This window comes from Salvelinus fontinalis, chromosome 24 (assembly GCF_029448725.1).
Source record: "Salvelinus fontinalis isolate EN_2023a chromosome 24, ASM2944872v1, whole genome shotgun sequence".
NCBI lineage: Eukaryota > Metazoa > Chordata > Actinopteri > Salmoniformes > Salmonidae > Salvelinus > Salvelinus fontinalis.
Genome location: NC_074688.1, coordinates 32,043,004 through 32,164,899, shown reverse-complemented (window position 1 = coordinate 32,164,899; position 121,896 = coordinate 32,043,004). Strand labels below are relative to the sequence as shown.

At 42.8% G+C, this 121,896-nt stretch overlaps 2 protein-coding genes across 5 annotated transcripts; both read left to right on the top strand.

Moving 5' to 3' along the window:
* The first annotated feature begins 267 nt into the window (after positions 1-267).
* LOC129822306 (CUE domain-containing protein 1-like) lies at positions 268-68,434 on the top strand. Of its 4 annotated transcripts, none has more exons than XM_055880473.1 (10): positions 271-596; positions 46,304-46,996; positions 53,392-53,519; positions 54,740-54,866; positions 55,595-55,874; positions 56,191-56,262; positions 62,498-62,587; positions 62,749-62,842; positions 64,240-64,362; positions 64,736-68,434. In XM_055880473.1, coding segments are annotated over exons 2-10 (1,233 nt in total). In that variant the 5' UTR covers positions 271-596; positions 46,304-46,678; the 3' UTR covers positions 64,737-68,434. The 4 variants fall into 4 exon arrangements, with proteins under 4 accessions (XP_055736451.1, XP_055736448.1, XP_055736450.1 ...); XM_055880475.1 differs by lacking the exon at positions 271-596 and adding an exon at positions 603-898; XM_055880474.1 differs by lacking the exon at positions 271-596 and adding an exon at positions 42,699-42,990.
* An 809-nt stretch (positions 68,435-69,243) lies between these two features.
* Positions 69,244-97,529, top strand: LOC129822305 (WD repeat and SOCS box-containing protein 1). The gene is made up of 9 exons (XM_055880472.1): positions 69,244-69,590; positions 70,540-70,708; positions 77,283-77,551; positions 80,385-80,516; positions 83,006-83,106; positions 85,944-86,116; positions 86,198-86,311; positions 90,900-91,007; positions 91,377-97,529. The coding sequence occupies exons 1-9, from the start codon at positions 69,551-69,553 to the stop codon at positions 91,537-91,539; spliced, it is 1,269 nt and encodes a 422-aa protein (XP_055736447.1). The 5' UTR covers positions 69,244-69,550; the 3' UTR covers positions 91,540-97,529.
* The last annotated feature ends 24,367 nt before the right edge of the window (positions 97,530-121,896 follow it).

Here is a 121,896-nt window from a genome sequence, read left to right as displayed (position 1 = left end):
TTTATATCCCAGGAAAAAATAATCTAGCAGGACAAATTAAATAGGACAAATTAGCTAGCAGGTGCAAGCTAACTACCTAAATTGCCATACATTGCCATTTCAATGCTTTTCGACCTGTTCCCAAATTAATGTCATTGGTTCAGAGTTTGTTTTGATATTTTAACCTGTGTGTCGTGATCGCGTTTGGTGTAGGGGGGCAAAATACATTTATGCTCGATGGCGCACGCGCGCAGCCGGTCTGGGTTCCGTGTATCAGTAACGTTAATAGGCTACCCTTTCTCATGCGCTCACTGCTGTATTTCTCCCATTTCTCCGATAGGAAGCTGTGTCGTTCTTTGTTTCTGGGACAACACGATGCAGGCTCTGTGCCTCCGACTGACAGACATTTTTTCTCTCCATTGCTCTGGTTTACTACTATTATCAGCCAACATAAGGACAGTTTTGTGGACAGTTCTCTGTTGCAATAATTCGGACTATCAAAACACAGGCACTAAAGGGAGTCACCGACAATCTGTTTTTGTCAATAAAAAAAACATTCACAGGAGAAATCACCGTCGTAGTTCCCCTTCGGAAACCATTTGTCTGCTTTTCAATTAGTAAGTAACATTAGCTACATTTGTTGTTTTCTAGCTAGCTAGCAAGTTATGCTATCAGGAATAACCACATTAGCTAACGCCAGCTAGATGCCAATTTGTTTTAGTTGCTAAGTGATTTAAAACAGACAACGAACGAACGTTTTAAGTGTTCACAGTTTACGAAGATTATGAATATCTAAAGGACACTGCGTAAGGTGAACCTTGATGGATTTTTTCATGGTGGAATTGGGAGTCAGCGAGGCCCTAAGAACAGAAGCGTCCCAGGATTGCACCATTGCACCTTTGTCACAGATAGAACAAGGGTTAGTTATAAACATATTTTGTTGTGTCCCGAGTAGTTAACGTTACCGTTAGTTATCTAGCTAGTGAACAGAGATGTACTTGCTTGTCTTAACTAAATGCTATCGTATTCGCATCATACCTTTTATGTGCACTACAGTATTGCAGCCAGCTAATTTATTGCAATGCCGACATCTACAGTTTCCATTCCCTTCACACAATCCACTTCATTAAGCTAACTAACGTTAGTTTGCATTCACTGATTTAGCTGACAAACGTTAGCTGTCCTCATGAGCAGTAAATGTTAGAGAATGTTTTAATATCATAAACTCAAATCCTAAACAAACATCATATAAAGGTAACTGCCAAAGTAAAGGAAACACTTGGTTAAATGAGTGATACAAGGTATTACGAAAGTATTTGCTTAAACACAGGTGTGGTTCCTGAGTTAATTAAGCATTTAACATCCCATCATGTTTATGGTCAAGTATAACAATGCCCAGTTGCCCATTTTTGGGGGGCTACCATGGCTAGAAGAAGAGATCTCAGTGACTTTGAAAGAGGGGTCTCAAAGGAGCATAGGGGGTTTAAAGTGTGTGTCAGTCAGTCACCCGATCTCAACCCAATTGAACACTTATTTAGATTATGGAGCTGTGTCTGAGAGCGTTTTCCACCACTATCAACAAAATACCAAATTATGTAATTTCTCGTGGAAGAAGGGTGTTGCAGCCCTCCAATAGAATTCCAGACACTTGTAGAATCAATGCCAAGCTGCATTGAAGTTGTTCTGGTGGCTCGTGGTGGCCCAACACCCAATCAAGACACTTTACACCATTTGATTTATGTTGGTGTTTCTTTTATTTTGTCAGTTATCTGCAGTTGACAGGAATTTGTTCATAAAGCCATCTAGCAGCACGTGCCTGATTTTAGTCAGCAACACAAACCAAGAAAGCTGCTAGAGCAATGTTGTGATGTTTAATAACGTCACACTGTAAAGATGTATTTACCATCAATAAGATGCAGAGACTTACATTATCTCACATAGTATATTATGAAAGTTCACATGTGCCAACAAAGCTTTCACAATAAAATGGTAAGTAAGGCTAGTTTATCGATTATTATGGAATTATAGTGCCTTTTTATCATGAATGTGCTCAAAATATGTTCTGGCTGTCATTCCTACACTATGCCAGCTAAACAGTGCAACATTATTGATGGTGTTCATAAGATGTCCAAGCATGTCTTTGTCAAGAATGATGACATTTTCATGTAACACAGACTGCTCTGATATGTCCAAAATATCTTGGCTGCTTTAATGCCACTCTGTCTTAAGTCTGAACTGAGAATACATTAAATATTCCTCTTTTCGTGCTCTTGGATATCTAGGTTTCAAAATATTCCGGCTCAGGAGTTTGTTCACACTTTGGGCACCTCGTCTTTGGTTGACTGTTTTCCATAGAACAGTTTCAGACGACAGCCCGTGAATTGGCCGGTGAGGCTGAACAGAACTCACAACCATGTTTCCAGATGAGTGGCAGATGCGCTTATCGTTCAATAGAAATGTTTTGGACCACTGCCTATGGCTTGAGAGATCAGAGATGGTATTCTGAAGGTTTGCACTTCAGTTGGCCTCGCTCTCTCCATCCTGCTCTGATGTCCCAGAGCGTGCCAAAGTGAACTGATTGTTGTGGTTAAAATGCTCCCCCATCTTTTGAAAATGTGGACATTTATCAATACTGTGAAGCCAATCATGTGGATGGATCAACAATTTAAAATTAGTATATGTTTGGTAATGGGCCTACTTTACGTAAAGTGTTACCTGTGTAGCAGCGTTAATGTTAGCTGCCAATTGCAGGCTTTTGCCCCCCCCACCACCCCAAAATAATAATAATAATATGAAAAGCCGAATAAACTGTTGCTGGCCAAAATGACCGGCAGAAAAAACATCCATTGAAAAATAATGCTGTTTATTCATGGATGGAAATACCAGTCGATGTACAGTGCATTTGGAAAGTATTCAGACCCCTTGACTTTTTCCACATTTTGTTACGTTACAGCCTTATTCTAAAATTGATTGAATTGTTTTTTGTTCCCCACCATCAATCTACACACAAAGCAAACATTTTTTCTCTCCAAATGTATAATAAAAAACCGGAAGTATTACATTTACGTAAGTATTCAGACCCTTTAGTGAGTACTTTGTTGAAGCACCGTTGGCAGCGATTACTGCCTTGAGTCTTCTTGGGTATGACGCTACAGGCTTGGCACACCTGTATTTGGGGAGTGTCTTCCATTCTTCTCTGCAGATCCTCTCAAGCTCTGTCAGTTTGACTGGGGAGCGAAGCACAGATGTTTTCATGTCTCTCCAGAAATGTTTGATCGGGTTCAAGTCCGGGCTCTGACTGGGCTACTCAAGGACTTTCAGAGACTTGTCCCGAAGGTGCTCCTTGGTTATATTTATCCTACCATTTCTACTGTTCTGCGTGCCAGTTATGATTTTCATATGCACACTTTCATGGAAAAGTTTTATTTAAATAATAACGTTTTAGTTTCTCAAAATTGTCAAGTGGTTAATCAAAAAATCGGAATAAAAATTATATATTCTAAAAGTTAAGTCAACTAATACGTGATCACCAGCCTCTGTTTTATGGACACAAGATCCGTTGGCGGCTTAAGAAATGAGCGCATGAAACACTTAGCTAATAGGCCAATGCTGCAGAAGGCTTATAATTTCCATTGCTCTTTCACACCAAGGATCAGTTATTATCGAGGGGGAGATTGTTGGAAAGATTTTTCAAATATCTTACTGTGAGGAACTATAGTTTTAATATACACTGCTCAAAAAAATAAAGGGAACACTTAAACAACACAATGTAACTCCAAGTCAATCACACTTTTGTGAAATCAAACTGTCCACTTAGGAAGCAACACTGATTGACAATACATTTCACGTAGACGTAGGACGTAGACGGCGGACGTAAAGGTAATGGCGGACTGAACGAAGTTATGTAGAGCACCTCAAGATAAAACATAATATTCGAAATATCTGCTAAATTAGACTAAAATATTAGCACTAAATAATCTGGTGGGTGATAACCTTCAATCTGGATAATAACACAAAACAAATCCTAAGACTAGAGACATTTATCGACAAATATTACGAAAACAAGCAACACCCAAACATGACGGAGAATAAGACAGGGGAACCGAATCAAAAACGAAAACGTGACTCCTCAACCGACACTGATGATCTAATATTCTCAACACCAGCAATGGTAAAGGTCGAAACCGATCTGTTAAAATCAATAAATGACAAACTGGGTATACTTGAATTAGTTAGTAAAGATATAAAAGACTTGAAGGCAAGCCTAGAGATGAGTGATGAAAAAGCTGCAACATTGGAGAAGGAAACACACGCGCTAAAAGTGACGGTCAATAAGATTGAAACCGAAATGAATGAATTTAAAAAGGAGAACAACGTTCTGAAAGAATGCTTACTGGACATACAAACTAGATCCATGAGAGAGAATTTGGTACTTACAGGTATCCAAGAGAAAGAAGGAGAGGTTCCTGAATCTGTAGTTAGAGAGTTCCTTTTTGCAGCGCTTCAGATTCCACGCGAAGTTATCGATAAGATCCAACTTGAACGTGTACACCGCCTCGGACAGAGAGGGCAGAGGTACGAACGCCCAATCGTTGCCAAATTTGCTTCATTTAAAGATAAAATAATGGTTAAAAGCCTGGATAAAAGACTTGCTGGGACCAAAATTGGCATGAATGATCAGTTTCCGAAAGAAATTGCAGAACGGCGCAAAGTTCTGTATCCAATTTTCAAAGAAAATAGATTAAAAGCGAAACGAGTAGCTCTCGTCGTGGATAAACTATATATTGATAACCAGTTGTTCAGAGACACAAAGATTACTCCATGGTTATTTTAAAAATTACAAAGTTCTCATAGATGAGGAAAATAAACACAATTCAAGCCCGGTTACTGATTGTAACAATACAATACAAAATATAGCTTTTCTATAAATCTTCACATATAACTAATTGAACACAAGCACTATTTCTACATAGTGAAGATAAAAACTAAGTAAAAAGAAGGCACATTATGTGTGGATGGTGTGGTGTGTGTTTATTTTTATTTGTTATGTTTGGAAAGTTGAGTGAGTGAGTAATGAAATAGTTGCATATCCCAGAGCCAGTGTATTGCTGTGGGCCTGGTATGAGAGGGCTTTCAATGTTGTTCAAATGATGGATATACTTTTATAATGAATTATACGTCTTATTTATTTATTGTCCTCTCATGGGGAACTACATTTTTAAAATAAATTATATCTAATTATTTATTATCCTATTTTAATGGTACGGTCCGTGGCCCTATACCCTAAACACCGACATGAATGGCCCAGATACTAAGGAGAAGTCCCTAACTGTTTTATGTGCATGCTGTAAACGGTCTGTATGCAGCCAAAATGAGGACAGGAACCATGAGCAGCACTGCCCCCTCAAGATTCTGAGCCTGCTTGGCAGGGTTGGTCCTGCAAAGCCAAAGCCCCCTAAAGGGAGAGCATAATAAACAAGGAAATTCTCAAAGCTGCTAATGAGAACCTTGACGACCTTGTACCTAGCCGGTGGGGATTCCGGTGGGGTGCCCCCACCCAGGCAGTGGCAGTGCTGGCAACACTAGCTGCAGTAACCCATGGGGAGGGGGTCACACTCGGAAATTCAGAGAGGGGGTATATTATTGTGGCCCTGGTGGCACGAAACCAATCGGACTGCATGGAGATGCTTGGGCACATGGTCAAAATGGATGACCGTATTGTGGGTGTTTCAGGAAGAAGGTGTACATTTGACCTCCATCATCTAGGATGTGACAATGGTAAATAAATCTCTACATTTATGCTCATTTTTTGCGCGGTCTTGCAGGCCTTCTCATGCAGCTGCAACTGCAAGTACATTTGTAAATCATGACCCATCTTGAGTTGGGCTCTGGGATGGTGCAATTGTTGAGAGGGTGAGCTTATGGTTGTGTGGGGGTAAGGGCTGAATGTGTGTGGGTGTATGTGTGTATCCCACAACTGTTGCGAAGGAAGAAGTAAAAGATGTTAGGGACTATAGAGGATGATTCACAGCAATATGTAATAAAAATCGAGGTGAGGGCGATGGAAATGCATTTGGCAATGGATCTGCTTCGGTTCGGTGGATGGTGCTGTGTGCACTTTTCGAAGGATGGATCCCAGTCGGTCCGGGGCTGTGCGATGCGGGGGGTCGGGGGTGGTCTGCCGGGCATTGGGATGACAACCCAACTCGAGATGGGGGCTTTTGGCGGGTGGAATAGTGGGGACCAATTGGAGGTTTGCTTAGTGGAGATGCAAATGTCATGGTACAACTATATAGACACTCAATCATTATGTTACTTTTTAATAGGACGTTTACAAACATATATTTTGATAGAAATAATTGAAAGGTGTGTCTCATTATGGTAAGTGGTGAAATAAGTATAGCCAGTTACAATTGTAATGGCTTAGCAGATAATAAGAAAAGACGATCAGTATTTACCTGGCTAAAAGAGAAGGATTATAATATCTACTGTTTACAGGAAACCCATTCGACAGTTTTAGATGAAGTTTTGTGGAAAAAGAACTGGGGGGGCAAAATATATTTCTCCCATGGGCAAAGAAATTCAAAAGGGGTGATGGTTTTAATTAATAATAACTTTGATCCAAATGTGCAACTTTTCCAAACAGATCCTCAAGGTAGATGGATTATTTTAAATATGTTATTGGACAATAAACATATATGGCTTATTAACCTATACGGTCTGAATAATGATGATCCAAGCTTCTTTGACAATATATATAAGAATGTATCAACTCTACAAGCAACACTAGACTCTATTATTATAGTGGGAGATTTTAATACGGTCTTAAATACCTCTATGGACCGGAAAGGAAATCACACTACAAACTATCACCCTCAGGCACTTAAGGAAATCAGGAATGTCATGGATGTATTGGAATTAGTGGATATATGGAGACTTAAATACCCTGACCTAGTGAGATATACATGGCGGAGGCTTAATCAAGCTAGTCGCCTTGACTACTTTCTTATATCATTCTCTCTGGCACCAAAAGTTAAAAAGTGTTTGATAGGGGACAGAATGCGGTCGGACCATCACATAATTGGCATATATATTACTCTTACAGAATTTCCACGTGGGTGAGGATATTGGAAATTTAATCAAAGCCTACTAGATGATAACTTGTTTAGAACTAGGACAGAAGAATTTATAACTGACTTTTTTAGACATAACATAGGTACAGCAGATCCCCATATTGTATGGGATACTTTTAAGTGTGCCTTTAGAGGCCATGCAATTCAGTACTCATCTATAAAACAAAAGCAATTTCGATCAAAAGAGTCCATATTAACAAAGGAAATTGAAGGACTAACAGTACCGTTAGATGACAATAAAAACGGTACCATAGAGGCACAGAATAAGTTAGAGGAAAAACAAAAAGAAATGGAGGAACTTATTCAAGAAAGATCCGGTGTAATATATTACAAAAATAAAGCGAACTGGATGGAATATGGGGAAAAATGCACCAAATTCTTTTTCAATCGTCAATATAGAAATGCTACCAAAAAAAACGTATTAAAACTTGTTACAAATGATGGAGTCACGCATGATTCACCAAATGATATTTTGAAAGAGGAAGTAAAGTACTTTAAGAATATATTTTCGTTTCAGGCTCCTCCATCTCCACTAACTGAAACTAATTGTATGGATTTTTTCCCTAATAATAATGTAAAATTAACATCTGTACAGAAAGACTCATGTGAAGGCCTAATTACAGAGGAGGAACTACTTGATGCAATTGGGGCCTTTAAGGATGGGAAAACTCCAGGACTGGATGGCATACCAGTGGAAGTATACAATTTTTTTTTTGATATACTCAAAGGACCATTATTAGCTTGTTTTAACCACTCCTATATAAATGATAGATTATCAGACACGCAACAAGAAGGTGTGATATCATTATTACTGAAACAGGACCCAAGTGGTATATATAAAGATCCAGTCCATTTAAAAAATTGGAGACCTCTTACACTTCAGTGTTGTGATGCAAAAATCCTAGCAAAATGCTTGGCGCATAGAATAAAAAAAGTTTTGTCAGATATTATTCATCCTAATCAGACAGGTTTTTTACATGGACGATACATTGGAGATAATATAAGGCAAGTACTGGAAACAATGGAACACTATGAAATATCGGGGACACCAGGCCTGGTTTTCATAGCTGATTTTGAAAAGGCTTTTGATAAAGTACGACTGGAGTTTATATATAAATGCCTAGAATATTTCAATTTTGGGGAATCTCTTATAAAATGGGTAAAAATTATGTATAGTAACCCTAGGTGTAAAATAGTAAATAATGGCTACATCTCAGAAAGTTTTAAACTATCTAGAGGAGTAAAACAAGGTTGTCCACTATCGGCATATCTATTTATTATTGCCATCGAAATGTTAGCTGTTAAAATTAGATCAAACATTAATATTAAGGGATTAGAAATTCAGGGCCTAAAAACTAAGGTGTCATTGTACGCAGATGATTCATGTTTTCTTTTAAAACCACAATTAGAAACTCTCCACGGCCTCTTAGAGGATCTAGATACATTTGCTATCCTCTCTGGATTAAAACCAAATTATGATAAATGTACCATATTACGTATTGGATCACTAAAAAATACACATTTTACATTGCCATGTAGTTTACCAATTAAATGGTCTGACGGTGATGTGGACATACTCGGTATACAAATCCCAAAAGAAAGAAATGATCTCACTCCAATAAATTTTTATAGAAAGTTAGCAAAAATAGATAAGATCTTGCTACCATGGAAAGGAAAATACCTGTCTATTTGTGGGAAAATCACCCTGATTAACTCTTTAATCATATCACAGTTTACCTATTTGCTTATGGTTTTGCCTACACCTAGTGACCTACTTTTTAAATTATATGAACAAAAAATATTAAATTTTATTTGGAACGGCAAGCCAGATAAAATTAAAAGGGCCTATTTATATAACGAATATGAATTCGGAGGGCAGAAATTATTAAATATTAAAGCATTAGACCTCTCACTAAAGGCATCAGTCATACAAAAGTTATACTTAAATCCAAACTGGTTCTCTAGTAGATTGGTACGAATGTCTCATCCTATGTTCAAGAAGGGCCTTTTTCCCTTTATTCAGATTACACCTGCTCACTTTCGGTTGCTTGAAAAGGAAATAATTTCCAAAATATCTTTATTTTTTAAACAAGCCTTAGAAAGTTGGTTGCAATTTCAGTTTAATCCACCTGAAAGGACGGAACAAATAGTACAACAAATCTTGTGGTTCAATTCAAATATAGTAATTGATAAAAAAACTGTATTTATCGAAGAAATGTTTAAAAAAGGTATAATTTTTGTGAATGATATCATAAATAGGACTGGTGGAGTAATGTCACACATGCAGCTAACACAGACATATGGAAATGTCTGCCCTACCCAAAATTACAACCAATTAATTGCGGCATTATCACAAAAATGGAAGAGGCAGGTGGAAGGGGATAAAAAGTAAGGAACTTGTATGTCGGCCTTATATTAAAGAACATAAATGGTTAAAGAAAAGTGTGATAAATAAAAACATATACCAATTTCATTTAAGGACCAAAAAACTTACAGCTGTGCCATATAAATTGCAAAATAGTTGGGAAGAGATTTTTGATGTACCCATTCCATGGCACATGGTTTATAAATTGATACGCAAAACAACGCCGGATTCAAAACTTCGAATTTTTCAATTTAAATTATTGTACAAAATTCTTGCAACTAATAGAATGTTATATATATGGGGGATACAATCTTCCCAGCTCTGTAGATTCTGCTGTGAGGAGGCAGAGTCATTAGACCATTTATTTTGGTATTGTCCGCATGTAGCTCGTTTTTGGTCACAGGTCCAGGAATGGTTGAAGAATTGCAACATTTGCGTAGAACTAACGCTACAGATAGCAATACTGGGGGATTTGAAAAGCCATAGTCAATCAATCAATAATATAATAATTATTTTAGCAAAAATGTTTATTTTTAATTTACAATCCGTGGAAGCTATGAGAATAGGAAGATTCAAATCTTTTGTGAAGCATCACAGCACAGTTGAAAAATATATGGCAAATAAAAATCTGAAATGGATGATGTTGGAAGATAGATGGGAAAGGTTGAGTGGAGCTGAAGGGTGGGACTAATAACAAGATAAACAATGTAGGGCATACGGGATCTGTGAAATGTGTATAGGTGCGGAGCTATTGTGAAATAGCACAGTTACAAGTGGAAATCAAACTGGATGGACAACAGAAATAGAGGAAGGGCTAAGAACAAACAAGAGAGAACTATTATAAAGTAGACTGTGTCTGTAAAATGTGTATAAGATGTATAAATTGAAGGTAAAAACAGAAATGTTTATCAGTTTACTCCAATTGGGGGATCGGTGGTAGGGTTTGCGGGGAATAATAATAAAGGTATACTCTTTAAAAAAAGTATGTATGTCTATGTAGGTATGTGTATGTATATATGTGTATATGTATGCATACGTGAATGGATATATTTACCCAAAAAAATATGGGGGATTGGAAATGATGCAGACAATTACATTGGAAGCAACATTCTTTCCGCAATATTAAGCTGATCCACCCACCAAAAAAGAAAAAAAAAACACTTAAACAACACAATGTAACTCCAAGTCAATCACACTTCTGTGAAATCAAACTGTCCACTTAGGAAGCAACACTGATTGACAATCAATTTCACATGCTGTTGTGCAAATGGAATAGACAACAGGTGGAAATTATAGGCAATTAGCAAGACACCCCCAATAAAGGAGTGGTTCTGCAGGTGGTGACCACAGACCACTTCTCAGTTCCTATGCTTCCTGGCTGATGTTTTGGTCACTTTTGATTGCTGGCGGTGCTTTCACTCTAGTGGTAGCATGAGACGGAGCCTACAACCCACACAAGTGGCTCAGGTAGTGCAGCTCATCCAGGATGGCACATCAATGCGAGCTGTGGCAAGAAGGTTTGCTGTGTCTGTCAGCGTAGTGTCCAGAGCATGGAGGCGCTACCAGGAGACAGGCCAGTACATCAGGAGACGTGGAGGAGGCCGTAGGAGGGCAACAACCCAGCAGCAGGACCGCTACCTCCACCTTTGTGCCTTTGTGCAAGGAGGAGCAGGAGGAGCACTGCCAGAGCCCTGCAAAATGACCTCCAGCAGGCCACAAATGTGCATGTGTCTACTCAAACGGTCAGAAACAGACTCCTTGAGGGTGGTATGAGGGCCCGACATCCACAGGTGGGGGTTGTGCTTACAGCCCAACACCGTGCAGGACGTTTGGCATTTGCCAGAGAGCACCAAGGTTGGCAAATTCGCCACTGCCGACCTGTGCTCTTCGTAGATGAAAGCAGGTTCACACTGAGCTCATGTGACAGAGTTTGGAGATGCCGTGGAGAACGTTCTGCTGCCTGCAACATCCTCCAGCATGACCGGTTTGGCGGTGGGTCAGTCATGGTGTGGGGTGGCATTTCTTTGGGGGGCCGCAGAGCCCTCTATGTGCTCGCCAGAGGTAGCCTGACTGCCATTAGGTACCGAGATGAGATCCGCAGACCCCTTGTGAGACCATATGCTGGTGCGGTTGGCCCTGGGTTCCTCCTAATGCAAGCCAATGCTAGACCTCATATGGCTGGAGTGTGTCAGCAGTTCCTGCAAGGGGAAGGCATTGATGCTATGGACTGGCCCGCCCGTTCCCCAGACCTGAATCCAATTGAGCACATCTGGGACATCATGTCTCGCTCCATCCACCAACGCCACATTGCACCACAGAATTTCCAGGAGTTGGCGGATGCTTTAGTCCAGGTCTGGGAGGAGATCCCTCAGGAGACCATACGCCACCTCATCAGGAGCATGCTCAGGCGTTGTAGGGAGGTCATACAGGCACGTGGAGGCCACACACACTACTGAGCCTCATTTTTACTTGTTTTAAGGACATTACATCAAAGTTGGATCAGCCTGTAGTGTGGTTTTCCACTTTAATTTTGAGTGTGACTCCAAATCCAGACCTCCATAGGTTGATAAATTTGATTTCCATTGATCATTTTTCTGTGATTTTGTTGTCAGCACATTCAACTATGTAAAGGAAAAAGTATTTAATAAGAATATTTCATTCATTCAGATCTAGGATGTGTTATTTTAGTGTTCCCTTTATTTTTTTGAGCAGTGTATTATCATTCACAATGAATGATAAAACACTTTCCTACCATAACTGTGGAAAGTAGTGGTGCTAAATTGCTCCCTCAACATGATCAGGACAGAGAAACCAGACAGACACATGCTCACATGGAGCGCTCCAAACAAAAGACAATTCAAAAATTTACAAATCTCATAAATTATGGTTATGAAATAAACCAAAACTTGTTTCTCACAAGTGTAGTGCGCAACATTTTCTCTCCAAGAATGAGAACAGTAAATGACATGCATTAACAGAAATGTATGTAACCAAATAACGATGACATATATATATAATTGGGAATAGATTTTTTAAATTATTATTAAATAAATAAAAAATAGCGAACAATTCACAATTGAGACAGTTGAGCCATTCTGGAAAGACACTCAGCTTCGCCACACACCACTCCCCGTCTCAACTTTATTTATTTTTTGTGTACTTTTTACCCCGTTTTCGTGATATTGTTGCTAAAGGCGAAGGTCGAGAGCCATGCGTCCTCCAAAACACGACCCTGCCAAGCCACACTGTTTTTTTGACACTTAACCCAGTATGTCGGAGGAAACACTGTAGAACTGGCAAATGAAGTCAGCGTGTGTGCGCCTGGCCCGCCACGAGTCGCTAGAGCGCGATGGGCCAAACCCTGCCCTAACCCGGACGATGCTGGGCCAGCCTGGGATCGAACCCGGGTCTGTAGTGACGCATGTAGTTGCAGTGCCTTAGACCTCTGCACCACTCGGGAGGCCATTGTCTCAATTTTTTTTTTATCATACTCAAGACACATTATCTTCACACATTTTAGATGGTTTTCACTGACATCTGTAACTCAATAATCAGCTAGGCCTATTGCCACGAAGCCAAATTCATAATCCTAGTCATATTAGCAACCCATCCTAATTGTTGCATTTTTAGATTCCCCCTCTTTCTAAATTTCTAACAGAGATTTTCATCTCTGTCACGTATGGAACCGATATCCGTTGCTCTGTTTAGATTGGTGCTTTCCCGCGAATTGCATTTTGGCAAATGTTTGAAAGTGACGTTTTATTGGCTGCTTCATTACATCAGTTCCATGTTCTGTTAAGATGCATTACCAGAATCTAAAAGTGATTTCTGTCATTCTAAGTAGAGTGGGTGGATGCCCTAATTGGTTATACCCCCAATGCATTTGGGTCTGGTAAATTTCTCAAATGGCCGGTAAATAAAAAATATTCCCGGTCACGTTGTCTGGCGCCACATTTTACGAACAGATACCCTGCTGCGTAGTAGCACTGTTATTACATTGCTATATAGTACTTTAGTAATTACACTGTTATTACATTGCTATATAGTGCTTTAGTAATTACACTTTTATTACATTGCTATATAGTACTTTAGTAATTACACTGTTATTACATTGCTATATAGTACTTTAGTAATTACACTGTTATTACATTGCTATATAGTACTTTAGTAATTACACTGTTATTAGATTGCTATATAGTACTTTAGTAATTACACTGTTATTAGATTGCTATATAGTGCTTTAGTAATTACACTTATTATATTGCTATATAGTGCTTTAGTAATTACCCTGTTATTACATTGCTATATAGTGCTTTAGTAATTACACTGTTATTGCATACTAATGGAGTTGAGTGGTTTTTGTCAGTTATTTAAATGTTTATTTCTATCTCCATTGAAACCCCCATAACCTCTGGATCTCTGTCTCCCACAAGGCCAATGGTCTGTCCATCCATGGGATGATCAGAGAAAGACTGATGGAGGAGGAGGCATGTTCAAAAAACCTGACCCCATCTTCTCATTTACGTCTGCTTGTTCCAGACAGCTGCTGCCACTCCCTTCCCCCCTCACAGTGTCCCCAGTTTGCATATGGCTCCTGAGTCCTGACCCTCTGTTTGGCCCTCCCAGGGGATGCTGGGAAAGGCAGGCAAACGGGCCAGAGTGAGGCCCATCTGAATAACCCCCCTTCTCCCCTGTTGTCCCCCTCTTATGTCACCCCACGGTAATCGTTAGTGGTCATGTGATGCCACATGGGAACGTTCTCCTCTATCCCAGAGTTCTGTGTGGATAAGGGGATGAAAGGGTTGGGCGGGGACCCATTGACTAGTATGGTCGGTCTATGGGCTGTTTTCACTACCTGCTGTAGCCCTACATTGATTTAATCTCTCTGTTTTATCATGAAATCTTTTAGTGAGTCTTAGTAACCATGGTATTAGCATCCAACTTTTTGACTGTGGAAAGTTTTGTTCTACCACTTTCTTCTGTGTTTAAAACAACTTAATATAAAGGTGCTTTCTGCTTTGACAGTAAAAAATACACAAGCCATTTATTTGCCATTTCATTAAAGGGTATCTCAAGCGCACTCTTCCCTGGGTTGTGTTGGGTGAAATTAGATTCATGAATCATCTCAGTGAGTTGTTCAACTCCCTCCCTGGGGTATTAGGAGGTAAAAACTGACAGATGCCCCAGAAAGGGCCTGCTATTACCATTATTGTCATTAGTTTTATAACGTGTGTTCTGACAGATGTAGCAGGCACACACATTTAAGGCTTCCAGGAAGACAGGAAGAGGAGGACGACAAATGGGAGAGGGAGGGTTGGTTGAAATTGCCAATAACACTTTTACTGACACCGATGTGCCCTCCACTCACTCACTCAGTCAAGCGCTCTCTAACATTCTATCTCTCGCTCTGCTCCCTCATTCACTCACTCTCTTCCTCCTCTGTTCCCAGAACCAGGTCATTGAACAGGAGGATTATGGGTTGTCACTGTCACAGTAGTCACTAGGTTTTGGTTCAGTGCTCTGTTGTCTCTGCTTTGTCTGTCCCACTCCCATCATGCTTATGGGTCACAAATGATTACTGTAATTGGTTCAGGGAGGCAGGCAGCGCTTTTTCTTGTTTTCCTACGTTTTTATTTTTACCTCTGACCTGGAAGTTGAAAGAATTCACCAATCCACGCTGCTGTTCAAAAAATGTTATTGGTCGTGTACATGTATTTTGCAGATGCTATCGCAGGTGCAGTGAAATGCTTATGTTTCTAGCTCCAACAGTGCAGTATACACTGATTATATAAAACCTTAGGAACACCTTCCTAATATTGAGATTTATTTATTTATTTATTTTATTTTTTATTTAACCTTTATTTAACCAGGTAGGCAAATTGAGAACACGTTCTCATTTACAATTGCGACCTGGCCAAGATAAAGCAAAGCAGTTCGACACATACAACAACACATAGTTACACATGGAGTAAAAACAAACATATAGTCAATAATACAGTGGGAAAAAAAATAAGTCTATATACAATGTGAGCAAGTGAGGTGAGATAAGGGAGGTGAAGGCAAACAGATATATGTATAAATAAATAAAATATAAAAAGGCCATGGAGGCGAAGTGAGTACAACACAGCAAGTAAAATAAAAACTAAAAAACACTGGAATGGTTGGTTTGCGTTGGAAGAAAGTGCAAAGTAGAGACAGAAATAATGGGGTGCAAAGGAGCAAAATAAATTAATAAATAAATACAGTAGGTAAAGAGGTAGTTGTTTGGGCTAAATTGTAGATGGGTTATGTACAGGTGCAGTAATCTATGAGCTGCTCTGACAGCTGGTGCTTAAAGCTAGTGAGGGAGATAGGTGTTTCCAGTTTCAGAGATTTTTGTAGTTCGTTCCAGTCATTGGCAGCAGAGAACTGGAAGGAGAGGCGTCCAAAGGAAGAATTGGTTTTGGGGGTGACTAGAGAGATATACCTGCTGGAGCGCGTGCTACAGGTAGGTGCTGCTATGGTGACCAGCGAGCTGAGATAAGGGGGGACTTTACCTAGCAGGGTCTTGTAGATGACCTGGAACCAGTGGGTTTGGCGACGAGTATGAAGCGAGGGCCAGCCAACGAGAGTGTACAGGTCGCAGTGGTGGGTAGTATATGGGGCTTTGGTGACAAAACGGATGGCACTGTGATAGACTGCATCCAATTTATTGAGTAGGGTTTTGGAGGCTATTTTGTAAATGACATCACCGAAGTCGAGGATTGGTAGGATGGTCAGTTTTACAAGGGTATGTTTGGCAGCATGAGTAAAGGATGCTTTGTTGCGGAATAGGAAGCCAATTCTAGATTTGACTTTGGATTGGAGATGTTTGATGTGGGTCTGGAAGGAGAGTTTACAGTCTAACCAGACACCTAGGTATTTGTAGTTGTCCACATATTCTAAGTCAGAGCCGTCCAAAGTAGTGATGTTGGACAGGCGGGCAGGAGCAGGCAGCGATCGGTTGAAGAGCATGCATTTGGTTTTACTTGTATTTAAGAGCAGTTGGAGGCCACGGAAGGAGAGTTGTATGGCATTGAAGCTCGCCTGGAGGGTTGTTAACACAGTGTCAAAAGAAGGGCCAGAAGTATACAGAATAGTGTCGTCTGCGTAGAGGTGGATCAGAGAATCACCAGCAGCAAGAGCGACATCATTGATGTAAACAGAGAAGAGAGTCGGTCCAAGAATTGAACCCTGTGGCACCCCCATAGAGACTGCCAGAGGCCCGGACAACAGACCCTCCGATTTGACACACTGAACTCTATCAGAGAAGTAGTTGGTGAACCAGGCGAGGCAATCATTAGAGAAACCAAGGCTGTCGAGTCTGCCAATGAGGATGTGGTGATTGACAGAGTCAAAAGCCTTGGCCAGGTCAATGAATACGGCTGCACAGTATTGTTTCCTATCGATGGCGGTTACGATATCGTTTATGACCTTGAGCGTGGCTGAGGTGCACCCATGACCAGCTCTGAAACCAGATTGCATAGCGGAGAAGGTGTGGTGTGATTCGAAATGGTCGGTAATCTGTTTGTTGACTTGGCTTTCGAAGACCTTAGAAAGGCAGGGTAGGATAGATATAGGTCTGTAGCAGTTAGGGTCAAGGGTGTCCCCCCCCCCTTTGAAAAGGGGGATAACCGCAGCTGCTTTCCAATCTTTGGGGATCTCAGACGACACGAAAGAGAGGTTGAAGAGGCTAGTAATAGGGGTGGCAACAATTTCAGCAGATAGTTTTAGAAAGAAAGGGTCCAGATTATCTAGCCCGGCTGATTTGTAAGGGTCCAGATTTTGCAGCTCATTAAGAACATCAGCTGACTGTATTTGGGAGAAAGAGAAATGGGGAAGGCTTGGGCGAGTAGCAGAGGGGAGGGCAGTGCTGTTGTCCGGGGTAGGGGTAGCCAGGTGGAAAGCATGGCCAGCCGTAGAAAAATGCTTATTGAAATTCTCAATTATAGTGGATTTGTCGGTGGTGACAGTGTTTCCTATCTTCAGAGCGGTTGGAAGCTGGGAGGAGGTGTTCTTATTCTCCATGGACTTTACGGTGTCCCAGAACTTTTTTGAATTTGTGTTGCAGGAAGCAAATTTCTGCTTGAAAAAGCTAGCCTTGGCTGTTCTAACTGCCTGTGTATATTGGTTTCTGGCTTCCCTGAAAAGTTGCATATCACGGGGGCTGTTCGATGCTAATGCAGAACGCCATAGGATGTTTTTCTGATGGTTAAGGGCAGTCAGGTCAGGAGAGAACCAAGGGCTATATCTGTTCCTGGTTCTAAATTTCTTGAATGGGGCATGCTTATTCAAGATGGTGAGGAAGGCATTTTTAAAAAATGACCAGGCATCCTCTACTGACGGGATGAGATCAATATCCTTCCAGGATATCCCGGCCAGGTCGATTAGGAAGGCCTGCTCGCTGAAGTGTTTCAGGGAGCGTTTGACAGTGATGAGTGGAGGTCGTTTGACCGCTGACCCATTACGGATGCAGGCAATGAGGCAGTGATCGCTGAGATCTTGGTTGAAAACAGCAGAGGTGTATTTGGAGGGCAAGTTTGTTAGGATGATATCTATGAGGGTACCCGTGTTTACGGAATTGGGGTGGTACCTGGTAGGTTCATTGATAATTTGTGTGAGATTGAGGGCATCAAGCTTAGATTGTAGGGTGGCTGGGGTGTTGAGCATGTTCAAATTTAGGTCGCCTAGCAGCACGAGCTCTGAAGATAGATGGGGGGCAATCAGTTCACATATAGTGTCCAGAGCACAGCTGGGGGCAGAGGGTGGTCTATAGCAGGCGGCAACGGTGAGAGACTTGTTTTTAGAGAGGTGGATTTTTAAAAGTAGAAGTTCAAATTGTTTGGGAACAGACCTGGATAGTATAACAGAACTCTGCAGGCAGTCTTTGCAGTAGATTGCAACACCGCCCCCTTTGGCCGTTCTATCTTGTCTGAAAATATTGTAATTGGGGATAAAAATGTCTGAATTTTTGGTGGTCTTTCTAAGCCAGGATTCAGACACGGCTAAAACATCCGGGTTGGTAGAGTGTGCTAAAGCAGTGAACAAAACAAACTTAGGGAGGAGGCTTCTAATGTTAACATGCATGAAGCCAAGGCTATTACGGTTACAGAAGTCATCAAAAGAGAGCGCCTGGGGAATAGGAGTGGAGTCAGGTACTGCAGGGCCTGGATTCACCTCTACATCACCAGAGGAACAGAGGAGAAGTAGGATAATGGTACGGCTAAAAGCTATGAGAATTGGTCGCCTAGAGCTACTAGAGCAGAGAGTAAAAGGAAGTTTCTGGGGGCGATAAAATAGTTTAAAGGAATAATGTACAGACAAAGGTATGGTAGGATGTGAATACAGTGGAGGTAAACCTAGGTATTGAGTGATGATGAGAGAGATCTTGTCTCTAGAAACATCATTGAAACCAGGTGATGTCATCGCATATGTGGGTGGTGGAACTGATAGGTTGGATATGGTATAGAGAGCAGGGCTAGAATCTCTACAGTGAAATAAGCCAATAAACACTAACCAGAACAGCAATGGACAAGGCATATTTACATTAAGGAGAGGCATGCTTAATCGAGTGATCAGTAAGGGTCCAGTGAGTAGAGGTTGGTTGGGGTCGTGGCGATCCAGACAGCTGGCCGGGTATATGGCTATCGGTAGCAGCATAGGATGGAGGTCTGTTTGTAGATACCTCGTGCGTTTCCGTCGGTAGGTTCCGTGTAGTGGGGTTTTGTTCAGATAGCAGCCGATAGGACAGCTAACGATTAGCGGGCCTCAGGTGAGCGTTCAGGTAACGTCGGGACGGATTTGCCGGTTGGATAAATCCCTCGGGCAGATAACGTCGGCAGTCAGTCGTGAAGGCCCGGTGGGGTTCCGTATCTGCAGCAGCAACAAAAGAAACGGGTCCGGATGGTGATGGAACTCCTCAGCTGGCTAGCTCCAGCATGATTTGAGTTTGCTCCGGGGTCGACGTAAGCCAATAGTCACACGGTATGCAGCTAGCTAGCTGCGAAATCAAGGTGCAAGTGTCCAGAGCCTGCGGTTGGAATCCGGGGAAACTGAGAGAAAAAAAGTCCCGGAATGCTTCGGTCCGAGTCGCGTTGCACAAAAGTGCCGGTAGATTATCGAGCTAAAGGAATAGCTGATGACCGCAAAACGTGGGCAGCTGAAACACCAACGCTAGCTAGCAAACCGGCTAATTTCGGGGCAGCTACAGATTAGCTTCTGGCTAGCTATCGGAGTAGCTTCTGGTTAGCTATCAGGCTTGCTTCTGAATTAGCCCCTGGCTATCTTCCACGATGGATTTTCAGATTGAGGTAAATAATACTTAATGTAATTGGTGAAGCGGGTTGCAGGAAAGCTTTTGCAGGAAAGCTTTTGTAGTTGAGTTCTTGGATAATAAAATAAATAAAAGATATGTGAAGAAAAGGTGTAAATATATATATATATACAGGACACGACAAGACAATACGGAAAAGACGTCTGAACTGCTAAGCCACCTTGGATGCTAAGCCACCTTGGATGCCTTGGCATCCCCTTTTGCCCTCAGAACAGCTTCAATTGGTCAGAGCATGGACTCTACAAGGTGTTAAAAAGCGTTCCATAGGGATGCTGGCCCATGTTGACTCCATTGCTTCCAACAGTTGTGTGAAGTTGGCTGGATGTCCTTTGGGTGGTGGACCATTCTTGATACACGGGACACTGTTGAGCATGAAAAACCCGGCAGCATTGCAGTTCTTGACACACTCAAATTATTGTGTCTGGCGCCTATTACCATACCCCGTTCAAAGGCACTTACGTCTTTTGTTTTTCCCATCCACCCTCTGAATGGCACACATACACAATCCATTTCTCAAGGCTTAAAATTCCTTCTTTAAATTAACATCTCTCCTCCCCTTCATCTACACCAGGTATTCCCAAACTGAGGTACAATGCCGTTGGGGGTACGCCAAATAAAAATGTGATTCACATAGAAAAAAATATTTATACATATTTTTTAAATAAATACATTTCTTCACATTTTCAAACAGTACATTTATATTTTGCAACAGGGCTATACATTTGTTTGTTTTTTCTCGCCTGAGTAGCCTTGTTTCACTGCCAAAAGTAAAATTAAACCATCTAATATTCAGCGAAATAACAACACAATGTCAAATACTGGTAGCCTAGTCAAATAATTAACATCCAATCACATTAACCGTTACTCTCTCGCAGGAAACCTTCACTCTTGCGTAGACATTTAGAAACGAAACATGACAATTTGAAAAATAAGCCACAGGAGTTTTTTGAGCGAGAATAAAGACGACTTTAGAGCAGTAAGACATGTATAAAAGCAACAGATACCATTAATAAGAAGGGGCTAGAAGCATCTTATATGGTGAGCTACTGAGTGGCTAGGACAGGCAAGCCCCATACTATTGTGTAGGACTTTATTCTTCTTGCTGCCGTAGATATGGCTGGGACAATGCTGGGGGAAAAGGCCCAAAAAACTATACAGACAATGCCTTCATCAAACAACACTGTTTCATGATGCATCAGTGACATGGCAGGAGATGTTTTGAAACAATTACTGCTTCGCATACAAGCCAGTGAATTATATGCATTACAGCTGGATGAGTCAACAGATGTGGCAGGCCTGCCACAGCTCCTGGTATATGTCTGTTACGTTTATGGGGGGTCAATTAAGGAAGACATCCTCTTCTGCAAACCACTGGAAACCAGGACAACATGAGAGGATATTTTTAAAGTACTGGACAGCTTTGTGACATCAAATGGACTTTGGTGGTCAAGAGGTGTTGATATCTGTACGGATGGTGCAAAAGCCATGACAGGGAGACATAATGGAGTGGTAACACGCGTGCAAGCAGTTGCTCCCGATGGCACTTGGATACACTGCAGCATCCACAGAGAGGCTCTTGCTGCCAAGGGAATGGTTAACTTTGTTAATATACTCTTGTGTATTTTCTGTACAATGCAATAATATGGGTAGCGATCATGTAACACTTTTACAACATACAGAAGTGCGCTGGTCATCAAGGGGCAAAGTATTGACATGTTTTTTTAAATTGAGAGACAAGCTTAGTTTTCTTTACTGACCATCATTTTCACTTGTCTGACCGCTTGCATGTTGAGTTTCTCACACGACTGGCCTTTCTGGGTGATGTTTTTTCTTGCCTGAATGATCTGAATCTAGGATTACAGGGACTCTCCGCAATATAGTCAATGTGCGGGACAAAATTGAGGCTATGATTAAGAAGTTGGAGCTCTTTTCTGTCTGCATTAACAACACACAGATAGTACAACATACAGGTCTTTCCATCATCGTATGATTTATTTTGTGTGCAAATGAACTCAAACTTATGGACAATGCCAAATGTGATATAGCGAAGCACCTGAGTGAGCTGGGTGCGCAATAACGCAAGTACTTCCCCAAAACGGACGACACAAACAACTGTATTCTTTATCCCTTTCATGCCCTGCCTCCAGTCCACTTACCAATATCTGAACAAGAGAGCCTCATCAAAATTGCAACAAGCGGTTCTGTGAAAATTGAATTGAATCAGAAGCCACTGCCAGATTTCTGGATAGGGCCTACGCTCAGAGTTTCTTGCCTTGGAAAATCTCGCTGTTAAGACGCTGATGCCCTTAGTAACCACGTACCTATGTGAGAGTGGATTCTCGGCCCTCACTAGCATGAAAACTAAATACAGGCACAGACTGTGTGTGGAAAACTATTTAAAACTGAGACTCTCTCCAATACAACCCAACATTGCAGAGTTATGTGCATCCTTTCAAGCACACCCTTCTCATAATGTTTTATGAACTAATAAGGTTTTATATGTAAGATGGCTAAGTAAAGAGCAAAATTATTGTATTATATTATTATTTGTGCCCTTGTACTATAAGAGCTCTTTGTCACTTCCCGCGAGCTGGGTTGTGACAAAAACTCACACTCATTCTTATGTTTAATAAATGTATCATATAGTGTGTGTGGCAGGCTTACAATGATGGCAAAAACATTTGAGTGCGCTGACCCTGGTGCTAGAGGGGGTACGCAGCTGGAGGTTGAATGTTTGAAGGGGTACGGACTATACAAAGTTTAGGAACCACTGATCTACACTGATTGAAGTGGATTTAGCAAGTGACTTCAATAATGGATTCATCTGGATTCACAGGGTCAGTCTGTCATGGAAAGAACAGGTGTTACTAATGTTTTGTACACTCAGTGTCAAATCAAATTTTATTTGTCACATGCGCCGAATACCACAGGTGTAGACTTTACCGTGAAATGCTAACTTACAAGCCCTTAACCAACAATGCAGTTTAAGAAATAAAGTAAAATAATATTTACTAAATAAATAAAAGTAAAAAAAATTATAAAAAGAATCAAAGTAACACAAGATAATTACATAACAATAACAAGAAAATATACAGGTGGTACCGGTACCGAGTCAATGTGTGGAGATACAGGTTAATCTAGGTAATTTATAAAGTGACTATGCGTAGATAATAAACAGCGAGTAGCAGCAGTGTAAAAACAATGGGGGAGGGGTGTTAATTTAAATAGTCCGGGTGGCCATTTGATTAATTGTTCAGCAGTCTTATAGCTTGGGGGTAGAAGCTGTTAAGGAGCCTTTTGGTCTATATGGGTCCTGGATGTCAGAGAGCTTGGCCCCAGTGATGTACAGGGTCGTACGCACTGTAGTGCCTTACGGTCAAATGCAGAGCAGTTGCCATACCAGGCAGTGATGCTACTGGTCAGGATACTCTCGATGGTGCAGCTGTAGAACTTTTTGAGGATCTGGGGACCCATGTCAAATCTTTTCAGTCTCCTGGAAAAGGTGTTGTCCTGCCCTCTTCACAACTGTCTTGGTGTGTTTGGACCATGATAGTTTGTTGGTGATGTGGACACCACGGAACTTGAAACTCTCGACCCGCTCCACTTCAGCCCCGTCAATGTTAAGGGGGGCCTGTTCGGCCCTCCTTTTCCTGTAGTCCACGATCAGCTCCTTTGTCTTGCTCACATTGAGGGAGAGGTTGTTTTCCTGGCACCACACTGCCAGGTCTCTGACCTCCTCTTTATAGGCTGTCTCATCGTTGTCTGTTATGTCGTCAGCAAACTTAATGATGGTGATGGAGTCGTGTTTGGCCACACAGTTGTGGGTGAATAGGGAGTACAGGAGTGGGACTAAGCACGCACCCCTGAGGGGCCCCAGTGTTTAGGATCAGCGTGGCAGATGTGTTGTTTCCAACCCTTATCACCTGGGGGTGGCCTGTCAGGAAGTCCAGGATCCAGTTGCAGAGGGGGGGCGTTTAGTCCCAGGATCCGTAGCTTAGTGATAATTTTTGTGGGCACTATGATGTTGAAAGTTGAGCTGTAGTGAATGAACAGCATTCTCACATAGGTGTTCCTTTTCTTCAGGTGTGAAAGGGCAGAGTGGAGTGCGATTGAGATTGCGTCGTCTGTGGATTTGTTGGGGTGGTATGCGAATTGTAGTAGGTCTAGGGTTTCCGGCATGATGGTGTTGATTTGAGCCATGACCAGCCTTTCAAAGCATTTCATGGCTACCAACCTGAGTGCTACAGGGCGGTAATCATTTAGGCAGGTTACCTTCGCTTTCTTGGGCACAGGGACTATGGTGGTCAGTTTGAAACATGTAGGTAATACAGACTCGGGTGAGGGATAGGTTGAAAATGTCAGTGAAGTTGTTTAAAAAAAAAAATCCATTAACATTTTTACTGACACAGATGTGCCTCGAAGCGAGCATAAAACGCATTTAGATTTGTCTGTTATGCTCGCGTCACTGGACAGCTCGCGGCTGTGTTTCCTTTTGTAGTCCGTAATATTTTTCAAGCCCTGACACATCCGACGAGCGCTAGAGCCGGTGTTTTAGGATTCAATCTTAGTCCTGTATTGATGCTTTGCTTGTTTGATGGTTCGTCTGAGGGCTTAGCAGGATTTCTTATAAGTGTCCGGATTAGTGTCCCACTCCTTGAAAGCAGCAGCTCTAGCCTTTAGCTAAGTGCGTATGTTGCCTGTAATCCATGGCTTCTGGTTGGGATATGTACGTACGGTCACTGTGGGGACAACGTTGTCGATGCACTTACTGATGAAGCCGATGACTGAGGTGGTATACTCCTCCTCCTACTTCAATGCCATTGGATGAATCCCGGAACATATTCCAGTATGTGCTAGCAAAACAGTCCTGTAGCGTAGCATCCGCGTCATCTGACCACATCTGATCACTGGTACTTCCTGCTTTAGTTTTTGCTTGTAAGCAGGAATCAGGAGGATAGAATTATGGTCCGATTTGCCAAATGGAGGGAGAGGGAAAGCTTTGTATGTCTCTGTGTGTGGAGTAAAGGTGGTCTAGAGTTGTTTTTCCCACTGGTTGCACATGTGTCATGCTGGTAGAAATGAGGTAAAACGGATTTAAGTTTGCCTGCATTAAAGTCCCCGACCACTATGAGTGGCGCTTCTGGATGAGCATTTTGTTGTTTGCTTATGGCCTTACACAGCTATTTGAGTGCAGTCTTTGTGCCAGCATCGGTTTGTGGTGGTAAATAGACGGCTACGAATAATATAGATGAGAACTCTCTTGGTAGATAGTGTGGTCTATAGCTTATCATGAGGTATTCTACCTCAGGTGAGCAATACCTCGAGACTTCTTTAATATTAGACATTGCACACGAGCAGTTATTGACAAATAGACACACACCCCACCCCTCGTCTTACCAGATGAAGCTGCTCTATCCTGAAAATGCACGGAGAAGTCAGCCTGCTCTTTTTTATCGGTGTCGTCGTTCAGCCACGTCTCGATGAAACATAAGATATTACAGTTTTTAATGTCCCTTTGGTAGGATCGTCTTAATCGTAGATCGTCCAGTTTGTTTTCCAATGATTGCACGTTGGAGGGAAGTGGTGGTTTACCTACTTGTCTGCGAATTCTTACAAGGCACCCCACCCTCCTACCTCTTTTACTCCGTCTTTTCTTCACGCTGATGACAGGGATTTGGGCTTTGTCTTGAGTCTGCAACAACACTAAGGAAGGGGCACCACCAAGCAAACCTGTCAAACGCTGAAAACTGAACTAAAGACCTCGGTTTAAAAGCTGACAGTGTTTTATATTATTTTATTTTATTTTGAATCTTGCGGCTCTGTTAGCAGCACTCACAGCAATTTAGCCTATCTGTCCCGGGACAGATTCCCCTGCCAGATTCTGTATAGGGGGAGCTACGCGAAAGCCCAGCTAGCCTAAATGGCTTGGCGGTCTCAAATGGAGGCCCCTATTGAATGTTTCTAACGTTGCAGGAGCTGCGTTTACTTTGCTTTGTTCCGGGACAATGTAGACCGCATTGACTTTCAATGTAGCAATTGCTTGCTTGCGGAGGACTACAGGAGCGAAGTAGCTACTCTTAGCAAGCAAGTAGCAAACCTACATAAGCTACTGGGGAACCCACGCCCACCTACTTTTTATTTTTCTTCCACCCAAGTAGACGGACGCTGCTCTGAGCTTGTGGAAGTTTCGCTGCCGTGCTAGGCAGGGCTCTCCACAGCCGACCGGCCGGTGCTAGGCAGGGTTCCATCCCCGAAAGTGTCTCCCCCTTCCCTGGAGAACGGAGCTGGTCTCAACCCAACCAGCCTTGGAGGTACGCCACTCGCCGTGGAAGTCGAAGAAGGCGTCCTCTGGCAACGGGCGTCTCCATGGAGATGTTGAGTCTGGAACTGACACAGACCAGAAACAGCTTTGCCGCCCTGGATCCAGAAGTTCCGGCGCCTTCGTCCGTGGTGGCTTTCCAATCAAGATCGGATCCGGAGGTACCTGCGTCTTCGTCCTCGGCTCTGTCTCCCTCACTGGTAGCTTCTACCTCGGGTTCAGATCCTCGGAGCTCCCAGCCTCACCAGACCGTGAGGCTGCCTGAGAGACCGGCCCATAAAACATCACCAGCTGTCATCATAGGCGTGTAACATCTCGGTTCCCAATGCAAAAACCCTGTGCTACCCAGGAGCACAGGACATAACAAGGCTGTTTCCGACTGTTCTACCACAGATGCCGAGAGCTGACACTGTCGTAGTCCATGTGGGGTCAAACGACATCAGGAAGGCTAGCTCTGAACATTTGAAAATTGATTTTAAAGAACTGATTTTAGCATTAAAAGACTCCAAAAAATGGCCAATAATTTCAGGGCCAGTACCATCGTTGGGCCGCGGGTGTGAAAGATTCAGCAGACTGCTGGCAAAAATACTATTTGGCTAAAATACTACTGTAGCTCTGCTGGAGTCACTTTTATTGATGACACCAGGATGATTTGGATGGACTCTGTCATTCTTGTAGAGTATCTTCTGTTTCCAGAAGGACTCTGTCCACGCATTTCAAGGCTGCGTTGAAACAATGACTGGTACATGATCCAAGACCAGCTCAGTTAATCCCTACCATTGTGACAATGAGTCGTCATAATGCTGCATCAAATGCACATGATTTTAGGGGCATTGGCAAACATAATGTAAGTAATTTAATTTATGTACCCCTAATTGCACTGAATACATCTGTTTATCCTACAGCTATTGTAAGCAGTAATCATGTCTATAAACAAGAATTACACTGTTAGCACTGAGGCGGTGTGCAATAGTAGGAAGACCACTTTATGCAGCTCACCCTGCACTATCAGTTCCAATGTAAATACCACAAGTAAGTCTACCTCTGATAAGCTTCCCAGTAAAGCATTAAAAACAAGCCCATATTAACATATGTAGCCTAAGAAACAAGGTCCATGAAGTCAATAACTTGCTTGTAACAGATGACATTCATATTCTGACTATCTCTGAAACTCACTTAGATAATACCTTTGATACAGTGTAGCAATACATGGTTATAACATCTACCGAAAAGACAGAAATGCCAACGGAGGCGGTGTTGCGGCCTATTTTCCGAACCACATTCCTGTAAAGCTTAGAGACGATCTAATGTTAAATACTGTTGAAGTAATATGCCTACAGGTTCATCTGCCTCACCTAAAGCCCATTCTTGTGGGAAGCTGCTATAGACCACCAAGTGTTAACAGTCAGTATCTGGATAATATGTGTGAAATGCTTGATAATGTATGTGATATCAACAGAGAAGTAGATTTTCTGGGTGATTTAAATATTGTCTGACTGGCTATCATCAAGCTGCCCACTCAGGAGAAACTTCGAACTGTAACCAGTGCCTGCAACTTGGATCAGGTTGTCAGTCAACCTACCAGTGTAGTTCCAAACAGCACAGGAATTAAATCATCAACATGCATTGATCACATTTTTTACTGCAGATATTTGCATTAGAGCAGTATCCAAATCCATAGGATGTAGTGATCACAATATAAAAGCCATATCTAGAAAAACCGAAGTTCCAAAGGCTGGGCCTAATATAGTGTATAAGAGGTCATAAAATAAGTTTTGTAGTGATTCATATGTTGATTATGTAAATAATATTTGCTGGTCTGTGGTTAATGAGGAGCAACCAGACGCTGCATTTATGAAACTACTTATTCCAGTTACTAATAAGCACGCACCCATTAAGAAAATGACTGTAAAACTGTTTAATCCCCTTGGATTGATGAGGAATTGAAAAATTGTATGGTTGAGAGGGATTTGGCAAAAGGTATGGCAATTAAGTCTGGCAGCCCAACTGATTGGCAGACGTACTGCAAATTAAGAAATCATGTGACTAAATGAAAATAAAAATAAACTACACTGTGAAACAAAGATAATTTATATAAAGAATGATAGTAAAAAGCTTTGGGGCACCTTAAATGAAATTTTGGGAAAAAAGGCCAACTTGGCTCCTTCATTTATTGAATCAGATGGCTCATTCATCACAAAGCCCACTGATATAGCAAACTACTTTACTGACTTCTTGATTGGCAAGATAAGCAAACTTAGGGATGACATGCCAGCAACAAACGCTGACACTACACATATCGGACCAAATTATGAAAGACAAGAATTGTACTTTTGAAATCCGTAAAGTCAGTGTGGAAGAGGTGAAGCAATTATTGTTGTCTATCTACAATGACAAGCCACCAGGGTCTGACAATCTAGATGGAAAATTGCTGAGGGTAATAGCAGATGATATTGCCACTCCTTGTCAGGGTTGTGTGCAGCAAAGTAGCAGAGTCAAATGCAGGACACAGGTGATGAGCGAAACACAAAACGTTTACTCAAAATCACAGCAAAAATCCACAAAGAGAAAAACAAGGAATAACAACAACCACTAACGTAACAAACAATCACGGACAAAACAGAAATGAAAGCCAGAGGGTTAAATAGGGAACATGATGGGGGAATTGAAAACAGGTGTGTATAATACAGACAAAACAAAACGAAACTGAAAAGTGGATCGATGGCGACTAGAAAGCCGGTGACGTCGACCGCCGAACACCACCCGAACAAGGAGAAGGGCCGACTTCGGCGGAAGTCGTGACACTCCTATTTGCCACATCTTCAATTTAAGCCTACTAGAGAGCGTGTGCCCTCAGGCCTGGAGGGAAGTTAAGTCATTCCGCTACCCAAGAATAGTAAAGACCCCTTTACTGGCTCAAATAGCTGACCAATCAGCCTGTTACCAACCCTTAGTAAACTTCGGGGGGGAAATGTGTTTGACCAGATTCAAATCTATTTTACGGTAAACAAATTGACAACAAAATTTCAGCATGATTATAGGGAAGGACACTCAACAAGCACAGCACTTACTTACACAAATGACTGATGATTGGCTGAGAGAAATTGATGTTAAAATGGTTGTGGGGGCTGTCTTGTTAGACTTCAGTGCAGCCTTTGACATTATTGATCATAAGTCGGCTGCTGGAATAATGTATGTGTTATGGCTTTACACCCCCAGCTATAATGTGGATAAAGAGTTACTTGTCTAACAGAACACAGAGGGTGTTCTTTAATGGAAGCCTCTCAAATATAATCCAGTTAGAATCAGGAATTCCCCAGGGTAGCTGTTTAGGCCCCTTGCTTTTTTACATTTTTACTAACGACATGCCACTGACTTTGAGTAAAGCCAGAGTTTCTATGTATGCGGATGACTCAACACTATACACGTCAGCTACTACACTGACTGAAATTAATGCAACATTCAATAAAGAGCTGCAGTTAGTTTGAGTGGGTGGCAAGGAATAAGTTAGCCCTAAATATTTCTAAAATTAAAAGCATTGTATTTGTAACTAAACCCTAAACCTCACCTTAATATTGTAATAAATAATGTCGAAATTGAGCAAGCTGACATGACTAAACTGCTTGGAGTAACACTAGATTGTAAACTGTCATGGTCCAAAAATATTGACGCAGTAGTAGCTAAGATGGGGAGAAGTCTGTCTATAATAAAGCGATGCTCTGCCTTCTTAACAACACTATCAACAAGGCAGGTCCTGCAGGCCCTAGTTTTGTCGCACCTTGACTACTGTTTAGTTGTGTGGTCAGGTGCCACAAAAAAGGACATAGGAAAATTGCAATTGGCTCAGAACAGGGCAGCACGGCTAGCCCGTGGATGTACACAGAGAGCTAATATTAATAATATGCATGTCAATCTCTCCTGGCTGAAAGTGGAGGAGAGATTGACTTCATCACTCCTTTTATTTATGAGAGGTATTGACATGTTGAATGCACTGAGCTGTCTGTTTAAACTACTGGCACATAGCTCAGACACCCATGCATACTCCACAAGACATGCCACAAGAGTTCTCTTCACAGTCCCCGAGTCCAGAACAGACTATGGGAGGCACACAGTACTACATAGTGCCATGACTACATGGAACTCTAATCCACATCAAGTAAGCAGTACAATTAAAATTTTAAAAACAGATTAAAAAAAACACCTTATGGAACAGCTGGGACTGTGAAGCAACACAAACATTGGCACACACACACACACACACTAACATGCACAATACATACACATGGATTTAATAATGTAGATATGTGGTAGTGGTGGAGTAGGGGCCTGAGGACACACAGTGTGTTGTGAAATCTGTGAATGTATTGTAATGTTTTAAAATGGTATAAACTACCTTAATTTTGCTGGACCCCAGGAAGAGTAGCTGTAGCTTTTTCAATTCCCTAATTTTCTTGTTGTGTATTTAACCCTCTGTTCGTCAAGGGGGGGTACTGTCACAATTTCCGCCGAAGTCGGGTCCTCTACTTGTTCGGGCCCTGGTCGGCATCGCCGGTCTTCTAGCAATCGTCGATCCACTTTTCATTTTCCATTTGTTTTGTCTTGTTTTTCCAAACACCTGGTTACAATTCCCTAATTTTCTTGTTGTGTATTTAACGCTCTGTTCCCCCCATGTCTTTGTGTGGGATTGTTTATTGTAGTGCTTGTGCATGTTCCCCGTGAGTGCACGACGGGTTATTTTTGTGCCCATTTATCTTGTTGTTCTGGATGCCGTTGGTTTTGCTTAATAAATCTCTGGTTATTACCCAGTTCTGCTCTCCTGCGCCTGACTTCTCTGCCGCCAATTATGCACCCCGCTACATGGGGATCCATAATAAATACAAATATAAAAGCAGTACTCATTAAAGAAAAAGACATTGTCCAGTTCGAGGTGAGTAATCGCTGTTCTGATGTCCATCAGCTCTTTTCGGTTACAAGAGACAGTAGCAGCAACATTATGTACAAAATGAGTTACAAACAATGCATAAAAATTAACAAAATAGCACAGTTGGTTAGGATCCCGTAAAATGGCAGGCATCCCCTCCGGCGCCATTACTATATGTAGAGTTGAAGTCGGAAGTTTACATTCACTTAGGTTGGAGTCATAAAAACTAGTTTTTCAACCACTCCACAAATTTCTTGTAAACAAACCATAGTTTTGGCACGTCGGTTAGGACATATACGGTGTTCATGACACAAGTAAGTTTTCCAACAATTGTTTACAGACAGATTATTTCACTTATAATTCACTGTATCACATTTCCAGTGGGTCAGAACTTTACATACACTAAGTTGACTGTGCCTTTAAACAGCTTGGAAAATTCCAGAAAATGATGTCATGACTTTAGAAGCTTCTGATTGGCTAATTGACATAATTTGAGTCAATTGGAGGTGTACCTGTGGATGTATTTCAAGGCCTACCATCAAACTCAGTGCCTCTTTGCTTGACATCATGCGAAAATCAAAAGAAATCAGCCAAGATCTCAGAAACAAATTGTAGACCTCCACAAGTCTGGTTCATCCTTGGGAGCAATTTCCAAATGCCTGAAGGTACCACGTTCATATGTACAAACAATAGTATGCAAGTATAAACACCATGGGACCATGGACCCGTCATACCACTCAGGAAGGAGTCGCGTTCTGTCTCCTAGAGATGAACGTACTTTGGTGCGAAATGTGCAAATCAATCCTAGAACAACAGCAAAGGACCTTGTGAAGATGCTGGAGGAAACGGGTACAAAAATATCTATATCCACAGTAAAACGAGTCCTATATCGACATAACCTGAAAGGCCACTCAGCAAGGAAGAAGCCACTGCTCCAAAACTGCCATAAAAAAGCCAGACTACAGTTTGCAGCTGCACATGGGGACAAAGATCGTACTTTTTGGAGAAATGTTCTCTGGTCTGATGAAACAAAAATAGAACTGTTTGGCCATAATGACCATCGTTATGTTTGGAGGAAAAAGGGGAGGCTTGCAAGCCGTTAGAACACCATCCCAACCGTGAAGCACGGGGGTGGCAGCATCATGTTGTGGGGGTGCTTTGCTGCAGGAGGGACTGGTGCACTTCACAAAATAGATGGTAGGAAAATGATGTGGATATATTGATGCAACATCTCAAGACTTTAGTCAGGAAGTTAAAGCTTGGTCGCAAATGGGTCTCCCAAATGGACAATGGCCCCAAGCATACTTCCAAAGTTGTGGCAAAATGGCTTAAGGACAACAAAGTCAAGGTATTGGAGTGGCCAGCACAAAGCCCTGACCTCAAACCTATAGAACATTTGTGGGCAGAACTGAAAGAGCATGTGCGAGCAAGGAGGCCTACAAACCTGACTCAGTTACACCAGCTCTGTCAGGAGGAATGGGCCAATATTCACCCAACTTATTGTGGGAAGCTTGTGGAAGGCTACTCAAAACATTTGACCCAAGTTAAACAATTTAAAGGCAATGCTACCAAATACTAATTGAGTGTATGTAAACTTCTGACCCACTGGGAATGTGGTGAAAGAAGTAAAAGCTGAAATAAATCATTCTCTCTACTATTATTCTGACATTTCACATTCTTAAAATAAAGTGGTGATCCTAACTGACCTAAGACATGGAATTTTTACTCTGATTAAATGTCAGGAATAGTGAAAAACTGAGTTTAAATGTAGTTGGCTAAAGTGTATGTAAACTTCCGACTTCAACTGTACCTAACAATACACATAAAAATGAAGAAGTTAAGAAATATTAGAATGTTATTGTACCCTCTAAGTGGCCTAGGCCGACACTCTGGCCTATCACTTGACATGTTAATGGAACGTGTGTATGTGGTATGTAAATTATGGATCAGCAGTGTATGCCAAAGGCAAGAGTTGGGAAAGAGAACTGGGGCCTAATAGGGGTTCAACTCCACAGGAGTTGGGGGTTCAACTCCACAGGAGCTAAAATAAATGTGTCATCAAAGACATTTGCCGTTCTGGTTCCTCCTTGTCCATTAAAACTCCATATTTCTCAGGTTCCACTGCTTACTGTGACTGCTGAAAGCCTTTGTGCTTCTGATGTGGAGGAGGCAGTTGGAGCCAGACATGTCAGACTGTGATTTATTACACACCACCTCGCTATCACTCGGTCTTGGCTCCTCTTCCCTATCACTTCTGTCATCCTGTCGCCAAGATGTTGTGGTTGGCCAGGGCTGCAGGAGCAATGTGCAAATTATGCAGCGTTGTTGAATGGAACATTTCCGTTTTTATTCTGGAAACCTCTTTTTAGGTCCTCTGAATAATGACAAAGCGTCAAAAAAAACTTTAGAATCCTGTTAAATGAACTCTACCTGTTTGATACTTCTACGGAATTTAGAGTTATGTGTTACGGTGTGCATGGGTGAAATTTTGGCAAACGGGACAACGTGTCTAGAAGTCTCTTGTGAATGTCTCACTCAATAATGTATTGACTGAACGTCTGTGGCATACTGTCAATACTGTCTATACACTCCATTATATACATACATATTTATATTCCGCACTCTGACATTGCTCGTTCTGATATTTCTTTATTTTTATTTTGGGGATTTGTGTGTATTGTTAGGTATTACTGTACTATTAGAGCTAGAGCTAAAAACATAAGCAATTCACTGCACCTGCGATAACATCTGCAAAATATGTGTACGCGACCAATAACATTTGATTTGATCCCATATCAAGACCCCAGGTGATTGTCTCAGAGTGTTAAGCAATGACCTTTCTCTCGACAGCATCTCGCCCCCTCCTCGCTAAAGGTGTATCTGTCTTCTGCTTCTGTTGTGGAAGGGTTATCTCATCTGACAACTTCCTGTTTCCCATTTCCTCACAGTGATTGAAGCCCTCTCTTTGTGGCACCAAAGCCTCACCAAATCAATAGTGGCCAATTGTTTCCAAAAAACGTTATTAGGTTTCACAATAGATAACAGGCCTTATATTGTTTTTTTATTGATTGCATCACATGCAATGACTTGTAGCTTTTACCCTTTTAAGGGATGGATGAGATTTGAGTTAGACTATGCCATATAAGAGTTATTGAAAAATAATAATGCTACAAACCTAATAGCCAGGTAAATAGATGAATGCAGGGATGGTGTGCATAACAGATCACAGTGAAAATATGATTACACTGAAAGGCCTGAAACTTGTACTTCAAAGCCACATGACTGAATAAATGTTATGTTTATGGATTAGTCTTCAGTACAGTCAGGCCATGGCCGGATGCTCCTATTGTAATGCTACACGATGCTCTGTTGTGCTAATGTAGATAGGGATCATGTCTGGACCAGGCTCTGTTGAAATAGACCCTTTCTGGTTGCTTTTTGGGCTCCTTTGTCAGCTGTGAAAACAAGATGAGATGGGAAGAGGTCTTGTTTGCAGAGGGGCACAGAGTCCACTCCCTGTCCCATGGAATCACCCCTATTGGAAGTCTGGGGGCCACTGGGCTTGGCGCCATTGTGAGTTCATTGTGTGAGGCTAAGTTAATACACAAACTAAACGTAGACTTGGACGGATTTGAGAGTGAGGGCCACCATATTGTTTTACTTGGTACTTGGATATATTCCCTGTGGTCCTCATGCTTCTTTAATATCTACAGATGTTTTGAACGATCAATGAATTATTTGAATCACACTTCACTCTTATTCGTACATTATTGTATACCATTGATCTTCTGCTTCTTTATAAACAGCTTTAGTGAGTGAGTCGGTGATGACGCTACAGCCCCAAGCACTGGATTCAAAGCCTGCTTCTCAAAATGTTGTTTTTAAGAGCTGCAGCATCTGGCTGTCGTGCTTGGCCCGCTGGCAGAATATGATCCCTTTTTTAATTCACATCATGTGCACAATCTGAGAACATTTGCTTTACCTTAGACACAGTAAAGAGAAACTAATGTGTGCATGCCGTGTGTATGTTTTTAAATTCTCAAAATAGCAATGTATGTGTGCCTGTGTGCAGCTTTTGCCCTCTGACATGGCTGTAGCTAGGGCTGGCGCTATTAATGTATAACTGTGTAGCCTAACCGGTGGTTCTGGGTGAAGACTGTCATGAAAATAAAACTACCCATTATAACCATTACATTTTTTTGTGGGACGAACAGCTGACTGAAGACGGAACTGCCAGGCATTCGTGTGAATGAGTTTGTTTCTGCTGTTACATGGACTCTACAAGGTGATGAAACGTTGTTGCTCCTTGCTGAAACAAGCAAGGTGTTGTAACAAACACATCTTTGGTTGCTTAGGCAACACCCCCCTCCCTGCAGCAGCAGAACAGGCAGGAGCGGGGGAGAGGAGAAAATGTGTTTTTTATGGTGACCGCGGTCATTTGGCTGACCATTAACCGTCATCCAAAATTCCATGACCGTCACAACCCTAGCCAGAGCCGGCTCTAAGGGATGGCAATGCTGGGCATGGACCCGCCCCCCCAGATAGAATTTGTGCCCCCCACACACACACACACAGTTTTGTTCCCTCATGAACATAACAAATGATATATGAATTACAGTTTTGCCAATGTAGAAAACATTGTCAGGCTTGACAGTAGCGCAGACCGGGACAGAGGCTATGCTGGGTGTGCGCTCATGATCTGAGGAGGGGGGATGAAATAATGTCATATTTAGTAGTTAAAAATGGAGGGGGTTTTTTCTCAGAGAGAAAAAGTTATTCACTTTTCCAGACAGCTACAGCTAATAATAGGCTAGCTACTAGCTTCGTTAAGTGGTGGTAGCGGCTAGCTGAATAATTATAGCTGGTTAATCAGCATGGATATCCAAAAATGTCTGGGCACTGCCAAGAGCAACAGAGGACCACCATGTCGAGTGCGATGCCGAGCTCACATAGCAGCCTGCTGGCCCAACCACCAAGGTTGAGGATCCTAGCAGCCCACGCTGCCTGTTGACCAACAAGATCTAGACGAGCCAGGGCTTAGCACCAACAGTACGAGGGTAACATCACAACAAGCACCTGCACCTCCGTTACCCCAGCCACTAGTACCTGACGACATGTTGGATCTAACCTAAACTTACCAGGGGAAGCAGAGTTTATTGGTTCTTGCAAAGTGAAATCGAACCACAGCTAGCAACAACAAATGGACTTCGCTCAGTGTTCTTCAAAGATACGGCAGGTCTTTGTCAGCAATGCCGACTGTGCTGTTGGCACTGAAACATGGATTTGTGCGAAAAGATTTGGATTTGTTCGAAAATTCCTTCACTTGGAAGAACGTATAGCAGTGAACACAGATGCAGCATGTTACATCAACGAAAAGCCCAAATTGTCCAGCTGGCATTTGAGAGCGACCTAACAAGTACATTTCGTCAGGAAGTTCCCTTCTCATGAGGTTCAACACCGCATGGAGGAGGCTGCAACTCGTCTAAATAGTAAGCTACAACCTTTATGGCTCTGGCCACCATGCCAGAATTATACATTTATTGGTTTTCCCTAGCTGGTTGTTTGGCTGATTTTTAAATGTAATGTATAGGTTAGGCATTTTGCTTTTTACTTCAATGCATCTTTTAGATTTATCTGTGATTCTTAATGTCATTTCTTGCTTTTGCGGATCTAATTGCTTTTGATAGATATAGAGCTTTGCGTTATTTGACGGGTATAGGGACAATGACCATTAGTTGTGCTCTAAAATTGACAGAGCATCTAACGTTATCTTTTCATTGGGCTGACTCGTTCTGTCCATGGTTCTGAATCAATGATTACGGTGTGTGCTGTTTTAACTTCTTATGGCTGCAGGGGCAGAATTGAGTAGCTTGAATGAAAGGTGCCCAGAGTAAACTGCCTGCTCCTCGTCCCAGTTGCTAATATATGCATATTATTATTAGTATTGGATAGAAAACACTCTGAAGTTTCTAAAACTGTTTGAATGATGTCTGTGAGTATAACAGAACTCATATAGCAGGCAAAAACCTGAGAAGATATCCAAACAGGAAGTGGGAAATCTGAAGTTGGTCGATTTTCAACTCATCGCCTATCGAATACACAGTGGGATATGGATCAGTTTGCACTTCCTACAGCTTCCACTAGATGTCAACAGTCTGTAGAACCTTGCCTGTTGCCTCTACTCTGAAGTGGGTCCGAAGGAGACAGGAATGAGTCAGGTCTGCCATGAGCTGACCATGCTCTGACCATGCGCGTTCACATGAGAAGGAGCTATGTTCCATCGCACATCTGAAGTTTATGGAATTCTCCGGTTGGAACGTTATTGAAGATTTATGTTAAAAACATCCTAAAGATTGATTCAATACATCGTTTGACATGTTTCTACTGACTGTTACGGAACTTTTTGACATTTCGTCTGCTTTTAGTGAACGCGCTTCCTGACTTTGGATTTGTTTACCGAACACGCTAACAAAAATAGCTATTTGGACATAAATGATGGACATTACCGAACAAAACAAACGTTTCTTGTGGAAGTGGGAGTCCTGGGAGTGCATTCCAATGAAGATCAGCAAAGGTAAGTGAAGATTTATAATGCTATTTATGAGTTTTGTTGACTGCACAATTTGGCGGGTAACTGTATGGCTTGCTTTTGTGGCTGAACGCTGTTCTTAGATGATTGAATATTGTGCTTTTGCCATAAAGCTTTTTGAAATCTGACACAGCGGTTGCATTAAGAACAAGTGTATATTTAATTCTATGTAAAACATGTATCTTTCATCAAAGTTTATGATGAGTATTTCTGTTATTTGACGTGACTCTCTGCAATTTCTCCGGATATTTTGGGGGCATTTCTGAACATTTCTGAACCAAAGTAAACTGAGGTTTTTGGATAGAAATATAAACTTTATCGAACAAAACATATATGTATTGTGTAACATGAAGTCTTATGAGTGTCATCTGATGAAGATCATCAAAGGTTAGTGATTCATTTTATCTCTATTTCTGCTTTTTGTGACTCCTGTCTTTGGCTGGAAAATGGCTGTGTTTTTCTGTGATTTTGCGGTGACCTAACATAATCGTTTGTTGTGCTTTCGCTGTAAAGCCTTTTTGAAATCAGACACTGTGGTGGGATTAACAAGAAGTGTATCTTTAAAATGGTGTGAAATACTTGTATGCTTGAGGAATTTTAATTATGAGATTTCTGTTGTTTGAATTTGGCGCCCTGCACTTTCACTGGCTGTTGTCATATCAATCCCGTTAACGGGATTGCAGTAATAAGACGTTTTTAATGTGCATATCTTGGGCTACCAGTCTTCGTGGGGCTTCTCTTCAACATTACACGTGTATATGGCTGCATTTCCGACAGACCTCCATTTTGTATGTATGACCAATACTGTGTGTAGCCTACTAAAAGAAGGAGGCAAACTTTCCCTCTATCATTAATTTGCATTACACAGTCATTGTATGATGGGCTACTGTAAAAGTGATGTCATTGTGCACAATAATTTGCTTTTATGAAAATATTGCGCACCTGGAGGAGTGGCGGCTTGGTTATGCTCATTGTGTAGTGTCACAAATTGGACAGAAATGTAGCCTATATAGTTATTATTGTAGTTTAAGCTATGAAGCCTGGAAGAATCCTGTCGCGCTGATCTGTGGCGTGTTTGGTAGGCTCAAATGAATTGTAGCTAAGGCTGCATTTTGGATACACATGCAGTAGTGGGGCGCATATCTTGTGTAAAGCGACGGTTGTTTGATGTGTATGGCTACATTTCAGGATATTTTTGTACTTTTGAACAGTAGTAGGGCCAATCTATCTTTGTGTTATTTGGGCTCTGAATCAATTTTAGGCATGTCTTCTTGGAGTTGGGTCTGGCACTAGCTGTAGTCTAAGTGGGTGTCTTGGATCTATCTGGCTCTCTCATGCAGATGGCTGGCATAACAGCCGTTGCATCCTGAGAGCTAATAAGGGTGAGTTTATTGTCTTTATTGTTGGGCCTTGAGAGTGGGGGAGGGGGATTTCCATTTCTGCCTTAGTCTTTCTGCCCCTCTGAAGAAAAGTGGGCCTCACTCTCTTCAAATGGCTGTTGAACACATGTGAAAGGCGCAGGGCAGGACTGTGAACTAGCTGGTCTTGTTGGGAGAATGAATGGCAGAGCATAGATGGAGGGAAGAGACTATAGTTAGACTAGCCAAGACTCAATGGACTTTCAGTCACGTGTCTGTGAAGATGTAGGCCTATAGAGTATTGACACGGACAGTCTTACCAATTCTGTGGGAGATTTAGTAAGGAACTAAAGAGAAGATTTTCATTCTTGTGTTTTACAGCCACTTGAGTGTGGATTTATCATAGCTTAAATTATATTTTCTCCTGTAAATTAGAGATGTATAAATGGAGCTTTCTGGCCCTAAATAATGTGATAGTCTAGCAGCAGTGGTCAACACAGGAGATTAGAATGTCCCACCTACAGTAGGATGGCCCCAGATGGAATGCAGGGGTCTGGTTGTCATGGGGACAGACAAGCCTGGGACTCGTAACCGTGTTGGGAGATGGAGCCTACCATCTGAAAAGACTGTAACCCTTGAGTAATGAGATCTGTTCTCCAACTACATAGGTAGGCTATTTAGAGAGGAGATGAATTTTGTAATTTTTAAATGTATTTTTCTGTTGTCATCATGTTCCTACATATTGAAACCCAGATTAATTCATGATCATCCCCTCCTCCATTTTCTGCTTAACTGTGTTAATGTAGGCCAGTTTAAAGGGCTCCAGCATCAAAGTGAATGACTGGCTACAGTTAGTCATTCAGAGTATGTTGTTCCACATAGTTACTTTAGATGAGTGTAATCTATCAGATGGTGACTTCCTAGTACTCTTTTGAAGGGTAATGTATTTGTTCTTCTTACCTGCTCTAGCACAATGAATATGATGGATGGAAGGTAAGCCCAGCTCCGGTGACCAGGGTTGCGCTGCTGTTTCCTTTTTGTTCACTGTGTGTTGGGAGACAGCCACCACCACACATACAGGCCCAGGAGGATGAAGAACAATGGATTCCATGCTAAATATAGCAGGTTCTTAGGTGCAGATGAATATGGTCTTGTTGATGTGTAGAGGTCTGTGTGTGAAGGAGAGAGGAGTCTGTGGCTGGGCCTGGGTTCTTTGCTGAGATGCGCACGCTTAGGCCTTGATATACATAATCAACTTTCTGCAAAAAATATGCAGTTTTCCATCATTTTGGGCTGCTGGTACAAAAATAGGGATTTTGAGCCCAAAGAAGGAAGCTATAATATGTATTTTCGATAGGGAAATGTTTACAAGTAGGGGGTGATTTTGGTCCCATAATGCTGACAGTTATTCTACATGTATTTTTATAGCCCGGAGATGGATCAGATGCATAATTTATAATATTATCAGCATTCTTTACTGGAAAGTTGGGGGATTGAGCCTTTGTAGTCATCACTGATTGTATCCAAGCGTTTAGTAGTCATAAGGAAGAATTATGATGTTTCTGACATGATAATGTGAAGGTGTTCTATCATAAAGCGCTTTATCATATTGTCTGACATCCTGTTTTCTGGCTGGCCAGTGACATCCTTGCCTGGGGAGCCCAGTGTCCCAAGCTGCCGGCGGGAAGGTAACTCGCCCTTTCAGCAGCACGTACTCTGTACGTTCGAATGTGACCTCAACAGACCAGACCACACAAGCTACAGAGGGTAACATGGTAGAAACAACTATGGGCAGAAACCCACTTTAATAAGTTCTGCTTAACTGGCATTATGACTGACATCTCCCATTGACATCTACAGGCTTAAAGAGTTGATGGATAATGTAGGTCAAAGTGAAACACTTTCTAATTTCCTAGCGAGCTAGCTAACAAGCTTGTGTGTGCAGAGCAGCACTAGTTAAAAAGACGTCTGATTTTTTTGTAGTTAATAAATTCTGTAGTGTCCTTAACTAGCATTAAAAAAGTTAATACATTCTTCTCTAATTAAACATCTCTCTCTTTAATTTCTGAATCACACTTGTAACGTTGTCAGTAGGCTACAGTAACCTATGTTTCAGAGGGGGAGGGGCAGGTAAGGGGATACCTAGTCAGTTGTACAACTGAATGCGTTCATCTGAAATGTGTCTTCCGCATTTAACCCAACCCCTTTGAATCAGAGAGGTGCGGGAGGCTGCCATAATCAACATCCATGTCTTCGGCGCCCCGGGGAACAGTGGGTAAACTGCCTTGCTCAGGGGCAGAACGATTTTTACCTTGTCAGCTCGAGGTTTCGTTCATGCAACTTTTCAGTTACTGGCCCAGCACTCTAACCACTAGGCTGCCTAGGAAGCATACACAACCACGCGCGCACACACTGCCAAACATTTTCAGCTGGCATGCAGACGCAGTAATTTCTGAGTGACAGATGAGGGCTTTGCATATGCACTTTGTTGCCATTTTTGTGAGACAAGAAAAAAATGCCTGGAACATAAAATAACGTTATTAACCGGTTCCCATGCTCCTCAAATAAAGTTTATCTTCCGGTTTCCGCTTCTGATTCGGTTTATCTAATCATTTTCAGTTTTTTTGGTTCTGTTCCCTGAACCGGTTCCAACCCCTGCCTCCTATAAACTTGACGTTGGTGCTCATGGGTCCTGTTACAGGCTTTGGATTTACCATTTATGTTTTGAGCTTGGACTTTAGCAAGTATAGCTTGTTAGCACGTAGGACACACTGATTTGTGTCACCTCGTTGGTCAGTATGTGTTACATCTGTGCTGGTTGCCATCTCCTTGGTGGGAAGGTGTTTCACCTTCGGTGGCCCAGGTGCTATTTAAGAGTGGCTGGCTTAGTGCTCCAGTTGTCTTGAGATAAGTAGAGGGTCAACACCTTTAGTTGACTCTCCCTATCTGATTTCCGTTGTCTGATTTCACATATTTTTGTTTTGCTCCACCTTTTTGGTTTGTTTCCTGTCTTCAAGTTTGGTGTGGGTGTTTCTTTTGTTGACCTCTTCTTGATCAAATGTACTGGGCAGTCATGGTGGGTGTCTTTTTAGTTTCCAGTTGTTGTTGCTAGTCAACTTTCAGTGGACACTCCCATGAGTGTCTTTCAGAACCCCCTTTGTTGGGTTGTTGTCAGTGACTTTTTGTTATTTCCTCTTTCTGTATGAGCAACATTTTTTGGTTTTCTTGCTGGGGAATGTAACAGTCCTTTTACATGGAAATGACCTGCCTTCCCTCTGACCTTCCCTCTGACTGTCTACTACAGAGAGGATGCACAGGACACCAGGTGAAACATAGTCATGTGCAGCACTGGTTTCAATAGTCCTCTTGAACAATGCCTTTTGAGATTAGGTACCTTCCTTGGGATAATCCACTTTACAGCAAAGTTTCCACAACCGTGAGAAGACCCGCTGCCTCAGTCTCACACGCACACACTATCATCAGTGCCAAGGCGAGATGACCCTGTTTACATCAGAGCCGGTCTCCATGTAAAAGAGAGGAGGGAAAAGTGACGGACTCTGTCTGTGCTGCTGGACGGGGCCTGGCACTACCATGTGGGTTGGGCTGGCACTGGATGCATTGTTCCCCCATCGTAGCCAGGGATTTCTCTTCCCAGCACTACAGGGACAGAGAAGAGGGAGGGAGGGCGAGGGGGAGAGTAGTGATAGCTATTAAACAGAGCATCGAAAGGACACTCCAGTTCCTCTCAGAGGACCCTTACATTTTTTTAATTCTTCCCCCCTGGCCTCTTTCTTGTAATGGAAACCAGGATGAGGAAAATCCAGGTACTTGGACCCAGAGATGACTCCTAGCTATAGTCCTAGTCAGGGATTCTATAGTCCTAGTCAGGGATTCTGGCACTTGTCAGGGATTCTGTGAACTAAACCGTCACTGCAACTCTGCTCTCTGTTTCAGCTGTGGAGAGGTAACCCGAAGGTAAAGGATCTTGTTTCCTATTCTAGTGTTTACTCTGCATAGCATAAACTTTTATAACTAGCAATGTAAATACACTACATGGCTGCTCATTGAACATCTCATTCCAAAATCATGAGCATTAATATGGAGTTGGTCCCCCCTTTGCTTCTATAACAGCCACCACTCTACTGGGAAGGCTTTCCACTAGATGTTGGATCATTGCTGCGGGGACTTGCTTCCATTCAGCCACAAGCGTGTTAGTGAGGTCGGGAACTGATGTTGGGCGATTAGTCCTGGCTCGTGGTTGGCATTCCAATTCATCCCAAAGGTGTTTGATGGGGTAGAGGTTAGGGCTCTGTGCAGCCCAGTCAAGTTCTTCCACACCGATCTCGACAAACCATTTCTGTATGGATCTCGCTTTGTGCACTGGGGTATTGTCATACTGAAACAGGAAAGGGCCTTCCCCAAACTGTTGCCACAAAGTTGGAAGCACAGAATCGTCTAGATTGTCATTGTAAGCTGTAGAGTTAAGATTTCCCTTCACTGGAACTAAGGGGCCTAGCCCGAACCATGAAGAACAGCCCCAGACCATTATCCACAAAACTTTACAGTTGGCACAATGCATTGGGGCAGGTAGCTCCTGGCATCCGCCAAACCCACATTCTGCCATCGGAATGCCAGATGGTGAAGCGTGATTCATCACTCTACTTACTGCGTTTCCACTGCCCCAGAGTCCAATGGCGGTGAGCTTTACAGCACTCCAGCCAATGCTTGACATTGTGCATAGTGATCTTAGGCTTGTGTGCGTGCGGCTGCTTGGCTGTGGAAAGCCATTTCATGAAGCTCTAGACAAACAGTTATTGTGCTGACTTTGCTTCCAGAGGCAGTTTGGAACTCGGCAGTGAGTGTTGCAACCGAGGACAGACAATTTTTACGAGCTGAACCGAGGACAGACAATTTTTACGGGCTACATGATTCAGCACTCGGTGGTCCCGTTCTGTGAGCTTGTGTGGCCCACCACTTCATGGCTGAGCCATTGTTGCTCCTAGACATTTCCACTTCACATTAACAGCACTTAAAGTTGACCAGGGCTGCTCTAACAGTGCAGAAATGTTCTGACCTGACTTGTTGGATAGGTGGCATCCTATGACAGTTCCACGTTGAAAGTCACTGAGCTCTTCAGTACGGGCCATTCTACTGCCAATGGTTGTCTATGGAGATTGCATGGCTGTGTGCCTAATTTTATACACCTGTCAGCAACGGTGTGGCTGAAATAGCTGAATCCACTAATTTGAAGGGGTGCCCACATACTTTTGGCCATGTAGTGTATGTATCAAGTTTGACTCCAGGCAACAACCAGATGTTTGGTTATTGAGAACCCATGTTAACGTGTAGCCTAGGTGTGAGCTCCCATAACAACTCAAAGGTTCAGAATTTGACATTACCCTTAGCCAAGGGGTTTTAAACAAATGAGTCCAGCTTGCTAATAATCACCTAAATGAAAGCTCGACAGTTAGGGAGCAAAAATGATAGAGGACAATTTGTTTGCACATTTTTTGCTGATGTTGATGGCAAGGAAATATAACTAGTTTTCAGTGCGGCCCTACAGACCTCGTTGGAGGCCAAAGGTAGCCCCCAGGGAAAAATGAATTTGAAATCCCTGCCTAGCCTCTGAGAATCTGACAGAAGGTCTGCAACTGAATGTAGGCTTAAACCAGGCTAACAGTTGTGGAATGGGGCATTTTTGTAAGCTCCGTCAAGCATGACAGACCATGGAGTGCATGACAGACCTTGGAGTGCATGTCAGCCAATGCTCAACATCCAGAGAGCTGGTAGATGGCCAGTCGGAAGGTCAATAGGTCACAGACTAGTATGTTGCATGACACTTAATGTTCGAGCCATTGGTTTAGAATGGGTCTAAGCTCAAAACATTTTGAAACGGACTGTTTGGAGTTTTCCTTGATATTCATCTGACACATTTCTGTGGTGCCTTTTTGAAAAACTGTCCGCATTTGCTTTTAGTGGTTAAATGGAAAGAATTTCACAGTGGTTTGAATGCCATGAAAGTAATATCTGTTTGTGTCAATGTCAAGTGAATCCCCAGTAAAAAATCCATTCACTTATATCCATGTGTTGTTTGCTGGTTATGAAAACCCAGTCCATCAGTTGAGTAGTCCAAGGTCATCCAGACACATTGACCCCTCTGTCACCAGGCTTAATTCTCGCAAGGTCCTTCAATCGTGTCAGAGAGAAAAAAAGGGACAGCTAAGCAAGCCCATGCTAAATGCATCACAGATCTTCATGTGGGTAATCCTCATTCACCAATGGCACCTTGCTTTGCTCTTGCTGCATGTTTTTTTTTACTGCTCTCGAGCGCTTGTCCTGGTTTGTGGTGGCTGGCTGGTTCTGGTTGATTTTCTGCTGCAGCTGTCACTCCCTCCATGCCCTTACCCAGCCGTTCCAGTAGCATCTCAGTCAGTCAGTCAGTGGTCTACTTGGTCTCATAGACGTCCATTAGACTAATCTGCCATGGCCTGATGTCGTCCAAAGTAAGCTGGGGGTTAATCTGGGCACCAGTTTGTGCTTGTTGTATAGATTAGTGTGTGTGTTGCTCGCCCCCCCCCCTGCTTGGCACACAAATTCATGGCGTCTGTTAGCAGCAGCTTGGCCATCCATCCTACTTTCTCTGGACTGGATGTGTGTAGGCCAATGTTTGGGTTCCTCCTTCAGGCCTGGTTGGCAGAACGTTTGTTCCTCTATGGCTCTTATTTGTCTCTGGGAGAAAGAAACAGGCTTTGTTTTAGAAACTGGAAAGTGAGACTGCAACTGTATATCCTAGCCTTGTTGGTGAGTTGGATTATGGGCGTATAACGTGATTCAAAATATGATATTCTCCTACAGTGCTGGCCATGTAAAGTTTCACCTTTTCATTCAAATGCCAACTGTTTAGTCTACAGACGTTGTCTGGGTTGCCATGGTAATGCCTGGCAAGGTTGAGCAGAAAGGCGGAGTGGGGACACAGTCCATCTTTCCCCATGAGACACCCTCTTGGACAAGGCCATGTCAAATCTTGTGGAACCATGTCAGTTTTCCCTATTCTATTTCAATGGCTCTGGGGCTGTAGCCTTTTAGCCAGTAGTTGTATTGAGCCTAGGTGCTTTATTGGGATTGGAGCCTAGGTGATTTCTTCTCAGTAGAGCCTAGGTGATTGCTTCTGTGTAGAGCCTAGGTACCTGTTAATTAAAGGAGCAATTAACTGTGCGTATTACAGAAACATGGTAGCTTTGCTAACTCGTTCATACCCCCCCCCCCCCCCTCCTTATCTCCCTCTCAGGTGCTGACGGTTTTAGACCAGAGATGCAGGTTCCCCAATTTGGCGCTCCCCGGACCTGAAACTGGTGACGGGACTGAGAAGTGGACACAAACCAAAGAACCCCTTCTCTACAGCCAGCCGTGTTGGATGCAGCTGAATAACAAGCTGAGGAGGAGAAAAAGAAAGAGCATTCGATTCTTCCGCTCCATTCAGAGGACTGCCATCCATGTGGTGGTATGATGAGACTGTGAGTCAGGAGAAACACAATCAGACGGGAGCGGAGTGATAAAGGGAGAGAAAGAAAGAAAGGCAAGAAAGGTGGAGGATTAAGGGTGCGAGGTGAGTGTCTAGGTGCCCTCCTAACCCCTAGGTGATAGCACCAGTCAGGGCAGCAAGATGACCAGCCTGTTCAGGCGCAGCAGCAGTAATGGAGGCTCCAGGGGAGGTGGAGGAGGAGGGGGAGGCAGTGGTGGTTCCACCCCAGGAGATCTCAACAACAGCCGGCCTAACCGACAAGTCCGGCGCCTGGAGTTCAACCAGGCCATGGAGGACTTCAAGATCATGTTCCCCACCATGGATTACGAGGTCATCGAGTGCGTCCTGCGTTCCAACAACGGGGCGGTGGACGCCACCATCGACCAACTCCTCCAGATGAGTATCGACGGAGAGGGATCAGATGACAGCTCTGACTCCGATGATAGCATCCCACCAGAGGTCAGTCAGTGCAGGGTCACTGACTCTCTTCACTTAAAAAAATACAAATACAAATGGCAATAGTACTGTTTGTCCATCTTGAGACGCTGCAGTGAAGATCCTTGCCAGCTGGTCAGCACATGCTCCGAGTATGCATCCTGGTATTTCGTCTGGCCCCTCAGCCTTGCGAAAGTTAACCTGTTTAAAGGTCATCCTCACATCGGCTACGGAGAGCGAGATCACACAGTCGTCCAGAACAGCTGGTGCTCTTATGCATGGCTCAATGTTGCTTGCCTCGAAGCGAGCGTAGAAGACATTTACCTTGTCTGTTAGGCTCATGTCGCTGGGCAGCTCGCGGCTGGGTTTCCCGGTGTAATCTACGATAGTTTGCAAGCCCTGACACATCAGTCGCGCGTCAGAGCCAGCATAGTAATATTCGATCTAAGTCCTGTATTGATGCTTTGCCTGTTTTGAATACTTGTCGGAGGTCGTAGCTGGATTTCTTATATGTCCAGATTAGTGTCACGCTCCTTGAAAGCGACCGCTCTATCCTTTAACTTCTCTGCGCTACGGATCCCTTTTACGGGATCATTTTCCTAAACAACCGCTGAATTGCAGGGTGCAAAATATTACTAAAAATATTTATAATCATGCATTCACAAGTGAAATATACCAAAACACAGCTTTGCTTGTTGTTAATCCACCTATCGTGTCAGATTTTGAAAATATGCTTTAAATAGAAAGTAATCCAAGCTTTTGTGAGTGTATCAATCAATGCTCGAACAGCTAGCCCCAAATTAGCATGGTCACGAAAGTCAGAAAAGCAATAAAATTAATCGGTTACCTTTGATAATCTTCGGATGTTTGCACTCACGAGACTCCCAGTTACACAACAAATGTTATTTTTGTTCGATAAATATGACTTTTATAACAAAAAAACGCCATTTGGGTTGCGCGTTATGTTCAGAAAACCAAAGCCTCGTTCCGTTCGACGAAAATTCCAAAAAGTATCCGTAATGGTCGTAGAAACATGTCAAATATTTTTTATCATCAATCCTCAGGTTGTTTTTAACAAACATAATCGATAATATTTCAAACGGACCGTAACCTATTCAATAAGAGAGAAAAAGAAAATGGAGAGCTACCCTCTCGCGCGCAGGAACTAATCAGAGGACACCTGACTAGTTTTGAAAAATCTCGCTAATTTTTCAAAATAAAAGCCTGGAACTATGTCTAAAGCCTGGTCACAGCCTGAGGAAGCCATTGGGAAATGAATCTGGTTGATACCCCTTTAAATGGAAGAAAGACGGGCTAGGAAACACAGATAACTTTTTTTTTTAAATCATCACTTCCGGGTTAGATTTTCTCAGGTTTTCGCATGCAGAATCAGTTTTGTTATACTCACAGACAATATTTTGACAGTTCTGGAAACTTTGGACTGTTTTCTATCCTAATCTGTAAATTATATGCATATTCTACGATCTGGACCTGAGAAATAGTCCATTTACCTTGGGAACGTTATTTAAAAATAAAATAAAAAATCTGACCCCTAGTGTCAAGAGGTTTTTATCTCAGTGCGGATGTTGACTGTAATCCATAGCTTCTAGTTGGGGTGTGTACGTACGGTCACTGTGGGGACAAGGTCCTCAATGTACTTATTAATAAAGTCGGTAACTGATGTGGTAAACTCATCAATATTATCGGATGAATCCCGGAACATATTCCAATCTGTGCTAGCAAAACAGTCCTGTAGCATAGAATCCGCTTCATCGGACCACTTCCATATTGAACGAGTCACTGGCACTTCCTGTTTGAGTTTTTGCTTGTAAGTAGGAAGCAGAAGGATAGAGTTATGGTCTGATTTGCCAAAGGGAGTGCAAGGAAGGGCCTTGTATGCATTTCTGTTTGTGGAATTAAGATGATCTAGAGTTTTGTTACCTCTAGTTGCACAGGTGACATGCTGGTAAAAATTGTTTCCCTGCAGTAAAATCACCGGCCATGAGAAATGCCGCCTCTGAATGTGCATTTTCTTCTTTGCTTATGGCCCTATGCAGCTTGTTGAGTGAGGTCTTTATGCCGGCATCAGTTTGTGTTGGTAAATAGACAGCTACGAAAAATATGGATGAGAACACTTTTGGTAAATAGTATGGTCTGCAGTTTAGCAGGTATTCTAACTCAGCCAAGCAAACCTTGAGACTTTCTTAACATTAGAGCTCACCCACCAGCTGTTGTTAACAAAGCGACACACCCATTATCCCTTCGTCATACCCGAGTTTGCAGTCCGGTCTGGATGATGCATAGTGTCGTGGCAATTTCCTGTATTACCAAATGAGGAGAGTTACAAACCACACACCAGTCAGAGTTATACTTAAATTTAATATTTTATAATAATATGAGCTTCACCATAGCCCTGTGACTCCCAGATCAATTCAGTGTCTATAATGAATTCTGAGAGTCCCTACAGTAGAATACAAAGATCTTTTATAGCCAAGATACACCTCTCTCAACTTACATGACGAACCACAGATCTTAGGAAAACTTCACAAATGGCCTTTTACTTGAGAAAGGAGTATCCCATAGCCAGATAGCATTAGCTATAAATTATCGTTCAGTTTGGTCTCTAAGACGGGGTTCTAATCTCGTTCCTGGTACTTCATAGTACCAAAACATTACCTCATCTAAGGCATAACTCAATTGTCAACTCTATATTCTCCCATCTCAAGTAAACCCCCTCTTCTCCCGACTCCTGGACAAGCTCACTGAGGGGAGTGACTTGCGCACAGACATTGTGGAGCCAAGAGATAATTGGTTCCCCCTTAATCACGCCATCCCTTCACATGGTTTAACAGATACATTCACATATGAAGACAATGTTCCATTCTGACCTCTCCCTTTCTGAAATTCTGCATATTACCAGAGACATGTAAAAGACAAGCCTGACCTCTCCCCTCTGGGCTCCAAGTTACTTTTCTCTAGCTGAGAAGGGAAAGTGCAACTGCCAACAGTATAGTCCAAAGGGAGACATTCTAATGACAAGTATCTCACATAAGCATATTATGTAAATAAAACATCTTATTTATCTATGTTACCCAACTAATTCTGATTCATCCTCCACAATAGAAAAACCAGAAAGATGTACATTCATGTCCTCATTCAGCCACAACTTTGGGAAACGTAGGATTTTACCGTTTTTCAGGTCCTGTTGATAGGATAGTCTCGAGCGGATCTCATCCAGTTTGTTCTCCAGTGTTGCCAGTTGAATAGAGGGCAGTGGTTGTCTATTTGCTCGCCGACCTAGTCACGTCAGGGTTCTGGCTCGCCTGCCTCTCTTTCGCCACAGCTTCCTTTCGAGTCCCGGGGATTAGGGTCTGGTCCGGAGAAAGCAGAACATAGAAATGTTTGTCCAAATCGAGGTTAGTGATTGCTGTTCTGATGTTCCAAAGTTTTCATTCATAGGAAATGATGGTAGAGACCTTATGTACAAAAAAAGTTAAGATCAGCTTAAAAAACGCATGAAATAGCAGAATTGGCCAGGAGCACGTAAGACGGATGCTATCCACTGCATTGTTATCATGTTGGATGTAAAATACTGTAAAATCACCAGGAAAAGAGTAAGGTTGGACGGGATCCACATTTTCATACTGTCATACCCTTTCTGTACCATACTGTCTGTACCATACCATACTGTACCGTACTGTCATAACCTTTCTGTACTGTACCATACTATCATACTCTTTCTGTACCATACTGTCTGTACCATATTGTCATACCCTTTCTGTACCATACTGTCATACCCTTTCTGTACCATACTATCTGTACCATACCATACTGTACCGTACTGTCATAACCTTTCTGTACTGTACCATACTATCATACTCTTTCTGTACCATACTGTCTGTACCATACCATACTGTACCATACCATACCGTCATACCCTTTCTGTACCGTACTGTCTGTACCATACTGTCATACCCTTTCTGTGCTGTACCATACTGTGTACCATACTGTCATACCCTTTCTGTACCATATTGTCTGAACCATACCATACTGTCATACCCTTTCTGTACCATACTGTCTGTACCATACCATACCGTCATACCCTTTCTGTACCATACTGTCTGTACCATACTATACTGTCATACCCTTTCTGTACCATACTGTCTGTACCATACCATACCGTCATACCCTTTCTGTACCATACTGTCTGTACCATACCATACTGTCATACCCTTTCTGTACCATACCATACCGTCATACCCTTTCTGTACCATACTGTCTGTACCATACTATACTGTACCATACTGTCATACCCTTTCTGTATCATACCATACTGTCATACCCTTTCTGTACTGTACCATACTATCATACTCTTTCTGTACCATATTGTCTGTACCATACAATACTGTACCATACTGTCATACCCTTTCTTTACCATATTGTCTGTACCATACCATACTGTCATACCCTTTCTGTACCATACTGTCTGTACCATGTCATACTGTACCATACCATACCGTCATACTCTTTCTGTACCATACTGTCTGTACCATGTCATACTGTACCATACCATACCGTCATACTCTTTCTGTACCATACTGTCATACCCTTTATGTACCATACTGTCATACCCTTTCTGTGCCGTACCATACTGTCTGTACCATACCATACTGTCATACCCTTTCTGTACCATACTGTCTGTACCATGTCATACTGTACCATACCATACCGTCATACTCTTTCTGTACCATACTGTCATACCCTTTCTGTACTGTACCATACTATCACACTCTTTCTTTACCATATTGTCTGTACCATACCATACTGTCATACCCTTTCTGTACCATACTGTCTGTACCATGCCATACTGTACCATACCATACCGTCATACCCTTTTTGTACCATACTGTCTGTACCATACTGTCATACCCTTTCTGTACCGTACTGTCATACCCTTTCTGTACCGTACTGTCATACCCTTTCTGTACCATACTGTCATACCCTTTCTGTACCATACTGTCATACCCTTTCTGTACCGTACTGTCATACCCTTTCTGTACTGTACCATACTGTCATACCCTTTCTGTACTGTACCATACTGTCATACCCTTTCTTTACCATACTGTCTGTACCATACCGTACTGTCATACCCTTTCTTTACCATACCGTCTGTACCATACTTTCATACCCTTTCTGTACCATACTGTCATACCCTTTCTGTACCGTACTGTCATACCCTTTCTGTACTGTACCATACTGTCATACCCTTTCTGTACTGTACCATACTGTCATACCCTTTCTTTACCATACTGTCTGTACCATACCGTACTGTCATACCCTTTCTTTACCATACCGTCTGTACCATACTTTCATATCCTTTCTGTACCATACTGTCTGTACCATACCATACTATCATACTCTTTCTGTACCATACTGTCTATACCATAACATACGGTCATATCCTTTCTGTAACGTACTGAGGTATACGGTATTACTGGAAGTGCCCAAAAAGGACACTATATATTAAAAAAAAAAAATTGGACAACATGGATCTTGATCCAGGAAAGGGATGGATTTGTTTCTGCTGTAACCAAGAAGCTTGATCTTGCCATCTAGCCACTTAGCTAGCAAGTTAGCAAACCAACTGCAAAGCTGGAGCCCTGAGCTGGATGTAATTTATTTGGCACATCTATGATAGTTAACTTATAGTTAGTTATAAGCAGTGGCGTAGCACGCGCTGATGGTAGGATTTTCGGTATTGAAAATCATACCATCTGTATGTCTAAATGCCCCGGTATACAGTATATCACCGAAGCTTAGTGCAAAATTGTTTTATTTAGGAAATATGTTCCCAAGTATTCCCACGCATATATAGAAAGGCATATGTGATCATATCCCAACTGTAATAAAGGTTTGAAATGATTATGTTTTTGTTAAATACTATATCTGTTTGGGATTCTTGCGGTTAATCTGCAGTCTACAAATTATTTATAGTTATGTTCCGACCATCTGCTCAAGGAAAAATTGGCTAATGGCTGAATGTAATTGGGGACCGCTGGTCCACATCCTCTGCTGGCCTACTGGCCTCTCTCCCTACCCTCCTGTTCTTGTTGTAGTCTAGCTATTAACAATAATAAAAAATACATTATGTACCACTACCACATACAGAAAAGAAAGGAACTGCAACCCATCTCATCTCACTAGAATATAAATAGTAAAGGCAGCACTAATGCCTAAAAGTAGTGCTGTTTGTGTGCTCAAGTTTCCGTATCAGACACTAACCCAACCAGCTTCTTTCATTAATCTGAAATTATTTATCTTACTGACATGACTGATTTTAAATGGATAAATGTGTATGAATGTTATTGATCAGGGACATGCTCTATCTTTCTCTTGCTCTCCTCCATTCCCCGGGCCAGGTTCTGGAGAGGACATTAGAACCGGACAGTTCTGACGAGGAACCGCCTCCTGTCTACTCACCGCCCACTTATGACATGCACATCTATGACAGGAAGTACCCAGAGGCCCCGCCCACTCCTCCACCAAGGTAAATTGTCATACTATCAGAGGCTGGAGGGAAAGAGCTATAGGATGTCAAGCTCATTGTAATGACTAGAATGGAAAGAATTGTGTCAAACACATTGTTTCCATGTGTTTGATGTGTTTGGTACCATTTCATTTATTCCATTCCAGCCAATACAATGAGCCTGTCCTCCTATATATCCTCCCACCAGCCTCCTCTGTACTATACTATACAATTCAACAGATCTAAGCATTGCCCAGAGTGGTAATCCTTTAATCCTCTATAGAATATGTGCATCTCAAACATGAACACTGATTACTTTATGAAAGGGAGGAAGGAAGGATGCGTGTTTTAAAAACCCCAACAGGACCTTTTGTTCACATGCAATCCCCTAGCCTGTACTCTTTTTAAAGCCCAGAGGAAGTGGTTCTCTGGGATTTACATGCTCTGAATTAGGAGCAGGGGTCTTTTGATGTCACAGTTTACCACATGCTCTTATTGTAAATCAGTGCTCCGCCTGGTGGCCGTTTTAAGAACTGCAATGCTGTCTCCATCGTGTGTGTGTGTGTGTGTGTGTGTGTGTGTGTGTGTGTGTGTGTGTGTGTGTGTGTGTAATTGGTGCTTGTGTATCACTGGACCTCCATGTATTTGAATTTGCTTCAAGCCCAAGAGTCTATGATTCAAGATCATGTCCACATTTCTTCTGCTTCACACCACCAGCTAAGAGATTCAGTTATTAAATAAAATTTTATTTGTCACATACACATGGTTAGCAGATGTTAATGCGAGTGTAGCGAAATGCTTGTGCTTCTAGTTCCGACAGTGCAGTAATATCTAACAATTCCCCAACAACTACCTAATACTCACAAATCTAAAGGGGTGAATTAGAATATGTACATGTAAGTATATGGATGAGCGATGGCCGAGCGGCATAGGCAAGGTGCAGTAGATGGTATAAAATACAATATATTAAAGTGGCATTATTTAGTATTTATTTAGTCAGTTATTTATTTCTTGGACTGTACAAAGTAATGTGTTAAATGTGGTGACTGCTGCTCAAAGATGATTTTATTGTAAAGACAAACAGACATGAATAATTATTTGTGTTTTCATGCATTGCTTACTTTTCACAGCATCAGTACGCAATGTATGATGTGTGCATTTAGTTTAAATCTAGTATCACATGGCATATGAATCTCTATCTAGTCTGACCGTAACCTTTTTTTGACCCTTGTCTGACCTAGGTTCGAGGCTCAGCCACCTCCAGGTCACCGGCAGGTCCGCAGCTACAGGAACTGGAATCCGCCATTGCTTGGCAACCTTCCAGATGATTTCCTGCGGATCCTACCACAGCAACTGGACAGTATACAGGTACACAGTAGATGTGAAGAAAACCACACACACAAAAACATTAGCACTATGACAAAAAAAATATCCCCCTTTTTTCTCCCCAATTGGTAGTTACAGTCTTGTCTCATCGCTGCAACTCCCGTACGGACTCGGGAGAGGCGAAGGTCGAGAGCCGTGCGTCCTCCGAAACCCAACCAAGCCGCACTGCTTCTTGACACAATGCCCACTTAACCCTCAAGCCAGCCGCACCAATGTGCACTGCGCCCGGCCCGCCACAGGAGTTGCTAGTGCGCAATGGGACAAGGATATCCCTGCTGGTCAAACCCTCCCCTAACCCGGACGACGCTGGGCCAATTGTGCGCCGCCCCATGGGTCTCCCGGTTGTGGCCGGCTGCGACAGAGCCTGGACTAGAACGCAGAATCTCTAGTGGCATAGCTAGACCTCTGCACCACTCGGGAGGCCCCTATTTATTTTTATTTTACCTTTATTTAACTAGGCAAGTCAGTTAAGAACAAATTCTTATTTTCAATGACGGCCTAGGAACAGTGGTTAACTGCCTTGTTCAGGGGCAGAACAAGAGATTTTTACCTTTTCAGCTCGGGCATTCCGGTTACTAGTCCAACGTTCTAACCACTAGGCTACCTGCCGACCCATAATGACATCATCATTAACAGCAGAGTGACATCCTGCTTACAGAAATCAATAGCAACTAAATGAAACCTCTCTTTCTCCATCTCTCCTCCTATAGGGCTCACAGAGCAGTCTGTCCCAACCTTCTTCCTCCTCCTCTCTGTCCTCCGTCGCCCAGCGGACGGCCCAGGGAGGTATCTCCAGGCCAGGGGCTGGTGGAGCCCTAGGGGCCCCTGGAGGGCCAGGTGGTGCCGAGGGCGTGGAGGTGGCAGGCACAGAGCAAGAGCGTAAACTGAAACAGTACCTGGATGATGAGCGCATCGCCCTGTTTCTCCAGAACGAGGAGTTCATGAGAGAGCTGCAGCGCAACCGCGAGTTCCTCGTCGCCCTGGAGAGAGGTGTGTGTGTGTGTGTGTGTGTGTGTCACACACAGATATGCATACATGGTCACCTGCACGATATACTGTAACACACTGAATACATGTTCAGGACACAGTATTCTAGTACAGTAGTGAAGTTTATGCTTTCCACGGAGCAAGTCAGCCACTGTTGAAAATGCTCCTCTCTCTTTCATGATATGCTAGTTACAAAGTCCCTTTTGTATCTTATGATGCTTTATCCTACAATAGTATACATTTGGGAACCATGTCCCACTTCATAAATGTTTCTTAGTGTCCCGTGTTGCATCATAACATCCAGCTCTCTCTGTTTTAGATCGCTTGAAGTATGAATCAAAGAAATCCAAGTCCAATCATTCATCCACTTACATGGAGAATTCCACAGCAGGTAGATATCATTCATAAGCTTCACCAGTAAATGTGTGTGTGGGTGCGCATTCTTTTTCAAACACACAATAGGCCTACACATTTCAATGACTTGGTTTGTTTTGATAACTTCACTTTATCACATCCCATATCTAACCACCTATCTTTTTTTTTACTTGCTAAGACTGGGTTTGGTGAAATCTTCTCCAAGTAGTTGTTGACATGATAAATAGCTTTCTATTATTAATGATTAATTTAGTATTTTATTAGGATCCCCAATTAGCCACTGCCAGGAAACAGTAATATACATAACATTACATAATAATATCAAATAGATTTTTTAAAATGTCTGTCGTTTCACAGTCCCCGTCGTTCCGTAAGGTTTTCTTTTATCTGTTTTTTTATTTGGTTGTATTGCTAGCTTGAGTTACCTAGGTCATGGCTGTATTTAATACTGTGCATTTCCCAGCCTCTGTTCTGGTCCTGGGGACTGTGAAGAGACCTCTGGCTGAATGTCTTGTTTGGTACCGATGAGTCTCCTAACGGTGTGCCAACTGCTTGAACAGACAGTTCAGTACCTTTTTAACCCACCATCACCTCCCACAAAGACCAATAGTGATGCAGTCAATCTCTCCTCAACTTTTACATGCTGACATTCACCCTCCATGTATATCTTCATGGAAAACATGCTGCTCTGTTCTGGAACCAATTGCAATCCAACTCATCCCAAACCATCTCAATGGGGTTGAGGTCGGGTGATTGTGGAGCCCAGGTCATCTTACTCCACCACCCTCCTTCTTGGTCAAATAGCTCTTACACAGCCTGGAGGTGTGTCGGGTCATTGTCCTGTTGAAAAACAAATTATAGTCCCACTAAGCGCAAACCAGATGGGATGGCGTATCACTGCAGAATGCTGTGGTAGCCTTGCTGGTTAAGTGAATTCTAAATAAATCACTGATAGTGTCACCAGCAAAGCACCACCAGACCATTACACCTCCTCCATGCTTCACAGTGGGAACTACACATGCGGAGATCATCCATTCACCTACTCTGCGTCTCACAAAGACATGGAGGTTAAAATCAAAAATCTCAAATTTGGACTCATCAGACCAAAGGACAGATTTCTACCGGTCTAATGTCCATTGCTCATGTTTATTGGCCCAAGCAAGTCTCTTCTTCTTATTGGTGTCCTTTAGTAGTGTTTACTTTGCAGCAATTCGACCATGAAGGCCTGATTGAATCAGTCTCCTCTGAACAGTTTATGTTTAGATGTTTCTGTTACTTGAACTCTGAAGCATTTATTTGGACTGCAATGTCTGAGGCTGGTAACTCTAATGAACTTATCCTCTGCAGCAATAGTAATTCTGGGTCTTCCTTTCCTGTGGCGGTCCTCATGAGAGTCAGTTTCGTCATAGCGCTGGATGGTTTTTGCTACTGCACTTGAAGAAACTTTCAAAGTTCTTGAAGATTTCAGCATTTGACTGATCTTCATGTCTTAAAGTAATGATGGACTGTCGTTTCTCTTTGCTTATTTGAGCTGTTATTGCCATAATAATCTCTCTTGGATCTCGAATCCAAGATGGCGTAGCAGTCAGATGTCCTTTGTCCTCGTCTTGTCCCGTGTATATATATTTTATATATTTTTCTTCGCATATCTTTTTATATATATATTCTTTTCTTCTTAAAAACTCAACTTCAAAACACTCTCCTGCAACCCACCTCACCAAATGTGGTGCGGATCTGTTTTTTTTCTTCCTCAAAAGTATTATTCACCTCGTATCCGAAATCTACAACAGAAGCTAACCAGAAGTTAGCCAGCTCACAAGCTAACGTTAGTAGTTCAGCTAACCACAGCTAGCGCTCATCAGCTATCCTTTAGCTCGGAAAACTATTGCCAGTTTTGTACAACGCGACTCAGACCAGAGCATACCAGACCTATTTTCTCTCCATATCCCCGGATTTTTACCGCAAGCTCTGGACATTTACACCTGGATCTTGCAGCTAACTAGCTGCTATCCGAGTGACTATCGGCTAACATCAATTCCGGAGCAAACACCAATTATCCCGGAGCTAGCCAGCTGAAGAGTTCCATCAGCCACTCCTGGGCTACAATCACCTATCCGGACCCGTTTTACTGCCGATGCGGAGCCCCACCGGGCCTTCACGACTGGGATGCCGACGTTATCTGCCCGAGGGAGTATTTCAACTGGCCCCTCCATCGCGACGTAACCTGAACGTCCATATACTAACTGCGGCCCGCTAATCGTTAGCTGTCTTGAGCATATCGGCTGCTATCTGAACAGGTCTATCGAACAATCTTCTTAGGCCACTATAACTATTTTGACAATTGGATTGGTCCCCTCTACCACACGGAACCCCACTAATCTACCGACGGAATTGCACGGCGTGGCTAAAAACAGACCTCCATCTTCTGCTAGCTTGCTACCCATGACTAGCTGTCTGAATCACGAAGCTAGCACCAGTTAGCAAACACAATTCTACAACTCACAACCTCTCTTTCGCCACCGCCATCCGGCTTGGATTCTCTGTCGACACGACCACGTCTGGTCTGCAGACAAATATCCCATCCGCTGTGCCCTCAACAGGCCTCCGTCTGAGCAGACCCCCTCCGTCTGAGCAGACCACCCCCCCGGGCTACTAACTTTAAACGCCGCGGGCTAGCTTAGTGGAGGCCTCACTGCTCCATCTACGGCTGCCCCCTGGACACTATGATCACTCGGCTACATAGCTGATGCCTGCTTGACTGTCCATTAATTCACGGTACTCCATTCCGTTTATTTGTGTTTTATCTGTCGGCTCTGTGCTTTAACTCAGGATCTGTGTGTAGTTAATCCGACCCTGTCTGCCTGGTCGTCGCCATTTTTACCTGCTGTTGCTGTTAGCTGACTAGCTGCTGTTATCTCACCTGTTGTTTTAGCTAGCTCTCCCAATCAAGACCTGCAATCACTTTATGCCTTATTGTATGTCTCTCTCAAATATCAATATGCCTTGCATACTGTTGTTCAGGCTAGTTATCATTGTTTTGGTTTGCAATGGACCCCATAGTTCCACTCTCCGTACCTCTGATACCTCCTTTGTCCCACCCCCCACACATGCGGTGACCTCACCCATTGAGACCAGCATGTCCAGAGATACAACCTCTCTTATCATCACCCAGTGCCTGGGCTTACCTCCGCTGTACCCGTGCCCCACCATACCCTGGTCTGCACATTATGCCCAGAACCTATTCTACCACGCCCATAAATCTGCTCCTTTTATTCCTTGTCCCCAACGCTCTAGGCGACCAGTTTTGATAGCCTTTAGCCGCACCCTCATCCTACTACTCCTCTGTTCCTCGGGTGATGTGGAGGTAAACCCAGGCCCTGCATGTCCCCAGTCACCCTCATTTGTTGACTTCTGTGATCGAAAAAGCCTTGGCCTTATGCATGTCAACATCAGAAGCCTCCTCCCTAAGTTTGCCTTACTCACCGCTTTAGCACACTCTGCCAACCCTGATGTCCTTGCCGTTTCCGAATCCTGGCTTAGGAAGGCCACCAAAAATTCAGAGATTTCCATACCCAACTATAACACTTTCCGTCAAGATAGAACTGCCAAAGGGGGAGGAGTTGCAATCTACTGCAGAGATAGCCTGCAAAGTTCTGTCATACTTTCCAGGTCTATGCCCAAACAGTTCGAACTTCACGGGTGCACCTCAGCCACGCTCAAGGTACTAAACGATGTCATAACCGCCATCGATAAAAGACATTACTGTGCAGCCGTCTTCATCGACCTGGCCAAGGCTTTCGACTCTGTCAATCACCATATTCTTATCGGCAGACTCAGTAGCCTCGGTTTTTCTAATGACTGCCTTGCCTGGTTCACCAACTACTTTGCAGACAGAGTTCAGTGTGTCAAATCGGAGGGCATGTTGTCCGGTCCTCTGGCAGTCTCTATGGGGGTACCACAGGGTTCAATTCTTGGGCCGACTCTTTTCTCTGTATACATCAATGATGTTGCTCTTGCTGCGGGCGATTCCCTGATCCACCTCTACGCAGACGACACCATTCTGTATACTTCCGGCCCTTCCTTGGACACTGTGCTATCTAACCTCCAAACGAGCTTCAATGCCATACAACACTCCTTCCGTGGCCTCCAACTGCTCTTAAACGCTAGTAAAACCAAATGCATGCTTTTCAACCGTTCGCTGCCTGCACCCGCACGCCCGACTAGCATCACCACCCTGAATGGTTCCGACCTAGAATATGTGGACATCTATAAGTACCTAGGTGTCTGGCTAGACTGCAAACTCTCCTTCCAGACTCATATCAAACATCTCCAATCCAAAATCAAATCTAGAGTCGGCTTTCTATTCCGCAACAAAGCCTCCTTCACTCACGCCGCCAAACTTACCCTAGTAAAACTGACTATCCTACCGATCCTCGACTTCGGCGATGTCATCTACAAAATAGCTTCCAATACTCTACTCAGCAAACTGGATGCAGTTTATCACAGTGCCATCCGTTTTGTTACTAAAGCACCTTATACGACCCACCACTGCGACCTGTATGCCCTAGTCGGCTGGCCCTCGCTACATGTTCGTCGTCAGACCCACTGGCTCCAGGTCATCTACAAGGCTATGCTAGGTAAAGTGCCGCCTTATCTCAGTTCACTGGTCACGATGGCTACACCCACCCGTAGCACGCGCTCCAGCAGGTGTATCTCACTGATCATCCCTAAAGCCAAAACCTCATTTGGACGCCTTTCCTTCCAGTTCTCTGCTGCCTGCGACTGGAACGAATTGCAAAAATCTCTGAAGTTGGAGACTTTTATCTCCCTCAACAACTTTAAAAATCTGCTATCCGAGCAGCTAACCGATCGCTGCAGCTGTACATAGTCCATCTGTAAACTACCCACCCAATTTACCTACCTCACCCCCCATACTGCTTTTATTTATTTACTTTTCTGCTCTTTTGCACACCAGTATCTCTTCCTGCACATGATCATCTGATGATTTATCACTCCAGTGTTAATCTGCTAAATTGTAATTACTCGATTTATTGCCTACCTCATGCTTTTTGCACACATTGTATATAGATTCTCTTTTTTTTTCTACCATGTTATTGACTTGTTTATTGTTTACTCCATGTGTAACTCTGTGTTGTTGTCTGTTCACACTGCTATGCTTTATCTTGGCCAGGTCGCAGTTGCAAATGAGAACTTGTTCTCAACTAGCCTACCTGGTTAAATAAAGGTGAAATTAAAAAAAAAAAAAATATGGACTTGGTCTTTTACCAAATAGGGCTATCTTCTGTATACCACCCCTACCTTGTCACAACACAACTGATTGGCTCAAACACATTAAGAAGGAATTTCCACAAATTAACTTTTAACAATGCACACCTGTTAATTGAAATGCATTATAGGTGACTACTTCATGAAGCTGGTTGAGAGAATGCCAAGAGTGTGCAAAGTTGTCATCAAGGCAAAGTGTGGTTCTTTGAATAATTACAAGTATAACGTATATTTTGATTTGTTCAACACTTTTGTTGGTTACTACATCATTCCATATGTGTTATTTCATAGTTTTGATGTCTTCACTATTATTCTACAGTGTAGAAAATAGTAAAAATAAAGAAAAACCCTTGAATGAGTAGGTGTGTCCAAACTTTTGACTGGTACTGTATATCCTTCTTTGCTGCACATGACCACACAACTGGGCAGTAGTTCAGGTGCGACAAAACATTGACAGACCTCTTCCTATTTTAGAAACCATTTGAGTCTAATTGTTTTGACCATGACAATTTGCTATCTAGGGTTACACCAAGGAGTTTAGTCTCCTCAACTTGCTCAATCGCCACATTATTCAATAATAGATCCTAGATGTTGAGTGGGTGATTTGTCCGAAAAACTATGTTTTTTATTTTGAGATTGCTATTCTTGGCCAATTGAATTACATTTGCATTCCTTCAGGCCTGAGGGCATACACTGTCCTCTAGGCTTAAATTGAAGATGTGGCAGACAGGCGCAAACATCTATTCCTTTATCAACTTCAGCAATTTACCATCCATGTTGTCGGCACCGGGGGCTTGTCCTTATTTATAGATTGCAACAAGTTTGAAGTAAATTGTTGGTTGACTACTCAGGTTCATTATTTGTGCATGTGTGTTTGTACAGTATGTGTGAGCACACGTTGTGTGTGTGTGTGTGTGCATAACATGTTTATGTTTGTCTTTTACAACTTCTTTCTTTGTTTCCAGGAGAGCACTGTGCGTCAGGGTCGATGGAGGCTTGTACTGCTGTGTCAGATGACGCCATGTTTAGAGACAAACTCAAACACATGGGCAAATGTAAGGCAACCTCTACACATGATTACCATCCCGTGTCTCTCTGGCAATGGCTTGTTAACTAACTCAATCAAGAGAACAGCATACTTAGGCAAACCCTTTTTACAATCCTTTGTTCTGGTCATTTATTTTGTGATGATACTGTTGTTGTCTCTCCCACCTAGCAACAAGAAAGAAGCTGTTTGAAATCGCCAGATCATTCTCTGACAAGACAAAGAGAAGAAAGTTAAAAAGAAGAACGCTCCTGAAGCACCAGTCGTATCCTTCATTGCCAGTCGATTCTAATTTCCAATTAGAAACATTGGATGGGTTCCATTTAGCAGTGTTGGCTTTTTATAGAACTCAATGATCACGTACCACATACTGTATAATACAGATGTCCAGTGCCATTGTAAAGTTTTTAGACCCCTTTTGTTAGGTTACAGCCTTATTCTAAAATTGATTCAATTGTTTTTTTTCCCTTATCAATCTACAGACAATAACTCATAATGGCAAAGCAAAAACAGTTTTTAGACATTTTTTTATTTATCAATAATAAACATCAGAAATATCGCATTTACATAGGTATTCAGACCCTTTACTCAGTACTGTGTTGAAGCAGCTTTGGCAGTGATTACAGCCTCGAGTCTTCTTTGGAATGACTCTACAAGCTTGGCACACCTGTATTTGGGGAGTTTCTCCCAGTCTTCTCTGCAGACCTCAAGCTCTGTGAGGTTGGAGTGTTTTCAGGTCTCCAAAGATGTTGGATCGGGTTCAAGTCCGGGCTCTTGCTGGGACACTCAAGGACATTCAGAGACTTGTTCCGAAGCCACTCCTGCGTTGTCTTGGCTGTGTGCTTAGTGTCGTTGTCTTGTTGGAAGGTGAACCTTCGCCCCAGTCTGAGGTCCTGAGCACTCTGGAGCAGGTTTTCATCAAAGATCTCACTGTACTTTGCTCTGTTCATCTTTGCCTCGATCCTGACTAGTCTCCCAGTCCATGCCGCTGAAAAACATCCCCACAGCATGATGCTGCCACCACCATGCTTCACGGTAGGGATGGTGCCAGGTTTCCTCCAGACGTGAAGCTTGCCATTCAGGCCAAAGAGTTCAATCTTGGTTTCATCAGACCAGAGAATCTTGTTTCTCATGGTCTGAGAGTCCTTTAGGTGCATTTTGGCAAACTCTAAGCGGGCTGTCGTGTGCTTTTTCCTGAGGAGTGGCTTCCCTTTGGCCTAATTGGTGGAGTTCCAAACTTATTCCATTTAAGAATGATGACTTGCCTAGTTAAATAAAGGTTACACAATGATTGAGGCCACTGTTCTCAGGGACCTTCAATGCTGCAGAAGTAATCAAGTTGTAGAAGCATCTTAATAAGGATGATCAATGGAAACAGGATGCACCTCAGCTTCATTACATCAGCTTCATTACATAAGGTATTTCTGTTTGTTATTTTATTTTATATAAATGTTCTTAAAAAATCTAAACCTGTTTTCGCTTTGTCATTATGGGGTATTCTGTATAGATTGCTGAGGAAATTTGTTTTTTTAATCCGTTTTAGAACAAGGCTGTAACGTAACAAATGTGGAAAAGGGTCAAGGGGTCTGAATACTTTCCGAATGCACTGTATGTATCATATCCAGTCATTTAGGTGTTTTCCTCGACCATATCCCCACTAAGACTGGGCATAGCCAACTCTACAGCCAACCTCCTGGAGGATGTGGAGGGAAGCCCAGAAGATGGCCAGCCCAGAAGATCAGACATTCAGGAAGATGATGTGCCATACAAGGAGCCGTTGTCATGGTGAAAACCTGTGTTCTTCCCTGTTGGGAATTGTATGGCTTTACTCTGTGTAACTACTATAACTGCTCTAATCAAACAACTTTGGTTTTAGAAGTGAGTGGGACATAAGTTTTCATATTTTTGTATTTATTTTTTTCAGTCGTATAAATGTTCCACACAGCCTACCCGACTGCTCTGAGGCATCCGCATGGTCCTAATGCACACCCTTGCATTGTTTTGTATCACATTCCAAATGATAAAACTGGGGGGGACAAAAATGCAATTTCAGAATGTGCAAATTTCCCATTTGAAAGTTGGTTGAAATAAATCCTTTGTTTATAGCTCGACTTTTGGCTGTAACCTGACAAACATGTCACCTCCTCCTCCATTTCAGATTCTCCAAGGCTGCGCCACATCAGGGTTTCCATGGTGACAGCAGAATGACCCATGGCTGGTGGCCAAGCAATAATTCGGCTCCTCCCTCCCCTAACACAGACCAGCTAATCCCAGGCCAAGAAGTGACATGGGACCACCCACTCGCCCAGGAGGAGAAGAAGCAAACTGCTATCCACACACCACCTCTCCTTAACTCTGACTGTTCATAACCGCATTGGATTACCAGTATAATCTCTTTATTATAACTCTTAGTTAATATATGATTTAATATGTAAAGGGAAGATGCATTAGTCTTTTGACTGTTCTGTATTTTTTTTAAATATCCGCTCCCTTTAACCCCCATTGCAGAAGGCATGGCAGCCTTGGTGAGGATGATCTTACCATATGGACTCATCTAGTGTTACCAGTCTAATCTATTTTATATGGCTGGGATAGGTCACTCCTGAGCCAAAGTGTGCACCTCTGAAATGTCCCATAATAAACCATGTTCACTCCCAGTAGCCATGTGTTGCTACGCCCATTTGGTCACAGTTTTAAAGAGACAGTAACCAGTGATGACGTGGCACATTTTTAAACATCTCAACTAGAATCACAGCTCAATCCAAGTTCAATCCCATTTTTCCTGAAAGTTCAGGAAACAGAAATTACTTGTGAAGAGAGACCCTAACATTACAGTCAACATTATAGTCGACCCCCCCCCCCCCCCCCCCCCCCTCCTGTAAATCTAGAGTTTCCTCTGAGCATTTTGACAGGAGATGATATCATCAGTCAAGGGGTTGTTATTCAAGTTGCCCTGCTCAAATGTCAACAAACCCTTCTGCTGCGCCCAATATAAAAGAGGCATTCCAACCTGTCAAAATAGTAACTTGTCCCTAGCGGGTCATATTTCATCCCATATTGTTATGTCAATGTGTAACTAAATGCCAAGCGTTCCCTTTAATCTAATTTCAGGAATTCTGACTATAAACATAAGCTTTCATATGAACTGAAATATTCCTCAAGCTACACTGACTGCCATATCTCAGTATTCTCATGTATTTTTCAATACAGCATTAATATCTTGTTGAGGAAGGAGGGGTGCATATTGCTGAATTCCAGTATTATTGAGTACACAATATAACTAGTAGAAACATTTGATAAACATATCAGTCATCTGTGCATATTGTTGATAAATATGTGTTTTGTTTTGTGGTGTATTGGGAAATGAACCACTTGTGTTGGGTATGGAGAGAGCAGAACATGATATGGATGATGCCTCTGTGAGGACTGGCATTGATCTTGATTAAAGATGCTGTTGGATGTATCAGTAGGAAAGAGAAGGCTGATGATGACCCAGTGCTGTGATATGAGCTTCAACAGTCGGGGTAGATTTGAAATCAACCCTTTAAGCAACTAGCTGATTTGCAAGGCTTCACATTGATCCGTCAATTTCCCAACTATTGGAAATTATTACCAGCTTCAATCTTATTCTGAAGCCTTCTCCCCAAAGTGTGCTCTTTGCGCACAATCATTAAAAAGGAAGGGACCGACTGGTGTAGGAAATATATTTTAATGTTTTAAAATGTATTCTGTAAGAGGGAGCAAGCCAAGTGCACTTTGGGGAGAAGGGTGGGGAATTGGAACACACCACTCTTCCTTCTAAAATGGATTTACATGTAAATGGTTGATTTGCTACCTCTCAAATTATGACGTATCCACGATTGAAAATTAATATTTTTACTTTTGAAATTTAAGATTGTTCAATTCAAATCACCCATTTACCGTTTTTCCTTGATTCAGGAAAGAGACCTGTTTTATAACCCCTTCCCTGTCAGGGATGTTGACAGATGATCTCATTGGTGATAGGTCATGTGTTGTACATAAGGAGAAATGTCTGTTTATTGTATATACGGAGGAAATTCAAGTATTGATTGTGTGAAGGGAGGCTGAAACTGACCCTTTTGGTGTTCCTTTTGAAGTCTGTTGATGTTATGGATTGGGTCTGGAATTTTGCCCCTTAGACAATTTCTGTGTGTTGTCATTTTCTTGTTTGTTAGTTTTGCTCTCAACATTTCTCATGCAGGTCTTCATAAACTCTCAAAAAATGTTGCCAATAAAAGGAGTTTATTGCTCTTGCCATAATGAAAATGATTTGCCAGACTGCTATAATGTCACCCAATCATTTGTACTGTTATTGAACAACAGATCACCCAGCTTACTCAAACTGCCATCAGACTATCCATTTACTTTCATTATTACTGTCATGCTATTCACACATATCTATATAGGTGTTTCAAATGGGCTTTTATAAAAAATATATAGCTCTTACTGTACCTGACTGTTTCAAATGTCACCCCATGATAGTGGAGTGCTTTAATGTATTTCCATAGAAGACATTGTAACTCATATCTGCAGCAACTGAGGGAGCATCAGTGACAAGAAGCAGGTTATGCTTGTTTACAATATCCTGTGACATTTCACCCACTATGTCTGTTTATTCCAACATTGCATGATATCAGTTAGTCACCAAGTGCTTGGACTCCACTGGTCTTTTGCTTAGTTTTGTTATTTTCAGAAAAGAGAGAAATTAAATGTTTTGTATCTTCAGTTCCAGGTTTTTGACTGACATCTGTACATGAGTGCAGTTTTGTTATTGAACTGTTGAGGGCAACACTCGTCTGCATGGTTTTGTGATGTGATTTCAAAATGGATTGATGTTTGATGACTGCTCATAGAAACTTGTAGATAGTTATCGTCTCAGGGAAGTTTCCATCTTCTTTCTACTGTTCTTCCATTTCCAATTGGTCCGACTTGGTAAAAGCACAATTAAGAATCTAGGCCAGTAGTTTATTCCATCAGAAGCTTCAAATATGATTTTGGTGGCCAGACATGATTTCAAATGCTGGACTTGCATATAGGCCGAGTTGTTGAACGGAGAAGAGCATACTCAAAGTAATTTCTCACTCTAACGTTTTAACCTTTTCTGACCAATAGACATACAGCACCACAAATGCTTGGTCAATGATTTTTTGTTGTTGAGATGTTTCCTCGTACAGATTATTTTATTGTACTGTTTGTGTGCCAGACAGAGTGATATGCTTCATGATGAATGTACATGAATAAAGATGAGGCCAGTACTAGCAGACAACATGCTTGTTTACAATGCACTCATGAGCCTGCAATCTTCTATGGCTCATAACCCTATCATAAGAATGTATGCTATAGTTACTTTGAATAACTACCACCACAGAGCTGATGGTTTTCAGCCTCTTTTGTATTGAACTTAACGAGATCTGTGTGGTCTGTCCAGAAACAACCCCTATAGCCCCTAAACCATTTTTGTAGATCTGTTTCTGGACAGGACTGTAGCCAATCCTACCAGTCAATGTAGGTCAAACATGAAAAGCTTTGCTCATTATCAAAACTGAAATACATTTAAAGAACTTCAGAATTTGTATGATTCAAAATGTGTTTGTTTTTGTCATATTTTGGAAGGACAAGGTCAGAAGCCAGTTTCTCCCCACAAAAAATGTTTAAGGTTCTTTAGGTTATTGTTTTACTCAAAATTGATTTCCGGATCAGATTTTTCTTACACTTTAAGAAAGTTTCTTATAGCTATTGAAATAATCAAGTTGTGTTGTACCCTGTCTGATGTGATTGTGTTACATTTGTAAATATTTATTAACATCCCTTTTCATTAAAGTTGTTTCAAATCAAATTGTATTTGTCACATGCACCAAATACAACAATACAATACCTTACAGTGAAATGCTTACTTACAAGCACTTAACCAACAATGCAGTTTTAAGAAAAATACCTAGGTAAGGTACAGAGTCAATGTGCGGGGGCACCGGTAGGTCGAGGTAATTGAGGTAATATGTACATGTAGGTAGAGTTATTAAAGTGACTATGCATTTCTATAAATCCCTTAGACAAGATTGTCACAACTGACTTGTGAAAATTACTGTTATCGCTCAACATCAGGCTCCTGGTGAGGCCTATCTTTTTGAAGAAGGAGAAAGACCTAGGACTTTTGTGAGCTAGATTTGAAATGAAATGTTTCTAGCTAAGACAAAACGTGTTGGGAATAGATACTATAGTGCACCGGTTGCACACATCTTTCTTGTTACAGTCAGAAAGCAATGTAGGTGCAGTATAAACAATCTTTGGTATTGTGACATTCTAGTTATGAATGGTAAAGGTCACGTGACCATTGACACAAATGTGTGTCATGTCGTGGTGTGTCCCATCCCCCAATGTAAATTGTGCAGCATTGACTTTGTTGACCCCCTCCCCACAGCTTTAAGCTTCAACAGAAAAGGAGTTCTGGTTGGAAATATAACATATTTGTGATATATACTATTTGCCGTTGCAAAAGGACGGTGCACAATAAGAGCGAAATACTGTATATCAATGGTGATAAATGAGAGGGAAAACGCTTACAAATGAAAGGGAGGTGCCATTTTATCACCGTGGTAACTGTGATGACGTATGACGGAAAGCTCTCCCAATCAGAGAGACCTCCCCTATAGAATGAAAAGATGCCATCTAGTCTACGCCTCAGCCATTGTATTTCGCCGTTGTCTGTATTCAGTGGTGTGCTGTTACACAGTAATTTCGTCGATTTTAATAAACGCAGATTTTAGCCATCCAGCTGAATTTATCAAAACCTAGCCTGCACACGGATTGTAAAGAAGATATTTACAAAAAATACGATTTTTTGGGCTTACGCGATATTAAAATTAGCAGCTAGCTACTTTTGTTGTTTATTTCCCCCAAAAACCTTTGTTATTAAACCAATAGGCTTTTCTCAACGGAGCCGGGTTCTATTTAGATGGCAAGCTTCCCAGATTCTGTAAATGAAAATGAAATAGGTAAGTTGAGATTCTTTTCACTATTGCTCTGTTGTGTTTGGGGGAGGGGTTGACAACGTTTGAATATTCAGCTAGCTAGTTAATATGTATAACCTAGCTACTATTTTACACCTTTTATCTGTCGATGACGCCATAAGTAGTCTTACTTTATTTATTTTTATAGGTCAAGTCGTTTCTTCCATAACCTATATCCTTTTAACTTAGAGACTCGCCAACCCCCTGTCCCATATTCACCATGCCTCCATTGATTATACTCAGTGGCCCCACACCAAAGACAGTATGGCAGAAACTTTGTGCCCACCCACAGCGCGAGGGTCGGCACACTTTGTTTTCCATGTCCTTCTGTGGTGGTGGTAACTACGTTTCTGCAGTATGACTCATTCCTCACTAGTCGGGGGAGCGCACTGATATCTCACGTACGCTAGATGTTTTATAAAACGGGTGTTTTGATGCAACACTGTTGCGTAAAAACCCATGGTATATATGTTGTCTCATATGGCCAACCATATGTTTATGGTACCCAGTTAAAATGCGTTACATAGGCTAATAATATGTTGTGTATTATAGCCAACTTCATTCTCATTCGTTTACATTTCTAATGACGTCAAATAACAAAACGGTCTTGACTCTCAGAATCTCTCAGTAAAAATAATTTTAGGCATCTGTTCTGACATTGAACATTCATATCCAACTACACCAGAGGTCAGTTTGGCCTGGTGGAACCAGCCTGATCCGTGTTCATTTTATTTCACTATGAAGTGAAATAGATTGATGAATGCAGTGACCTGGCTGGTGTAATAGAATGATAAACAGCGTTCAGGCTGGTTCCAACAGGCTATGGTCAGTTGGGCCTGAAGCATCTTTTCTACACTGTCATTCAGATGTTGCTCACAAGCATTATGTTATTTGTGCTTTCAATCCTAGACTGGTCTCTTGTTTCTGTTTCCAGGTAAGGCTAAGTTCATCGGTGAACTCTTAGTGCCTGTTGCTCCCTTTGACCAGAAGTCCGGGCGAGAGACCTGGACTGTAGCCTTTGCACCTGATGGTTCCTACTTCGCTTGGTCTCAAGGGCATCGCATCGTGAGGCTCGTTCCCTGGTCAAAATGTCTGAAGAATTTGTAAGTACCTGTACTAGGTCTAACCACAGAAAACAAATGGTTAGCCCCTATAAAGGTCTGTTTACATTTTGAGGGATGCCTATAGAGGCAACAATTCCTTTTGAGTTTTGAAATTCAACAATGATGTTTCAAGTTTCTGAATATCCTAACTCATTTGTCTGTGCAATGAATGCACTGATTGATGTGGAGTCCTATTTGGCAGAGACAGCAGTAGAGGGCAGGGGAGCAAGAGAGACAGTGAATGTGGCATGTGCTGGTGTGTTGCTGGTGCCCACTGGGTATTCGTTTGGCGGCTGCACTACCTGTTACATTATCTGGTGTTTTTAAGGCCCTTTCAGCGCTCCTCCACTCCACAGGTCGCACTGATACATCTCACCTGACTGCACACTTACAAAGGCCACTGCAGGGTGAAACAGGGTTTGGAAAACTCCCATTGTAGCCCAAACAATCGTGTTCATGCTCCCCACCAGCCTGATCCTTTATTGATATTTCTCTTCAGAATTACATCTTTTTAGTTCTTGTTGCTTCCTGTCTCCTAGTGTTTCTTACAATATTTACTTTTGTTTTTGCTTGAATATCTTAACTTTGTTCTGTACTAGATTCTACTTTTTTTTAAAGCAACAGCTGATTGTTGATAATGTAGAGTGGACTTTCATTAATGAGGATTTTGGGGTTAACCAAGTTAAAGAAAAGAGCACTGCTTCCTGTTATTCAGGAGTGGAAATATACTCAAGGGCCTTGCGTTATTATTTTGGAACGTTACAAAAGCTGCTTTAGAATGCAGTCAAACTTGTACAAAGGCGGTCTTGTCTTTGGCAAGAGAAAGCAAAACATAGCAGCTTAGGGTTTTATTACTATGTCCTTATGTTGTAAAATAATGTACGGTTTACTGCCATGAAGTCAACTTCTACATTTCCTCCTGTAAACCCTTCTGTAAACAATGACACATCAAATCAATACTAAAACAAGGTTGAGGGTTGTAAATGCACTTTGACATTATTTCATGGCTACAGCCTATTTCCTTTTTAAGTCGAGTCATAGGCCTAGGTAGCCGGGCTGACGTGGCTCACATGGTCAGAGATGTAGCGCTGACATACTGGTGTGGAGAGGAGGCTGTTGTGAATGCAGTATTTTCGCAGAGTTGTGCTTAATTCTTGCTGAGTTTTGATTGGTTCTCTGACGTTTGTTTGGGTTGATACCTCGCATTGTTTGGGTTTGAAAATCTAACAGTTGTATTCGAAGGGGGTGGACGCTCAGGGACTGTAGGTGGCTTTCCATGTGGGTGTTTGAGTGAGAAAGACACAGAGGAGAACAAATCATTTAAAAAGCACAGCCCCCATTATTGACGCATCGTGCTGACAACATCAACATAGCTTTTCCAGACTCTGAAGTCAGGGGGACTTTGAGTTAGGTGTCAGCCAGACTAAATCATAGGTGCATCCAATCTGATTTCTAATATCCACAACATTCTATATCAACACCACAGAACTTGAAATTCATTCTAGATTCTGATAGTCCAAATTGTTGTTTAGTTCTATGCCAGAATGGTTTAGGCAAGTCCTGTCTAATGGCGAGATATTGTTAGAAATTGCAAACCGGCCATGGTGTGCAAGATGCAAAATATAAGACCAACAACTTATATATTTCAAGGTTTAATAGACAAAGATATGCATATGAGAGAAACAGACCCGTTCCTCTGACAGCCTTTCTCAGACTTTCGGACCAGCAAGGCATGGCCTTCTTCCTCTGGTGACCGCTTTGGTAAAAAAAATTATGAACAGTTCCCTTTTCTTTATAAAAACACATTGTATTTCATTTATTTTTTACTTTACACTAAATTGAATGAATTACATATTTACTTGGCTTTCTTCATGGTTTGTCTGTGTCTCTCTCTCTCTCTGTGCTTTCGTAATGGGCTTTCTTCATGGTTTGTCTCTGTCTGTGTCTCTCTCTCTCTGTGCTTTCGTAATGAGCTTTCTTCATGGTTTGTCTCTGTCTGTGTCTCTCTCTCTCTCTGTGCTTTCGTAATGGGCTTTCTTCATGGTTTGTCTCTGTCTGTGTCTCTCTCTCTCTCTGTGCTTTCGTAATGGGCTTTCTTCTGGGGCTGCCTGTCTATAATTGATAAAACAATAAAAAATATAATTTAGGCATTACACAATCACATTACCTGTGCTGTCAATAAAAACAATGTAACAACTGAATCTTTATAAACAAATAACAATCTTTCATTCTATTGATATACATACATACAATATAATATTTAAAAAATAGAATAGCACAAGATGTTTGACTCACCCAATCATTGAGACGGGTGTGCCTGTCTCTTGGACACCCAACAGATCAAACCTCAGAGGGAAGAACCTTAGGTCTGCAGGTAGCCTAGCGGTTAAGTGCGTTGGGCCAGTAACTGAAAGGTCACTGGTTCAAATCCCCAAGCCTACTAGGTGAAAAATCTCTTTGCCCTTGAGCAAGGCACTTAACCTTAATTGTTAATGTACGTCGCTCTGGATAAGAGCGTCTGCTAATTGACTAAAATGTAAGAAGGAGAGGGACAATCAAGGTGTTTTTTAAAGTCAGTCTACTGCCATATTTAGATTTTCTTGCAGCAAGAGCGGAGAAGCTAGTGTCCCGCTTCCTTTTTATCCACGGCAAACATTAACAGCAGTCTAGTCTGTACAGAGCTCGATTTATAATGGTCTGGTCGTAATCCATGACCTGTTATTCTGAATGAATAGGCCTACATATTTCACTTGCAGCTGTATTCTGAGGCAACTCTTTGCAACAAATAAATTCTTAATTCATTTGGAACGTATTCAGGCCCCATGACATTTTCCATGTTTTGTTATGTTACAGCCTTATTCTAAAATTAGAGATGCACGATATATCGGTGAACATATCGGGATCGGCCGATATTAGCTAAAAATGGCAACATCGGTATCGGCCCGATGTCTTGTTTAACGGCGACGCTAAAAAGCGATGTCAAAGCTACCGTGCATACCTATATACCGTTGGTACACGACGTAATGACGCCACATAAAATTTTGCGGTACACGTGCAACACAACATTCCTAGCCTAGCCCACAATGTCTGCTGTTGGGATCGAGCAGTCAACAAGTCATTTGAAAGAGTAAGAACATTTCAGCGAGACAACTCAAAGGCGAAATCCATTAAAGCCAAGACAATGGAATTCATTGCACTTGACAATCAACCGTTGTCTTTCGTGGGTGATGGCTTTCGTCGACTGGTTGAGCACCGGTACACACTAACAAGTGTGCTATTTTTCAGATGTTGCCCTTCCAGGGTTACACAGTAATACCGTCACTGCTATTAGCTTCACCACATGCATACTATGGAACTCCGTTTGGGTCTTTGCGTGTCAAAAAATATACAGTAGCACCGTCAAAACTGTACAAAAAAGTCTGCAAACACCGGTCACAAACGATGTGTTTACAATACCGCGTTGGTGGTAAAGCATAATTTAAGCACATAAGCACAAAGCTAACATTATAAGCAGCTGGCTAGCTTCATCTGGCTAGTAAGGCTTGACCGGACCGGGTTGTGTTGTGAAGCTAGCCACAATAAGGATTAGGCAAAATAGTGTCATTTGTGGTTTGCCTTCAAAATAAAATTGTCATTGACAGTGATGCAAATGAATACAAATAGCAGAATTATGCCATACTTTTATTTTGAAGGCTAACCGAAAATTCCACTATGGTGGCTAATCCTTATTGTGGATAGCTTCACATAGATGGGTCCACCGTTAATCAAATAAGAACTGTCTTATAAATTAGGGTTATTTTAGATGATGACACCTAGCTATATAGTTAGCTAGCTATAGTTATGTCGATTTGCTATGTTTTTGGGGAAGAACATTGTTTGCATCCATGAGCTAGCTAGCTTTTTTTTATGACCAGCGCTGTATGTGCGTGAGCCAACTTTACCAGCATCATAGCATACGTATCGATGAATCGTTGTGACATATGAAATACGAGTGATAGTGTAATCAATGTGTAATAACTACATAAAAAATGTATGAACGCGTTAAATTATTATGGGACAAGCAGTCATTCAGGTCCTGATTGGTCAATGGGCTTATTTTACATTTGACGTGTATATTTTTGGACACGCAAAGACCCAAACGGCATTCCATAGAAATCCTGGTTCAGAATGAAACGACTGAACAAATTAACCACGAAACAGCACAGCAAGTAAGTGAAAGAAAAAGGTTTTGATTATGTTTTACTGGTAATGGGGACATGCGTAAATGCCAACAAAATAACTTTTGGGTCAGTGTGTGTGTGTGTTTGTGTAACCTTTTATTTAACTAGCCAAGTCAGTTAAGAACAAATTGTTATTTACGGTGACGCCCTGGATGACGCTGTGCCAATTGTGCCCTGCCCTATGGTACTCCCAATCATGGCCGGATGTGATACAGCCTGGATTCGAACCAGGGACTCTAGTGACAGCTCTTGCACTGAGATGCAGTGCCTTAGACCGCTGCATTCATGTGTGTGTTAACTATTTAACTGTACTGGAATGCTTAAAAGGCCGCAAAAATGTTGAATATCGGTATCGGCCAAAAATGTAATGTCGGTGCATCACTATCGAAAATGAATTAAATAAAATGTTCCTTCATCAACCTACACACAATCTCCCGTAATGACAAAGCAAAAACAGCTTCCTAGAATTTTAGCAAATTTATTAAAAATAAAAAACAGTTACCTTGTTCACGTAGGTATTTAGAACCTTTGCTATGAGACTCGAAATTGAGCTCATATGCATCCTGTTTCCATTGATCATTCTTGAGATGTTTCTATAACTTGATTGGTCGAAGGAATTGTTCATAGAGCTCCGAGACAGGATTGTGTCGAGGCACAGATCTGGGGATGGGTACCAAAAATGTTCTGCAGCATTGAAGGTCCCCAAGAACACAGTGGCCTCCATCATTCTTAAATGGAAGATGTTTGGAACCACCAAGTCTTTTCCTAGAGCTGGCCGCCCGGGCAAACTGAGCAATCAGGTGAGAAGGTCCTTTTTCAGGGAGGTGACCGAGGACCAGATGGTCACTCTGACAGAGCTCCAGAGTTCCTCTGCGGAGATGGGAGAACCATCACTGCAGCACTTGACCAATTAGGCCTTTATGGTAGAGTGGCTAGACAGAAGCCACTCCTCAGTAAACTCGTTGGCCTGAATGCCAAGCATCACGTCTGGAGGAAACCTGGCACCATGGTGGCAGTATGGTATCATGCTGCGGGGAGGTTTTTCAGCAGCAGGGACTGGGAGACTAGTCAGGATCGAGGGAAAGATGAATGGAACAGAGATCTGTTATGAAAACCTGCTCGGGACCTTCGACTGTTCACCTTCCAACAGGACAACGACCCTAAGCACACAGCCAAGACAACGCAGGAGTGGCTTTGGGACAAGTCTCTGAATGTCCTTGAGTAGCCCAGCCAGAGCTCGGATTTGAACTTGATGAAACATCTCTGGAGAGACCTGAAAATAGCTGTGCAGCGACGCTCCCCATCCAACCTGACAGAGCTTGAGAGGGTCTACAGAGAAGATTGGGAGAAACTCTCCAAATACAGGTGTGCCAAGCTTGTATCATACCCAGGAAGACTTGAGGCTGTAATTGCTGCCAAAGGTTTTTCAACAAAGTACTGCTCAGAGTCTGAAATACTTATGCAAATGTTATATTTCCATTAAAAAATATATATATATCCTGTTTGTGCTTTGTCATTATAGGTTATTGTGTGTAGCTTGAGGGGGGGAACTATATAATCTATTTTAGAATAAGCCAATGTGGAAAAAGTCAAGGCGTCTAAATACTTTCCGAATTCGCTGTAACCTGTCTTCAACCTAGACTGCCGTATGCATAGTTCAGCCCATTGTGCAAATAGGCCTATGGCAAGTATTTATTTAATTCAAATATTCTGCGTACTGGCAAGCATTCCTCCACAGACCAGGGTTTGAGAAAGGCTGTTCTAAGAAGTCAGCAGCAAATCTCTCTCCCTCCAGTGGGGAGTGCAGAGCTAAATACACATCTGTTCATTGTCTCATCCTTCCCTGCCCTGGGTTACAACATTAAATCAAAGCTGAGACCTCGTGGTTCAATAGACTATACATTTGACACCAATGGCTGATTTTTATGGCTCAAGGGCCCAGATATCAGTTACTAAGACCTGCTTTATGGTGACCTCTGCACTTTGAGAGGGTACCTGGAGGCCAAATTCCATTTGGGAATAATCATCATAATATCGTTCTAAACAATATGATGAAACTTATGGAACATGTTAGCCAACCGTCTCACCACTTAGACTGCATGTATCACTCAGTGCTCTCCTCCTGAATGTGCATTGTGTTTTTTAGCTGTTTGGCACCTGGATCAATTTACTTCAGGTTTGTTACATTAAAAAGTTATGTGATCATCGCACTGTAGGCCTACCTGTAACTCACCTTTCTCCCTCCATTACCCTCATTTCCCTGTCCTCAATTTCTGTTCCTTTTCTTTCTCTGAACTCTACATCTCGCTCCCCATCTTTCCACATTACCCCTCTCTTTCTATCCCACTCTCCAGCAGTGGGGAAGGCTCCAACAGAGCAGGCCCTCGGCGTTTGTCGCGGCAGAACAGCGAGGGGGGAACAGTGGTGCCAGTGGGCGAGCCCAGGGAGCATACCATCGACTGCGGTGACATCGTGTGGGGCCTGGCCTTCGGCTCGTCAGTGCCAGAGAAGCAGAGTCGCTGCGTCAACATCGAGTGGCACCGTTTCAAGTTCGGTCAGGACCAGCTGCTGCTTGCCACGGGCCTCAACAACGGACGCATCAAGATCTGGGACGTCTATACCGGTGAGAACCTGATTAAACATCACAACCAGCTATACTCTTCTGTCTTCACAGTGCATCATTCCTAGTGCCATGTACCAATGCAAGTTATAGAATCAGCATGCCTGTTCTCAGTAGAGAGGAAGTTGAAGCCTCATAGGTGGGTTTATCGGACCAACTTTCGCCACACAAATCCTGGGCTATGTTTTCATTCCAGAAAGTCCACCTCGCCCTTCTGCCTTTGTTCACTTTCTCACAGATCTTATATTTGAAAGCAGCACGGCCAAAATTTGGTGGGGCTGTTTACACCTATGTGAAGGGGAGAGGACATGATATCTCCTGCCTGGAGCTCAACTGGTGCTAGCTCGCCAGTCGTGTCCTAAATGGAATTAAGGGTTTTATAATATCACTGGCTGTGCTGTGTTTTCCCTAGTATTCTTTACAGCAGCAGTGTTGGGGGGGGTCAGGTACTCCTGTGATATCTTTTCCTGTAGAATGACTGAGGTCACTGCTGGTGACTTTTTAAAATTACATTGTACTCCAAAATGAATGAAAATTAAATTGTCAGGATCTGAAATATAATTTCCCCTTCAAAAGCATTAGAACCTATAACCCAAGTGAGCGGCATAGCGGCTTTAAATAAATATTTACCTAATTGGAAAACCCCCAAAAGACTTTGAATGCATTAAATGCTACAAATATACTTTAACTTGTCACTCTAGGGTTTTTTCTTTATCAAAATTGGGCTTATTATTTAGAGGCCCCCATCTTGGACGCAGATAGATGTTTTTAGGGCATTTCCTGCAATTATACACATTTTGCCATGGACAGAGAGAACATTTGAAAAATAAAATTAAAGCTACTTTTCTGAATTTCTACACTCATTGCGCTGAGAAAAAATAGCAGTTTTAAAGCTACTTTCCTGCAATTCTTCATGTTTTGCTCTGGTTTATGTTGTGTTCTTATGCTATCTGAAGGACTCAAACATAACAAAGTCAGTGAGGCCCCCATGCCATGATATGTATTTTTATTTTGGTGATTCTAGGTTCTCAAATGTGATATTATTTTGATCCATGATCTTTTCTACATACTTTTTGATGTGGTCGGCAACGATTTAAATGAATATGTGGGAAACGCTGGGGATCATATGCATGATTGCTGTTACATCAACCCATTGCACAGATGCAGGATTTTTTTGGTAATCTTTTAAGCAGCCTGTCATTAAAGAGAGTAGATGTAACCCTATCCCAGTAGGGTTACCTAAGCCTTCCTGATGCACACAGGGCTATAAAATGAGTTCTAATAGAACAGCCAAGAGAATGCTCATTGTTCTGTTCCAGATGGGAAACGTGGTTGCCATTGCCTTCTACCCATCACGTCATCTACACACCCACTTCTAGCTGGCATCCTGTTTTATGGTCTGTGTGTTGGAGACAGTCAGTGGGTTATATAACGTGTTGACGTTCGTTTTAGCCCTGCTGGTTGTTTGCTTGCGCCTCCTGTCCTGCTCCCAGGTTTTTTTTACTGACAAACCTGATTGATGATGTTTGCCCACGGACCCTCTCTTGCTGCTGCCAACACAGTGCTGCCGTCCCAACCCTGCCAGGCTCCCTGCTTTCCTAGACACATTAGTTCTCTCTCTCTCTCACACATCTACATACAGTGCCCTTTAAACCTGCCTTTGAAAATGTAACTACCAGAAACACTGTATATGTTAATGCCTACGTGTGTACAAAGGACCAATAAAATGCCCTAGTCAAAGTATTTGGCCAACATCTGTGTGGATAAATAGTCATCTCCACAGAGTATGACTTGATTGGTGGGAGGTTGTGTACTGGAATACCACCATGACAGCCAATGATTTATAGTTAACCGCTAGCTGTGCTGTGTTGCAAGTGGGTGGAGATATAGTTGTCAGGGGCCGGTCCAAGAGCCATGTTGCCATTTTCTGCTGTGCTGATGAGCTTCTGTATCTGGACTACTGTGGTCTGGTGTGAGTCATGACTTTAAAAATAAAAGATGGATAGATTATCATTTTTTTTTTTTTTTAATGTCCCAACTCACACCAGACCACAGTATCCCAGGATTTAATAGTTTGTGTTTTCCCCTCTGGCCCACTATGGAGGACAGGAAACAAAGCCTAGAGACCATAGACAATCAGGGGATAAAGTGAACTGGAGATCTGGATTGATGTCGGAATGTCACACGTACAAAGGTTTTTCTTCGTTTTTGTGTTTCAAAAATAGTAATAAAAAAAATATATATATATATATATTCCCCAAACCCCACCACCCCTCCCCCAATTGGAGCCAACTAATCAAAAAAAATGTGGGTGCTATTGTGATAACTATTATTATACCCCAATTAGGAGTCAGCTGACTGCTGGCAGACTATTTGAGAATAACTACTGTAATTGAGTCCCATACTCCCCTCAATGGAACCAGTGTTGGGACTGCGTATCAGAAAGCAACAAATTGCCGGGATTAAGTCTGGATTACTTTGATTGCACTTATTCGATGTCAGTCTACCCAGAGGGTATTCCATGCCACTCTGACTGTCAACACCAGGCCCAGCCTTTGAAATAGAGCTCTCCAGGGCTTTACCTCGTCAGATTGAGAGAAGAAAGCCCAGTCGGTGGATCTAGTAGTTACATGGAGATTTCATTTGTGACAACCCTCTTTCTTTTCCCCTCTTAAATTCTTCTTTCTTTTCTCTACTCTTAAAAAAATGTATATATAAATTCTGTGCCTCTATGTAAACTGACAGTGCTCTCGTTACTTTTCACATGGGTGAGGAACCCACACTCATTTATCTAATTTAGTTTTATTATTAACTCTGGGGTTGTTTGCCTTTACAGGAAAGCTGTTGCTGAATCTCATGGACCATACAGATATAGTGCGAGACCTGACTTTCGCCCCTGACGGCAGCCTCATGCTGGTATCGGCATCCAGAGACAAAACCCTGAGGGTCTGGGACCTGAAAGATGACGGTAAGAACACTGAGTCCTGAGGGTCTGGGACCTGAAAGATGACGGTAAGAACACTGAGTCCTGAGGGTCTGGGACCTGAAAGATGACGGTAAGAACACTGAGTCCTGAGGGTCTGGGACCTGAAAGATGACGGTAAGAACACTGAGTCCTGAGGGTCTGGGACCTGAAAGATGACGGTAAGAACACTGAGTCCTGAGGAACATCTTTTGATTTAGCTTGAGTCCATTTTATTATCTTGGAACTGAAACAGTTTTTCATGGTTATTTACATGGCTTTGTACAGCTGTGCAAGCAAGCCACACTGATACATGCAGATGTCGTTTTTGAGTGTTGAGCTAATACACATCCACAAACATGAAGCTGAAGAAGTAGGTAGCATGTGATGAGTTGCCTTTGTTCCTGTGGAATGTGGGATTTGCTACTGCTGCTGACGGTTCCACCTTGAAAGGCCCCACCCCCTGCATGCATTCTAAGCTCACATGAACAGAGAATGGTGTTACAATTGGGCCCAGGTCCAAGAGTAGGCTATTCTTTTCTTCTGAAATAGACTACATGTTCTTATGTTTCTTTACACTTGTCTAAAATAATGGATTTATTGTGATGGTGTGGGCTATATTACATGGATTTATTATACTTTTAAAAATGTAGATGTTCCAAAGGTCTACATCAGTGGCTTGCTTGTAGGCTATGCATGAAAGCCAGGAGATTCTAAATGTGTGTTTGAATTCATGGTCAATTACCGCAAGACCAGCAGTTATTTGCTTGACAATCTTCGTCTGACAGAATTTCATGACCGTCAAAGCCCTTAACCTGTTTGGGATGCAAGCCCGAAATCGGACCGAAAATGACACCCCTGCAGGGCGCGAAATTCAAAATCTATTTTTTTAAAATATTTAACTTTTACACATTAACAAGTCCAATACAGCATTTGAAAGATAAACATCTTGTCAATCCAGCCAACATGTCCGATTTTTTAAATGTTTTACAGAGAAAACACCACATATATTTATGTTAGCTCACCACCAAATACAAAAGTGAACAGACACGTATGAATTATGATTATGAAGTATGAATTATGATTGAAGTAGCATGCACAACCAACCGAAATAAACTAAAACCAACCTAAAGAGCCCAGAAAAAACTACCTCAGATGACAGTCATATAACATGTTACACAATAAATCTATGTTTTGTTCATAAAAAGTGCATATTTTAGCTATAAATCAGTTTTACATTGATGCTACCCAAAAATGCTAATACATAGCTTGAGTCTGAATCCAGCCGGGAGTAGCCAGAGAAAATACATACACCAACGTCGGCTACTAATTACACCTCATAAAACATTTCAGAAAAACATATGGTGGATAACTAATGAAAGACAGATATCGTGTGAATAAAGCCAACATTTCCGATTTTTGAAGTGTTTTACAGCGAAAACACAATATATCGTTATATTAGCTAACAACAGAAGCTAGCATAAGGCAGCATTGATTCTAGTCAAGCGCTAGCCTAGCACAGTTAGCAGAGTTAGCATTCAACAGTTCGACATATATATGAAAAAGCATCCCAAATTGGGTCTTATCTTTCTTGATGTTCCATCAGAATGTTGTAACGGGGTCCAATGCCCAGTAGAGTCTTTAGTTGGGTTCCAGAACGAATTATTTCCCTCTTTGGTTAGCAGGCACCACGGCTATGCGGAGCTACACAGCGTTTCTTCAAAAACTTCTTCCGTCGTATCACATCTAAAGTCCAGAATAAATTGCAATAATATAATTAAAGTATATTGAAAAAACATACTTTAGGATGATTTTGTGACATGTATCAAATAATATCGTAGTCAGGCATCATATTCAACGTTATCTACCTTGTTCCAGAAGCCGAGACCAAATTCTGCTTCGCGCCCGGATTTTTTTTTTAACTGCGCAGGTCTCACAAGAAGGTGTGTTATTCAGTCCATGGAAGAGATATTCGACTCCTTTCAATTCTCACTTCCGCATTACAGTCTGACGTACGCCTGTGACGTGTCCCTATGGTCCTAAGTCAATCGGCCTTTTATAGAGAAGGTCTTAAAGAGACACATCGCATTTTGGAAAACTCAATTCGGCTGGGAAAATGGCTGTAAAAATATTTCTGTTCGACTTAGAGAAACAATTCAAACCTTTTTAGAAACTACAGACTGTTATCTATCCAACAGTAGTAAATATATGCATATTGGAAAATAAAAAGTTTCTAAGGAGGCCGTTTGAAAATGTGCACACATTTTCCAGTTTTTTCAATATTCAGCGTGCAGCCATAACAGGTTTTAAGCCCATTTAATTAAAAAAGCCAAATTATCCCTATTGAAATTTTGCAGAAAATCCTGTAAACTGTTGAAACATAATCAGCAGAGTTTTGTTACTGTTACTTCATCACAATCATTTCTTAAGCAAATCATTTGTGTGGAGTTTTCCATCATGTACACGTCATAACCAGCTGTGATTCTGTGTTGTAGGTAACATGGTGAAAGTGTTGCGGAGTCATCAGAACTGGGTCTATTGCAGCGCATTCTCACCAGACTCCTCAGTCCTCTGCTCTGTTGGAGCCGGTAAATCGGTACGTACACCTGCTCCCCTTTCTCTCCTTTTTGAGAACTGCTACTCTGTGTGCTATTGCTTGTGTCTAGTTATGCTCAATGACCTACCAATGAAACACTCCCACCTTCCCCCGTCCCGTCAACTGAGTCTTGACCGTTATGCTTGGTGTCATAGTTCAACAACCCTGGCTGGAGTTCGGTTTGGCTTTGTTTGAAGTTGAAACATATTTGATATTCTAATATGCATGTAGATTAAACAAATGATCACACACATTTGTAATAGTTCCAGTATTTGTCCTCGATCTACAATCTAAACAATTCACTGGATGTTTTAGAGTGGGGTATACAGATTGCTATGCTTTATTTAATGACCTTTTAACCTCAATGCAGACCAAAATCATTCAAAGAAATGTTCTAAAGATTTTTGGATTCCCTTTTTGATACATTCTACCGTAGTAAGGAGAAAATGAGATGGTTAAGTGGCGTAGTCCCCAAGATGGCTGCCCAGCCAGTGAGGGATCGGACCCCTATGACTTCAGTCACAGATACACTTTGCAACAACTGCATCAACATGCTAGTAGTTAGTTACTGTAGCCAGCTCCATCCTCCTTGTGCAGGGTGCAGCTAGATTGTTGTTAGGCTGTGTGTCCATAAGTGTCTTGCTTTCCCTGTCACAGGTGGCAGGTGTGTGAGTGTTTTTGAAGGGAGGGAGCGCCGCGCTGACATAAAGCAGCCGGTGCAGACCGCTGGCTGGTGGCACCAGTGCCACTACTACTGCCGGGCTGGGACGCACTGTGCCCCTGCCCAGGGGGCAGTCTTGCACCTACCTGACCGCAAGGTCTCCCATACGTAGGTGCTGCTGTCTCCATGTTTGTCTACTTCCGCTGTCGCAGTTCCTCCTTTTTATATCAGTTATGAAACTTTGATTGTAAATGGCAGTAAAGTAAAACCTTTCCCACCCACACAGTCCCTTACCCCTCTCCTTCACCTCCTACCGTCCCTCTCTATCCCCCCCACACACACTTAATTAGAAACCCTACCTATTATAGCACACCTTAACTGACATTGTCTGGTTTGTAGTTTTTTGTCAGTCTCGCCGCCTGCCCACAGTCTCTAACTTGTATGAATTACATTGTTTATTTGTCTCTCCATAATGAGGCTCTTAGCATCAGTTATTGTAGTTTGATAGCCTTAGTTCTCCCTCGTCCTCCTGACTTCTCTCCTGTGGCCCACATTTAAGTGCCAGTCAGCACACCCGTCTGTGTTGTGGCCGCACCGCTCCTTTTGTAATGGAGTTAGTGTGCAGGGGTCAGGTCTTTGTTGGCGTAAATGAGAATTGAAAGGACTCTTTGTGGCTCCGCAGACTGCCTTCATCCCCATAAATGTCCGCCTTTGTCCCAAACACTCTACCAAAATTAACATGGCAATGTTGGAGTCAAAAAAACATGATGTAAGTTATTGGATTTCCTGTTGCCTCATAATTGGCCAAAGGACTGTATTTTCCTCTTTCGGCTCCCCCACGGAAATGTCCCACTTTGTTTTTCTGTTAGAACAGAGGGAGAGAACCATAGTGGGAAAGGAAGAACAGTCTCTCATACAGTGTGACTGAACTTACACACACTCATCTTAGCACTGAAAACCAATCCTCACCCAACTTTCTAATAAAACTGCCAATACATTGGAATTGTACTCTGAATTGCTTGAACAGAAATGTTTAAAAAGAACTGAGCCTCACTAAAAAGATCATAGAAAACAAGAGGCAACTAACTGTCTGCCATTTTGGAGCAGATTTTCCTCATACAGTCACTGGCAGCTGTATGTCTTATAAACTGTAGAGCGGTGCAGCTTGCCTAAAATGCAGGCAGTAGCCTCATGAGTTGGATTCCTTTCATTTCACACTAACGCTAGAGGAGGGAGTAGGAGAATATGAACTGAAGTAGCCCCCAGGAACCATTGACTTGATTGTGGAATGGCATTCATCTACTTAAGTGGAAATGTTGCACCTTTGCTCAAGTGCAATGTTTGCAGAACTCCTTGTTATGTTTTGAATAGGCCGATACAATCTTGTTTTGGTTCTAAAAGTTACAAAGAAATTCAACATCACTGTTAAATCCTCCTATAGAATGTAAGTTTAATTAGATCTGTTCTGATAAATTTAAAGTTTTAACAAACGACAAGGCATATTCCTCTTGAGCAGGCATTACATTGCGCTGGAGCAAAGGATCGTTCAAACCCATGTGGCTGACTGTTGAAAACTGTGTGCAGATGTTGCAAATATGTGTGTCCAAAGGCGTCAACCTTTTGGCCATCAAATGTTTTTTTCTCTTGCAGTATGTCTCTTCGTAGGCTTCCGCCGGAGGTGCGAGCCTTTTGTAATCACAGTGAACTAAAACTCAAAGGGGAAACCAGTGGAGTAACATTATGTTACCTTAAGTTACTACTTGTTTTCTTTTTTCATTTTTCTGTAGACCTAAATGTTAGTATTAAGAAAACCATTGTAATTAGATATTAATATGTTTAAATGCTAGCCTAGGTCATAGAAATTACAATTTTAGCAGCTATGTTAAGAAACCAGATGTGCATTGACATGCATTTTGTAACATAACATAGAATTGCTGCTTGAGTAGCATGTGAGTTATTTTGTGCATTGTTTGGTCTGTAGTTCAACACACAAGCCATAAAATGACACTGAGCATACAATGATTTTTCTGTTTATTTCTTTATTTTTCGTGGCTTAATTTAATTACTTGTAATATACATTCTGTCTGTTTTGACATTTTATGCTAGTAGCTTTTAAATGCTTGTCCCTGCATGGCGTTATTCCGTGGGCTCTAACATGGACCTCTTCCTTCTGTAGGTGTTCCTTTGGGATATGGATAAATATTCCCTGATCCGGAAGCTGGAGGGTCACCATAACGACGTGGTGTCCTGTGAGTTCTCTCCCGACGGAGCCTTGCTCGCCACCGCCTCCTACGACACCCGCGTCATCATCTGGGACCCCGACATGGGCACTGTGCTGCTGGAGCTAGCGTAAGTCAGACACACCAGGAACTAAGGCAAAGCAAAGACACGATGTTAAGACCTTTGTGTCTGTTTTTTTCTCTCCTTCAGGCACCTCTTCCCACCCCCCTCGCCCATCTTTGCTGGAGGGGCCAACGATCGCTGGGTACGCTCTGTAGCGTTCTGTCACGACGGGCGTCACATCGCCAGCATCACTGACGACCGGTAAAAAACAAAGCCTGAGACCCGTGTCTGGCGCATCAGAAGGTTCCTATAAAGAAAAGCTCAGCTTTAAAAATGGTTGAGATTCTTATAGCTAATGTCCACTTGTTACTCTCTCTAAGGCGTTCTCGTCTACCTCAGGTGTAGAGCATGTGCTGGTGTATATTTGTGTTGGCCATAGCTGCTTCACCACACCTGTTTACGCTGTCACACTTCAGTGTACACGGTAAACTGTGTGCTCTCTCTCTGCTGATGAAAAATTGTTAGCGTTTGCTGCAGTAGCAGAGCACTGTGAAGCAGAGAGAGAGACAAGTCTTAATGGCGTCTGAGTGAGAGCATAGCTGTTGCAGCCAGGCAGGGCCCCTTTTGCGAATTGGTCACATGACCCTCACATGACAGCCATTCATCAACCGCTGATGCCTTTTCTCCTTAGCCCCGCCCTTCCCTTCATTGGTTAGGCTGCTAAGTGTTTACCATTGAGAAGGCAGTGCTAGAGGGAGAGGAGGAACGAGCCTCACAAAATGGCGGACACCATTTCTTTTTTTCTCCTATGATGAGATTTTCAGATGGGATGAGGAGAAAACATTTGAAGTTTTATTGAATAGCGAAAATAAATGGCTTCTTTGATTTGGAATTGACTTTACATTTTTTTACTTTGAAAATACAAAACCACCTTTGAAGTGGAACAATATGAATGAATCCTACAGTTCAGTGTTCACATGGTTGTGTGTTTTTATGCTCTATTTCAGCCAGCTTGTTTAGGCCCTAGTGCAGTTCCCATGTGTTCTGTCTGACCAGCACCCCTCTTTATTTTCTCCTCTCTCTCCTACACACCTACTAACCCCCCCATACACACACCCACTAACTCATTCTGTCCCTCCCTCTCTCCCCCCCACACACCCACTAACTCATTCTGTCCCTCCCTCTCTCCCCCCATACACACACCCACTAACTCATTCTGTCCCTCCCTCTCTCCCCCCATACACACACCCACTAACTCATTCTGTCCCTCCCTCTCACCCCCCCACACACCCACTAACTCATTCTGTCCCTCCCTCTCTCCCCCCCACACACCCACTAACTCATTCTGTCCCTCCCTCTCTCCTCCCCTTACACACCAACTAACTAATTCTGTCCCTCCCTCTCTCTCCCCCCTCTGCTACACACCCACTAACTCATTCTGTCCCTCCCTCTCTCTCCCCCACACACCCACTAACTCATTCTGTCCCTCTCTCCCCCCCACACACCCACTAACTCATTCTGTCCCTCCCTCTCTCCCCCCTCCCCTACACACCCACTAACTCATTCTGTCCCTCCCTCTCTCCCTCTCTCCCCCCCCCACACACCCACTAACTCATTCTGTCCCTCCCTCTCTCCCCCCCACACACCCACTAACTCATTCTGTCCCTCCCTCTCTCCTCCCCCACACACCCACTAACTCATTCTGTCCCTCCCTCTCTCCTCCCCCACACACCCACTAACTCATTCTGTCCCTCCCTCTCTCCTCCCCTACACACCCACTAACTCATTCTGTCCCTCCCTCTCCCCTACACACCCACTAACTCATTATGTCCCTCCCTCTCTCCTCCCCTTACACACCAACTAACTAATTCTGTCCCTCCCTCTCTCCTCCCCCACACACCCACTAACTCATTCTGTCCCTCCCTCTCTCCTCCCCTACACACCCACTAACTCATTCTGTCCCTCCCTCTCTCCTCCCCTACACACCCACTAACTCATTCTGTCCCTCCCTCTCTCCTCCCCTTACACACCAACTAATTAATTCTGTCCCTCCCTCTCTCTCCCCCCTCTGCTACACACCCACTAACTCATTCTGTCCCTCCCTCTCTCCCCCCCACACACCCACTAACTCATTCTGTCCCTCTCTCCCCCCCACACACCCACTAACTCATTCTGTCCCTCCCTCTCTCCCCCCTACACACCCACTAACTCATTCTGTCCCTCCCTCTCCCCCCCCCCCCCCCCCCCCCACACACCCACTAACTCATTCTGTCCCCCCTCTCTCCCCCCCACACACCCACTAACTCATTCTGTCCCTCCCTCTCTCCCCCCCACACACCCACTAACTCATTCTGTCCCTCCCTCTCTCCTCCCCTACACACCCACTAACTCATTCTGTCCCTCCCTCTCTCCTCCCCTACACACCCACTAACTCATTCTGTCCCTCCCTCTCTCCTCCCCTACACACCCACTAACTCATTCTGTCCCTCCCTCTCTCCCCCCCTACACACCCACTAACTCATTCTGTCCCTCCCTCTCTCCCCCCCACACACCCACTAACTCATTCTGTCCCTCCCTCTCTCTCCCCTACACACCCACTAACTCATTCTGTCCCTCCCTCTCTCCCCCCTACACACCCACTAACTCATTCTGTCCCTCCCTCTCTCCTCCCCTTACACACCAACTAAGTCGGTCTGTCCCTCCCTCTCTCCCCCCTCCCCTCCCCTACACACCCACTAACTCATTCTGTCCCTCCCTCTCTCCCCCCTCCCCTCCCCTACACACCCACTAACTCATTCTGTCCCTCTCTCCCCCTTCCCCTACACACCCACTAAGTCGGTCTGTCTCTCCCCTTACACACCCACTAACTCATTCTGTCCCTCCCTCTCTCCCCCCTCCCCTCCCCTACACACCCACTAACTCATTCTGTCCCTCCCTCTCTCCCTCTCTCCCCCCCCACACACCCACTAACTCATTCTGTCCCTCCCTCTCTCCCCCCCACACACCCACTAACTCATTCTGTCCCTCCCTCTCTCCTCCCCTACACACCCACTAACTCATTCTGTCCCTCCCTCTCTCCTCCCCTACACACCCACTAACTCATTCTGTCCCTCCCTCTCCCCTACACACCCACTAACTCATTCTGTCCCTCCCTCTCTCCTCCCCTTACACACCAACTAACTCATTCTGTCCCTCCCTCTCTCCTCCCCTTACACACCAACTAACTCATTCTGTCCCTCCCTCTCTCCTCCCCTACACACCCACTAACTCATTCTGTCCCTTCCTCTCCCCTACACACCCACTAACTCATTCTGTCCCTCCCTCCCTCCTCCCCTTACACACCAACTAATTAATTCTGTCCCTCCCTCTCTCTCCCCCCTCTGCTACACACCCACTAACTCATTCTGTCCCTCCCTCTCTCCCCCCCACACACCCACTAACTCATTCTGTCCCTCTCTCCCCCCCACACACCCACTAACTCATTCTGTCCCTCCCTCTCTCCCCCCTCCCCTACACACCCACTAACTCATTCTGTCCCTCCCTCTCTCCCTCTCCCCCCCCCCACACACCCACTAACTCATTCTGTCCCTCCCTCTCTCCCCCCCACACACCCACTAACTCATTCTGTCCCTCCCTCTCTCCCCCCCACACACCCACTAACTCATTCTGTCCCTCCCTCTCTCCTCCCCTACACACCCACTAACTCATTCTGTCCCTCCCTCTCTCCTCCCCTACACACCCACTAACTCATTCTGTCCCTCCCTCTCTCCTCCCCTACACACCCACTAACTCATTCTGTCCCTCCCTCTCTCCCCCCCACACACCCACTAACTCATTCTGTCCCTCCCTCTCTCCTCCCCTACACACCCACTAACTCATTCTGTCCCTCCCTCTCTCCTCCCCTACACACCCACTAACTCATTCTGTCCCTCCCTCTCTCCTCCCCTACACACCCACTAACTCATTCTGTCCCTCCCTCTCTCCCCCCTACACACCCACTACTCATTCTGTCCCTCCCTCTCTCCCCCCCACACACCCACTAACTCATTCTGTCCCTCCCTCTCTCTCCCCTACACACCCACTAACTCATTCTGTCCCTCCCTCTCTCCCCCCTACACACCCACTAACTCATTCTGTCCCTCCCTCTCTCCTCCCCTTACACACCAACTAAGTCGGTCTGTCCCTCCCTCTCTCCCCCCTCCCCTCCCCTACACACCCACTAACTCATTCTGTCCCTCCCTCTCTCCCCCCTCCCCTCCCCTACACACCCACTAACTCATTCTGTCCCTCTCTCCCCCCTCCCCTACACACCCACTAAGTCGGTCTGTCTCTCCCCTTACACACCCACTAACTCATTCTGTCCCTCCCTCTCTCCCCCCTCCCCTCCCCTACACACCCACTAACTCATTCTGTCCCTTCCTCTCCCCTACACACCCACTAACTCATTCTGTCCCTCTCTCCCCCTCCCCTACACACCACTAAGTCATTCTGTCCCTTCCTCTCCCCTACACACCCACTAACTCATTCTGTCCCTCTCTCCCCCTCCCCTACACACCCACTAACTCATTCTGTCTGTCCCTCTCTTCCCCCTCCCCTACACACCCACTAACTCATTCTGTCTGTCCCTCTCCTCCCCCTCCCCCACACACCCACTAAGTCGGTCTGTCCCTCCCTCTCTCCTCCCCTTACACACCCACTAACTCATTCTGTCCCTTCCTCTCCCCTACACACCCACTAACTCATTCTGTCCCTCCCTCTCTCCTCCCCTTACACACCAACTAACTCATTCTGTCTCTCCCCCCTCCCCTACACACCCACTAAGTCAGTCTGTCCCTCCCTCTCTCCCCAGAATGGTGCGTTTCTGGACAATTGATGAGACATCTCCCCAGGCCATCGCTCCCCTCACTAACGGCCTCTGCTGTGCATTCTCTACTGACGGGAGTTTCCTAGCAGCTGGGTGAGGCACACACACCTACACACACACTCCTACACACTTCCCTGCCACACACACCCATACCTCAGTCTGTTTACATACTGGGGGGATTAATCCTGTTTGAATCGCACAAACCCTAGTCTTTAGGCAAGTGGCAGGTGATCAATCAAGACTATGTACTGCCAAAAACTGGTCTTCCAGCTTTTTATTTGCATGCTGTAGGAAGCGCAGCGGCCCCTATATGTTGGTAGTTACACCCAGGCACCGGGGTCTCTTACAACAATGCTTCAACCAGTTATGTAAGGTAGACTACAGCTAGCTACCTAGTACCTACTTTTTCAGTGCTGTTGTGAGGGATAGATCGACTTGGAAATAACTCTCTCTCTCTCTCAGGTCTCGAGACGGCAGCGTGCATTTCTGGGCGTCCCCAAAGAGCATTGCCAGCCTGCAGCACCTGTGTCGCATGGCACTACGACGGGTCATGTCCACCCAGCAGGTGCAGACGCTGCCCATCCCGCCCTGCATACGCTCCTACCTGTCTTACCAAGATCTCTAGCCCTCCACATTCACCCTCACTGCCCAACACCGCATGCTGGAAACCAATGAATATTACCTTCCTAGAAAAAACACCCAGGAAAAATACCAAAAAATAACCGAAGAGGAAAACTTGATTGACAAACTAACACCCCCATGCTGTTCTGTGACAAGACAACTTTTTGGATATTTATTTTTGTAGGTTTACTTCCGTGTGTGTGTGCCATGGCCCCCCTCAGGGAGCGTGGTTGAATGGTTAAGTTATTTCAGTGGCCTGTCTCTCCGGGAAAGATGGCCTTACCATATGTCACCTCTGGATAATTCTACATTCTTCCTTCAATAGACTTTTTGGCTGCTGATAATTGGCCTGTTGGTGGTGGAATCAATGTTGATGTGCTATCTCTCAACCTTCTCTGACTTGGAAGCGGAGAAACCATGCAACTCCACTGACTTTACTGTAAGGACTAAGGTTGCAAAATTCGGGGAACTTTCAATAAATTCCCTGGTTATCCCAAAATCCAGTTTGGAGGAACCCCGGAATTGAGGGAATAAGTAGGGAATCCGGAATCCTCCAACCAGGATTTTGCAACCCTACTAAAGACTGAGAGGATGGAGGGTTCGTCCCAACGCTGTGCATTATTTTCAGTGTTTCAGAGACGGACATGAAGGGTCGAGAAGTGTGTGTGTAAGCCAGGGGAGACAAACTCATTTTGCCACGTGGGTCTTCGCCGAGGTCCGGAGGGCTGCAAGTACAATTGATTATATTTCCTCTGTCAGAATGTGTTAAAAAAATGTCCTCTTTCCATCGCTTTTGGAATTTTTGATTCTCCCTGACTGTCTAGCTTTCATTTCGATTGCCTTTTAGAAAGCTGGACAGAGAGGTTACAATAAATGTAGATCCATTATCCTTTCTACACAGTTTCGATTTGTTTTTGGTAATTTCATTATCATTTGAGGTTTTTCCATTAAAAGCAAAAATATAAATGTTAATTTGAAAATGGTGTAAGTGAATGACTGTGCTGATAAGATTTTATCTCCTGCTGCAGCGGGCTGCTGGATCCCTCCCTCAGTTTTCTGCAACCCTAGATCTCCTCAGGTCTTAACCCTTACTCCCTCGCTTACCCAGGTCCTCAACGTGCTTTCCTTTTCACACATCCTGCCTCACTCACACCCAGGAGGGCAAAGACTGCATGTAGCCTACACTGTCTCATCTCAGTCTCAAAACAATAGCAACCCATGGCCTGACCTGTTTGGTTCTCATTTTTTACCTGTAAAAAAATAATCTGTATAGACAATTGATTGTGTGTACTGTGTACAGTGGCTTGAGAAAGTATTCACCCCCTTGGCATTTTTCCTATTTTGTTGCCTTACAACCTGGAATTAAAATGTATTTTTGGGGGGGTTTGTATCATTTGATTTACACAACACGCCTACCACTTTGAAGATGCTAAATATGTTTTATTGTGAAACAAGCAATAAGACAAACAGAACTTGAGCACGCATAACTATTCACGCCCCCAAAGACAATACTTTGTAGAGCCACCTTTACAGCTGTAAGTCTCTTGGTATGTCTCTATAAGCTTGGCACATCTAGCCACTGGGATTTTTGCCCATTTTCAAGGCAAAACTGCTCCAGCTCCTTCAAGTTGGATGGGTTCTGCTGGTGAACAGAAATCTTTAAGTCATACCACAGATTCTCAAATGGATTGAGGTCTGGGCTTTGACTAGGCCATTCCTCTTAAACCACTCAAGTAAGTGTTGCTTTAGCAATCTGCTTAAGGTCATTGTCCTGCTGGAAGGTGAACCTTCTTCCCAGTCTCAAATCTCTGGAAGACTGAAACCGGTGTCCCTCAAGAATTTCCCTGTATTTAGTGCCATCCGTCATTCCTTCAATTCTGACCAGTTTCCCCAGTCCCTGCCGATGGACAAACATCCCCACAGCATGATGCTGCCACCACCATGCTTCACTGTGGGCATAGGGTTCTCGGGATGATGAGAGGTGTTCGGTTTGTGCCAGACATAGCATTTTCTTTGATGGCCAAAAAGCTAAATTTTAGACTAATCTGACCAAAGTACCTTCTTCCATATGTTTGGGGAGTCTCCCACATGCCTTTTGGCTAACACCAAATGTGTTTGCTTATTTTTTTCTTTAAGCAATGGCTTTTTTCTGGCCACTCTTCTGTAAAGCACAGCTCGGTGGAGTGTACGGCTTAAAGTGGTCCTATGGACAGATACTCCGCTGTGGCGCTTTGCAGGGTCATCTTTGGTCTCCTTGTTGCATTTCTGATTAATGCTCTCCTTGCCTGGTCTGTGAGTTTTAGGGGGTGGCCCTCTCTTGGCAGGTTTGTTGTGGTGCCATATTCTTTCCATTTTTTAATAGCATTTAATGGTGCTCTGTGGGATGTTCAAAGTTTCGGATGTTTTTTTATAACCCAACCCTGATCTGTACTTCTCCAAAACATTATCCCTGACCTGTTTGGAGAGCTCCTTCGTCTTCATGGTGCCACTAGCTTAGTGGTGTTGCAGACTCTGGGGCCTTTTAGAACAGGTGTGTGTGTGTATATATACTGAGATCATGTGACACTTAGATTGCACACAGGTGGACTTTATTTAACTAATTATGTGACTTCTGAAGGTAATTGGTTGCACCAGATCTTATTTATGTGCTTCATAGCAAAATTGGTGAATACATATGCACGCACCACTTTCCCGTTTTTAATTATTTAGATTTTTTTTAAGTCATTTTTTTCACTTCACCAATTTGGACTATTTTGTGTATATCCATTACATGAAATACAAATAAAATCAGTTAGAATTACAGGTTATGCAACAAAATAAGAAAAAAGCCAAGGGGGATGAATACTTTTGCAAGGCGCTCTATATGCAGTACCTGTCAAAAGTTTGGACACACCTACTCATTCAAGGGTTTTTCTTTATTTTTAATATTTTCTACATTGTAGAATAATAGTGAAGACATCAACTATGAAATAACACACATGGAATCATGTAGTAACAAAATAAGTGTTAAACAAATCAAACTATAGTTTATATTTGAGATTCTTCAAAGTAGCCACCTTTTGCCTTGACAGCTTTGCACACTTGGCATTCTCTCAACCAGCTTCACATGGAATGCTTTTCCAACAGTCTTGAAGGAGTTCCCACATGCTGAGCAAGTTGTTGGCTGCTTTTCCTTCACTCTGCGGTCCAACTCATCCCAAACCATCTCAATTGGGTTGAGGTCGGTGGATTGTGGAGGCTAGGTCATCTGATGCAGCACTCAATCACTCTCCTTCTTGGTCAAATTGCCCTTACACAGCTTGGAGGTGTGTTGGGTCATTGTCCTGTTGAAAAACAAATGACAATCCCACTAAGTGCATACAAGATGGGATGGTGTATCGCTGTGGTAGCCATGCTGGTTAAGTGTGCCTTGAATTCTAAATAAATCACTGACAGTGTCACCAGCAAAGCACCCCCAGACCATCACACCTCCATGCTTTATGGTGGGAACTACACCTGCGGAGATCATCCGTTCACCTACTCTGCGTCTCACAAAGACACGGCGGTTGGAACCAAACATCTCAAATTAGGACTCATCAGACCTAAGGACAGATTTCCACCGGTCTAATGTTCATTGCTCATGTTTCTTGGCCCAAGCAAGTCTCTTCTTATTGGTGTCCTTTTAGTGGTTTATTTGCAGCAATTCGACCATAAAGGGCTGATTTGACCCAGTGTTCTTTGAACAGTTGATGTTGTGTCTGTTACTTGAACTCGATGAGGCATTTATTTGGGCTGCAATTTCTGAGGATGGTAACTCTAATGAACTTATCCTCTGCAGCAGAGGTAACTATGGGTCTTCCTTTCCTGTGGCGGTCCTCATGAGAGCCAGTTTCATCATAGCTCTTGATGATTTTTGCGACTGCACTTGAAGAAACTTTCAAAGTTCTTGGAATTTCTGGATTGACTGACATTCATGTCTTAAAGTAATGATGCACTGTCATTTCTCTTTGCTTATTTGAGCTGTTTTTGCCATAATATGGACTTGGTCTTTTACCAAATAGGGTCATCTTCTGTATACCACCCCTACCTTGTCACAACACAACTGATTGGCTCAAACACATGAAGAAGGAAATTCCACAAATTAACTTTTAACAATGCACACCTGTTAATTGAAAAGGTGAATACGTCATGAAGCTGGTAGAGAGAATGCCAAGAGTGTGCAAAGCTGTTTTCAAGGGTGGCTACTTTGAAGAATCTCAAAAAACACTTATTTGGTTGCTACATGATTCCATATGTGTTATTTCATAGTTTTGATGTCTTCACTATTATTGTACAATGTAGAAAATAGTCAAAGTAAAAATAAATAAAAACCCTTGAATGAGTAGGTGTGTCCAAACTTTTGACTGGCACTGTATGTGTGTGTGTGATGTCAGAGGATGTAGTATGCTTTTTACTTTTGTTTCTTTTTTATTGATATAACGTTACTGTTGTAAACGTTTTTTCCCTCTGTACATTGTTTTCTCTCATTTTAATGTGAAGACCTGTATCTGAATTAATGACACAATCTCTTATTGTAGAGACCAGGGTGTAGTCTGCTCCTTCAGAAGTGGTAAAATGGAGACGGTGAAGTGTGAATTTATAGTGTGCCCTAGGACTTACAGAAAAAGCCTTAAAGGCTGTTGCCATCTGTATTAATGACTGTCTGAAACCCATGTTCAGTACAAACCCCTCTTCTCTCCTGTGCTATGCTGCACAACTCTAAAGTGGAGTTCCTAAATGTAAGAAATAACCTATAGGGGAGAGCAATACAAGATAATCTTCTGAAAATAAGTAATCTTCACATTTGCCATCTGTAGCATGGGATCTTTATTGATTGTGACACATACATACCTGGCAAGCCTTTGAAGCCTTACTGTTAAATGCAGGCATTTGATAGTAAATATTTAACTGGGTAAAAAAATGAATTATTTTCAGACAATGTTGAGAAGGGCCAAATTAAAAAGTATTAATGTTCTACTTTTTGTATTTTGTCTATGCTGACCTAGGTAGTGGATACAGGCCTGCCGTTAATCAATCTTGGCAATATGTTTTCAAAAGTCAATGGTGATGCCAAAGGTCTCTCATTTTGTTGTCTGTTCTTGTCAGTCAGTGACTTTTCTCTCTCATGGCTAAAACTTGAAACTCATGTGCATATGTGAATTTTATTTAATTTATTCTGATTTTATTTATCCTCTTCTTAGTAAAGCTGTAAGGCTGTTGTCTTCAGTAACCGGTTAGGTTGGTGTGTTTAGTAAAGCCTTTGCTGATAGAGCTAGAGGAGGTGAATGAATCAAAAGCGCTGGGTTCTCACCAGTGTTGGGGAGTAGTAAACTAGATGTAGTTCAACTAGTAATTTAACTACATTTTTCAGTAGCTCGGTGCTAATATAATTCAAATCTGGGTTGTGTTTTCACTAGTGAATAAATGTTTTACCGTGTAGTGGTGTAGCTAACTACTGGAACTACACGCTACTTTTTTTGCAAAAAGAAAATATGGATGTTGTCTATTTTTTCGGCATCAGACCTGCCTAATTCTCATTTCAAACATTTGTTTTTAATAGGCTGTTAACATATAACCCCAAAGTGATCTGTCTTGCAATTTATAGTCTTGACATTTCAGATTTACATATGATAATTTTTAGCAAAGTAGTTTGATGTAGTGAACTACTTTTTCAAAGTAACTAGTTAAGTAAACTATATTTTTCGAAGGGTGACTTTAGTGTAGCTTAACTTGTTTCAGTGTGAAGTAATTGGTAGCTTGGTAAACTATCTTTTTCAGAGTAGCATCCCCAACACTAGTGTGTTCCCAAAATGTTTGAAAGGGTTTTGGTATCCTCCAACCATTGCAATGTTAAAAAAGAAGCTTCAATCAATGTTGAATATATTGAAATGAATGTAGTCTTTTTTTTCTTTCTGGTCTGTATGTAATTTTTGCATTTATAGTTTGAATAAAATATTTTTTTGAAAAACAGAATAAGTCATCCAAGTCTTCTGTTTTGCTGTTTTAAGTTGTCCTTTTATTTAAATCACCAGGCACATTATCCTGGAACCCACATGGCGAAAAGGAAAAGAGGGCACCTGAGAAACACTTAGAGGCAGGAGCACGAGGCAGATCAAAAAAGAACTGGCAGGGGTGGTACAAGCTAGAGAAAATAGCACAAAAGTGTTGAGCAAGTTTTTTTTTTAAGTTAAAAAAATTAATATTAATAAATATGACATTGATTGTTTCATTGGGAGTTTGAGGTTGTGATCTTTCAATAGCACCTCCCAGCAGGGGTGGGACCAAGTCAATATTATTTGAGTCACAAGCAAGTCTCAAGGTCCAAGTCTTCAGTCAAGTCCCAAGTAGCACTGGTGAAGTTGGCAGGTAGCCTAGTGGTTAGAGCGTTGGGCTAGTAACCAAAAGGTTGCTAGATTAAATCCCTGAGCTGACAAGGTAAAAATCTGTCGTTCTGCCTCTGAACAAGGCTGTTCCTAGGTTGTCATTGTAAATAGGAATTTGTTCTTAACTGACTTGCCTAGTTAAATAAAAAAATACCAAGTTTTCAAGCCAAGTAAAAACTAAATCTATACATTTAACGACTTGTTCAGCTACAAATCTTTGTCTATTTACTGAGGCTACCAGACCGCCCTTTTCATTATTTTGTCTACAACATATTAGCCTATGTCATTGCTACAAGGTAACCATTTTACAGTCATAAGGGCAGAAATCAGAAGAAGTTAAAGGCAGGTTGGCTGCTCAGTGTAGATTTATTTACAGGTCTTGGTGGTCCAATGGTGGAAGCGCCATATCATACAAAATATACGATTAGATTTACCAAGTATACACTGGCAATAGCCCAAAACAACAGGTTAAGCCTGATACAATCTGAACAGACACTGGTAGAGGGCAAAACTGTACATCCTCCCCTTGAGAAACCAAATCGAATCTGTCAAACACAGGAGCTCAAACTGGGAGGCCTACATAATATAAGGGCTTGGCCCCCAGGACCATACAATTACCCAGTTGGCAATTACAACCAATAAACTGGTTCTACTGCGTAAAAGGCAATTTACACATTTATTGTTCGTCTTAACCAGACTTAATGATTATTCATGACGTTTCAACACCATGCATACATAGAACGTTGAATAAGATAAAATGATTGTTCAAACTCTACGTAGGCCACGTAGCCTATTTCTATGCAGATTGAGGCGTGCGCGCTCCCTTATACGCACAACAAAAATGACAGAGATGTAAGATTTATGCCGCGTTCAAACAACTGGGAACTAGAAAAAATACGAGGTCAGATTTTGTCTTCACTGATCTGCAAGTCGAAAAGTCAGAGCTCTAGAAAGAGGCCCGAGTCCCCGAGTTGAAATTTGGAGTTCAAATCGATTTTACCCAGTCTGAACTCCGTTTTTTTCCCCGAGTTCCCAGTTGTTTTGAACGGTCGGAAGTCAGAGATTTCCGAGTGCTCAGTTGTCTTGAACGCGGCAACAGACACAAGGAAATCCGACCATACCATAAATCGAATTAAATAAACAGAACTTCTACCTCATGAGTCTTGCGAACGTTCATGCGCACTATAAACATCGCGCCCACTCAGAGCAAGGTAATAAATGGTTGGCTATCAAATAAAAATGTATCGTATATCAAACATGAAACAAAAATGTCTACATGTTGCAATAAACGGTACGGGGATGGGTTGATGAAACACCACCAATTATCGAAGTATTAGATGGAATATAGATTTACCACATAGGGCCTATCCATTTAAACGTGTGAAAGCAACAGCAAACAATTCAACAATTCACCCGACATGTGTTGATTGACAGTTTGCTGGTCCAATCATAGTGCCTAGTGTGCGTGTTTTGCAAGGGCCATACTGCGGCTACTGTCACTGGCTGCATGTAGACTCTGTGACAAAACATTACAAAACCTGGTCAGATAATTTCAAGTCACCAGTCTCAAGTCTAAGTCGAATCCCGAGACTTGAGGCTCCAAGTCAAGTGTCAAGTTATTTTATTTTCTGTCAAGTCAGACTCTAGTCCAAGTCATGTGACTGGAGTCCACAACTTTGCACCCCAGTCATGGGGATAGTGACCCAGCCCCTAGAGCTAGCTGTTAGACCACAAACCCCCTGTTTAAGCTTTCTCAGCTGTGGTAACTGCCCCCACAGGACTCCAGGACCTCCAGAAGATTCTAGTAGTCTGGTAGAAGGGGGGAGGGAGGAGTTACTGTAGTTGTCCAGATGTCCTGCTTTGTCAACAATGTCAGCTATGACACAAATTACCAGCACACTCCTGAAACTCCAGTTTGGTTTACAACAGACCAATTTCACTGACCCACACAGTACTGAAGCTCCAGTTTGGTTTACAACAGACCCATTTCACTGACCCACACAGTACTGAAGCTCCAGTTTGGTTTACAACAGACCCATTTCACTGACCCACACAGTACTGAAGCTCCAGTTTGGTTTACAACAGACCCATTTCACTGACCCACACAGTACTGAAGCTCCAGTTTGGTTTACAACAGACCCATTTCACTGACCCACACAGTACTGAAGCTCCAGTTTGGTTTACAACAGACCAGTGTCGGCTGTGAAGTACTGAAGCCCAGTTTATTTTACACCAAATCCATGTCACATTGACACATGCCACAGAGTACTGAAGATCCAGTTTAAAACAAACCACAATCCTCAGTCCTAGATAGCGTTCCTGACACAGGTAGAAAACATGTTATATAGATTAAGTGTGACTGCAGATCCATCATACATGTGGCATAATATTATGATGAACTTTGAAGCTTGGTGCAGAATTGTTTGTGAAATGTGTCATAAAATGTGTTGAAACCAAAGCCAATGACTAATTCTCATTGATCCAAACTGCATTATTTATGACACATTCATGAATGATTCAAAAAATTGATTTAATATCTTTACAATACGTGGTATTAGAAACATGTTGGAGTGTGTGTTCTGATAATATCATGTTTACTGACACAAGCACACTTAGCTACCTGATATTGGATAATATTTCAATCATGTGGAAAAATACCAGCCAGCACACATGGTGTTGTCTGATGTGGTGTAAAAGAAAAAGCTGTGATCACCGTCTTGCTGGTTTATCATTGACTTGAACCCTTAATACTCAGGTTAAACATTAAAGGCTTTGACTGATTAGGACATGAGCCGGCTGGATAGATGGAGAGCAGGAGGCTGTTGGCTTCACAGAGATGTAGAGCAGGAGGCTGTTGGCTTCATAGAGATGTAGAGCAGGAGGCTGTTGGCTTCATAGAGATGTAGAGCAGGAGGCTGTTGGCTTCACAGAGATGTAGAGCAGGAGGCTGTTGGCTTTACAGAGATGTAGAGCAGGAGGCTGTTGGCTTCACAGAGATGGAGAGCAGGAGGCTGTTGGCTTTACAGAGATGTAGAGCAGGAGGCTGTTGGCTTCACAGAGATGTAGAGCAGGAGGCTGTTGGCTTCACAGAGATGTAGAGCAGGAGGCTGTTGGCTTCACAGAGATGTAGAGCAGGAGGCTGTTGGCTTCACAGAGATGGAAATGAGGAGGCTGTTGGCTTTACAGAGATGTAGAGCAGGAGGCTGTTGGCTTTACAGAGATGTAGAGCAGGAGGCTGTTGGCTTCACAGAGATGGAGAGCAGGAGGCTGTTGGCTTTACAGAGATGTAGAGCAGGAGGCTGTTGGCTTTACAGAGATGTAGAGCAGGAGGCTGTTGGCTTTACAGAGATGGAGAGCAGGAGGCTGTTGGCTTTACAGAGATGTAGAGCAGGAGGCTGTTGGCTTCACAGAGATGGAGAGCAGGAGGCTGTTGGCTTCACAGAGATGTAGAGCAGGAGGCTGTTGGCTTCACAGAGATGGAGAGCAGGAGGCTGTTGGCTTCACAGAGATGGAAAGGAGGAGGCTGTTGGCTTCACAGAGATGTAGAGCAGGAGGCTGTTGGCTTCACAGAGATGGAGAGCAGGAGGCTGTTGGCTTTACAGAGATGGAAAGGAGGAGGCTGTTGGCTTCATAGAGATGTAGAGCAGGAGGCTGTTGGCTTCATAGAGATGTAGAGCAGGAGGCTGTTGGCTTTACAGAGATGTAGAGCAGGAGGCTGTTGGCTTCATAGAGATGTAGAGCAGGAGGCTGTTGGCTTCATAGAGATGGAGAGCAGGAGGCTGTTGGCTTCATAGAGATGTAGAGCAGGAGGCTGTTGGCTTCACAGAGATGGAGAGCAGGAGGCTGTTGGCTTCACAGAGATGGAAAGGAGGAGGCTGTTGGCTTCACAGAGATGGAGAGCAGGAGGCTGTTGGCTTCACAGAGATGTAGAGCAGGAGGCTGTTGGCTTCACAGAGATGGAGAGCAGGAGGCTGTTGGCTTCACAGAGATGGAAAGGAGGAGGCTGTTGGCTTCACAGAGATGGAAAGGAGGAGGCTGTTGGCTTCACAGAGATGTAGAGCAGGAGGCTGTTGGCTTCATAGAGATGTAGAGCAGGAGGCTGTTGGCTTTACAGAGATGTAGAGCAGGAGGCTGTTGGCTTCATAGAGATGTAGAGCAGGAGGCTGTTGGCTTTACAGAGATGTAGAGCAGGAGGCTGTTGGCTTTACAGAGATGGAGAGCAGGAGGCTGTTGGCTTTACAGAGATGGAGAGCAGGAGGCTGTTGGCTTTACAGAGATGTAGAGCAGGAGGCTGTTGGCTTTACAGAGATGTAGAGCAGGAGGATGTTGGCTTTACAGAGATGGAGAGCAGGAGGCTGTTGGCTTCACAGAGATGGAGAGCAGGAGGCTGTTGGCTTCACAGAGATGGAGAGCAGGAGGCTGTTGGCTTTACAGAGATGTAGAGCAGGAGGCTGTTGGCTTTACAGAGATGTAGAGCAGGAGGCTGTTGGCTTTACAGAGATGGAGAGCAGGAGGCTGTTGGCTTTACAGAGATGTAGAGCAGGAGGCTGTTGGCTTCACAGAGATGTAGAGCAGGAGGCTGTTGGCTTCACAGAGATGTAGAGCAGGAGGCTGTTGGCTTCACAGAGATGGAGAGCAGGAGGCTGTTGGCTTCACAGAGATGGAAAGGAGGAGGCTGTTGGCTTCACAGAGATGTAGAGCAGGAGGCTGTTGGCTTCACAGAGATGGAGAGCAGGAGGCTGTTGGCTTTACAGAGATGGAAAGGAGGAGGCTGTTGGCTTCATAGAGATGTAGAGCAGGAGGCTGTTGGCTTCATAGAGATGTAGAGCAGGAGGCTGTTGGCTTTACAGAGATGTAGAGCAGGAGGCTGTTGGCTTCATAGAGATGTAGAGCAGGAGGCTGTTGGCTTCATAGAGATGGAGAGCAGGAGGCTGTTGGCTTCATAGAGATGTAGAGCAGGAGGCTGTTGGCTTCACAGAGATGGAGAGCAGGAGGCTGTTGGCTTCACAGAGATGGAAAGGAGGAGGCTGTTGGCTTCACAGAGATGGAGAGCAGGAGGCTGTTGGCTTCACAGAGATGTAGAGCAGGAGGCTGTTGGCTTCACAGAGATGGAGAGCAGGAGGCTGTTGGCTTCACAGAGATGGAAAGGAGGAGGCTGTTGGCTTCACAGAGATGGAAAGGAGGAGGCTGTTGGCTTCACAGAGATGTAGAGCAGGAGGCTGTTGGCTTCATAGAGATGTAGAGCAGGAGGCTGTTGGCTTTACAGAGATGTAGAGCAGGAGGCTGTTGGCTTCATAGAGATGTAGAGCAGGAGGCTGTTGGCTTTACAGAGATGTAGAGCAGGAGGCTGTTGGCTTTACAGAGATGTAGAGCAGGAGGCTGTTGGCTTCATAGAGATGTAGAGCAGGAGGCTGTTGGCTTCACAGAGATGGAGAGCAGGAGGCTGTTGGCTTCACAGAGATGGAGAGCAGGAGGCTGTTGGCTTCACAGAGATGGGAGATTGAGCAGAGTTGAGAGATTGAGATAGTAGCCTATGATTACAAAGTAGGGCAAGAGCAGGTCCCCCGACCCACACTAGCCGTCAAAACAGATGTCAGCTGACTATCTGACTGTAAAGCTGACTGTAAATCTTCCAAGTTCTTCTTTCTTGCACTGCGCTGTAACTATACATACATGACCCTTGTTCTCATTCAGTGATTCACTTCCCACACATTTTTGCACTGTGACCCACCTAAAGCTTTTTGAAGTGTCTTGTGATTCATCAAGTAAACAAAGACATTGTTTCTTGTCAGAGGCATAAAGGGCCTAGCAATTTTGGAATCACTGCTTTGACTCGTTAACAGGTGACTCAGTGTCTGTATTTTCATTCCATTGGGTCATAATGACATTACAAATGTTGCAAATTCTCTCTCATAAGTAGATCAATCTTAAAAGGGTAAAGAAGGAACATCCTTGTCTTTTCTAATCCATAAAATATGGAACATTTTACAAACAGAAATGGCTACTGTGGAGATCTAAATCTAATCTAGTCTTATTTCCAAACGTATTTGGTACAGCAACTCTTCCATAAAGCCGTTATCATTTCCTGTCCTTGATTGACAGGATTAAGATGGCCTCTGTGTGTTGGTATGTATTTGAGGGCATAGGGGAGAGGGATTTTTTTTCTGCAGGCCTTGAAAAACTAGTGTAAATTATGTGTTGGGCAGTGCAAGTCACATGTTCAATGGCCACACCTCCTGAAACAAAATAACCTAGACACCTCATGGAAAGAAAGTGGGAAAGAGGGGGGAGGGATACAGAGAGAGTAAGGAAAGGGAGAGAGAGAGAGAGAGAGAGAGAGAGAGAGAGAGTAAGGAAAGGGAGAGAGAGAGAGAGAGAGAAAGGAAAGGGAGAGAGAGAGAGAGAGAGTAAGGAAAGGGAGAGAGAAAGAGAGAGGAAGGAAAGGGAGAGAAAGGAAGGAAAGGGAGAGAGAGAGTAAGGAAAGGGAGAGAGAGGAAGGAAAGGGAGAGAGAGAGTAAGGAAAGGGAGAGAGAGGAAGGCAAGGGGGAGAGAATAAGGAAAGGGAGAGAGAGAGAGTAAGGAAAGGGAGAGAGAGGTAGGAAAGGGAGAGAGAGAGTAAGGAAAGGGAGAGAGAGAGGAAGGAAAGGGAGAGAGAGAGGAAGGAAAGGGAGAGAGAGAGGAAGGAAAGGAGAGAGAGAGAGGAAGGAAAGGGAGAGAGAGAGTAAGGAAAGGGAGAGAGAGGAAGGAAAGGGAGAGAGAGGAAGGAAAGGGAGAGAGTAAGGAAAGGGAGAGAGAGGAAGGAAAGGGAGAGAGAGGAAGGGGAGAAACAACTTGCCACAGTACCTTTTCTCTATCACTTAATTTGGAACCTGGACTCTCAGTCTTTCTTCTTTTCTCTATTTCTCTATCTTTTTCTCTCTTTTGCCGACTGTAGTGTGTTGATTTTATTGGTCTCAGTCTCACTCAATGGACTTCAGGCTGCTGAGTGCTACTCAATGCTTTCTGAGTGATTACTGTTGATTTAGTATTATTGTGCATCAGTGGTAAGTGTTATTGAGAGGACATGGCTGAAGAAGTAACTGGCCTAGCTAGCCATAATATCTGACCGGACAGCTGCCTCTGTGGGTCAGAGGTGTATTTCTAACCTCACTTTGTCAGGTGATCCTTAGTCAGCCAGTGTAGGAGCTCAGCAGGCTAAAAGAGATTCAGGCTGTCTGAAATCGAACCCTATTCCCTCATGGGCTCTGGACAAAAGTAGCGCGCTATATACAGAGCATTCGGAAAGTATTCAGACCCCTTGACTTTTTCCACATTTTGTTACGTTACAGCCTTATTCTAAAATGTATTAAATAAATGTTCCTCAGCAATCCACACACAATACCACACAATAACAAAGCAAAAACAGGTTTTTAGAAATGTTTCCAAATGTATATAAAAAAAACAGGAATACCTTATTTAGTAAGAATTCAGACCCTTTGATATGAGACTCGAAATTGAGCTCAGGTGCATCCTGTTTCCATTGATCATCCTTGAGATGTTTCTACAACTTGATTAGAGTCCACTTGTGGTGAATTCAATTGATTGAACATGGTTTGGAAAGGCACACACCTGTCTATATAAGATCGCACAGTTGACAGTGCATGTCAGAGCGAAAACCAAGCCATGAGGTTAAAGGAATTGTCCGTAGAGCTCTGAGACAGGATTGTGTTGAGGCACAGATCTGGGGAAGGGTACCAAAACATTTATGCAGCATTGAAGGTCCCCAAGAGCACAGTGGCTTCCATCGTTCTTAAATGGAAGATCTTTGGAATCATCAAAACTCTTCCTAGAGCAGGCCGCCCGGCCAAACTGAGCAATCGGGGGAGAAGGGCCTTGGTCAGGGACGTGACCAAGAAACTGATGGTCACTTTGACAGAGCTCCAGAGTTCCTCTGTGGAGATGGGAGAACCTTGCAGAAGGACAACCATCTCTGCAGCACTCCACCAATCAGGCCTTTATGGTAGAATGGCCAGACAGAAGCCACTCCTCAGTAAAAGGCACATGACAGCAAGCTTGGAGTTTGCCAAAAGGCACCTGAAGACTCAGACCATGAGAATCAAGATTCTCTGGTCTAATGAAACCAAGATTGAACTCTTTGGTTTGAATGCCAAGCTTCACATCTGGAGGAAACCTGGCACCATCCCTACGGTGAAGCACGGTGGTGGCCAGTGGTGTAAAGTACTTAAGTAAATATACTTGAAAGTACAACTTAAGTCGTTTTTTGGTGTATCTGTACTTTACTTTACTATTTATATTTTTGACAACTTTTACTTTTACTCCACTACATTCCTAAAGAAAATAATGTACTTTCTACCCCATACAATTTCCCTGACACCCAAAAGTACTTGTTACATTTTGAATGCTTAGCAGGACAAGAAAATGGTCTAATTCATGCACTTAAAGAAAAAATCCCCGGTCATCCCTACTGCATCTGATCTGGCAAACTCACGAAACACAAATGTTTTGTTCGTAAATTATGAGTGTTGGAGTGTGCACCTGTAAATGAAAAAAATCTGTCAATTTTAAAGAGCAAAAAAATTGTGCCGTCTGGTTTGCTTAATATAAGGAATTTGAAATGATTTATACTTTTACTTTTGATACTAAAGTATATTTAAAACAAAATACTTTTGGACTTTTACTGAAATAGGATATTACTGGGTGACTTTATCTTGAGTCATTTTCTATTAAGGTATCTTTACTTTTACTCAAGTATGACAATTGGGTACTTTTTCCACCACTGGTGGGTTTTTTTCACTGGTGGTTTTTCAGCTGTAGGGACTGGGAGACTAGTCAGGATCGAGGCAAAGATGAACGGAGCAAAGTACAGAGAGATCCTTGATGAAAACCTGCTCCAGAGCGCTCAGGACCTCAGACTGGGGCGAAGGTTCACCTTCCAACAGGACAACGACCCTAAGAACACAGCCAAGACAATGCAGGTGTGTTTTAGGGACAAGTCTCTGAATGTCCTTGAGTGGCCCAGCCAGAGCCCGGACTTGAACCTGATCGACCATCTCTAGAGAGACCTGAAAGTAGCTGTGCAGCAATGTTCCCCATCCAACCTGACAGAGCTTGAAAGGATCTGCAGAGAAGAATGGGAGAAACTCCCCAAATACAGGTGTGCCAAGCTTGTAGCGTCATACCCAAGAAAGGAAAGGGAAAGGGGGCCACCTAGTCAGTTGTCCAACTGAATGTACTCAACTGAAATGTATCTTCCGCATTTAACCCAACCCATCTGAATCCGAGAGGTGCGGGGGGCTGCTGGCCCAACGCTCTAAGACTCGATCGCTGCCAAAGGTGCTTCAACAAAATACTGAGTAAACGGTCTGAATACATTTACATTTACATTTTACATTACATTACATTACATTTACATTTTTAGTCATTTAGCAGACGCTCTTATCCAGAGCGACTTACAGTAGAGTGGAATAGTAGAGTACAGTAGAATACTTAAGTAAATGTGATATTTCAGTTTTTTATTTTGTATAAATTAGTAAAGATTTCTGAAAACATGTTTGTTTTGTCATTATAGGGTATTATGTGTAGATTGATGAGGGAAAATAACAATTTAATCCATTTTAGAATAAGGCTGTAATGTAACAAAATGTGGAAAAGGTCAAGGGGTCTGAATATTTTCCAGAAGGCTTTTACACTATGTTTTGGAATGGCCAATGAAGAGAATCTGGCAGTTGGTCAGCACAGGAGGGCCTCTCCTTGTCGCCTGTGAAATATCACCTTGTTCTCATATTGATGTGTCTGTGAACAAGGACACAAATCGGGCCTTTACATAAGATCTGTACTGTACTGTACTGACCCGTGCACTGAGAACAGGGAGAATATGGTGGAACTGTGACTAGTACAACTTTCTTATCAGGCATGAGAATGTGTGACTTAAATAGTACTAAGTCAATTTGCATTGGTTCGTTGCCAGATCAATTGTTTGTGCAATAGCTGTTTCAATTGCAATTTATCAACAGTCACTTCCTGTCCTTGTTGAGTGTCTTCATTGCCAACTACATCACTCTTTTAACAGACCTCCAAAAGAATGGATTTTTTTTTACATAGAAAATAAAAGGTCACTTTACAATTCATACATTGAATTGACCTGGGGGGATATGGAACTCTCTCTCTCTCCCTCTCTCAATTAAACTCAATTCAATTCAAGGGGCTTTATTGGCATGGGAAACATATGTTATCATTGCCAAAGCAAGTGAAGTACAGTTGAAGTCGGAAGCTAACATACACTTAGGTTAGAGTCATAAAAACTTGTTTTTCAACCACTCCACACATTTCTTGTTAACAAACTATAGTTTTGGCAAGTCGGTTACGACATATACTTTATGCATGACACAAGTAATTTTTCCAACAATTGTTTACAGACAGATTATTTCACTTATAATTCACTGTATCACAATTCCAGTGGGCCAGAAGTTTACATACACTAAATTGACTGTGCCTTTAAATAGTTTGGAAGCTTTAGAAGCTTCTGATATGCTAATTGACATAATTTGAGTCAATTAGAGGTGTACCTGTGGATGTATTTCAAGGCCTACCTTCAAACTCAGTGCCTCTTTGCTTGACATCATGGGAAAATCAAAAGAAATCAGCCAAGACCTCAGAAAAAAATTGTCTGGTTCATCCTTGGGAGCAATTTCCAAATGCCTGAAGGTACCACGTTCATCTGTAGAAATAATAGTACACAAGTATAAACACCATGGGACCACGCAGCCGTCATACCGCTCAGGAAGAAGACGCGTTCTGTCTCCTAGAGATGAACGTACTTTGTTGCGAAAAGTGACCTTGTGAAGGACCTTGTGAAGATGCTGGAAGAAACAGTTACAAAAGTATCTATATCCACAGTAAAACACGTCCTATATCGACATAACCTGAAAGGCCGCTCAGCAAGGAAGAAGCCACTGCTCCAAAACCGCCATAAAAAAGCCAGACTAAGGTTTTCAACTGCTCTTGGAGTCTCTCTCCTCTGTCACTCACTGACCTTATTGTACCAGAAGATGGCAGTACATTCTCACAAGAAAGTTGGGACAAGAGGACAAAATAACAGTAATTTGAAAATAAATTACAACAATCATTTTGTAATATTTTTTAATATTACCTTTATTCATCTAGGTGAGTTGTATTGGACTTCGAGAGTGGATGACATTTTGTCTGTATTTGCCTCCCTTACATACCATTACATTATTCCCAGAGTTGAGGCTCTTCTGCAGGACTCAGGGAACTGGCTGTGTGCCCTCCCATCCTCCATGATGTGGCTGCTCCTCCTCCCCTGCCTGCGTCATGAAGGGGGCTTGTTTTCTAGATGTTTGGGAGCGGGGAGCTTTCCCATGGGAAACACAGGCAGAGCAGGTCACAGCATGCCAGTCAGAGCTTCATCTCAACACACAAATTAAACAAAAACCTGGCTATTGTCTGCACTCTGCTAACTACTCTGGTTCCCACCATATTTCTCTCTCCATCGTTCTATCCCCCCCAACCTGTATACTGGTAAACCATGTACATAGAGAACATTTAATGAACAAGTGCTGTGCTCTGATCTTTGTATTTAGTGATAGTTAGGCCAGGGTTATTGCGATCATCGATGTGCCCTTAAGCACGGCATTTAACTCTGCACCATTGAGAGCATCTTGACTAGCTGCATCACCGCTTGGTATGGGGCTGAGCTCTGTGTCATCCAGGACCTCTATACCAGGTGGTGTCAGAGGAAAGCCATAAAAATTGTCAAAGACTCCAGCCACCCAAGTCATAGACTGTTCTCCCTGCTACCAGACGGCAAGCGGTACCGATCCACCAAGTCTGGAACCATCGGGACCCTGAACAGCTTCTGCCCTCAAGCCATACGACTGCTAAATAGTTAGTTCGGGTAGCTATTGGTTAACTATTTAACTATCTGCATTGACCCTTTTTGCACTAACTCTACTCATCACATACGCTTCTGCTACTGTTTATTATCTATCCTGTTGCCTAGTCACTTTATCCTTACCTATATGTACATATCTACCTCAATTACCTTGCACCCCTGCACATCGGCACGGTACTGGTATCCTGTTATTTTTTGCCAAGTTATCGTTACTCATTGTATATATCTTTGTTCTCTCTGCATTGTTGGGAAGGGCCCGAAAATAAGCATTTCACTATTAGTCTACACATGTTGTTTACAAATTAGATTTGATTTAATTGCTCCTGTAAGTCTCTGGATAAAGACTTCTGCTAAATTACGTAGCCCTTTTCTGCAGTCGAATGACCAAAGCAGAATGTTATTCATATTTTTAATAATTCTATAATTAATCAACTCTGGTGTTTCTATGTCAAACGGTTTTGTTATATTTCAGTCTTCTGTGATGTATATAAAGTGTAATATTGGGATGCAAACTGGTAATTGAAGACATTTCAACTCTATATCTGACATGGTCCAGGTGTCTTCTTTTTTGTAAGCCCATAACCACGTGTGTGAGGTGTATACTTTTACTTTAAAGTAGATCTCTTTGACTACCAAGAAACACTGATTTAGCCCACTGCAGTAATTAAATGTAAATTAATAGGTTACTTAATAAAAGCTAAATTGCTTTTCACAGGTCTCTTACATTAGGGGCTAAGGAGGAGAATGTGTGTCACTCAGGGCTCATCGTGGCTGTTCATCCTCTCTGACGTAAGCACATGTAAACAGTGGTTCAGTACATGCTGCTTGCTCTGCCCGCCTGTCTGCTTTATATCTGTCTTCCAAGGGGAAATACGGCGTGGACAGCAGCGAGTGAGAGAGCAACTGGTGTGTGGAAGCTTTGGTTAGCTGTGTCGTCAGTTGGTGTTTTTAATCAGAGAAAGGTGAAACAGACACAGTGTATGTGTGAGAGTAATCAATCCAAAGCACGCGTATTATGACTATAGCTTCTTTAGTTAGCTCTGGAGTATTCTACATCTTCAACAATGCATCTCGCCTAGAAGGGCCATTCCAGGCAGCCTTTATTGCAGTCATAATGCACAGGGCCCAGTTTTTCAGAAGTTGTCTACCGTAAAACTTGAGCAAATAAACACCCGGGCTATTAATTTAAATCACTGTGCACATCAAGACAGGCTTCTATTTGAACCAGGTGTCTATTTCCTTAATACACTCAGCATTTGCTCATTTGCATTGTTAATTGGACAAGTCCAGCATTCACTTCCAGCATTTTAATCCATTTACTGCAATAATGTGTTGTCATTTACACACTGTCATGTTTCTTTTGTCTTAGTATGCCTCTATTTAACAAAAAGTAGTATTTCCTTGTAATGGAGACGCAGGGAGTCAGTTTAATAGGAGTGAATACAAAAACAGGAGTAGTGTCTAAACATGAAAACAGGAAACCATACTACCTAATGAATGATACAAAGGAGTTCTAGATAAAGGTGAAGTAATCAGGGAGTGATGGAGTCCAGGTGTGCCTCATGATGGGGTGCAGGTGTGTGTAATGATGGTTGCCAGGTGTGTGTAATGATGGTTGCCAGGTGTGTGGTTAGTAGACCGTCGAGGGGGGGAACGGGAGTAAACATGACAGTAGTAGAGGAGTAGAGGTGACATTAATTATTTTCCTTTTTGACTGTGCATTTTTGGCAGTGCTTATTTTCGCCACTAGATGGCGCTCAACCTATTTCTGGTGGTCTGTACTTCCGAAGTTGTTAACTGTTGGAGGCTGGTGGGAGGAGCTATAGGAGGACAGGCTCATTGTAATGGCTGTAATGGAATAAATGGAACGAAGTCAAACGTCTATTCCTGCCATGACAATGAGCCCATCCTCCTATAGCTCCTCTCACCAGCCTCCACTGATGTTGACTGTTGAACAGATGACACCGTACTGGATGGCTGCCGTTTTGTGAGCTCCGACCCAACTTTGCTATTTTGTAATTATTTTGGTGTTCATTTGTACTTTATTTTCACAAAATGTATCCGCTATCATTTCTTATAACCGACAAGAAATGTTGAACATCAGATCGGCAGTTACTTACCTCAATTTTGGATTTAGCTCTGACTTTGACTCATCAGCCCTGGGCTCTTTCTGTAATTCTGACCCAATCTTTGATGTATCCAAGAGGAAACGCCGGTGTTACAGAGGCAAAAGTGGGAGTCCTGGCAAGATGAAGGGAAAACTGACCACCTCTACCTCCATTCTTCTGACCAAGATGGGTGAACAATCTTGGCCAATAGAATCACTTGATAATAAGGTGGATGACCTCCGATCACAGATTTGCTACCAATGGGATTCTCATGACTGCAAATTTCTCTGCTTTTCTGAGATACCCCCCATGGCTATCCAACTTGATGGATTCTCCATTCCCGAGTGGACAGGACAGGGAAGTCAGGGATATTGACAGTGGGAGGGGTTTGCCTCTTCATCAACAACAAATGGTGTGCCGACTAGAGTGCAGTGGAAGTCTTGACCCATTGTTGACCCTTCTTGGAATACCTGATGGTCAAATGCCGACCCTTCTACCTCCTGAGTGAGTTTTCAGCAATTATTGTCTCAGGACAAGAAAAATAACAAGCTGGCAGTTAACAAACTGTACAAGGCTATAAACAAGCAGGAAAACTTGCCCCCCGGAGGCTGCTTCCTTTGTTGTGATGCCCAACTTCCATCAACACGTCTCCTTCGCTACTAGGGGCAATAAAGGCTCCCTAGTGGCACTGCATCTCAGTGCTAGAGGCATCACTACAGACCCTGGTTCGATCGCGGGCTGTATCACAACCGGCCTTGATCGGGAGTCCCATGGGGAGGCGCACAATTGGCCCAGTGTCGTCCGGGTTAGGGGAGGTTTGGCCGAGGTAGGCTGTCATTGTAAAATAAGAATTTGTTCTTAACTGACTTGCCTAGTTAAATAAAGTATTTTATTTGTATTTTTGCACTCTCTATTCACACTCACAGGACTCTACACACACACACACACACACACACACACACACACACTTAATTTGCTCACACACATAACATTCATACACATTTATACTGACTCTACACACACGCACACACACTCACATACAATCTTCATATACGCTGCTGCTACTCTGTTTATCATATATCCCGATCCCTAGTCACCCAGTATCCCTGCACATTACAATTGGCTCAGAAAAGGCAGCACGGCTGGCGCTTAAATGTACACACAGAGCCAACATTAATAATATGCTTATCAATCTCTCATGGCTCAAAGTGGAGGAGAGATTGACTTCATCACTACTTGTTTTTGTAAGAAGTATTGACATGCTGAATGCACCGAGCTGTTTATATAAACTACTACGCATTGCTGGTTTTAGAGCTTGCAAGAAAGGCATTTAATTGTACTTGTGTATGATATAGCCATCGTCTTGTGAAGATTTCTATATGTTATTATATATCCTGATAGGATAAACAGTTCTCCAGGAGTTGTGAGATCTGATCTTCTGCGCAGTGTGAAAGAGGTTAATTAAAAGACGACCTGGAACGCCGCCACTCTGTCAAACACAAGCATAAGTAAACTACGTAGCTCTTGAGAATACACGGAACCCACGGTGTGCTAAGTGAAGTGACAGACAGCTAAGACTTTAAAGGTTTTAAATTAACTGTTCTATTTGTTTTGTTTGCAGCTCTTGGGAGTCTATTAGTGCAGATTATTTGTTTGTATGCGTTCCTGTAGCGTGTCTACTTTTTAACTGTCCAAACTCAACCCAACCTGTCAAGCCGTGCCAATGACGAGGAATGGATAGTGTGCCAGTCAAAGAGGGAAGGATGGTTCAAAGTAATTATTAACTATCGGACGGGGACAGTGAAGGTGGCGCAGCGATGGACAAGGACGCACTCCGTCAGTGCGAACTCATCCAGAATATGATAGAGATCTCCATCTCTAGTTTACAAGGACTCCGAACCAAATGCGCTACATTGAGCGACCTCAATCAGAAAGAAATACGCACTTTGGAGGTAAAGTATGGTCAGCATAGCCGTAACATACACTTCGACAGCTTATTGGTGTGTGTGTGTTTGTGTGAGCGAGAGAGACAGTGGAACATTACAATTGATGTGTGTTGTGCCCATCATATAGGCTACTAGATTGGGTTTCATATAGAAAGTAATGGACATTGCGAGCACACCACATTCTTAAAATAAATACAAATGATACAGTGATATCGTGCATATCGCTCTGGCCCAAAGATGAACAGTCTTTGATGTGCTGTATTCCTATAGTAGGTACAGTTGAAGTCGGAAGTTTACATATACCTTAACCAAATATATTTAAACTCAGTTTTTCACAATTCCTAACATTTAATCAGAGTAAAAAGTCCCTGTCTTAGGTCAGTTAGGATCACCACTGTATTTTAAGAATGTGAAATGTCAGAATAATAAGAGTGATTTATTTCAGCTTTATTTCTTTCATCACATTCCCAGTGGGTCAGAAGTTTACATACACTCAATTAGTATTTGGTAGCATTGCCTTTAAATTGTTTAACTTGGGTCAAACGTTTTGGGTAGCCTTCCACAAGCTTCCCACAATAAATTGGGTGAATATTGGCCCATTCCTCCTGACAGAGCTGGTGTAACGGAGTCAGGTTTGTAGGCCTTCTTGCTTGCACACGTTTTTTCATTTCTGCCCACAAATTGTCTATGGGATTGAGGTCAGGGCTTTGTGACGGCCACTCCAATACCTTGACTTTGATGTCCTTAAGCCGTTTTGCCACAACTTTGGAAGTATGCTTGGGGTCATTGTCCATTTGGAAGACCCATTTGCAACCAAGCTTTAACTTCCTGACTGATGTCTTGATGTTGCTTCCATATATCCACATAATTTTACTGCCTCATGATGCCATCTATTTTGCGAAGTGCACCAGTCCCTCCTGCAGCAAAGAACCCCCACAACACGATGCTGCCACTCTCGGTTTTGAAGCAGTGGTTTCTTTTATGCTGAGCGGCCTTTCAGGTTATGTTGATATAGGACTCGTTTTACTGTGAATATAGATACTTTTGTACCTGTTTCCTCCAGGGTCTTCACAAGGTATTTTGCTGTTGTTCTGGGATTGATTTGCACTTTTCGCACCAAAGTACATTCATCTCTAGGAGACAGAACGCGTCTCCTTTCTGAGCGGTATGACGGCTGCGTGGTCCCATGGTGTTTATACTTGTGTACTATTGTTTGTACAGATGAACGTGGTACCTTCAGGCGTTTGGAAATTGCTCCCAAGGATGAACCAGACAATTTTTTTCTGAGGTCTTGGCTGATTTCTTTTGATTTTCCCATGATGTCAAGCAAAGAGGCACTGAGTTTGAAGGTAGGCCTTGAAATACATCCACAGTACACCTCTAATTGACTCAAATTATGTCAATTAGCCTATCAGAAGCTTCTAAAGCCATGACATAATTTTCTGGAATTTTCCAAGCTGTTTAAAGGCACAGTCAACTTAGTGTATGTAAACTTCTGACCCACTGGAAATGTGATACAGTGAAATAATCTGTCAGTAAACAATTGTTGGAAAAATCACTTGTGTCATGCACAAAGTAGATGTCCTAACCGACTTGCCAAAACTATAGTTTGTTAACAAGAAATTTGTGGAGTGGTTGAAATATGTGTTTTAATGACTTCAACCTAAGTGTATGTAAACTTCCGACTTCAACTGTATATTGTATTTAGGTTAAACTTCCCTGTTCCTTCCATGCCCATAATCAATAACAGTTACGTAGCTAAGGCAACACCTATGTGTTAAAACTGTTTGTTTATTACAGATTTTAAACAAGTAATTAACAGTTTATGAACTTCTTATAAAACAGTAAGACAGAAACGCATTGATGAAAGGTACAATGAAGGATATGGCTGGCTGTCATCAGACAAAGTCTGTGTGATATTTTCACACATCTGTCCCCCCCCCCCAATGAATACTGTCAGTTTCACTTCTCCCTCGAGTCAGTATGTCCCCCAGGCAACCCACAATGCACAGCTCTACTCTTCACTAAAGGAAACATTGAGCTGCCACTTCCACCATGATCCATTCACATTGTTATTCAGCTGGGTATTACAAACGGAGCGAGCTCCTTATAATGTAAAGCCCTTTAGGATCATACATGCATTGAGATGCCAACTGTCATTACCATCACATCAGCTATTCTGTACTGGTCATATCAGGTACAGTACCACTAAACTGGCCTACTGGCCTCTCTCCCAGTGCTTTCAATCTCCCATGGGTTTGTTGACTTCGAAGCACTGGATAAGACCGTATGTTCTGAATTTCTCATCGCTATCATTGCCATCTTCCCAAGGAGAGAGCTGGTTGAGGGAGTGCAGATCAGTGCTTGTTGTGTACTAGTGACTGTAGAAACATCTAAATGTGGACTTCTCTCCCTCCCACACATTCACAGTGTGGGCTGTTGAACAACAAAATCAAATGAAGCGCAGTGGGAGGGGAGAAAAGGGGAATGGGGAAAGAAGGGCGGAAAAGATAAAGGAGGAGATACCCAACATGGCCGTTTCTTATTACAGATGAACAGCGAGGGGTTGTCTTTGAGACTGGACTGGACTGGGGGAACCAGGGAACCAGCAGTCAACAACATGGTTAGAACAAAAGAGGCAGACTAAGCCACTGCCAGGCCTTTCTCTTCGTCTGTCTTTATCTGTCTCTCTCCTCTCTCTCTCTTCTCCCCCTCTCTCTTTCTCTTTTATTCCCTTTCTCCCTTTTTATCCCTCTCCTCTCTCTCTCTCTCTACCCCCCATCTCTTTTTATCTCTAACCCACTATAGGCCTGTTTGTCCTCTACCCCCAAGCCATAAGACTCCTGAACAGCTAATCAAATGGCTACCCAGACTATTTCCATTGTCCCTTCCCCCCACCCCGTCTTTTACGCTGCTGATACTCTCTGGTTATTATCTAGTTATTATCTAGTTATTATAGTCACTTTAACTCTACCTACATGTACATATTACCTCAATTACCTCGACTAACCGGTGCCCTCGCACATTGACTCTGTACCGGTACCTCCTGTATATAGTCTCGCTATTGTTATTTTACTGCTGCTCTTTAATTATTTGTTATTTTATAAACATTTTTACTTATCTATTTTTACTTAACACTTATTTTTCTCAAAACTGAATAGTTGGTTAAAGGCTTGTAACTAAGCATTTGACTGTAAGGTCTACACCTGTTGCAATCGGCACATTTGACAAATATAATTTGATTTGATTTATCTGTATAGGATAGTCAGGCCTGAGCTAAGTGGCTGTATGGGGAGATGGGTTACTCAGGTCTGTCCATGTAAACCAGTGGCGGATTTAGGTATAGGCGACATGGACAGCCGCCCAGGGCGGCATATTGCCAGGGGCGGCACGGGGTGCCCGCACAAAAACATTTGGTATGGTGACATTTGCGTGATCGGTTTTCTATCGCTCATTTGCACATCACGTCAATGATATCATGTCACCGTGTGGGACTGTGGGTCAATTAACCTTGTTGGAGTGGGCACCCTGATTCTAGTTTGTGAGCTAGGCAGGCTACTGCCTGGGAAGGTCTCCCACTCAGAAGTACGAGATGGGGAGGGGAGCGGGGATAGGTTGAGCTCAGGTCTCTCCACCGGAAGCCCGAGGTAGGGGGAACGGCGAATCTATAAAATAGCGCACCTCTAACTTTGTACAGTACTAATGCAATTAGTAAAATCAGTCACACTACGAAATGCTACCAAATAAACCACAATTCATTCATAATACTGTGAATACATAGTTAAACAGACATGTCGATATACAACTCGTTTATAGATGGATATAGATATAGATACTTTTGTACCTGTTTCCTCCAGCATCTTCACAAGGTCTTTTGCTGTTGTTCTGGGATTGATTTGCACTTTTCTCACCAAAGTACGTTCATCTCTAGGAGACAGAGCGGTATGACGGCTGCGTGGTCCGATGGTGTTTATACTTGCATACTATTGTTTCTACAGATGAACGTGGTACCTTCAGGCGTTTGGAAATTGCCCCCAAGGATGAACCAGACTCGTGGAGGTCTACATTTTTTTTCTGAACGTCAACTGTAGATATTCCATTAAAAATCAGCCATTTCCAGCTACAATTGTCATTTACAACATTAACAATGTCTACACTGTATTTCTGATCAATTTTATGTTATTTTAGTGGACAAAAAAAAGCTTTTCTTTCAAAAACAAGGACATGTCTAAGTGTTCCCAAACTTTTGAACGGTAGTGTAATGTTATGATTATTTATTTATGTTCTTCCAAATGTCTGAATAAAAATTACAATTAGTGCACAATGGTGCTTTTTGGGGATGGGGGGGGGGGGGGGGGGGGCTAAAAAGGTGGGTTCGCCCAGGGAGCCATACATGCTAGAACCGCCACTGATGTAAACGGCCTGTATTTTGTTTACAATGGATATTACAGATGAGTAGCACTGTCGTACGCTGTCATTGCCATAAAGAGATGGATAAAGGACTCTTACCACAAGATGCAGATGTTGTCTGTCAGTACAGGACAGGTGTGTGGGGGGTTGGGATAGGCTAGATTCGAGCGTTGCTGGACACCAGATTATGAAGAAATGGAGAGATGTTTGGTGCTGCCTGAAACATGTTTCTTATGTAATTGCAGAAGTGGTCTTGTGTTTCCGACTGGTTTTCAACTTCCTCATATTAGCTGGAGTGAAGTAGGCTAACTATATTTATTCCTGAACTTTTCTAATATTAATATGCACATTGCTTCGCTTTACAACCGGAGTAGCCTGGCTGGCATGAAAATGAACCTGCGGGACAAGCGTCCTACGCATGTCATGTATTTTTTCCCCCTCCCCCTGTTCCGACAAGTGCATGATAATGGCCCATTCTAAATCCAAACTAATTTCACACATATATTATTTAGTATATGTAAAGACAAGATTACATTGAGAATAGTCTGATGGGTGACTATATTATTACTTGTGAATGATGCTCAGCGTGTGCAGTCTAAGGCAATAAACAGCGCATTCCTTTTTTTGCGACTTTTTCAAATCATAGTGGCATGCATCATGTAGCCTAGCCCATAGGCCTATATGTTTTGACAAGGTTTGTATCACAACTAAAGTGGACAAATAACTCCAAACGTGGTAACCAAAAAAGTGTTGTACAAATCAAACATATTTTATATTTGAGATTCTTCAAAGTAGCCACCCTTTGCCTTGATGACAGCTTTACACACTGTTGTTTCTTTAGACCTTCCTAAAATAAATAATGGGTTTATTGTGATGGTGTAGGCTAAGTTAAATGGATTTATTACACTTAATTAGACTTTTTTAAATGTAGATGTTCCTCATCAGTGGCTTCTAGGCTATGCGTGGAAGCCAAGCAATGCTAAATATGTTATGTTCATTAACAGTCAATTACTCTGAGACCGGCAGTTATTTGCATGACAATCACCGTGTCAATGGTGTATTGGAGGTGAAGTCAGGTGCAGGAGAGCAGAGTATAATGAACAGGCACACTTTTATTATAGTTCCAAAAACGAGAGCACTACATAAAACAAACGCGCTCAAAAAACGGAACATAAAAGTAAAGCGTGTAAACTAACACCACATAACAGGAAACAATTACACACAAAACATGATGGGAAACAGAGGGTTAAATACAAGTAGATTGATTGGGGAATGAAAACCAGGTGTGTCTGGAAACAAGACAAGACAAATGGATATATGAAATATGGAGCGGTGGCAGCTAGAAAGCCGGTGACGTCGATCGCCGAACGCCACCCGAACAAGGAGAGGAGCCAACTTCGACGGAAGTTGTGACACACCAGCTGACAAAATGTCATGACCGCCACAGCCCTAGTGCTACTGTGACCTTATTACAGAGCCCTGTGACTTCTTCAGTCTAAAGTTAAATCTACAGACTGACCACACCTAACTAATAGCCATCATCTGATTTCCATACACTAACTAATGTTCTGGTGGTCAGCTTCTACTTTGTAATCAGATCTGGCAACCCAGGGATGGACATGGCCCATATTATCTCTATTGATTATACTTTTTCAGAGATTTTTACTTTTGAGTCTCTCTCCCACTTCATTGTTAAGATCATAGAAGTGCTAGTTTGATCATTTTGACGATTTTCCTAAGCAGCAGCTATGGTGAAGTCAGTGGAAGAAACAGAAATACCATATGAAAGGTCGTGTGGTGTCAGGAAACTCCCATGTGGGTTTGCAAACGATCTGTCCCCCCCTTTCATCTTTCTTTCCCTCCGTCTTGTTCGCTTTCTCCTTCCTTCTTGACCTTTTCGCTCACACTCTTTGTCACATCTATCAGTTTCCTTTGCCTTCACTAAGACGCACACAAAAAACATTTCCACAGATGGAAAAAATTTGGGTACTGTGGTATTTTTCATAACCGCAATATACAGTACAAGCACAGCTTCAAGATATGAACTGTGATAGTGGCTGAGAATTGTACCTTAAACCACTATCATCCCACCCCCACGCATGCTTTGTCTGGTACATAGAGACTAACATTGAAAGGTTGAGCACTGGCAGCCAAGGCCACCTCCTTTATTCTATCAGTGAAAGGCCCTTCCCTTGGGTCATTGTCACACACAATACACACAATACACACAATACACTGTGGTAAAACAGGTGGGCACAGATACGTGCTGCCTGTCTGCCCCATGGACCCACTCAGCGTACCCCACCCCTTGCTGAGTGTCAATGCCATGTAACAGAGCTGGGAGATGGAGAGAAAGATAGACAGTGAATAACGGCGAGCGCCACAGTGGAACGAGGCCAGGCGTTGTCTGGTGCAAACCAACACCGCCTGGTTTACTCTAGTCGCTCAGTCAAGTGCATCAAATCAACTACGGCCATTCTCTGATAGGGAGTGAGACAGGAGGGCATTCAGAGACAGTCTCCCTCAGACTGGTCTAGTGCTGATAAAACTTTAATGTCGTTCCACTGAGCACAAGGCAAGCGGTACCTGAGTGCCAAGTCTAGGTTCAAAAGGCTCCTTAACAGCTTCTACCCCCAAGCCGTTAGACTGCTAAACAGTTAATCAAATGGCTATCCAGACTATTTGCATTGACCCCCTTTTTACGCTGCTACTACTCACTGTTTATTATCTATGCATAGCCACTTTACCCCTACCTACATGTATATATGATCTGAAATACCTCGACTAAGCCGTACCCAGACACATTTACTCAGTACCAGTACCCCCTTTATTCAGCCTAATTATTTGTATTTTATTGTGTATCTTTTTTTGTTACTTTATTATTTATATTTTTTAGTAAATATTTTCTTACTTAAAAAAAGTCTGCACTGTTGGTTAAGTAAGTAAGCATTTCACGGTACATGTGACAAATACAATTTGATTTGACTAGGCCAGGCTCCCTAAAACCTACCAGGACCATCAGTGTTTGAAGATGGGAGCTTACACATGAACTAGAACATCCATATTTACAGTTGCAGCTTTTTGGGTAAGAGGTAAGTTAAAATCCGGCTTTGAAAAAACTAAATACTTAAAACACTGCCATATTAAATTCAGCTCCAAAAAGTGCTAGAAGTAATGTTTGAGACTAGACAGAGGGGTACGTTCGGAAAGTATTCAGACCCCTTACTTTACAGCCTTATTCTAAAATTGATTAAATATATATTATTTCTCAGCAATCTACTCACAATACCACATAATGACAAAGATAAATAAGGTTTTTAGAATTTTTTGCAAATGTATAATAAAAAAATACCTTATTTACATAAGTATTCAGACCCTTTGCTATGAGACTCGAAATTGAGCTCAGGTGCATCCTGTTTCCATTGATCATCCTTGAGTTGGGAGTGCCCCTGTGGTAAATCCAATTGATTGGACATGATTTGGAAAGGCACACACCTGTCTATATAAGGTCCCACAGTTGACAGTGCATGTCAGAGCAAAAACCAAGCCATGAGGTCGAAAGATTGTCCGTAGAGCTCAGAGACA

Coding starts and splice junctions, on each gene's coding strand:
- LOC129822306 (XM_055880473.1), top strand. CDS start 46,679: ATGACCAGCCTGTTCAGGCGCAGCAGCAGTAATGGAGGCTCCAGGGGA. Junction 46,997..53,391: donor ATGATAGCATCCCACCAGAG/GTCAGTCAGTGC, acceptor TCCCCGGGCCAG/GTTCTGGAGAGGACATTAGA. Junction 55,875..56,190: donor CCTCGTCGCCCTGGAGAGAG/GTGTGTGTGTGT, acceptor TCTCTGTTTTAG/ATCGCTTGAAGTATGAATCA.
- LOC129822305 (XM_055880472.1), top strand. CDS start 69,551: ATGGCAAGCTTCCCAGATTCTGTAAATGAAAATGAAATAG. Junction 69,591..70,539: donor TGTAAATGAAAATGAAATAG/GTAAGTTGAGAT, acceptor TTCTGTTTCCAG/GTAAGGCTAAGTTCATCGGT. Junction 91,008..91,376: donor GGGAGTTTCCTAGCAGCTGG/GTGAGGCACACA, acceptor TCTCTCTCTCAG/GTCTCGAGACGGCAGCGTGC.